Source organism: Anabrus simplex, chromosome 4, assembly GCF_040414725.1.
Source record: "Anabrus simplex isolate iqAnaSimp1 chromosome 4, ASM4041472v1, whole genome shotgun sequence".
In the NCBI taxonomy this organism is placed as follows: Eukaryota; Metazoa; Arthropoda; class Insecta; order Orthoptera; family Tettigoniidae; genus Anabrus; species Anabrus simplex.
This window is the reverse complement of record NC_090268.1, coordinates 384370138-384514316: the sequence shown is the minus strand read 5'-3', so window position 1 is coordinate 384514316 and position 144179 is coordinate 384370138. Positions and strand designations below refer to the sequence as shown.

The window sequence follows — 144179 nt, the reverse complement described above, 5'->3', positions numbered from 1 at the left end:
AGGAAATAATATTAAAGAATGAATTAGTTCTGATTTTGGTCTATACAGGATATAAAAATGAATACATTTTTGAACGAGCTCTCAAATATTTTCCGTAAATATTTCTTCACATTTCCTAAAATACATTTATAAAGTCCTCGCGGGCCGCAAGAAATGGCTTTGCGGGCCACATGCGGCCCGCGGACCGCCATTTGGAAACCCCTGGGCTAGATCGTCGTTGCGCCTGCGGAAACAGCTATGTGACCACTTTGTATTTGAGAAATACTGACCCGCATCGCATATCTCATTAAGAACGAGAATTCTTTGAGTAATGTCGCACAATTTTGAACCTTAAATGACAGAATCTACTGGATTTCCTCCCCAGTTGTATCACCGACAAGATGTCTCACGCTCCGGGATACTGCTCTTGAGGCATTAGAGGTGGGATCCCTCGCTGATTCCGAAGGATAAACCAACCGTGGACGGTAAGCGAACTACGAAAGGAAAAAAGAAAGAAAGAACGAAAGAAGGAAAGAAAGAAAGAATGGAATATAATAGATCCTTACCATCCAAAGTTCTAAGCAGAAATATTTCCGCATAGTGGTTTTCACTTGAGCAACGATGATATGTTATCTTCACGTCAAGGTACAGAAAAGACCATTCCACAAACATATTGTTTACTGCGTGCCTGTATCGTATATATGCCGCTAATACGAACTTGTAAAATAGATTGTGCGAGGGGATCTGTCGAGGCAGAATGCGAAATGAACGCTATAAAACATGAATGAAATGAAATGTCGTATGGCTTTTAGTGCCGGGATATCCCAGGACGGGTTCGGCTCGCCAGGTGCAGGTCTTTCTATTTGACACCCGTAGGTGACCTGCGCGTCGCGATGAGGATGAAATGATGATGAAGACAACACATACACCCAGCCCCCGTGCCATTGGAATTAACCAATTAAGGTTAAAATCCCCGACCCGGCCGGGAATCGAACCCGGGACCCTCTGAACCGAAGGCCAGTACGCTGACCGTTCAGCCAGCGAGTCGGACTACATGAATCAGAAATATGAAACGGATATTACGCTGGATGTCCATGAACTCCAAGCACGTCTTCTTAGGGCCACGTGCACAATGGCAATTGTGGCTGGAGCAGGAAGATCCGGGTATATACAGTACAGAGGGCTGACAGCAGGGCAGTTCGAAGTCAACCTTATACAAATAATTTGGAAGTGTTCACAGCATCCAAGTACAATGGAAGACAGAAGGAACCGTTAGTGTCGATGTTAATTCTTTCTTTCTTAATCTGTTTATCGTCCAGGGTTGGCTTTTCCCTCAGACTTAGCGAGGGATCCCACCTCTACCGCCTCAAGGACAGTGTCCTGGAGCTTCAGACATCGGGTCGAGGGATACAACTGGGGAGAATGACCAGTACCTCGCCCAGGCAGCCTCACCTGCTATGCTGAACAGGGGCCTTGGTCTGGGATTGGAAGATTGGAAGGGATAGACAAGGAAGAGGGAAGGAAGCGGCCGTGGCCTTAAGTTAGGTACCATCCCGGCATTTGCCTGGAGGAGAAGTGGGAAACCACGGAAAACCACTTCCAGGATGGCTGAGGTGGGAATCGAACCCGCCTCTACTCAGTTGACCTCCCGAGGCTGAGTGGACCCCGTTCCAGCCCTCGTACCACTTTTCAAATTTCGTGGCAGAGCCGGGAATCGAACCCGGACCTCCGGGGGTGGCAGCTAATCACACTAACCACTACACCACAGAGGCGGACGTCGATGTTAATTCAATATTTGAAACTCAAATAATCTCTGAAACGATCACAGATGTGAATAACAACTACGTTACAAAATGAAGTCTATGAACAGATACATCCTAGTCCAACACAGATAAGCAGAGTGACGGGGTGAGTATCTCTGACGGCAGAGCGCTGGCTTTCTGAGTCCTCCTTGGCACGTTCGATCCTAGCTCACTCCAGTGGTATTTGAAGGTGCTCAAATACGACAGCCTCGTGATGGTAGATTTAGTGGACCCCTGTTGGTTTACGCAAGAGATAATAAGAAATATTAGGTGTAATCACAGGAAAATGCGCGAAGGGCAGAGAAATCAGGCTTCCCATTTCTTGAAATTCAAAGAATTCAGAAGTGGTGTTCAGAAAGATACATGCTTCGCGTATAAAGCCTATATCGGGCAGGTAGAGCATGAAATAGGCGTAGATAAGAAGATATTTTGGGGATTCATTAAAAGTAAGGAAAGGAACCCCTATGTCAGTGTAATGAAATACAACGGAAAAGAACTATTAAGCCACAAATCTGTTGCTGACAGTTTTGCAGGCTATTTCTCATCTGTATACTTAGAAAAAAAGGCGCGGTATGATTTACCGAAATATGAGAATACGGAAATAGATTCATTGATGAATGTACTAAATGTTAATGAAATTAGTACGACCGAAATTCAAAACTCAATACGCAAGATGAAAACTAAAATAGCCGCACGCCCAGATCTAATCCCTCCGTATATAATTAAAGGCTGTGGATATAATTTATTATACCCTCTCTCAATTATTTTTAGCATTTAGATAAGAACTGGAACTTCTCCTACAAAGTGGAAGATAACGCGACTTAGTCCGCTTCACAAATCCGGGGATGGGTCAGTAATTAATAACTACAGACCAGTTGCAATTCCTTCCGCGTTAGCAAAAGTTTAAGAACAAACCCTATATCGGCATGTGTTCGAACACGTAGAAATTATCATCAGTGAAACCCAACATGGCTCCAGATCGGGGAAATCGACAACGACAAATCTGTTGGAGTTCACCCATGAAGTATCAGCAGCCATGGATGCAGGAGGCCAAGTTGATGTTTTCACAGATTTTAGAAAAGCTTTCGATAATGTTGATCACGATGTACTTTTAAATAAGTTAGCTTACTATGGACTCTCTCACAGCTTAATCAAATTATTTGCATCATATCTCTCTGATAGACAAGAATGTGTGTCTTATAAAGGATTTGAATCTGAGTTTTACAATACTCGATCTGGTGTCACACAGGGCTCACATCTTGGAGGATTTCTCTTCTTACTATTTATTAAATATGTTCCTAAATGCATACAGTATTCAAACATGTTGCCATTGATGCTTTCACGGCTCGTACTTATAGACATGATATAGGTTTTTTGGCTTATGCCATGTCAAGAATATAAGGTGAAATTCTTTACGTTTCGCAGAGAACTGTGCTCTGCGTCATCAGAAGAAAATCTTGACTCTCCACAGGAAAGGCTTCTGGAACAATGAGCTTTGAATTTAGACGTTATTATAGAAGTGAAAATGGCACGATCATTCATCACCAGATGGCCCCCCGGACGCGGTACAGCGTTAGCGTTCGAAGCGGAAACTGACGGAACCATCAGAATCAGTCTAAGAGGGTTACATAACATGTGTACGTAACATATGACATTGACAGGTGTATGGCATTGACACAAGACTGGAATGAAACATCTGGCGATAAGGAATGTACGAATTTGTAAAACACCGAGACAGAATAACAATAGTGAAGGGACAGTCCATTGGTACACGTATCAAGGATCAAAAACGTAACATTCGTCTCAACCAGCCAGACAAATCAGCAATAGCTGAGCACGCTCTATTGTCAGGCATGATGTCATGTTCCAAGATGCTCGAGCTCTTACCCACACTAGACACTACAGGTCCAGGATTATACGGGAAGCTGTGGAAATACGTAGAAATCCTAACAATTTCAACAGGGACACTGGCTATCTACATTGAAAATGATTTTCACACCTCTGTCTTGAATCTATTCTACCGAACTCTTTTTTCCAGTCAGGCTGTCTGATAGTTAACACATTGACTTACTCTACAAAGAAATTTGAAATACCATTTAACTTTTCGTAAACCATCCAGCTAACCAGTGTAGGCCTAACGATTATTGCCAAATCTGTATGTTAATTTCGCGGCTTGTGATAAGGGGATCACTTAAAGGATATCTTTTCATTTTTTTACCGCGTGCTTGCTTAAACCACTTGATAACGCACTTATCTACATCAGGACTGTCTGTATCTTTTGCTCTATTTTACTTTACCAGTGTTCTTGGTTGACAATATTTAAAATGTTGTCCTCTTCATTGCAGTTGACAAAGATATCCGGCGGATACCGAAGTCTCTTGCTATCTCTTCTTCTTCTTCTACTTTATCTCTTCACCCTCCAGGGTCGGTTTTTCCCTCGGACTCAGCGAGGGATCCCACATCTACCGCCTCAAGGGCAGTGTCCTGGAGCTTCAGACTCTGGGTTGGGGGATACAACCGGGAAGGATAACCAGTACCTCGCCCAGGCGGCCTCACCTGCTTTGCTGAACGGGGGCCTTCCGGGGGGATGGGAAGTTTGGAAGGGATAGACAAGGAAGAGGGAAGGAAGCGGCCGTGGCCTTAAGTTAGGTACCATCCCGGCATTTGCCTGGAGGAGAAGTAGGAAGCCACGGGAAACTACTTCCAGGATGGCTGAGCTGGGAATCCTACCCACCTCTACTCAGTTGACCTCCTGAGGCTGAGTCGACCCCGTCCCAGCCCTCGTACCAGTATTCAAATTTCGTGATAGAGTCGGGAATCGAACCTGGGCCTCCGGGGGTGATAGTTAATCACACTAACCACTACACCATAGAGGCGGACTCTTGCTATCACAAGTTCTTAAAACTTTTTAAAATCTCATGATAGCTGCCACCTTCCAAGCAAAAGTTAATCGCATTCGTGTTGGTTTGTACAGACACATTGTTGACACAGTTCATTAATAAACAACACTGTTGCCCGTGATATACTGTGCACATTATCATCCTCTAGAGCACTGTATAAATATGCACACTTTTAAAATAAAAACTGCTACGGTAACTTAATCTGCGACCTCAGGTAGACTGAACAATGAAAAGGAATACTTGGAGAGGGATGAGAGATAGGAAAGGGGCGACGGAACTATGTTCTGATATTTAACAAACGAGCTTCAGTAACCTCAACACTTTTTTAAAATAGTCGAATTACTGAAGTTGTTTCAGCACTAGAATATATAGCCTCAATATTTATACGACACTTATCAATCAATCGATCAATCAATCAATCAATCAATCAATCAATCAATCAATCAATCAATCAATCAATCAATCAATGATCTGCAGTTAGGGCAGTCGCCCAGGTGGCAAATTCCCTATCTGTTGTTTTCCTAGCTTTTTCTTAAATTATTGCAAAGAAATTGGAAATTTACTGAACATCTCCCTTGGTAAGTTTTTCCAATACCTAACTCCCCTTCCTATAAACGAATATTTGCCCCAATTTGTCCTCTTGAATTCCAACTTTATTTTTATATTGTGATCTTTCCTACTTTTAAGGACACCTTCCAAACTTATTCGTCTACTGATGTCCTCCCATGCCATTTATCCACTGACAGCTCGGAACATACCACTTAGACGAGCAGCTCGTCTCCTTTCTCCCAAGTCTTCTCAGCCCAAACTTTGCAACAATTTTGTAACGCTACTCTTTTGTCGGAAATCGCCCAGAACAAATCGAGCTGCTTTCCTTTGGATTTTTCCAGTTCCTGAATCAAGTAATCCTGGTGAGGGTCCCATACACTGGAACCACACTCTAGTTGGGTTCTTAACAGAGACTTGTATGCTCTCTCCTTTACATCCTTACTACAACCCCTAAACACCCTCATAACCATGTGCAGAGATCTGTACTCTTTATTTACAGTTCCAGTTATGTGATTACCCCAATGAAGATATTAATACCTAGGTATTTACAATGATCCCCAAAGGGAACTTTCACCCCATCAACGCAGTAATTAAAACTGAGAGAACTTTTCCTACTTGTGAAACTCACAACCTGACTTTTATCCCCGTTTATCATCATACCATTGCCTACTGTCCATCTCACATCATTATCGAGGTCATTTTGCAGTTGCTCACAATCTTGTAGCTTATTTATTACTCTGTACATAATAACATCATCTGCGAAAAGGCTTATCTCTGATTCAACTTCTTTACACATATCATTGATATATATAAGAAAACATAAAGTTCCAATAATACTGCCTTGAGGAATTTGGCAACGCATCTATGAGGAGATGACACGAGTTTCGAAGATAAATTATATGATTGATTTTCGAAGAAGTGTGGTTTGTGCATTTAATTCTGATGAAGAGATTAATAATGTACAGACTGATGACATAAATTTGACTGATACAAATGAAGAAAAGAAAGCAACCGTCGTGAAGACGCCCCTGTGATTCCGCAATGAGGTCGGAAGAGCAGAATACTTGAGTTTGAGATTTCTACGGGTTTATCACCTTTTTTTCTGCAGTTTGTTTTACGTCCCACCGACGCAGGTAGGTCTTAACGCGACGATGGGATAGGAAAGGCCTAGGAGAGAGAAGGAAGCGGTCGTGGCCTTAATTAAGGAACAGCCCCAGAATTTGCATAGTGTGAAAACTGGAAACCACGGGAAACCATCATCAGGGCTGCCTACAGTGCGGTTCGAACCCACTATCTCTCGAATTCAAGCTTGCGCGCTCCAAAGTGCACGGCCAACTCGCCCGACAGTTCATTATTTGAAAGGGAAGACAATCGAGACATTTAATACCTAACGCGAACTGTACGTATCGTGATTACAGCTAGAAATAACTGTTTGTGATGGTGATGACATACTGCAAGGAACGTTGCCGCGCGTATTGAAACAAACATCGAACAACTCTGCTGTAAGTCAGACTTCGAGGACTTGAAATAAAAGGCACACAGGAATTATCACACTGTAAAAGAACTTGCATGCTAATACATGCTTTTCACATTAAATTTTGTGTGCAGTTACGGTTTATTAATAATGGAACCAAATATTGGTTAATTTTATGAGGTTTTGTATTTAAATACTCCAGAAAAAGCCTTTGTATTCTAAGGTTAACTTTGCGTTGTACACGAATGTCAAGGGGCCGCGCGAAAAGTAGGATTATTCACGATTTAGAATTGTAAATGCTTGACTGTTTGTTTGTTTGTTTGTTTGTTTGTTTGTTTGTTTGTTTGTTTGTTTGTTTGTTTGTTTGTTTGTTTGTTTGTCTAACCCTTGTCCCGTTTTTCTACAGGGTCGGGTATGAGGTCAGGTGAGATAAACCTGTCGTGGCGAGTTTTAATTTCTTTCTTGCTAGTTGCTTTACGTCCCGCCAACACAGATAGCTATTATGGCGACGATGGGAGAGGAGAGGGCTAGGAGTGGGAAGGAAGCGGCCGTGGCCTTAATTAAGGTACAGCCCCAGCATTTGCCTGGTGTGAAAATGAGAAACCACGGAAAACTATTTTCAGGGCTGCCGACAGTGGGGTTGGAACCTACTATCTCCCGAATACTGGGTACTGGCCGCACTTAAGCGACTGCAGCTATCGAGCTCGGTGCGGGATTTTATCACTGGATGCTCTTCCTGACGTCAACCTCATCACAGGAGTTAATGAGATGAAATGAATGACGTGTTATATGATACTAGGAAGGGAGAGAGTGAAACCCGGTGCCGGCATGTAGCGTACTCCTGTCGAATAGCAACACGGGGCGTGCTCAAGGCTTAACGCCTCCATCCGACGGACGAATCACTATCAACAGCGTCGTATGTCCTCACTCTATATGAGGACTGCGGAGAGGTTTGGAATTTAATCCAGGCCTTTGGCACGCAATCTAGTGATTAAAAATTGTTTACCACCTCCCCTGGCCTATCGGCCAACATTCTGATGGTGAACATTTTTCAACCAACAGGACTCGAACCGGCTAACCTCGGTGTCAGACCGTTTAGACTTCCACGCCTTAACGATCATGGCCACCAGGCGGGCTAAACGCTTGACAGTATATAAACATGAATATTCAATCAACCGCATTTACTTGAATTTCCACGTTATTCTAGTAGATGGGTTATTATCTGCTCCTCTATGTAAGGAAGTAAACACAACACAGAAAGAATTGCTTATTACAGAACTTGGCATACCAAGATGAAATATTGCCCAGGAAGATGATCAACAGATATTGTTCCAAGTGATTAGTGTGGCGACATCCTCAGTCGAATTGGTCTTCAGCGGTCTCACGAGGCCGAGTGAATTCCGTTCCGGCCCTCAGTGTACGATTAAAATCTTGGTCGAGCTGAGAATCAGACCTCAGGTGGTGGTGGTGATTATTATTTTAAGAGGAAGTACAACTAGACAACCGTCCTCTATATAACACTAATCAGAGGAAAAAATATAAAAGGGATCCGACACTTCGAAAATGAAGACACCGGCCAAAGAAAGACAAGGGCCACGAAGGGCGTGAAAATGAAAGACGCTCTAGGCCTCGGGAGCCTAATACATTCGGAGTCCAAAAGGAACAATAGTTGACCAAGGGAGGTCGGATAGGACAGATAAAACTGAGGAGCCTGGCACAAGCAAGTGGTAGCAATGTCAGGATTCAGCTAAGGTTCCCGTGGTCGTCAATCCACGCTCCTAAGATGAGAGACCCTGGGGCCCATTTTAATCGCCTCTTACGACAGGCAGGGATACCGTTGGCGTTATTCTACCGCCCCCACCCATAGGGGGGGGGGTCAAACTTGAGGTTTCCTTGGTATATGCCGATAGGATTCCTCCACATCAGCAGGCTTTATCTAGAAAATAAATTGGAAGTAATGATCGGGATAGCGTGTGATAAACTATTAAAGTAGAAAAATTTCATTTAAACAGATTGGAAATTAATAGCTTCAGAAATCAGTCACCACTAATCTGTGTTGAAGACAATCGCCCCAGGAGCCTTGAACTTGAGAGCTTGTGTTGGCGACCAATGGGCCCTAGCTGAGTTTGGGAATGTCTCCACTTAATTGTACCACACTCCTCATTTTTATCTTTCTTTCTCGAACTCCTTGGTCAATCCTTGCACTCTCCCGACTCCGACGGTATTAGGCTTGCGAGGATTTCATTTTCGAGCCCATCCTCCAATCCCCCTATTTTTACCTATTTACTTTGAAAGGTCAGACATAATTGTACTTCATCTTCAAAATACTTACAGGGTCTTTCATAAAGAATGAACCGATTTCATCAAGCTATATTTTCCCAACAGTCAGTAGTACAAGATTAAGCCTAAGACACATGTGTTTGACTGATGTTCAAGTTTAGCCCTACAAGTGTTCAATATGACCACCACCAGCAGCACGGACCACATCAAACCGATAGGACAATTCCTCCCAAACGCGACGCAACGTATCACGATTTATTGAGTTTATCACACGTGTTATACGCTCTTGAAGGCCATTCAGCGCAGTGGGCAGTGGCGGAATATAAACTTTGTCCTTGACGTATCCCCACAGCAAGAAGTCGGAAGAAGTGAGGTCTGGGGATCTGGGGGGCCATGCGAGTAGAGCACGATGAGTGAGTTCACTGCTGTGCAGGTTGATAGGAGTCGGCGGGAGGGGCGGGGAGGGGAGAAAGGCGCGGAGCACTCTATGGACTACTAATATAAATCTGAGGCCACGCCCTTTGTTATGATATGCGATTCGTTCCGCTGCGTGGCTTGAGTACAGCGCAATAAGCCATCGAAATCGGTTCATTCTTCATGAAAGACCCTGTATAATCAACATCACCACCGCTCTGACGTCTTTGAGTAATGTCGAACATCCTCGCACTGTTAGGGAGATTTGACAAGAAATTTGACAGTGATACTACCTTGCACTAAGCCTCCGTGGCTCAGGCGGCAGCACGTCGGCCTCTCACCGCTGGGTTCCGTGTTTAAATCCCGGTCACTCCATGTGAGATTTGTACTGGGCAAAGCGGAGGTGGGACAGTTTTTCTCCGGGTACTCCGGTTTTCTCTATCATCTTTCATTCCAGCAACACTCTCCACCATCATTTCATTTCATCTGGCAGTCATTAATCATTGCCCCAGAGGAGTGCGACAGGCCTCGGCAGCCGGCACAATTCCTATCCTCGCCGAGGATGGGGACTTCATTCATTCAATCCCTGACCCGGTCAATGACTGGAAAACAGGTTGTAGGTTTTCATTCATCACTACCATGCACTGTCAGAGATATTTAACAAGAAACCTGACAGGGAAGTTACCTCGCACTATTAGTAAACCTGACAGAAATCTTGCAGTATTAGAAAGCATTTTTCCATTTTTTACAATGTGCTTTACGTCGCACCGACGAAGAGACGCCTCTACAACGTCGATGGGATAGGAAAGGGCTAGGAGTGGTCCTAATTAAGGTAAAACCCCGGCATTTACCTGGTGAGGAAATGGGGAAGTCGCTGGTGGTGATTATTCTTTTAGGAGGAAGCACAACTACGAAACCATTCTCTATATAACACTAATCAGAGAGAAAAAATGGAAGGGATCCGACACTTCGAAAAATGAAGGTATCGCCCAAAGAAAGACAAGGACCACGAAGGGCGTGAAAATGTAAGACTCCCTAGGCCTTGAGTGCTCTAATACCGTCGGGTTCGGAAAAGAACAAGAATTGACCAAGGGAGGTCGGACAGGATAGCTGAAAGTGAGGAGTCTTTCACAAGTAAGTGGAAGCAATGCCAGGACTCAGCTGAGGGCCCTATGGTTGCCAACCTACGCTCCCAAGTTAAGAACTCCTGGGGCCCCTTTTAGTCACCTCTAACGAGAGGCAGGGGATACCGTGGGTGTTATTATAGCGCTCCCACCCACAGGGGGATGGGAAACTACGAAAAACCACTTTCAGGGCTGCGGACGGCGGATTCGAACCCACTATCTCTCGAATGTAAGCTGATACCTACGTGACCCAAACCTCACAGCCTCTTATTCAACTTAGAAATATTGAACAAGAAACCTAACAGTAATCTTCTGTCTTCGAGGAACGTAGAACTATATTGCACTACGGGAAGGTAAAACCATAAATTTAGAAGTGATATTGTCACTGTCTCCAACGTTGGACTGTTGGGGAAACCGAACCAGGAATTTAGCAGTGATTTCCCGTCGCTTGTCTCTTCACAGGGTGTCTACTATCATCCCATAAACACACCACAGTGCTATTGTAAGACAAATGACCCTGGGAGGTGATAAACTTAAATACCCTGTGCGGATATTTTTGGGAAGAGTGGATAATTTTTGCTGAAAGTCAGTTTTATTTATCAGCAGAAGTACTATCTCGTCAAATACGTACGACGTCCGTGGACGTTGCGTTGCTACGATAGCAAAACAAGTGACATTTAAAAACTGTTCGACCTTTCTCGTGTCACTATCTGCGCCACAATGGTTAACACACTTGGGTTTCTCTTTCTGTTCTTGCAGACTGCAATTCATCTCAGCACAGGTAAGTGCACACAATAAGGAGTGACAAGTTCACTGCAATTATTATTATATCGTAATACATAATAATAAGAATACGGTGGCTGAAACTACACAGCTATTAGGAGATCCACCTTTTACAATACCAAATTTAATGGCTTTCTGCAAGAATCAAATAGTTCTGTGACGCAGTTAGATACTGTATTTCGTACGTTTTTTCTAACTGTTGCATGTTGTTATGTGGTATTTTGCCTGTTCTGCATTATGAATGAGTGGCTTAATGCGGCATATCGATTGCTGCGGACTTCTGGTTTGTTTATCACTCTGAAGGATTGTATATTAAATTTAGATGGTTATTTATGACGTGAAATAGCAATCTACTATCTGTGTAGAACGTTCCATTATTTCTTTTCACCAACGTATTTCGTGTTCATACGCTTGTTCTTTTCATAACTTTACCGAGGTCATTTCAGCTTCGCATATAGTTACTGGTGTCAGGACATTTGCGGTCACGGACATTTGTGTTCATTACAAAATCACGGACATTTGCGGTCAATGAGATAAACTTGTGCCCACTCACAGAAATTCCCCAGTTGTCAAAGGACATGTGCGGTCACTGCAGCAGGGGCTGGGCCTCGTTAGTTTAATCTCAGAATATCCCCGCCAACCTGCCTGATCTCCTGCTCGCTCCTTGCAGATCAACATTTTTCTCTCGCGGGCATTATTTAGAGACTGATACCTTCAGACACAAACACAATTCTATATCTAAACTTCTTGGTGTAATTATTTACTGTTGTGCGCTGTAATGGATTTGCCAGTTACTAATAAGGCAAATGGTTATATGTACAGAAAGTATAGGGAAAGTCAACATGAAATCGTCACCTGGGTGTGTCTGAAGGAGAAGAACAAGTCATGTCATGTTTTCGGTAACATAAAATTCTGTAGATGATAAATAAATATATTCTATTCTATCTCCACTCCGGCCTCTCTTGGTCAGCTCTTGTTCTCTTCCGACCTCCACGGTACGATGTTTGCCAAGCCCAGGCAGTCTTACAATTTTCACGTCCTTCGTGGCTTTTCCCTTCTTTTTCCCTAAAAGAGAGTCGGATTTATTCGACCTTTTTCTGGTTAGTAATCACCACATTGACGAAAAGGTCCCGTGGCTCTCACGATATAAACATTCCCGCAGATATACAAGCTCGTATATTTCATACTTAAACTATAATGCAGCACAAAGTGAATTTTTATATACAAACATCAGAGGCTAATTATAAAGATGTTTCCTCTTTATTTATCTTGGTATAATTAAAGATAGGCAAGAGTAAAGGACACTGTTTTATTCCGCACCAGTTCTTCATTTTTAGAAAAACTAAAGTTAATCCATCGTTAATTAACGGGAAAGAATTAGAAATGCCGAGCTCAGTGGCTCACACGGTTGAGGCGCTGGCCTTCTGGTCCCCAAGTTGGCAGGTTCGATCCTGCCAACCCACGCTTCCAAGTTGTGAGCCCCCGGATACCCACTTAGTCACCTCTTACAATATGCAGGGGATACCTGGATGTATTCACGTCTGTGTCCCCCACCCACAGAGGGTCGAAACCTCCAACCTCGAGTACATACAATTTTTTTTTGCTAGTTGTTTTACGTCGCACCGACACAGATAGGTCTTATGGTGACGATGGGACAGGAAAGGCCTAGGAATGGGAAGGAAGCGGCCGTGGCCTTAATTAAGGTACAAACCGGGCGAGTTGGCCGTGCGCATAGAGGCGCGCGGCTGTGAGCTTGCATCCGGGAGATAGTAGGTTCGAATCCCACTATCGGCACCCCTGAAGATGGTTTTCCGTGGTTTCCCATTTTCACACCTAACTGAATCCCTCCCTGCCGTTTTATACCCTTCAGCAGATGATCCATGTAAACTACGAACAGCGAAGGTCTAGCCCCTGTAAGTACCCTGAACCTAGAACTCATTCTACCATCAATTCTCACTGAAGCCCAATTGTCAACATGAACGCCGTTGATTGATTTTATTAGTCTACTTTTAATTCCATAGTCCCCCAGTATAGCGAACATCTTTTCCCTCGGTACCCCGTCATATGCTTTCTCCAGATCTACGAAACATAAATACAACTGCCTCTTACTCTCGCAGCATTTTTCAATTACCTGGTGCTTACTGAAATTCTGATCCTGACAGCCTCTCTGTGGTCTGAAACCACACTGGTTTTCATCCAACTTCCTCTCAACCACTGATCGCACCCTCCCTTCCAAGAGGCCAGTGAATACTTTGCCTGGTATACTAACCAATGAGATACCTCGATAGTTCTTGCAATCCTTCCTGTTCCCTTGCATATAGATAGGTGCAATTACTGCTTTTGTCCAATCTGAAGGTACCTTACCAGTCAGTAGTCCGCCTCTGTGGTGTAGTGGTTAGTGTGATTAGCTGCCACCCCCAGAAGCCCGGGTTCGATTCCCGGCTCTGCCACGAAATTTGAAAAGTGGTACGAGGGCTGAAACGGGATCCACTCAGCCTCAGGAGGTTGCCGAAGCCTGTCACACTCCTCTAGGACAATTGGTAATAACTGACAGATGAAATAAATTGGTATTGGAGAGTGTTGCTCTAATAAAAGATTAAAGGGAAAATTGGAGTATTCGGAGAAACTCCTGTCCCTCTTCCGCTTTGTCCAGAACAAATATCACATGGAATGACCGGGATTTGAACAACGGAACCCAGCGGTGGAAGGACGGCGCGCTGCCGTCTGAGCCACGGAGGCTCTAAATGTTTGTAGAGAGGGGTGCGTTGTAGAGATTTCGGCTAATTCAGAAAACGTCAACTGAGGTGAAATTCATTTCGTCTGAAGTTAGCAATAATTCAGTTCTTAAAAGTTTGTGAGGCATTTTAGTGGAACTGGCTGCGTCCTTTGTTAATTTTCCTTTAACAGGTTGGGTCTGGGTCGTATTTGTGGTTCAATTAACTAACGTTTAGAAACTTGGTATCACTAAATATTCGTATCTTTCATCTATACTTCTTATTTATACACCTCAAATTCTTTAGGTCCGCCTCTGTGGTGTAGTGGTTAGCGTGATTAGCTGCCACCCCCGGAGACCCGGGTTCGATTCCCGGCTCTGCCACGAAATTTGAAAAGTGGTACGAGGGCTGGAACGGGGTCCACTCAGCCTCGGAAGATCAACTGAGTAGAGGTGGGTTCGATTCCCATCTCAGCCATCCTGGAAGTGGTTTTCCGTGGTTGCCCACTTCTCCTCCAGGCAAATGCCGGGATGGTACCTAACTTAAGGCCACGGCCGCTTCCTTCCCTCTTCCTTGCCTATCCCTTCCAATCTTCCCATCCCTCCACAAGTCCCCTGTTCAGCATAGCAGGTGAGGCCGCCTGGGCGAGGTACTGGTCATATTCCCCAGTTGTATCCCCCGACCAAGAGTCTGAAGCTCCAGGACACTGCCCTTGAGGCGGTAGAGGTGGGGTCCCTCGCTAAGTCCGAGGGAAAAACCGAACCTGGAGGGTAAACAGATGATGATGATGATGATGATGAAATTCTTTAGTCTATCATTATCTGCTTAACAAGAGCCACTAGTTTACTTATCACTAGCGATGGGCTTTTACTTGAAGTACTTATCTTAAAAGTTATCAACCTCTCCCAAAGTTTAATGGTTCGCACATGCCCAAAGTCAGCGTGCCTGCCTACAAAAATGGCGGGTGAAGGAGATACCAGATTTCATGTTCAGATTCAGATCACACGGATGCGTTACCTCACTTTTCACCGTTGATCTAACTATTGTAGTTCTCCACGATCGCATAAGAGTTTAATGTGGAAATATGAGGTAAAGTAATAGCTTACACATCAGGCCGTTGCTCCATCTCCCGTAGCTGGTTCACCGATCACTGCCTTCTCCACGTGTCACTCACTACCACGAGTCTGTTTCCGCGGATATGAGCTTTTAGTCTAGATCGCCGCACTGTTACTGTAGTAAGCCTAAATCCCATTTTAATTTCCTCTTGATCCAGTTCTTTCTTCAACCATATCTTTGACTCCTTTAACTTTTTCGCGCCCTCCAGAATTTTTGAGCCTTCAAGCGCGATGACATGCATACCTTGATCGGTCTTCCTCCTCTCTCGTATTTTTTCCCTAATCTGAATAGACAATCAATGTCACTGTCATAACATTAAACTTCCAGTTTCTCCTTGAATAAGGAAAGTATTCTATCCCACTATTCATTTGGGTTCTCTTTATCTGGCTCTACAACCCATAGATTATTGTCTTTCTCCTCCACTATGCCATCTCTCCAATCCGTTCCTTTAGTTCCATATGCTGTGCCCTACTGCACTATAAAGTTCCATCCAGGCGAAGGCCGGTCTCGAACCTAGAGTACAGTAGTGAACGAACTCTCACAGACGTGAGCTGGTGCACATAGTCTTACCTGAACACTGTCCTCTTCAATCAGCCGGTAGAACGCTCTTCTCAGGGATAACATGGGTATAACGGGGCAACAGAAAGATAAAACACTAGGACATGTGTCTACTCAGGTAAGAATTCGACTAAATTAAAAAAATTAAAATAAAATATCAAACAGAAAACACCGCTGCATTCCAAGTTTAACAAATAGGGATTTATTACATAAAATTGAATTATTTACAAATAAAAGATCATTTTAATATGAGATGGAAAATTGACGCTGAGCCGATGACTATCAGTTCACTGCCTTCATAAAAACTCGTGAGCTGCAACAAGCATGTAACAATGGTGTAAGTAACGAGGTTTTGGAAGATGGATATCTGCTTAATTACACAAAAACAATGATTCCCATAAAAATTAACAATGCCTCGCGCCATTGAACCCCGGTGCTAACAAAATCACCACAAAATTTACCATGACCTGACTTGGTCACGAACCCTAGTCCTATGACAGGTAAGGTGTCCAAGATACCTATGCAAACAATATGAAAGAATCCAATCAACACATACAAGGGTGTCAGTATAAAACGGGCCAGTGTTAAAATATTACGTAAAACAAATGGGGCATAAACAAATCTCTCTCTCTGCTTTCAAACAAGAAGGTCGTTTCTTCCCCTCCTAGCATACTTGAAATACTGCAGACGACCAACACACCAGCCTGTGACGTCAAGCTCAATGACCTCCATTCTCACCCCTCCAAGTGCAGCAGTCCCCCTAATTTATGAGCTCCACCGAGGAGACAGGCTAAAGTCTTGCCTTTCAAAAGAACATTTCACGTAGTCAGCTGTTAAAGCCATCATTTAAATATACCTGGGCGATCTGCCCTCGTCTCGATACATTTAGCAATCTCGCTCATCTTACTTAGGCCTCTCATGGGCTAAATCCTGGTGCTACAAAACACTAATCATTAAGCGATCGTCACATTGCCATACTAGGCATTTCCAAAATATCTTCAATAAACTCTCAATGGTTGGGCTCTCTCATACCAACTGCAAATTCTACTTCTGCCTCTTATGGGCTCAAACCTCTTAAATATTGGACTCGCGCACACTATCAGTGGATCTGGGTGAATTCCTGGTCACGACTTGGTCACCATTTGGTCATAACTATACACTTCTACGTCTGCAGAAACAAATGCCTGAATGTGATCTAATAAACGTACCTATCTGTAGACTAACCTCCTATGCCCAAATGAGTTCAATCAGACCCTTACAAAAACACGTACATTAAAATAACGCAATTACAATGAACCATAACTTCATTACCAAGGACTTTACAAATAACATCTACCTTAAAGTACTGGGTTCGAGTTTGAGGCCTAGCTCTATTTTACAAGGGAACTTCTCCTATTACCACAAATTAGTTGACTGACGGCCCCCGTATTCCTATCTAAATTTAAATGACATGCTTGAAACAGAATTGGAAAGCTCTGACCTTAAATTTGAGAACATAGCGGAGCGGCCATCCCTGTGGACCACTGGATCTACCACATTCTGATATACTGCAGAGCTGTCATCAGAGACTGTTGACCACTTGGATACATTCTTACTGGTGTGGCGTCTTCGTACAGCTCCCTCTGTAGTCGGAAGGTGTCCTCTTCGATGTTGTGCTGGTCAGGTGCTCCCAACGTCCCTGGATCGATGCCTGTTGTTGTGTTGGCTTCAGCTCCTGGTTGTGGCTTCTGTGCAATGATGCTGTCAAACACTCGTTCTGACTTGTTGCTGGGGTAAATCTTTGCAGAAATAGCAGTACAAGCAGTCGATGTAGCTTGAAGACAAAGCGTCGTTCTCAGCACCAACACGCAGTATGACGACTCGTTCCCGCAGCTTCTCAGTCCAAGAATGACTCTGATATGCCCTGGCGGCCTTAATTTATAATTCCGGGTCGCGTCATCAAGCCGCTTGGCTGCGTGCAATCTTAGCGTGCCCGGGAAAATTTCCCGCATTAATTATCATGAGCGCAACTTAGCGAATGCATTAGTTAATGCAGCCTTAATGCCTATCAAAATAAAGCGGAAATAATACCGGTTGCAATTCTTGTCTCAAATCTAATGCAACTCTTCTGTAACCAAAGATATTAATTTATTTCATTCTTCCCTCCTAGAATAAGTTTAGCCGCGAACTGGAAAGCGTCCCCAAACTTCATCAAGAGGCTTGGCTTGGGACATAACTTCTTTTAATGAGTTCTGGAGATTTCTCATAATGACGCTCGCGCTCACTTCACATAAGAACGCTTCTTCTGGACCCCTTTATGACATATACTGTATGACATCGGCTTCGTGGGTGGCCTAGTATGATTCCAATATCCAATACTCAAATTAATACAATTGCTTCAATGAACAGAATGGTTCATAGCCCCCCGTGAACGACAAAATAAAATTTTGTTAAGAATTTTATTTTCCCAAAATCCAAGATCATTTCTTCATTGCAATCATATCTGCTGTCAATATACAAAACTTCAAGGCATGGGACTATCTTCAGCTACAGACATGATAGCCTCCCTCTCCTTCCTAACTTGGTAATAGGCATCCAGCAGAGCTAGAAATCTCCGGTGGTTACTCTCGCAGTCTTGACACTCCGTTTCTTTGCGCTGCGCAGATATCTGTTTCTGGTCACCTGGAGAAATCATATTCACTTCTTCTTCTTCTTCTTCTTCTTCTTCTTCTCCATTGGGTACCTCTGGTTGCTCTTCTTCGCTGTCATTTTCATCTTCTTCCGGAATGATAACCTCCTCTCTGGCAAGATTTTCGGTCTCTTCGTCCTCAGGTTCTTCTTCCTCTACTTCGCCTCCTTCTTCTTCTTCTTCTTCCAGATTATCTAATTGATATTGGCCGGGTTGGAAAAAGGGCTTAAGGTTTGATGAGTTAAAGACCTTAGTCACTGTAGCATCCAAGCTTTGTACCTTGTATGAGTTATTTTCATAACTATGAATTATTCTATACGGTCCAGTGTATAGCTCAGCGAACTTATGGTAGTATCTCTCTGTAGGGTTAGAGACAGTGGGTGTCTTAACTAACACTAACTCGTGATCTAGTTGCGGATCCCTGTTAAATTCATCTTATATTCTCTTCATTCGTCATGATGTTCAACGAATATAATTCATACAATAAATTTATAACTACTGGTTATCATCAGTTTTCTATTTACAATACTACTTATATACAGTGGTGTTTATCTAAATGGCTCTTCTATTTGCCAAACTTACAGAAGTTCCCTGTCTCACGGCCATTTCGCAACTTTCTTCACACCCTGTCTCATTCATGCGGCCTTCTAGCCTGCAGAGGTTCCTGGCACTACGTGTTTGCTTCCTTCTGTAGTTAAAGAGGTTCCCTCTCTCTGTTCCGCTCTTTCTTTTGTGGAGTTAGAGACATTCCTTTCTCTCGGTTTTCCAGTCACTTTTCTTCCGCCTTATTTCACGACATGCGGAAAGCCACCTCTTCGCAACAGCACGTTTTCTCCTCAGCTGTTCCACGTAGCTTCTCGGTTCAAGCATTCGTCCCTCTTTCATATCTTCTTTTCGCCGCTTCTTCTTCCTCTTGATGGTTCCACTCTTCCACCTACGGCGTATTCTCACTTGTTTCCCGAACCAACCAAACTGGTATCGGTATTTTTGTTTCTTCTTGCGTCTCTTGTATGACTTCGTTCTCTTTCCTTCATTTTGCTTCGAATGCTGGTTATACCATTGATCGTCTCCTTCCTTTCCGGCTGCTATTTCTTGAAGATACTTTCCAATCGTTTCCCTTTGATTATTTTGTGCGTCCCCGGTCGGGTCTCCCATTTCTCGTCGTCCAGAAATCCCATTAACGTTGTTTGCTATTTTCCTTCTTATCTCATCTGCCTCGACCTTGGATACTGTTACACATTCCAGACTCTTTTCTTCTACCGCAGAATTTACGAGGTCTTCGCCCTCAGACGTCGTCGCGTAGTACTTGAGCTCAGCCCCTTCTGACAGGACTATGTTGCCAGATCTCTGCACAATGTGATTCTTGAACTGCTCTTCTTTTCCTTCCTGTAGCCAAACCAAAGTTGCCATTTCCCCCGCTTCCTTGCTTTGGTCTGTCTCCACATCCGTGCTTGTCGTGTCATTCAATCCTTCTTCTGAGGCTACGGTAATATTCTCGTTTCCTGGTGTATCTTCCCTTTCTGCTTCTGCCTCCTGAACCATTGGACTGTTTGTATCAGATTGCTCCATTCGCATCACTTCATTTTCGGGCGGTTCAACCGGTGAATCAGACTGCTGAACTTCTGTGATAATTTCCTCCTCGGGCACCTTATCGCCGACTTTACCTTCCTTATTCTCTTCCGTGGTTTGCTCTTTCCTCCCAACTCCTTCTCGAGTCCTCGCCTCCATACTGTCTTCGACTTTCTGCTCTACTTTTTCTAGCCTCGCTTGCGTATGGTCTATGCGATCTATTGCTGCTACCAGGTCTTCTTTAACGGTTCTCAGTTCGGACTGGGTCTCCTTATCCTTTTCTTCCATGCGCTGTTCTATTCCCTCGATACTATTCTTTACTTCCTGAATTTGCTTCTCTACCGTTCTGTGTGATTCTTCCATCTGCTGACTCAACTTCTCGGTCGTGGTAACACAGCACAGCCGTACATTTTCTATCTTGGTATCTAATTCTGCTATGGTATCCCTAGTTGCTTCATTTTCAGAGGCCAATTGCTCCAAACGAATGCTAGTGTGTTCCTTTAGCTCAGTGAGTTGGTTAGCTACCCGTGTTTCGGTGATTCCTAATCGTTCGGTCAAGTGTTCCTTCAGTTCTTTTACTTGTTCCGAGTTCCTAATTTCCTGTTCTTTAAATTGTGCACTGACTTGGTCGTTCAAACGCTCACCAAGCGTCGCAAACTGTACCTCGCTTTTAGCACACTGTTCCGTGAACAGCTCACTATTCCTATCAGTTTGTCCTTTAATAGCTCCTACCTCCTCTTTAAGTTCCTCTCTAAGCGTAGTCTGTTGTCCTTTAATAATTCCTACCTCCTCTTTAAGCGCCACAAACTGTTCCTCGCTTTTCGCACATTGTTCTTTTATCTGCTCGCTGAGTTGCCTCAGCATCTCTCCTATGTCTACCGACATTCTACTCACTTGTTATAAAGTCCGGCGGGATAAACCGCTCCGTATGTTCTCGATTAAATTTCAAATACTCTAAATTTCCTCCACTTTCTAATTTATCAAAATGTTCCTACTGCTAAACTCTCGAACTTTCAAAGCCTAAATTGGCTACCTCATTCTAATATCATGTCATTCAAACATAGGGTAACCGTCAGTACAACACTATGATACTAAACATATATACACAACACAAACATAAAATTCTCCAACACATGACATAAAAAACAGCTAAAACTACCGCATGCAAAAATCCAAGCTATCCGATTATACACCTGTAAAACATAACACCTTGCAGGTCAAATCCCCGCACGAATATCCTCCATCACTTCAATGAAACCACAAAATCAGCACATCCTCGCTAAACACCATCACCAGCAATCTCCATAAACAAATGGTAAGATCGAAGACAGAACCTCACAAAATACCTCTCTGAACTGGCAGTCATTCAACCTCACAAGTTTAACAACCTACTCCAAATATATCACCAAGCTAACAGTACAAATCACCGACCAAACTTGGTATACCTGCATAACACCTAATCGAATGCAGCTGTCATAACATATGCCTGAAATCACGCCTTGCACGACCTTTATTTACCAAAATATCAGGTCCTGCCTTTATAGACACATATTATGACCTATAGCCCTATTTTATGGGGAAAAACAGCAGAATACCACTTGGTTATGTGAGCTCGTTTACACAAATATCAAGCATCACCTGACGGCATAATAAAATAAGCTGTATGACCCTCCTTACTGCAATATCGGGTCCTCAGTTAGCCACACCAAGTTCACAATGTAGCCAATGGCGCTATGGTCCCTTTTCCTGAAATATCGGGCCATTCGTTACTCGTCGTCATTAATACCATGGCGCTATGGTTATCCCTTTTTTCAAAGTTATCGAGCTCCACGAGTATTGGGCACCAATTAAACTATGGCGCTATGGCCCCTTTTACGGAATTTCGGCCACCACATAGCTCGGCAATTAAACTATGGCGCTCTGTTTACACTGTCTGGGTAGCCCTCATTACAGCAATATCGAGCCCCACGATTGGCTTGCGCCAAGTAAACTATGTGCCCTACTGCACTATAAAGTTCCATCCAGGCGAAGGCCGGTCTCGAACCTAGAGTACAGTAGTGAACGAACTCTCACAGACGTGAGCTGGTGCACATAGTCTTACCTGAACACTGTCCTCTTCAATCAGCCGGTAGAACGCTCTTCTCAGGGATAACATGGGTATAACGGGGCAACATAAAGATAAAACACTAGGACATGTGTCTACTCAGGTAAGAATTCGACTAAATTAAAAAAATTAAAATAAAATATCAAACAGAAAACACCGCTGCATTACAAGTTTAACAAATAGGGATTTATTACATAAAATTGAATTATTTACAAATAAAAGATCATTTAATATGAGATGGAAAATTGACGCTGAGCCGATGACTATCAGTTCACTGCCTTCATAAAAACTCGTGAGCTGCAACAAGCATGTAACAATGGTGTAAGTAACGAGGTTTTGGAAGATGGATATCTGCTTAATTACACAAAAACAATGATTCCCATAAAAATTAACAATGCCTCGCGCCATTGAACCCCGGTGCTAACAAAATCACCACAAAATTTACCATGACCTGACTTGGTCACGAACCCTAGTCCTATGACAGGTAAGGTGTCCAAGATACCTATGCAAACAATATGAAAGAATCCAATCAACACATACAAGGGTGTCAGTATAAAACGGGCCAGTGTTAAAATATTACGTAAAACAAATGGGGCATAAACAAATCTCTCTCTCTGCTTTCAAACAAGAAGGTCGTTTCTTCCCCTCCTAGCATACTTGAAATACTGCAGACGACCAACACACCAGCCTGTGACGTCAAGCTCAATGACCTCCATTCTCACCCCTCCAAGTGCAGCAGTCCCCCTAATTTATGAGCTCCACCGAGGAGACAGGCTAAAGTCTTGCCTTTCAAAAGAACATTTCACGTAGTCAGCTGTTAAAGCCATCATTTAAATATACCTGGGCGATCTGCCCTCGTCTCGATACATTTAGCAATCTCGCTCATCTTACTTAGGCCTCTCATGGGCTAAATCCTGGTGCTACAAAACACTAATCATTAAGCGATCGTCACATTGCCATACTAGGCATTTCCAAAATATCTTCAATAAACTCTCAATGGTTGGGCTCTCTCATACCAACTGCAAATTCTACTTCTGCCTCTTATGGGCTCAAACCTCTTAAATATTGGACTCGCGCACACTATCAGTGGATCTGGGTGAATTCCTGGTCACGACTTGGTCACCATTTGGTCATAACTATACACTTCTACGTCTGCAGAAACAAATGCCTGAATGTGATCTAATAAACGTACCTATCTGTAGACTAACCTCCTATGCCCAAATGAGTTCAATCAGACCCTTACAAAAACACGTACATTAAAATAACGCAATTACAATGAACCATAACTTCATTACCAAGGACTTTACAAATAACATCTACCTTAAAGTACTGGGTTCGAGTTTGAGGCCTAGCTCTATTTTACAAGGGAACTTCTCCTATTACCACAAATTAGTTGACTGACGGCCCCCGTATTCCTATCTAAATTTAAATGACATGCTTGAAACAGAATTGGAAAGCTCTGACCTTAAATTTGAGAACATAGCGGAGCGGCCATCCCTGTGGACCACTGGATCTACCACATTCTGATATACTGCAGAGCTGTCATCAGAGACTGTTGACCACTTGGATACATTCTTACTGGTGTGGCGTCTTCGTACAGCTCCCTCTGTAGTCGGAAGGTGTCCTCTTCGATGTTGTGCTGGTCAGGTGCTCCCAACGTCCCTGGATCGATGCCTGTTGTTGTGTTGGCTTCAGCTCCTGGTTGTGGCTTCTGTGCAATGATGCTGTCAAACACTCGTTCTGACTTGTTGCTGGGGTAAATCTTTGCAGAAATAGCAGTACAAGCAGTCGATGTAGCTTGAAGACAAAGCGTCGTTCTCAGCACCAACACGCAGTATGACGACTCGTTCCCGCAGCTTCTCAGTCCAAGAATGACTCTGATATGCCCTGGCGGCCTTAATTTATAATTCCGGGTCGCGTCATCAAGCCGCTTGGCTGCGTGCAATCTTAGCGTGCCCGGGAAAATTTCCCGCATTAATTATCATGAGCGCAACTTAGCGAATGCATTAGTTAATGCAGCCTTAATGCCTATCAAAATAAAGCGGAAATAATACCGGTTGCAATTCTTGTCTCAAATCTAATGCAACTCTTCTGTAACCAAAGATATTAATTTATTTCATTCTTCCCTCCTAGAATAAGTTTAGCCGCGAACTGGAAAGCGTCCCCAAACTTCATCAAGAGGCTTGGCTTGGGACATAACTTCTTTTAATGAGTTCTGGAGATTTCTCATAATGACGCTCGCGCTCACTTCACATAAGAACGCTTCTTCTGGACCCCTTTATGACATATACTGTATGACATCGGCTTCGTGGGTGGCCTAGTATGATTCCAATATCCAATACTCAAATTAATACAATTGCTTCAATGAACAGAATGGTTCAATGCATTATCCTTTCTTTTAATTTCAGGACTTTCAGGAATTTCAGCCATCTCAATCTTATCTTGTGGCAGGCTCTCCTTGATATCACTGAGTTCTGCTTTTAACAAGGTCCTCAATTCCTTAGATTCTCTACTTTGCTCCACTAGAATTTCCCGCATCTTATCTACATTCAAGACCTTGAGCTTATCCATATCTTCCCAAGACAGTCCAGGCCCTGGGTTTAATTCAATACCACCGATCACCAATAGCACCATCACCACCACTGATGTTAACACCATCTGCATGATGTTATGTTTCTTGTTTCCTGCCTGTATTTTTTCCATTTACATTCTGCATTGCCACCTGCCTATAGCGCGCCGATAATGATCCACTGACACTACCATGTTCGGTTGAATAACTCGCCTTCGTAATTCCAACACTTGTTACTCGCTCAGCACTATCACCTTGCTAGCTGAATTGCAAGGCACTTTTATGTAATAATATTTTACTTTATTTCGGAAATACAGTAATCCCCACTTAATAAATGGTTGAACGTTTCACTATATAGTTCAAGGTAGTTCAAGAAGGGAACTGCGTGCAATTAAAATATAACAAAAATTTATAAGGTGTAAAAATTATATGCAAAGAAATTAAAATGAGAATCAGAATATAATGGAGTATTTCATCATCTGTCTTATGTACAGCGTAGAGAAAATACAATGTAGCTTCCGTTGAAGTCCCAGTTCCCTGTATTGCTGTGGTAGTAATAATAAATGACTTTACGTCCAACGAACTACTGTTTTAGGGTTTTCAAGGACGCTGTGGTTTCGGAAATTTTGTCCTGCAGGAGTTCTTTGACGTGCTTGTAAATCTATCGACACGAATCTGGCGTATTTGAGAACCTAAAGATACTACTGATAAGAGAAAGCTAGCGAGCTACACTCTGAGCCACTTTGCAGGGAAACTGTGGCAGTACCGAACTTTCTGAAGTTCGGGTGGTTCTTAGTAATGACAGTCAGAGTGCGTAAGTAAGTGAGTCTAGAAACTGTGAATAGCACTTCTACCGCAGAAAAGAAAAGCAGTGGCAAACTACCTCGCATATAATCTAGCCTAATACATCTAATTACAGACACAATTAATGGCATGTATTAAACAATCACGTAATAAAAATTACGATTCCCTAATCGTAATGTCGGTAATGGACAATAATGCACACCATAAAATTAAGCAACAATGTTGTCATTATATACATTAATTTTCGGCTGCAAGGTTACATGGTTATTATACCACTGGTCTTTGGTTCGAGGGATCTTGGGTTCGATTCTCGATCGGATCGGTGAACTTAGCTTTCATTGGTTAATTCGACTGGCTTGGAGGCTGGGAGTTTTTGCCGTCTTGAGTATTAGAATGCACCTTAGGTAGGACCCCATCCTTACAGAGGCGCAGGTCGCCTAATAATACGGTGTCAACTTGAAAGATCTCCACCAAGCCTCTCCAGAAGTCACCATTATTGTAATTTTAAAGTAATTTCGTGGCTCACAGAGGGATAAGAAGCATGTGGGTTGAATGGCTGGACAAGGAATTAACTAGAACAGAACTTAACACAACAAATTTTGAAGTTTTAGTAATTTTTTCTAGTTTAAAAATTGAGAAATAGAAGATCTGAATGAATGAAAACAATATTAATGAGATCGGTTGAACATAGGTGAAAAAGACGTATGCGAGGAAATGGCAAGATATTTCCAAGATCTACTGAACACAGAAGCACCCACAAGGAGTATGACTCTACAGTACAGCCGAGACATCAATCAAGGACGAGCACCCACCAGATCAGAAGTTGTGAAGGCAATCAAGGATCTCAAGAACAACAAAGCGGCAGGTAATGATGGTATATGCACCTAGGAGATCAAATGGGGTGGTCCTGCAATGGAAGAAAGCATGTACAGAATAATAATGGACATCTGGATAAATAAGAAGATACCTAGAGACTGGAAGGAAGCCATAATTATACCAGTACATAAGAAAGGAGACAAAAGAATACTGGATAACTACAGAGGTATCTCACTGCTAAACACTGGGTACAAGATACTCTCGAGATTATTGCTGAGCAGAGTGGAAGCACAGCTTGAATAGACTATAGGAGAATACCAGGGTGGTAATCCGGAAAGGGAGAAACTGCGTAGAACAGATCTTTGAACTCAAGAAAATTATAGAACACAGACACAGGAAAGGAAAAAGACACAATAGTTACATTTGTAGACTTCGCAAAAGCCTACGACTCAATAGACAGGAACACACTACTGAACATCCTACGCGACAGAGGATTGGATTCTACGACACATGCATTGGTGGGGGAAACATTGAAGGCTATAACCGCTAGAGTAAGATACCGGAGTATGTTGTCAAACAGCTTTGAAATTAAGACAGGAGTCCGACAAAGGGATGGTCTGTCGCCAATATTATTTAACCTAGTGTTGGATGAAGTGATGAAGCAGTGGAAACAGTTGAATAGAACCATGAGAATAGAAGGTGTACAGATTGGATATAAGATCAAAAACAATGTCATAGTGGATTGCCTTGCCTTCGCAGATGATATGGTGTTGTTACTTGAGAAGGAAGAAGACGCGAAGATGGCACTAGCAAATCTAGCTGAGACTGCAGAAAAGGTTGGTCTAAAAATATCCTACAACAAGACGAGGGTACTGAATACGAAGACCGATTGGAATGTAAAAGGCCAAGTGGTAGAGAGAGTCGACGGCTTCCGGTACCTAGGTGAGAACATCACGGGTAAAGTACAAGGCAACAAAAGTACCACAGACAGAGCTCAACTGCTGCTGAAACTACGATATGCAGCCATGACTACATATGGAAAGAAGAACCTCTCGAGGAACGCCAAACTGCGAGACTACATGATAACCACCAGGAATGCTGCATTATATGCAAATGAAACGCTGACATTGGGCAAGAGAGCATGCATACAATTGGAGAAGGAGGAAGGAATAATCTTGAGACATATATGGGGCAACAAAAAGCAAGGTGAAATCTGGGTACACAGATCAAGGCAGGAACTATATGCGAGTGTAGAACCAATCTCGAGTGTGATAAGAAAGAGAAGTTTAGGATTTGTTGGACATCTCATGAGGATGGATGACAGTCGGCTGACGAAGAAGATATGGAATGCAACCTGCTTAACTGGAAATAAGTGGATGAAGGAAGTCAGAGAAGATTGGGAGACTATTGGCATAAAGGCAAAATATCCACTGATGACAGTACAGGATAGGTCCTCATACAAAAATCTCGTGGAAGGTCACAGATGGACAGACACCAGGATCCAGATTCAGATCACGGAAGCCGAGAGAAAGAGGAGGAATGAGAGAATGAAGAGGTATTGGGAAGAAAGAAGACGTACCGAACAAGTCACTCGTGATCCTCAGGGGTCGTAACGAACTGAATAATAACAATAGTAATGAGCTTGTCGGCTCTTACAATACAGGGGACTTAGAAGTCCGAACATCAGGTGCAAAATTTGAGATACTTATCAATTTGTTAATTTACATAGAAAATAGCCTTATTGCTCTTGACAGGAACAATATTTTACAGCAGCATGTTTTGCTCCAATCATGTTCATGACATAGGAGTCTGCGCTCCAAATATACCATAGTACCGCCTCGCAGAGGCATTAGTTTCTTATGGCGCATTCCAATTCCGCCTTACAACCTATCGGTTGGCGTCAATTAAAGTATTTATACACAGTTGCCCCGATGTAGGCTTATCTATTGCTCAACAGTTATATAATTCATTGTTCCCAAAGGGAACTAACACCAGAAAAACTTTGCACACAAAAATAAATATACAGGGACCTTAGCTTAAAAGAAATGTTTGCACACGATCGGCCATAAACAAAAGTCTAGGAGGCGAATCACTTGCCCTCCTTATATATTTAGTTAAAACCCTAAGTGGGTTTACGGCCCAAAGATACAGGGGCTAATCCGATACTACACAGGGGTGACTAAATATGAAACATAAATGCCAAAAGGATTTACGAAATTAAGAGGTTTTTGAAAACTTCAGTCACCCCACGCGAGGTTGAATGAGATACGGCAGAGGGTCAACACTCTTCGTTCCCTTACATTACCTATTTCCCAGTAGAGAATAGAGCATAGTCCTCAGACGTGCCGATAATTCCACATTTAAACCACCAGATTTAGAAATTGACATTAAATAAAGGAGGTTTGAAACCTTCCCCTAAACTATCCTCAAGAGCTGTCACATGCCTATGAAAATTCTGCCATTACCTGGAGTCGCTGGGCCTTCCTCACGCAGGCCGCGCCCCTGCCTCCCTTCGGACACGCCGCACTCAAAATCACTGGAGCAATTCAGACAATATGGCCCTAAAGCTCCCTACTTTTAAAATACTTTAAGAGGATGCTTCCACAACTCTTTACTGATAGGCTGGATTCCAATACACACCCCCGGTTTTAATTGGCCAGAGAAAATATTTCCAAGTTTTTGGTAGGTTGATTACAATCGAGGAGGAATCAGCTGAAGTGTTGACAACTTCGGAAAATTAAAAAATCCTCAGAACCACGTTTATAAACCTCAAAAATAAACATTATTTCTGAAATAATTGGAGTTTAGCCCGCTAGAAGGAGCAATTAAACCGATGGTAGAGACATCTAAAAGTTGAAGACCAAAGTATTTTGTCGTACAGAAGTTCAAGTTTGTTTACATAGACGGCCTTAGAGAAGGCGCGCAGTTTAACTGGCTGAGGAAGCTGTACCCCTGGTATTATTACTAGCAACTGTACCCGTGCTTCGCTACGGTATTTTATCTTGTATACACATTTCTACGTAAATTCCTCTACACGCAGTAAATAACATATCAAATAGCGTGTCTCTTAGCGTTATCCGAGAAACACCACGGGGAGGACCCAATACGTTGTTTTCGGTGTAGATACGAATTGGGGAGTTTTCATGATAATGGCAAGCCACATTTCCTACTGCCATTCACAATCGAATTCGGGAGAGCTCTATCTCTCGTACAAGGGTTCGAGATACGAAAAAGTAATATGACAAAAGCTGTAGATCTCTCCAAATTGAGCGACGATTGTGTTATCTGTTTGATGATATGATTACCGTTTAGCCAGCAATATTAATTCAAAACGAAGGTCTGCATTGTCATTCGATTCGATCTTTTTTGGGGGTCAAACATTTATACATTTGAACAGCTTGGAATGTTTCCTCAAATGTAATTGTCCAGGTTTCGGAATTCGCACACGCATACATACAGAAAAATTAAGGAAGAAAATAATACGGTTACAGTAAGTAAGCGGACTTTAATTGAAAATATGATAATAACTCAAGACAGCCGTATAGAACAAATATGTAAATACAAAGTGGATATATTGGAAAATGAAATGTCCCTCACTAAATTGTGATAATACGTGTTATGGATTTAAGAAAGCGGTAACAGAGGAGTAATTAGACGCAGGGATTCTTAGGTAAACGGAAAGGAAGAAGACTTATGGTCTTATTACTTAAGCCTCAAGAGGTAACGCACAGGCAAGAAATTGAAGCAGAAAACGGAAGTAGAAGAGAAATACACTAAAACACATTATGCTGTGAAGTAATGGGCCACACTCCGCAGCACTGTTGAGATATTAACAACTACCATTAGTGCTATTCGAAGACGATTGTAACCTCTAACGGTATTCCGCAAATATCCAGCAGAATGGCAGCTTGACGTCTCTCTACAATTCTACCAAACGAACAACCACGAGGTTACAGGAATAATGACGAAATTGGTACTATCGTACTTCCCTGCTGGCAAACAGCCATAGACATTGCCATGGTAACCGGTACGATCGTTGTCGGTCTGCGGGGGTGTCAGTCACTTAATGCAGAGTATGAAACCCGCAGAAAATAGTGATTTTCTCCTCCATTTCAAGAGTAGGTGAAATTATGTACATGTTTTTTTTTAAATGAAGGGAAGTTTTGTTTACCATCTACGGATTTTACAGAAAATTAATAGTAGAAGAGAAAATTGAAAAATCCTGTTTTGGTTTTCCTACAAATCTCCAGTCTATTCAGTGATTTTTATATCATATTCATATCTAAACCTGATTCTGGATGAGTATACTATAAATAAGATGTTTGGTCGAGATCTATCCTGCCGTTTCGCCGTGATGGCGGAACAAAAAGACAGATGGGCAGACAGACAGACACGAAAACTAAAGACCACTGATACGGTGTTAAGTTGGCCTATAATGGAAGAAATATCTGAAAACTGGCAAAACAAACGAAATTACAGACAGCGGACCCCCTACAACGTAGTTTATATAGATTATAATAATTAATTATTAATTTGTATCATTAATACATTAAGGATGTTTACATTGTTGAATAAACTTTTTGTTTCAGAGGGGGTGCACTGTAAAAAGTTCTTAATCAGAAACATCACCAGTGTGTTTGGAGCTGATAGCTGTATATACGTCCCCCGGGCTGAGGGTGAGTAGATCTGTTGATAACCACAACTGAATGAAATGTATTATGTTAATCCCAGTGGGAGCTGCGCATGATTTCCCCTTTTTTCAGGCATCTAAGTTTCAATTCAAATCTTCATGATCGTATGGAGTGTATCGTTGCAAAGCATATTATGCCGACTGAACATCATTTTGTAACCAAATAAGTAGTATAGCAATGTATCTTCTAAAACACATCGTCAGCATTTTTTGTGCTGATTCAACACCCGAGCTCATTGACCTCGGCCAAGGTCATTGACCCCGGCCACGTGACCGTGACGTTACGAGCACGTGGTCTTGTTTACAAACAAAAGCATGTTTTGACAGCTGTCAAGATGACAGCTGTCATCTTGACAGACTCTAACCTTACTTTCTAGAGCACGTGGGCACAGCTAACCTCACTGCTGCCATCTTGACAGGTCCTAACTTTACTCTTTGTTAACAAGTGAACGTGGCTAACCTCACTGCTGCCATCTTGAGAGGCCTAACCTCGTTCACTTGTTTTGGCGCGGATTTTGAATAAGTGAACGATCCTAACCTCACAGCCGTCATCTTGATAGGACCTAACCACGCGCTTGAACAGGAATTCGAGAAAGTGGGCTAGGCTAACTTCACAGGCGGGACTTAACCGCGTGCTGAGGCGCGCAAGGGTGGAAGGCTAACCTCAGAGAATTTTTTTTTCTTTGTTGAATTCGGGGGAGAGGGTAGAGTGGTAGTTCTCTTTTCCCAGCTCCCCTTTCCAAAAATAGGGGATGGATGAGTGGAGTGAGACATGTGCTCTCTCTCTCTCTCTCTCTCTCCCTCTCTCCCTAGAGATCCACCGCCTTGGCGACGAGTCCTCTACAAATAATACTAACTGCGACTAGCATTTGTACTTATACCATCGTTGAGTGAATGGTGGGTGCGCAGATTCTCGTGCAGTAGAAAGGGTAATGCACGCGCATTGAGGGGCGATAGTTGTGCACTCTGGTAAATGAAAATATAAACTCATCTCGAAACTTTTTTCGATTGTCGATGCGCGCACATCGACTGAGGACAGTTGAGCACTCTGGCAAAAGAAAATATAAACTCATCTCGAAATGTTTCGATTGTCGACGCGCGTGCATCGACTGGCGATAGTCTCTGGTAAAAGAGAATATAAGCTTGTCTCGTAATTTTTTTGAATGTCGATGCGCGCGCATCTTGACGGGACTTAGCTACACATCACGTGCTTCTTAACAGGTATGTGTCGCGGAATTTTGAAAAAGAGAGCGACTCTATCCTTACTGCTGTCATCTTGACGGGACTTAGCCCATGTGCTTTTATGTGGCGCGGAATTTAAAAAAATGTGAACGATCCCTAACCTCACTGCTGTCATCTTGACAGGACTTAGCCACCCTTCCCGTCACCATCTTAGAGAGGCATAAGGAACCTAGCTTTAAGACTAGGTTCTCTTCCCGACACCATCTTAGAGGAGCCTAAGGAACCATGTTTTAAGGCAAGATGACCTTCGCGACACCATCTTAGAGTGGGCCAAAGGACCGTAGTTGTAAAACTAGTTGCCCCATCTTGTCGGGCACTCTTTCACGACATTATCTTGGAGGGGCGTAAGGACCCTAGTTTTGAGGCTAGCTGTCCTGCTCGACGTCCCCTTCCCCGACACCGTCTTGGAGGGGTATAAGGACCGTAGTTTTAAGGCAAGCTGTCCTTCTCGACATGTCCCATCCCAACATTATCTTAGAGGCGCTTAACCTCGGAGGACCTTAGTTTTATGACTAGCTGCCCTTCTCAACATTACCCTTCTCCGACATTATCTTGGAGGGGTCTAACCTTAAACTAAATTGTTTTATAACGAGATACCTCTTCCCGGCGTCATCTTGCGAGATACCCCTTCCGAACGTCATCTTATTTGTCTCATGTGAAAATAGAAAACCATGAAACGCTCTGTACCCGACAGCGTGACGTCAAAAGGTCAGCTCAATCCTTCCTCCTCCTCCTTCCAGTTTTAGCGTTACCAGACACAGTTTTACGGACAGATGCCCTCCTGCGCTAGATGACCCTTCGTCCTTTCCATTTTTGGAGGAAGCCTAACTACATCGTCGCTAAGGCTTTAGTCTCCATCCGACGCGTGGCCTCCCCTCCTGAACAAGATAAAACATGTTGTTAATTAATCCTGTTACAGAGGATCGTAAACATATATTGTGCTGTGCCCTCTACGAAGAGCATTAATGTTTTATGTTTAGAATATATATAGTCTGATGTTATCTTACAGTAAAGATCTGAATAGTCAGCATACATTCCGATCGTGTTCTGAGCAGAAAAAAGACTTATCTTGATTATAAATATATGTTAGGTGAAGGGCACGGTGTCTTGTTGATAACAACAATAGAAATTGACACGTAGGCAAATAATGATTGCATGGAATAAAACTACCTCTCTCTCTCTCTCTCTCTCTCTCTCTCTCTCTCTCTCCTTATTTTGCGAATATATCATCAGCTTTATAACGCAAACAGAATAAAGAAAATATCGATTCGAACTCTGATCTTTTTCTTTCTCTCTCTCTCTGTTCAGCATTAGAATAAAAAATCTCTAATACATGCATCACATGGATTTCGAACCCTGAGAATCATGGATTCGAACCCTGTTATCTCCGTTCATCGTCCGAATAAAAATTACTAATATATTCAACACATGGAATCGAACCCTGATCTCTTTGATTAACGGTAGAATAAAAATACGAAACACATTACCACTATAAAAACACACTCTCTATTACTGTGTTGGATTCGAACACTGATCTCTCTGTTGAATGTCAGATTAAAAAAAGAAAATCTCTAATACATGCAACAGAAATACTCTGTATTACAGATATAGATACAAACCCTGTTCTCCCTCTGATTTAGTTACCGTGACAAAAAAATATGGATTCGAACCCTGTTCTCTCTGTTCATCGTTAGAATAAAAATCTCAGATGCATGGAATCGAACCCTGATCTCTCTGATTAATGGTAGAATAATAATACTAAACACATAACCACTATAAAAAATCACTCTCTCAATTACTGTGCTGGATTCGAACACTGATCTCTCTGTTGAATGTCAGATTAAAAAAAGAAAATCTCTAACACATGCAACAGAAAAAGTCTTTATTACCGATATAGATCCGAACTCTGATTTGGTTACCATAACAGAATAAAAAATCATGGATTGGAACCCTGTTCTCTCTGTTCGTCGTCAGAATAAAACAATTCTCTAATACATGCAACACATGGAATCGAAACATGATCTCTCTGATTAATGGTAGAATAAAAATACCAAACACATAACTTCTATAAAAATATCTCTCTCTCTATTACTGTGATGGATTCGAACACTTATCTGTCTGTAGAATGATAGATAAAAAATAAAATCTCTAACATTATCAAGCTCGACAGCTGCAGTCGCTTAGGTGCGGCCAGTATCCAGTATTCGGGAGATAGTAGGTTCGAACCCCACTGTCGGCAGCCCTGAAAATGGTTTTCCATGGTTTCCCCATTTTCACACCAGGCAAATGCTGGGGCTGTACCTTAATTAAGGCCACGGCCGCTTCCTTCCCACTCCTAGCCCTTTCCTGTCCCATCGTCATAAGACCTATCTGTGTCGGTGCGACGTAAAACAACTAGCAAAAAGAAAAATCTCTAACACATGCAACACAAAAAAATCTGTATCACAGTTATAGATTCAAACTCTTATTTAGTCACTGTGACAGAATAAAACATTATGGATTTAGACCCCTGTTCTCTAAATTCATCGTCAGAATAAAATATTCTCTAACACATGGGATCGAACCCTGTTCTCACTGAATTAATGGTAGAATAAAACTACTTCTTATTTTCATATGCTCTCAACACATGATTCATAACACAGTTACCGTAAAGAATCGCATACATGGAATCGAACACTGAAACTCTCTGATGAGCATATACATGATAACAAACGCACTATTTCTTATGTTCGATTATACACTTCTTTGATGTTATACACACGCAACACTCTCTATCGTAAAACCGAACACACGCAAAACACGGAATTGATTGTAGGACAAGAAAATGCTGTGAGCTCGCCCTTAGACACGTACGTTTTATTACTACGCACAAACACACACGAGTTTTAATTCTCTGCACACTTCATTCACAGGTATTAAAATTACATTTTTTTAGTATTTAATTATCATTACCTTGGATTCTTACATGTGAAAAACGGAGGGGGGACATCTTGACAGCTGTCAAAAGCACGTGCTTTTGTTTGTGAACAAGACCACGTGCTCATGACGTCACGGTCACGTGGCCGGGGTAAGTGACCTTGGGTGGGGCCAATGACCTCGGGTGCTGACTCAGCACAGAAAATGCTGACGAGGTGTTTTAGAATCTGCATTGCTATACTACTCAAATATATATGTAATTTTTTCCGCTACACGGAAAAGCATAGAAATGTGGATATGGCTTAGAAGACGAGAACCGAGCTAGATAGCTGCAGTCGTTTAAGTTCGGCCAATATCCAGTATTTGGGGATAGTGGGTTCGAACCCCACTGTCGGCAGCCCTTAAGATGGTTTTCCGTTGTTTCCTATTTTCACACCAGGCAAGTGCTGGGGCTGTACCTTACTTAAGGCCACGGCCGCTTCCTTCCCACTCCTAGCCCTTAGCTGCCCCATCGTCGCCATAAGACCTCGCTGTGTGGGTGCGACGGAAAACAACTTGCGAGAAAAAAGAAAAGAAGACGAGAGAGCTAGTGTAGGTCCTTGGTTGTTCCCCTATTAGTAGCGTCTTACGACATGCAGATGGTGCAGCTAATGCATTCTTTCACTTGAGCCAGTTTTATGGCCTGTGCAACTATTTTTGTGCGAATGAGATCATATTGGTCTGGAGCTGCTCTATCTTGACCAATAATGACTTCATCGGACTCATGAAATGGTAGTCGTTGCTTTATTTGGCACTATTATTGACAGATGGCGCTTCGCGCACATATCTGCCAGGAATGTATTTCTTCCTTGCCTTGCCTTGACCTTTTGTTTTCTTTTTCCTAACACTCTGGAACTTTCATCATTCAAGTATGTTTTATTCCAGCACTCGCCTGTTTCTGGTGTTGCATACTATTTATCTCCTGCGACGTCTCAATAATATGGATAGTCCTTTGCTTACCACCAGTCTATCAGATCTTTGCAACACATACCCAATCCCCACACTAGAAAATTTTCTAACTCTCCTAGCCAAACCTATAGCAATATGGCCATACGAAACAATAACCCCATTATCAATCTACTATTACAAACGCAACTTAAATCTCCACTACTTCAAAACCTTACTAAACGGACCTACCCCAAGAAAAGAACTGGAGACTGGATAAGAAAATGAAATAATTTCTTTCTCAAACTTCTTTCTTTCTTTCTAATTTTTTTTTTTTTTTTTTTTTTTAACGTACTTCTCCCCTTCAAACCCTCTCTAAACTTCATTAATATTTCCTTTTCACATACTTCTCTCTTTCAATCCTTTCAAACTTCTTTCTTCATTTTCTTTTACTTTTCACACACTTTCAAATCCTTATTTCACTTAAAAATTTACAAACTTCTCTCTTCTTTATTTTACATTCCATTTACTTCTTTTATCTTATGACACCTTGTCCCTGTCTTTCGTCAGCGGCTTTATTTTCTCATCTTTGTTTGGTTGGCGGATGCAGAGTGGGTTTCGGTCCACAAGTGGCCACGGCTGGTCCGTGGTCCGACAGCTCTGCACTCCGACCGGCCAACGGAGCAGAGGAGGGGTGGACACGTCGCTACCGTGGCTTTACGCCTCTCTATTCGGGAGACGGAGAGGGGCTGGTCTCCACCGTCGGCTATCCTTAGAATGATTTTCCGTTGTTTTGCATTCTTCTGCACTAAGGTGAATGCCAGGTCAGTTCCTAATATAGATTACGGCCGCCAACCCTCTCACCTTCTTCGATACAAATCTCCCGGCCTGAGAGACGGCGTCACTGCCTAGGAAGCATTTGGAAGTTAGGTAACGTTACTATTCCCTGATGTTTTGACTTCAGAATATTGTTTATTATTGATATGTTTGTCATAGCTTTCTTGTGCTTTATTATGTATTCTTATTTATCTCTTGTTGGCTGGTTCTAGCCAGATTTCCGTATTGTTTATTTTTTAGGAGTCGTTTTATTTCCCTTGTGATTATGCGAGTCATGACAGGTATACGTCCTGTTATTTTGGTGTGTGTGTGTGTGTGTGTGTGTGTGTGTGTGTGTGTGTGTGTGTGTGTGTGTGTGTGTGTGTGTGTGTGTGTGTGTGTGGTGGAGCGGCGCTTTCTCCGTCCTGGGACCATACTTTATATATCTGTGTGGTGACGATATTTGCTCGTGCCTAGAGGTCTGATTTTATTGTATTATTGTGGTGGCCCCGTAAGTCTTTGGTTATAGAATGATATTGATTGTTGAAAGACCTCTTATTGTGCGCCCTGCATTATGGTTCACTGTTTGACTGAATATTACGAGCATTTGATTCATTTTGCTCATAATAGTCACCGACTGGACGTGTTTTCTCACCATATTGCCGTTCCGGTCATTGAGTTTGATATTTTGGGTCCGTGGATGTGTGGGTGTGTGTAAGACAGTGCGTCACTGTCTGATTCCATTTGATTGGTTTGTGTGCCTTTTCTTTATTATTTTTGGCATATTCTGCAATTTGAATGCTTTATGCCCGTGCGTGCCTCCCTTTTTGTCCTTTATTTATTTATTTATTTTTTATTTCCGAGCTAGCTCTTGAAACAAATGAATTTACAAGTGATACTCTTCCTGGTCAATTGCGCTCTGCGCGTTTAGTTCCTTTTCTTTCTTCTTTCTTTCTTCTTGCGTTCCGGCCTTCTAAGGACCACGTTACAATTTCAATTGTTCCTCGTTAGTTGTTCTTTCCTTTTCTTCCAGTATTCTTTCATTGTTTCACTGTGTTCCTTTTTCCTGTCTTCAGTCCACTTTGTGCCTGTTTTCTTTTCCTTCCTCCCTTGGAATCCTTCCATTTGTAAGACTTTCTTCCTAAAAATCTTTCTTTCCAATAATTCTTCTTCTCGTATGTTGTTCCTTTCCAGGTCTTTCTTGACTTCTTGAATCCAGGTGGTAGTTGATTTCTTTTCCCAAAGTACTTGAAGATTCGTTTAGTTAGTCTATTGTCATCCATTCTGTAAATGTGTCCAAGAAATAGCAATCCCCTTTTTCTTATTGTTTCTGATATGTTTTCTACGTTCTGGTAAATTTCATTGTTACTTCTTAATTTCCAAAACTCTGCAATTCTTGGAGGACCTAATATTTTCCTTATAATTCTTCTTTCTAATATTTCTAATTTATCAAGCTTGTAGTTCAGTGCTAGACATTCGCTGACATAAAGGCATTCTGGTTTCACTACTGTGTTGTAGTGCTTTATTTTAAGTTTTCTTGATAAACACTTTTTGTTGTAAGTATTCTTAGTTATACCGTACGCTCTTTCCATCTTTTGTATCGTCTCCTCTATAGCAGATTTTTCTAAACTATTTTCTTGAATTGTCTCACCCAAATATTTGAATTCTTTACCTTTCCTATTCGACCAATATCCGTTGCTAAAAACTTTGGGGCACTTTTTATATTCGTCAAAAATTTTGTTTTCTCGGCAGAGATTCTCAAGCCTGTCATGTTGGCTGTCTTTTCAAAGAGATTGACTTGCATTGCTGCATCTGTAAGGCTTTCTGAAAGTATGGCAAAGTCATCTGCAAATGCTAGGCAATTTATTGCAACACCTTTGTTCTTCTTCCCCAGCATGAGTGGCAATATTTTAGATTCTTTCAGTTTTTCATTCCAAATTCTTACAATTTTCTCCATGACACAATTGAAAAGGAGTGGAGATAGACCATCGCCCTGCCTGACACCTGTATTTATTTTGAAAGGTCGAGATACTTCACCCATAAATTTTATTTTCGAGATAGTGTCTGTAAGTGTTTCACGAATTAGGTTTGCCAATTTAGTTTTAACTCCAAATTCGCGGATTACTTTATCTAGGGTTTCCCTATCAACAGAGTCAAAGGCTTTTTTAAAGTCAATAAATGTTACAACTATGTCTTTGGAGTTTCTTAATCTGTGTCGAATTATAGATTTCAGGTTGAAAATCTGTTCGGAGCAAGATCTTCCTTCTCTAAATCCACCTTGATATTCACCCAATTGACTGTCCAGTGTCGATTTTACTCTATTTAGTAGTATTGTTGAGAATATCTTGTAAGCAACTGGCAAGAGAGATATACCTCTGTAGTTGTTGACATCCTGCTTGTTACCCTTCTTGTGTAATGGGTGTATTAGAGCCACTTTCCAATTCTCTGGGATCTTTTCTGTTTCCCAAATTTCTTCAAAGATTATTTGTAGATCTTCTATAATTTTTGGTTCAGCCCATTTTAAAAGTTCAGCTGTTATGGAGTCTTCCCCACTAGCTTTGTTATTTTTAAGATTTTTTATTGCTTCCTTTATTTCTTCCGCTGTTGGAGGTGAATCAGCTTCTAGATTTTCCAGAATTTCTGAAAATTCTAATTTATGATTTGGCTCAGGGCAGTTCAGCAGGTGTTCGAAGTGTTTTGCCAGAATCTCACAATTCTCGGCATTGTTAAGGCCAATATTACCATTTGCATCTCTGAAGCAAATTCTCCGGGATTGATAACCTTTCAGGTTATTCTTAAAGGTCTGATAGAAATTTCGGGAGTTATTTCTTACAAAATTAGTCTCAATTTCTACTAGCTGCGATTTTTCAAAAGATCTTTTAACCTCCTTTATTATTCTTGTTCTTTCCTTTCTTTGTTGTTTAAATAGCTCATAGTGTTCATTCTTTCCGGAACATTTCCATTTTTTCCATTTTTTCACTCTTTCCATAAGTGCTTCCTCACATACGTTATTCCACCATACTTTCTTTTTAGTTTTAACTGATCCAAATACTTTCTTCGCTGCACTATTAATCTGTTTTGATAATTCTGGCCATTTGCCATGCTGAGTTATTTTAATTTCTTCCTGAAAGTTTTCTATAGTTGCTTGTGTAATGTTGAGCCTATCTATGTTGTATTTCATTAATTTTCTCGGCCTTCTTTGATTCCTGCGAGGTAGAAGCTTTAGCTTAATTTTAGAGAGGTAATGATCGGAGTCAAACTCCCCACTTCTTATTACTTTAACATTCATAATTTCCTTAATACTTTCTTGAGAAATAGCTACATGGTCCAACTGAAACTCACCTAACATCGGATTTGGGGACGCCCATGTTTTAGCCTTTCTTGGAAGTTTCTTAAAGAAGGTCGACATTAATTTTAGGTGAAAGGATTTACAGAGATTAATTAGTCTCATGCCATTTTTGTTTGTTCTTTTGTGTGCCGGATATGCCCCTACTGTTTTGCTGAAAACTTTTTCTTTGCCTACCTGTGCATTAAAATCACCGAGTAGAATAATAACATTTGATTTTGGAATTTTTGACATTTCATCATCTAGAAGACTCCAGAATTCTTCAGTTTTACTTGGGTTCTTGCTATTATCTTCATTTATTGGTGCATGACAGTTAACAAATGTATACTTTATGTTCCTGCATTTAAGTGTGAGAAGAGATAACCTTTCTGAACTAGATTTGAATTCCATAACATTATCAACTATTGCTTTATGGACATAAAAGGCGGTACCTAGTAGTGGCATTCCTTTCATAATTTTGATTGCTGGTTTACCTTTAAAGATTCTATAATTTTTGGTTTCTGTTACATTCTCATCCATAAACCGTGTCTCTTGAGCTGCTAAGATCTGGATTTCATGTCTATCTAAGAAAATTTCCAGTTCTTTCTGTTTGCCGATTTTAGCAAGGAATTTACATTAAGAGTGCCTGCAAAGAATTTCCTCTTAAATTTAAGTCTGAAAGGATTCCAAGGATGCTCCGACTCACCCTTATTGCAGATGTTGGGACTCCCCAGAACCCTAGGTCCCGATGCATTGCATAACGCAATGGTGGATTTCTCTTCCGAGCTACCACCTGGGGTTGCTCTCATTCAGCAGACTTTCCATTCTGCAATTGAAATTGTACATTGTACAAGGTAGGAAATTAATTCCAAGATAAGATCGGATTGTTAGTCCGAAATGATTTTTTATTCGTGCTTTACTCCACTAGGTTCTTCCGCTCTCTCTACCGTTGGGACATTAAATTCCTCATCCGCCTTCGAGACCGTTGACCAGGTTTCACCTGTAACCCTATGCAGGGGCCCTTACAGGGTGCTACCATCCGGAGCCAGATGGACCCAGGTTTTTTTACGAGGTTGTTACTCCTCCCCCTCCTCCTTCCCCATCACTTGCAAGATGGGGCCACGGGCTTGGGGCCGTCTTTTTTTTTTTTTTTTTTTTCGCTTATGACCCTCTGCCCTTGTCTTTCGTCAGCGGCTTTATTTTCTCTTCTTTGTTGGTTCCTTGAGGTTTCCTTGGGGAATGTTAGACAGAAGAAAATGTTCCACTGTATTTGTGGAAAAGTTAAAACAGTGTTTATCTTTTGACTACGAGTTAAGTCAGTAGAAAAGGAAAAGGTCCACGTTTAATTCTTTCAGACCTGTCAAATAACATTCATAAACAGAACACTATGAGCCTAACATATCATGGAACGTGTTACATAAAACTATTAGACCAGAGTGGTTGTCGGTCTTTGCTGTAGGCCTACAGAACTGTTCGAAGAAATTGATGTAATGTCCTTCAATATTCTTATTAACTTTTTTCTTATGAGGGTCATAAACACATTTTTATTTTATGATTATGAATAAACCATTCATTTTAATTCTTGTTGAAGTTATTGATATCATTGCCTCATTTGCTTGTTTCCTTTGGCTTACGAGACTCAGGTTTAGCTCCAGATTATTTCTGTCCGATCAGGTCGGATCAATTGGGTAACATCAGTGGCGTATACTGTGGGCTACCAAGACTATCAGTGAAGCCCAAGCCTCAAATGAGAACGATGGAAATCTAAATCTTATTGTAATGTAAGCTTCTGACACATTCTTCCATTTACAAAACTTGAAAGTATTGAGAAAGAACGTCGTTCGTATTTCTAAGAGCAAGGCATCGGAGACTTAACATCGCAGCCCAGGCCTTCGGCCCACTCCCCTCGACCCACCGCGCGAGGCTTGCTGGCGAATGTCGGAATGGTGCGGGGAACGAGGGGATGCTAACCTTGAATTGTGGTAGGCTTCGGTCCGTCAAATTGTCGCCGCTAACGAGTGAGACAGCGGTGGACCTGGAAAGAGAAGGCCCAAAGACTCGAAGTTCTCCGGAAGTGTCCGAATTGATGGGATTTACCCATGTGCTACAGTATCACGAGTTTGTTTTTGCATGTGCAGGACATCTTATTGGTAGCTTATAGTTGGAAATTATTGGTATATTTCAGTTGATCTTAGAACAATTTTAGTTTATCTGAAGTTATAGTGTTTAACATGACTGTAACCTTGTGATGTTACTTTTGTGAAATGGCTGAAACCGTGTGCAAGTTGTTGGATAAACCAATCTCGCAACTGAAATATGAAGATAAATTGCTGATAATTAAAAATGATAAGCCTACCCCACCTCTTACTCAGTTACATTGTGAACAGGAGGAGAAAAACAAGAATCCATACAAAGGGTATTTCAACTTAAGTATGAAAAGTATTTGTGGTTATGTGGCTGATGCGAACTTCACAAACTTTATCGTTGACCATGCTTATTGTTTGTAACTGAGAAAATAATAATAATAATAATAATAATAATAATAATAATAATAATAATAATAATGCCCGCCTCTGTGGTGTAGTGGTTAGTGTGTTTAGCTGCCACCCTTGGAGACCCGGGTTCGAATACCGACTCTGCAACGAAATTTGAAAACTGGTACGAGGGCTGGAACGGGGTCCACTCAGCCTCGGGAGGTCAACTAAGTAGAGGAGGGTTCGATTCCTACCTCAGCCACCCTCGAAGTGGTTTTCCGTGGTTTCCCACTTCTCATCTAGGCAAATGCCGGGTTGGTAACTAATGCCACGGCCGCTTCCTTCCCTCTTCCTCGTCTATCCCTTCCGATCTTCCCATCCCCCACAAGGTCCCTGTTCAGCATAGCAGGTAAGCCCGCCTAGACGAGGTACTGGCCCTCCTTCCCCGTTGTATACCCCGACCCAATGTCTCACGTTCCAGGACACTGGCCTTGAGTGTAGAGGTGGGATCTCTCGCTGAGTCCGAGGGAAAAACCAACCTGGAGGAAAAACGGATTAAGAAATAATAATAATAATAATAATAATAATAATAATAATAATAATAATAATAATAATAATGCATAGCCTCTGGAAAGACTTGATGGTGAACTGATGAAATGAATGGTGAAGATGTCATAAGCACCCAGTCCCCCAGCTAGGGGAATTAAGAGTACGAGGAGGCTGATTCTTTAGCTACCATCTACATTGATCAGGTGTTGAGTATTGGCACTAGCAGAGGCTAGGGCTTGTGAACCATCCTTAACACAGCAGGCTACTCCGATGGCTATTAGATGCAGCGCAAAACCCTTAAGGCTTGACGTTCACTAAACCAACTATCGAAAATGGGTAACCTAAGTCTAGTGATAGTCCATGTCTTAATTGCAGCATACGCCACTGGGTAACATGTATTTTTTTGGGGGAGATAAACTATTTTTAGCCTTCCACTGCACGGCTATTTCTGCTTGGGATATGATTATTATTGAGTTTATCTCCATATCTTTGTTATGTTTGATATTTTATGGAGAAAAGTGGGGAATGGTAGACACTCCACCCTCAGGGGAGATAAAGAGTTCCGATACATTGAAATAATATCAAGATCTACGTCCAACAACATGATCGTTGATTTAGCACGCAATTTTATGGCCATAAATATTTACAGGATACGTATTACGAGAAAAAATAAACCTTTCCGTTTGCGGAAGGGTAATGATCATGAATGTCTTTTAATGAATAAAACTCAAATATTGATAACGAACGATTTATTTGCATCACAGAGCATCTTTGGTGACCAAGGTGGTGGTGGTGGTGGTGATTATTGTTTTAAGAGGAAGTACAACTAGGCAACCATCCTCTATATAACACTTATCAGAGGGAAAAATGGAAGGGATCCGACACTTCGAAAAATGAAGATATCGGTCAAAGAAAGACAAGGGCCACGAAGGGCGTGAAAATGAAAAACTCCCTAGCCCTCGCAAAGCTAATAGCGTCGGGGTCAGAAAAGAACAAGAGTTGACCAAGAGAGGTCGGATAGAATAGATGAAAGTGAGGAGCCTGACACAAGTAAGTGGAAGCAATGCCAGGGCTCAGCTAAGGGCCCCGTGGTCGCCAACCCACGCTCCAAAGTTCAGAGCCCCTGGGGCCCCTTTTAGTCGCCTCTTACGACAGGCAGGGGATACCGTGGGTGTTATTCTACCGCCCCCACCCACAGGGGGGTGGTGACCAAGGCCTACGGTAACGACTAATGTGACGTCACTTCCATTAACTGCCACCCGCGGAGGTCAGGGTTTGATTTCCGGCTCTGCCACGAAATTTAAAACGTGGTACGAGGACTGGAAGGGATCCTGTCAATCTTGTGAGGTCAGCTGAATAGAGGGGTTTCTATTCTCACCTTATCCATCCTCGAAGTAGTTTTCCGTGGTTTCCTGCTTCTCCTCCAGGCAAATGCAGGGATAGTACCTAACTTAAGGCCACGACCGCTTCCTTCCCTCTCCCTTGTCTATCCCTTTCAATCTTCCCATCCCCACCAAAGACCCCTGTTCAACTAACCGGTGACGGCGCCTGGACGAGGTACTGGTCCTCTTCCCAGTTGTGTCCCCAACCCATTGTCTCCATGGTGGTGCTGATTATTGTTTTAAGAGGAAGTACAACTAGGCAACCATCCCCTATATAACACTAATCAGAAAGAAAGAATGGAAGGGATCCGACACTTCGAAAATGAAGGTATCGGCCAAAGGAAGACAAGGGCCACGAATGAGGTGAAAATGACAGACTGCGTAGCCCTGGGAAACCTAATAGCGTCGGGGTCGGAACTGAACAAGATTTGACCAAGGAAGGTCGGATAGGATAGATGAAAGTGAGGAGCATAGCACAAGTAAGTGGAAGCAATGCCAGGACTCAGCTAAGGGCCCCGTGTTCGCCAACCCACGCTCTCAAGTTGAGATCCTCTGAGGCCCCTTTTATTCGCCTCTTACGACAGGCAGTGGATACCATGGTTGTTATTATACCGCCCCCACCCACAATGGGAAATCCAATGTCTCACGCTCCACGACACTGCCCGTCAGGCGGTAGAGGTGGGATCCCTCGCTGAGTCGGAGGGAAAACAGGGCCAAATCCACACGTGCGACACAGGTGGCACCTGCGACCTCACAGTGGTAAAATAATAATAACAGGGGAAATAGAATAGGTCGGTCACTTCAAGGACTGATACATCGACAAAAGAAAGGGAAGGCCCACGGAGGAATAAGAGGGGAAATAGAATAGGTCGGTCACTTCAAGGACTGATACATCGACAAAAGAAAGGGAAGGCCCACGGAGGACCTGAAAACGAAAGACTCCGTGGGCCTTTCAAACCTAATAGCGTCGCGGTCAGAAAAAGACAAGAGTTAACTAAGGGAGATCGGATAGGAAAAAATGAAAGGCGAGGAGTCTGACACAAATAAGTTGAAGCAATGCCAGATTCAATCAAGGAGTCATGGTCGCCAACCCTCACACCGAAGATGACAGTTCTCGTGTCCTGTTTTGGTCGCCTTTTACGATAGGCAAGAGATACCACGAATGTATTTTACCGCACCCATCTAATGGGGGACTTCTTGTATATAACCTTGACATATGTTGCGTGTAAGCTCTGGAAGACATTCCTTCTGGTAACATTAATTAGAAGAAAGGAAACCGCATACGAAACGTTCTAGTTGTTCAGTGTGGCGTTAGTAACACCGCCGTGTCACTCCTATATAGGTACATCCTGCTCTATGCTGTGCGATTAACATGCTGCTCAGCGTGAGCTCTTAGTGTCACACACCTCCGCTATGGGCGGCAGCTAATGCACCCAGTTTATCTCCGTATCCACGTTGCTGTGTTACCGTGCGTTAGCATCGAGTAAGTGTGTGTCTCTGATTGTAAAATGATGAATTGTTGTGTTCTTCTCCGTATATCATAGCAAGGAATCCAGATTATTCAGGTGTAAGGTTTCCTAAAATCCCCCAAATAAAGAACTTTGGGAAAATAGGCTTAACGCTATATCAAGGCAAGGATAAACCAAGGGTAGTCAATGGATTCCATCCGATTATTCTAGTGTTTGCAGCCTTAAGTTTAGAGATGGAAATAAAATATAAAACTAAAAGAAAAATACATTGAAGCCGGAGGGTGTGCCTAATCAGTTTTTGAATTATCCCCATTACCTTCAAACCAGAAAAATAGCTCCACGAAAGTCCAGACAGCGACAAGATATTCCTTCGGAAGAAATCTATGACGATACGAGCTCTTCAACGCAGGAAATACATTGGATGACGAGTACGAAATTCATGTGAACAGTGATGTCTCAATTCAAGTCAATATTTCAAGGAATAAGAATGACAGTAGTCAGAAGTAAACTTATACATTAGAGACTCCGATTGAGAATTCTGAGTCTGCGATAAAAGCTGATGACTAACCATAATGAACTTAAAAGACTACAGAGGAAATTCGAAGACAGCCCAGAAATTAATCGTATGAATAAAGTTAAGGAAGCAGCTAAATATAATGAACAAAAAACACGGTTTGTCTTTTAGATCAAATCCATTATTTTCGCAAGAAACAATGCCCGCAGTCAGAACAAATCACACGGTACTCTGTGGCATGGAGAATAATATCCCAAACGGGTACGAATATGGAAGAACTCCTGCTCTAGTGTCAGCTCCATCACAGAGTGTTCTGGTCAGGTAGCCTAAATGGGGAATATCGAGTGTGGTGTCGGGATTCTCCAATTAGTTATGAAAAAACTTGGAGCTGAATATAAATCTCTCAGACCAACAGAAAGGAGTGCAACAGTGATTGCCGATTAAACAGCTAATTAGGTAGGCTCCTCTACGACCGAACCAGTGAAAAGTTTGTTTCCGTGGTCAATGTTGAAGGTGTATAGGCACATATATTAGAAAATCTCCTGCTCTCACGAATAAACTGTTGTGTTTTGCTGTAAATAATGGACTTTCAGACAAGTTCCCTATTCCTGCTGCCTACTTCCTCGTTAACTCTGTACTGCATGAATTATTTTTCGCTTCCGTTTGGTGAAGAAAATTTCAAGCTTTAATGTTCAACATACGCTCAGTGTTGTAGATGTACCAGCAATTCTTGAATGGGCCTAATAGCTTAACACTCGTATGTGATGTGGATTGCCATATTGGAATATATATACGATTTCTCACGATTTTACGCTAAGCTTTTAACATTCAGGGCGCAAGTATACTTGTACGACCGTAGGTCGGTAATGTCTTTGAGGTTGAGCCAGAGGTACTCCTGAAGCCAGTGGTAATATGATGGGGAGGGCCCACGTAAAATAAACGGTGGTTGGTACGCGTGGATGTTGACGGGGTGGAAGGAGTACCTTTGGTTGTAGGGCTGTTTTGTCTTAAGTTATGTATAATAAAATAAAAATAAAAAGGCATCACTGGAATATATGTTTAATTGATTGTACAGTTGAAGGCGTGACGTAAAAAGTTATTTGTTGCCTAATGGCAACAGTATGCAGTAGAGGGTTAAAGGCTTAGAAGACTCCGATCTACTCCTTTTAGTTCATCAGTGATTAATGCCATTGACTGACAATCATAGAACCAATGTTTCTCTGTTTAAACATTTTGGAGAGGGAACCTTTGTGACTCATCCATGTTTTCCCAGCTGTAAACTTATTTTCAGTTTTGGCTATTACCATTTGATAAAAAATGTGTGATCCCAGTTCGTAGACAAATATGTGAAAGAGGTTTATCGCTTCTAGAGAGACTTGATATTCAAGCCTGTTCGGTATGACGAAAAACATAAGAATTTGGAAAAGATGAATGTTCCGCTGTACAAATATTTCTCCAGTGCTTACCGCTGCTATTTGCTTCATGAAAGAAAACCATGCCCGTTTAGAAACACACCTTTCATACGCGTAATTGACAGTACGCTTCATGGAATCAATTTACGAATTTTCCACATTCCAGGTGGTGGTGGTGGTGATTGTTGTTTTAAGAGGAAGTACAACTAGGCAACCATCCTCTATATAACACTAATCAGAGAGAAAAAAGGAAGGGGTCCGACACTTCGAAAAATGAAGGTATCGGCCAAAGGAAGACAAGGGCCACGAAGGGCGTGAAAATGAAAGACTCCCTAGCCCTCGCAAACCTAATAGCGTCGGGGTCGGAAAAGAACAAGAGTTGACCAAGAGAGGTCGGATAGGACAGATGAAAGTGAGGAGCCTGGCACAAGTAAGTGGAAACAATGCCAGGACTCAGCTGAGGGCCCCGTGGTCGCCAACCCACGCTCCAAAGTTCAGAGCCCCTGGGGCTTCCACATTCCACAACGTCATTGACAGGACTCTGCACATTCGGAAACCAATCCAGATTGTGTGCATCTCTATTCACTAGCGGATAAAATACTACAATAGTAGAATGACGATTTCATTGAGTACGTTAAAATAATTCAGTTGGAACCAAAACGTGCAAAACTGAAATGTCTGACTAATGAGACGGCAGATGTTGTTTCACTAACTGTGAAATCTACAGTGAAATGTGTGTTTTATCCGTTGCAAAACGGGTTCTTTTATGTTCTCACTAGATGATTTTCTGGAGACGCAATAGACGCTCTGTTTAGTGCAGTGAGATTGAGCGGTAGATATAATGACATAACGGACGCACGTACTGCAGTATGTGCTATAAAACGTATCCTGAAATCTGGTCTAGAACAAAGGATCAGCGAGAACATTCCGAAATGCAGCAGTGGGATGATCCTAATTAGGCTCTCTACTGGTAACTGGTAAGATTTTATACATTTTACGTTTCTATATCTTAAGCCAAGCTTAAATGTGATGTTAGTTTCTGCATGTGGATTATCTTCTCAATTAGCTTTTTTTTTTTTTGCTAGGGGCTTTAGTCGCACCGACACAGATAGGTCTTATGGCGACGATGGGATAGGAAAGGCTTAGGAGTTGTAAGGAAGCGGCCGTGGCCTTAATTAAGGCACAGCCCCAGCATTTGCCTGGTGTGAAAATGGGAAACCACGGAAAACGATCTTCAGGGCTGCCGATAGTGGGATTCGAACCTACTATCTCCCGGATGCAAGCTCACAGCCGCGCGCCTCTACGCGCACGGCCAACTCGCCCGGTCTTCTTCTCAATTAGTAACATGTTAAGGATTATTTTTCATTTTATATTAATGTTACGGACGAAGTCTCATTTAACCCTCATGTAAGTGCTACCATCTTCAATGTCGCTGTAAATGCATTTTTCGCGGCACAGAGTTGGCAGTATATAGAGACTGAGGCGGCGGTGACTTAAAGAATAAAAATATAACGCGCCACTTCATAGTTTTATATGAAAGGAAGCTTAACATACTCAAGAATAATTCAGCATTTAATAACAATTAGTGGATAATCGATTTAGAAACTTTCCTCAGAGCAGGCCCATTGAAGGGACATTGTCCCAGAAATATTAGACTAAAAGTTGATTCTAGAAACAATACTGATCAGCGCTTGGAATAGCGCCGGCACCACGGTGTAGGGATAGCGTGCCTACCTCTTACCTGTAGGTCCCGGGTTCGATTACCCGCTCAGGACATGGACTTTTACCTGGATCTGAGGGCTGATTCGAGGTCCACTCAGCCTACGCGATAACAATTGAGGGGGTATCCGATAGTGAAATGGCAGCCCCGGTCTAGAAAGGCAAGAATAACGGCCGAGAGGATTCGGTGTGCTGACCACATGACACTTCATAATCCGCAGGCTTTCGGGCTGAGCAGCGGTCGCTTGTTAAGGCATGGAACTTCGTGGTTGTTGCACTATCGGGGAGGGGGTTTGGGATAGTCCTAGATATTATGATTGCTCACTAATTACAATGAGACAGAATTAAAATATTCAAGAAATAAAGTACTCCATCGTCGGAATATGTAGTCTCACTTAGTACTTACCGGATTACTTACATATACAATTGGTGATGGGCGCCAGCTACAAATAAATGTAACGATAATAGAATGAGAATCTTGAATATCTCTAGGGTGTGAGGTAATAAGCTTACTTTGATGGCATAACATATAGGTTCTGGTAAAAGCACATTGCCGTTTGGTGTTCCAACTAAAGTTTGAGGTTACCTGATATACCATTGAAATAAAACAATTAATTGTATTTGATACGAAACAAAATATATTCTTTAAATTTTGAATTTAAATGGCAAGCTTTGCTGCGATAATTTAAATGATAATATAAAACTCTGAAATTACAACTGAAAGAAACACTAGGCATTAAATTTCAAATCATCTTGACCGGACATTTAGAAGCTGTACAAGAAATATGTCCCTCACTGTTTCACTTAACAGTACCTCGAACACTTTGAGTGTTATTATGACGTATTCCTTTGAATTAGTATCAGGTGTAGGTACCTCAAACCTAATTTGGTGAAGTATCATTTTAGTTTCACAAACGAGATGTAGCATGGCTTGAAAATATAACCACACTTCACAATCAACTTTACAAGTAATTCACTGATAACTGTTAGTCTGCATTACAACGACTCAATATTCGGCTGTCACCGAACTGACACTAGAACTCGACCGAACAGTTACACGAAACACAATCCGAACTTTTAATCCATTTGGTCACTGACGACTACGTATTCATGTCAATGATCTACCTTCAACTGGCTGACTGATCAACTGTGGCCTCACTCTTCATATGACCATCCATCGACCAAGACTCCATCCAACTCACTGTTCACCATCCGTCTGACTACAACACTTCATCGTTCGAGCCTGCCCATCCAACTGACTCTCCGCTATAGCATCCTCCTCCTTATGTAGACACTAGTTGTCACATGGTATATCACCCACGTCATAGTTAAAACAGTCCAAGATATCACTCACACCCAGCTCCCAAGTGTTACAGATTGTGTTGAAATAGCCTCAGGCAAATTAGGAACTCCCTAAATTATCTCGCACTTCTAAATGCATACAATGACAGAGCGATGACTCGACAGTTACTGTAACAGTATTGCACCATATGCTGCAACATCTTACAAGTTGTTTCACAAAATAAACACATATCCTGTATTAAACAGCAAATCTCACTCTACATTTTCTTAATGCTAACACACACGCACATAATATATACATAGTAAATTAAATACAGTGAAGCATGCGATAATTAATTAATACATAACGAAATGAGATTGTAGAATTGATTCAAATAATAACAATAGTTACAATAATAGTAATAATAATAATAATAATAATAATATAAATAATTATAATAATAATACAGAGGAATGTTTGTAACGGGATTTGAACCGTTACAACATACGCTAGATTAATAAAATTTGAAGAAATTGGAGGAAATATTTTAAGCATAGGCAAAGGTTAAGAAGTGGAAAAACTAAGTACGAAGTCTTCTAGGATGAGACTTCTGTTGACTTGGACGAATTTGGTTTGCGTCCCAATAGTTTCTATGAAGTACTTTGAAGATCGAAAATGTAGTCAATTTTAGTTTTGATGAGATTTTACTGAACTTTCTATCCTCTTTTCTTGCAAAAATAGTTGTTCCCTCTCCATCAATCAGGTATTGGCCATAACATAATAAAATAGGAAGTCTTTGCAAATCTTCTAACCACATGTAAATAAACTAGCACTTTTCGAATCTCCCGCAGGCTAAACTACAGCTTCTATCAGTAAGAAAGAAAGAATCTACTCAAAATTGTATATGCACCCATCAATTTATACCAAAGCTATTGAAAAAAGCTGGCACATATACCTTAAATTGTATCCAATTATAACTAACATATACCTAAATTCCAAGCCAACTTTTAAACGTTATCTTTTCTTTCCACAGCGGATGATGCCATCTCAAGAATCGCACTCAGCTTCTATTATGGGTATGTGAGTTACGAACCTTAATATACACCTAATTTCAGTAACATTGTATTCAAGCATTGTTATATTTTGGAACTATCCTTTTCTAGCAAGGTACATGTACGTACGGAGGAAATGGACATCATTTTCAAACTTACAATGTTTCGTAAACTTGATCAAGTACATAATTCAGAGAAGTTAGCGATGTTTAAAAATGCTATCTTACATTATTGACACCAAACGTTAGCGGAGAATCGCCGCACTTCAGCAAATAAAACACAGGGGTTTCAAAAATGCAATATGAAAATGTACACTTATTAAACTACATATAACCAAGAGATACATACACCACGCAATACTCCACATCCCTCTTTTATCACTTCTTCCTTGACACTGCTAAAATGTCGGTCAGAGAGAGGATTTGGACAGTATAGGTGTCACAACCACGCACTATCCCCAGCGTCTTGAAAATGTGTGGCAATCCATCTTGCCATCGCAGTCATCGTACATGGTATTGCGAAGGCCTCCGGCAGTGTGTATCTCAAACTTCATCAAAATTTAACACTTCCACATTGCTCTTGGTAATTTCACATTTCTCACTTTGTAGCACAAGCAGATCAACATGAGAAGACATTGTCGGCGTGCGCCACTTTTCATTGACCAAGGCGGAGATCATTTTGGTAAAATGTGGGTACGAACCGAGAGGATACATTCTAGACAACGTTACGTTTACTTCATTCCTAGGGTTTGCCGGAGTGCGTAGTCCTTGAACATTTAAATCTACAATAATTGGCAGATTAAAGGGAGATATTCTACAATATTTTGTGTAATTACTATAGTTGCAGCATTGACCACACCGAACAGTTGCCTATGTTTGGAAGATCACAGTAAAAGAGGTACTTCCAGATATTAGCAGAGTAAAAATTAGTAACAAAGTGTTACAGTGAGTGGCAGATAATCGTCCCTGAAATACCTTGGCATCATCTTCGACGAGTATCTACAGTAGCACCTGGCACTTGATTCTGTTGAATGCTTGGCGGCAGTCTTGTTGAAGTGTCGAATAACAATCACACTGTATTATGTGTTGTAGAGGCAGGGCACTATGCAAGGAACGTAGGGGGAACAGACTGTCTACAAACCATTGTTAGACTCACCCGTACCTTGTAGTAGCGGGAGTGGGCGTTCCGTTTTATTACGGTAGACCTTAGTTGAGAGTTAATAATGAAGTTGAAAACGAATGTAGATTTTACATTTCATCAAATCAGATTTTGAAAATGATGTTCAACTTTCTCGATGCAAACGTTGCATCAGTGTAAAAGTATTCCGAAACGTTGATTATAAATAAACCTCTGAACTTTCACGCATGAGTCGTTTGATTTCATTCTCCAGGGCTTTAACACAACGCAGATTTTTAATGTGCACTCTCTGTTTTAAATTTTACCACAAATGTATCTATGCATTGTTGGAAGGAAACTAGTTTTATGCATTTAACACTCATGACGAATAGATATATTTTTCCATGCACCACTTTCAAAGAAGGTCTAAGTGACAGTGAAATTTTACTAACCGTTTGCCCCGCATCTCGCTGCTATTTGAGAGTTCACTTGACTTGAAATTAAAATAATAATCATAATGATTTGAACTGTCCTTACTTTGGACGTCAGAGTTCACTAAAATGGATCCTCCGAATTTAGATATAACCTGATAAATTTCCTCTTCTCTCCCAAGGTGGGTACTTGATGCTGTGAATTGATACATAAACTACGAGCCTCTGGAAAAGATTAAACGTGTGAGAATTGCTCCTAGGTTCTGTACTAACTTCTCCACACTAATTTAGAATCAACGATCTGTGCCATGGAAATAATATAATATGCACAGGAACATTTAATCGATACACATGCAACATGATACATTTTTAATTAAATTCTTTTTAAACCCCAAATTAACTTACGAGGGAACACATACATGTGTTACACTCGGATTCGATTGAAATTTGGTAGGAATATTCGTGGGAGGCAGTAGAATGCTAAGGTGAAAACTGCATGTGCTCAGCGCAAGTTTGAACGCCAAAACTGAACAAATAAATGGTCGTAAAATTAGAAGTGCCGCGGGAGTATCGGTGTGTGGCGGAGAGGTAGGGAGGAGTGAAGCAGCGGACGTGGACCAACCAGGCTGTAACGAGCTGCGCCAGCAGCCAGGCAACTTATAGTTAGCGCATTGCCCTTAACTTCCCGATCAGATGTGCAAAACTTAAATATGAAAACAGCACATGAAACAAGTATACAAAGGACGACGTTTGAACAACGATGCCAATAAGGTTTGAAAAATTACAACGAGTAACAAGAACTCGGGCGTGAATTTTTCAAACCTTATTGGCATCGTTGTTCAAACGTCGTCCGTTGTATACTTGTTTCATGTGCTGTTTTAATATTTACGTTTTGCACATCTGATCGGGAAGTAAAGGGAAACGCGCTAACTATACGCTGCCTGGCTGTTGGCGCAGCTCGTTACAGCCTGGTTGGTCCACGTCCGCTGCTTCGCTCCTCCCTACCTCTCTGCCACACCCAGTTACTCCCGCGGCACTTCTAATTTTACGACTATTTATTTGTTCAATTTTGGCGTTTAAACTTGCGTTGGGCACATGCAGTTTTCACCTTAGCATTCTACTGCCTCCCATGAATATTCCTACCAAATTTCAATCGAATCCGAGTGTAACTCATGTATATGTTCCCTCTTTAGTGTTTAGTGACAAGCTTGATATGATGACAGTGCATACTTATTTTTATGAAATTCAAATTTTTGACAAAATGTCATTTGATTTTATGAACTTGTTTACTTATTGACTTCAGATTGTCACTTGGTTATGTCTTATAATTTTTATATGACATTTTATCAAACGTTTTTTAAAATACTATTTCCCTTTGTTCAATTTTCGTGTTGGTGAACTATACTAAATAACACGTGTTTATACATTTTTATTAAAATACTGTTACACACGAATGGGCAATAGCCACAAGGAACTGAAACATAACAGCCACTGAGTCTACACTCACAAGAGATATGGGTGTTTTAGGCGACTATTTAGCCAAATGGAGACTCTAACCAAGTATAATTAAGACTAAAATTTGTTCCTTCCATCTGAACAACCGCATGGCTAACATGGATCTCAGAGTGTATTATGACGTCCTGTTACCACACAATCAGTATCCCAAGTACCCGGGAGTTACTTTGGATAGAACATTATCCTTCAAGCAACATTTGCTGAAGACTGCTGCAAAGCTGAAATAACGAAACAACATTATCCAGGAACTATGCGGAACAACACAGGGCTCTAATGCTTCAAATCTTCGCTCTTCGGCTATTGGTGCTGTTCTATCTGCAGCTGAATACTGTGGCCCCTTGAGGTTAAACAGCCCTCACATCAGGATAACTGACACTGATATCAATAAAAGAAAATAAAACAATGCGATTTGTAATGGACTGGCCCTAGACAGACCGAGATTAAAATCCAAAAGGTAATCAAGCTAAATAAACAAAATACCTCAGTGATAGCAGTCGAAGAAAATGCCAATGGCAAGTGGATTCCCCCCGAAACAAACGTGGAAACTGTTTGAAATTAAACCCGATGTCGGAAATAACAACTCTTAGGAACAATCTACAATAGTACTATACTGAATGAAAAACGGAGTAAGAGGGTAAAACTGAGTTTATTAATCAAAACCAGAGGATAAAATAATAAAGCAGGTCTCAACAGAAATCAGGTAAGGACAAGGCAAAAATACAACGGTGGTGGTGATCAGTGTTTTAAGAGAAAGTAAAACTGCTCAACACTAATCAGAAAGAAAAAATGGAGCGACCCGACAATTCGAAAAATGAAAGTATCGGCCAAAGAAAGACAAGGGCCACGAAGGGAGTGAAAATGAAAGGCTCCCCAGGCCTTGAATGCTCTAATACCGCCAGGGTCGTAAAAGAACAAGAGTTAACCAAAGGAGGTCGGATAGAATAGATGAAAGTGAGGAGCCCGACACAAGAACGTAGAAGTAATGCCAGAACTCAGTTAGGGGCCTCGTGGTATCCAACCAACGCTCTCAGTATAAGAATCCCTGGGGCCCTTTTAGTCACCTCTCACGACAGGCAGGGGTGTGTGTTATACTACCGCCCCCACCCACAAGGGAACCCAAGTTAATATTCCCTGGAGCCCCTTTCATTCGCCTTTTACGACAGGCAGGGTTAACCGGGGTGTTATTCTACCGTCCCCACCCACAGGGGATACTCAGAACCTACTCTTGTGCCGTAACAATGAACATGCTTAAACAAGCTTGCTGTAAAACTGTATGTATTGGGACTCATCAAAACACATACCCGGTCCATCTTTGAGAATACGGACAACTTCAAAGCTCCGTTTTGTATTATCTTAAACCGCCAGTATTTGGGGTTTATTTAAAATAAGGAAAATAATAAAACAATTCACATAAACCTTTTTAGTAGATCACCCAATAATTCCTCCCACAGAGCAATAATTAATAACACGAAAACCCCAAGAAAAAGTGATTTGACGTAAACTGAGACCCATATGTCTTAATGAGAAGGCAATGGTCTGCATATAAATACAAAATAGACCCTAGATGACTGAAAGAAAATACAGAAGGTTACCGTGTCGTTTCACATAAATAAAAGGGCGTTGCATAATGAAAAGCGGAAACAACGTCCAGAACCAGCGATTTAAAGGGAAGGTGATTTAAAACAGAAAACAGTCATGAGACTGACAGCTCACTTATTATTCATGGACAGAACATAGAGCGGATTACCCATATCACATCTTGTTGCATTAAATCTCCTTCAAGGGCATTACCATAACTGACGTCAACACGCATAAGCGAAGAAGTGGTGGTGGTGGTGGTTGTGATTTTTTTGGTTATAAGTGGAAGTACAACTAGGTAATTGTCCTCTCTGAACAAATTAAATGGGGGAAATAAAATAAAACCAAATTATTTATTCAACGAGGGAATTTCGAAATAAATTACAATATAACACAAAAATGTTATATTAAGCCGAAAAGGTCACTAACGATTCAAAAGGGAACGAAAGATTCTTGAGTAATAGAACATTGAAATTTACATACCCTTGATTAACTCACTCTGATACATAAGGCGAATGACGAGAACATTGTTTCCCAGAAACAGCTTTGAGCAGCATACAACCACTCTTAAACAAGCTGAGCCACAGAAACAATCAGAGTAATAGGCCTCAAATTGCTCAGGTACGGAGGTCCAATTAAATCTTCACTGACAGCGAAAAATATGTTATGATCCCGTCTTAATTTCATTTCACTAAAATATCACTTAAGATCCGAATCAGTAGACAAAATTCTCTCCATTCAGCGCTGGAGAATATAACAGCAACAACACACGATTACAATCACTAAAGTTATCACAAAAAATGACTTCTTAAGGAGCACAATAATACGATCGTAAAACAACCAAGTGCTGAAAAGAAATACACGAACAAGAAAATACAACACTCCGAAATTACAACGCACTATGCTACGCGCTGTTCATATAATATTTGCAGAAGTATGCTACAGTTATTATAATCATATTATTATTATTATTATTATTATTATTATTATTATTATTATTATTATTATTATTATTATTATTATTATTATTATTATTATTATTATTATTATTATTATTATTATTATTATTATTATTTGTACCCTACAGGGCACAACAACACTGCAGGATCATACTTACCTGCTCATCTGTTCTTACATACGGGCACCAGCTCAGCTGCAGTCGGCAGAAATGGTCGCAAATGGGGTTCTTATGACGAGAGGATCATGGGGAACTCAATAATTACATCAAACTACGAAATGAGGAACACTTTCGCTGCGATCAGAATTTTTGAGCATAAGTTTGTATTCATAACTCAAGTTATTTACAATAATTGCACCTGTAGTGCCCAAATAAATGCCCCAAAGGCTCACATCTACAGTTTTAAAGGAAACAAAGAAAACTCAATCTGGGTTATGACGTTATGCTGAAGTCTATCGATCTGTGAACCAGGGAAGAACGGATGTGCCTTTAACAGCTTAACAGGGGACAGCACCATTCATGCCTACAACATAAAATGACATGATGGTAGAATTAGGAGTATTCCACAGAAACTAGAGCTATTATGGGAAATGTGCTCTCCCATATTGGGAAATTTATCTACCCCTAAATAGCAGCACAAATGAGTATACAAGACGTCTCAAATAACCTACACTACCGCCACAATCTACATATATACATGGACGTGAACCCGTGTCCACCAAGCAAAACCTTGAGTCAACAGGGCTATCATTACAATTACATAGTGCCAAGATCACATACGTAAAATACGCAACCCTAAGAATGCGAATCAAACAAGAAAAGAAAAGGAGTAAAATGGTTAAAATAAATGACACAACTGTGTTCACAGAATGCTTCTCTGCCAAAAGGAGAATGACCTCCCCACAGAGCGATTTAAAGATGGCCGAGCCCACACCAACATTGAGCAAGCCGAACATTGACCCACAGTCAGCCTGGAGCTTCCCCCTTCACCAAAAAAAAACCTAGTAAACTGACTACCGCCAGACCTCGTACCCTACATTCCTTCACAAAGGGACTTTCAAGCTTCTACTCATAGCAGCAAATGGCCACAAAATAAGTGAGGAAAAACACATCTCACATTACGTACCTGACTTCAATTAACAACCCATACGGGTCACAGTTTCATCACATAAAGTGTTCTACCATACTATCACATCAAATCATCACCGTCAATTATGCGGCGAGTACACAGTAACCTTGGGGGTCAGAGGTTCAAATCCACGTTTGGCAGAGTAGCGCAGAGTCGAATAGCATTAAAACCTGCGCCTCCATTAGTTTACGTCCATCTAAGGCACGTAAATAGAGCCACGTCCATAAATAAATACCATCAGCATGCATGCCTTACAACACGCAGGTATGTCTGCCCTTCCCCCTAGCATGTAATGGTAATGACCCATAATAATCCTAACTCTACAAGGAAAATGTATCCAACGACCGACACAAAGGAAGTATCCGGTCTATCGCACTCAAACAACACGTATCAACGAGGCACATGACTACATGCCGCGATATCGAAGTTACATCATTGTCTGCTTTACCTAAAGAGGCAAAAAAAAGCTAAACTACCCTAATACCAGGGATACATCAAAACACTATGATATGCAGCCTGATAGGCTATAATAAAAACCTATATTAATATTTACAAGTATTCATCTTTCTGTTTCTGTGTAATTTCCCCTCCCAATTCTACTGCATGCCTTAGGAAAGTTATGGTCCACTTATCTCATTATGATGACCTCCTCCTTTCTCCATCCGGGCCGGCTATAATGGTCTAATCCATCATCGTAGCAGTCTCGTTCAGGTTCGATTCTGGGGGTCCGGATTCCACGTACAGCAGGTCCATGGTGCTGTCTTCTTTTTGAGGGATGTCTCGTTCAAGGTAGCGTCTTCTCGAAGCCACGTTCTGAAGTTCTTGCACCTCACTTCCCTGGGGATACGTCTCGACCTCTTACTACACAGAAATGTTTACTTTAATCACAACGCATCAGTCTGGACTTTTATTTAGATTGAACTAGCATACCTCTCTAACACTTTGCAACATTACAACTCCTTGACCTCAATTCTCGTATAACTGAATGCTCACTAGCTTGTGCACTATGTCACTAACTATTTTCAGCCCTTGAAACTATCTACACAGTGATTGCTTTTCATGCCCGCTTAATTCGGATCTGCAAATCTATCAGAGGATGGATATAGACCTCCTTAGCCTATTGTCCGCACTTCCTCGGCACCTCACGAGCTTCGCCCTTACCGCTACTTATCGGAGTCTATAAGTACAGCGTTCTTTTGTTGCCAATAAAATTAGCCATATGCGACCTCACTGATAGGCATCTAAACATTGTCACACCTAGGAATCTACCACCTGTAACTCTGTATATCACCGATCCACTGGATCAAAGTTAACGCACTGCGCTAATCACTCACTGTCTTTGTTCTGAACAAAAGGTTTCTGGCGCAATCTAGGCAGACGCGCGACGCGTACAGGCAGCAATATGATCGTCGACTGAATGACCCCCTTCCATATCTCTCAGCTCTCATACAAGGCAACACACCAAGGGACGCTAGGGAATGCCCCGAGAAACAACTTGAGTCTGGAATGCGGCCACTACAGATCTTCCCACGGTGGTTCTGCTTGCTACGTATTTATTGATCTAATTCTATGTTAATAAACCTTGAGGTATCTATGGCTTCGTAAAATTCTGGCAATCATTTCCATCTTTTTATTTTCCTGAGAAACCTTCAATTATAAGAATTATGGCTCGATTCCCGTAGTGTGGTGACCCTGTCTGCTCCCGCTTAAAATTCTGTTAGGTTGGCGCTGGGACTTCCTATAACAAAATCTTATCTCTCTTTCTCTCTTCCACGTATATTCTTTCTCACTTGTACATAGCCACATCCTGCCTCGGGAATTACCTTCGCGATTCCCGCGCTCTATATAGCATCACACCCTCACAAGCGGCGTCCTATAGCGCAATATTTTACTGCGTGAAATATCCATTCTCGCGATTAAACAGAATGGTACATATTATTATTATTATTATTATTATTATTATTATTATTATTATTATTATTATTATTATTATTAAGTCGAAATATTCCTAATATCATCCTTAATCAATTAAAGGACTCGTAATTAGTGACTCTCAACTTAAGAAGTGTGTGTTGTTTAATTCACATCACTCAGCGTTGTGCAGTGGATTTTTGTAAATGTAAGCAAAATTTAATTATGGGAAGAGACAAGAGGAATGCGGCCAGCCGGGGAATCAGGACCAAGACGGGGCCTGCAGCCGGAAGCGGGTGTGAAGCGACTCTAGCGGTCGGTATTGTTCACATAGAGTTAGTAAATACAGTAATACACTAGAGGTAGCACTGGCGCTGCAGTCGCGTGCGAATTTGAAAGAGCGCGCTGTTTGGCAAAAGCTGGATTGTTTGGCACTGTCACTACTGGAGTTCCTCGATAAATTGAAAACTTACACCTTTCTTAAGGAAAATGTCAGTCTCCTGGCCAGCTTATGGCTGCACGGGAGTTTGATAAAGGGCAATAGCGTATCATTTCATAGGCATGTTTATTTGAAATTCAGTTTCGTGCGAAAATATAAGAATTTGTGTGACACTTATCGTCATGTGGATTGGCCTACTTGCGCTGACTGTGCGGTTTCTTTCCCTGTCGGCGTGAATGAGATTCCTTGGACTTTATCATGAAGACTGAAATTAACTCTATGCTTGTTCATCAGGTAAGGGAAGCTCTATAGTCGAAAGACATTCTCTCGGCTATCGTTCAACAATCGGTATACAAGCCACACTGGAATTCACCTCCTGATTACAAATAACCCGCATGAAGTTCTTAAGTACGGTCAATATTCTGTACCTGGCATCTCAACTCATGACTTAATTTACCTGTGCTACTCTGTACGTGTACCTAAATACAAAGCTAAATACATTAGTTATAGGGATCTGAAAAATATCCAAAATGATGCGTACAGCTTACCTTGGGAAGATATAAAGCCGTTACACGACACAGACATGAAAGTGACATGATTTAACTCTCTACTCATAGATTATATGACAAGCATGCTCCATTTGGCAATCTATAGTCACTCGCTCGCCTGCACCTCGGTTAACTAGCGATATAAAATCAACAGTGGTTTGCCGTGAAGCAATATTCCGCCAATACAAGGAAATAAAAATGAACTATATTTTGAACAGTATCGTCTTTTACGTAACAGAACAAAGCAATTAATTCGCAATAGCAAATTTAATCAGATTAAAAATATAACTAGGAACTTACAGGCACGTGAAACCTGGAAACAACTTCGAGCTATGGGAGTTTGAAATTGCAAAGAGCCACATGTGCCAACTATATCCCTCGATACACTTCACTCTCGCTGCGTAACTAACCCAATAAAGGAATCTCAACCTCAAAATCATATCAATCTAAATATTAGAATCAGTGACCCTACAGAAAACGAACATAATTTCTATTTCACCCTATCAGTGTAAATGATGTAAAGCGTATTTTGAATTCAGTTAAGTCACAAGCTAAAGGAGCAGATAACTTCCAAATAGGCTTTATAAGAAACATTACTGACGCTACCCTACCAATTATTAACCACATTGTAAACTACTGTATCACCAGAGGGGCGTTTCCAACTGCGTGGAAGGATGCTCTATTAACCCCAGCATTAAAGCATACCACGGCAAATGCGCCATCTGATTACCGGCCTATTTCGATTCTTCCCTCTCTCTCGAAAGTTCTTGATCGAGTTGTACACGAGCAGCTAGTAGAATTCTTAACCAGACATTCTCTTTTTGACCCATTACAATCTGGCTTCAGAAAGGGACACAGTACTACGAGTGCACTTCTTCGGGTAACAGATGGCATAAGACTAGCAATGGACAAACGGCAGGTGACGATACTGACACTTCTTGACTTTAGTAGTGCGTTCTGCACGGTATTATAGACATACTATTATCCAAGCTACGCTCTCTAAATATCGTCCCGATAGCCCTAAATTTTTTAAAGTCGTAACTTACAAATCGTCGCTAGTGTGTAGTTGTAAACAATCAAATATCCCAATGGGCTGTAAAATCATCCGGTGTCCCTCAAGGGTCTGTTCTAGGGACCCTATTGTTCGTCTTGCATATTAATGACATATCCTCCACACTTCAGTATTGCAACTACTGTATCACTTATATGCTGATGATCTGCAGATATACAAACACGCCAATACAAACAATTTACATGAAACAGTTCAGAATATTAATTAAGCTATTCAAACTCTTACCGCCTATTCTAAAAACAACCACTTAATCCCAAATCCTTGTAAAACACAAAGTATTATCATAGGAAACTCTAAATTGTTACATGTAATAAGCAATATCAATCCTCCTCCAATCATAATCAACGACATTTCTGTACCGTATCTTAAAAATATAACTAATCTTGGAATCTCCATCAATGAAAATCTGACCTGAAATGAACACTTAACAAATGTATGTAGGAAGGTTCATGAAGCTCTGTATCCCCTGAAACGTCACAAGAATTCTTTTCCTCAAAAACTTAAATTAATTCAAGCACTACTATTCCCAATTTTAGATGACTGTGATATGGTAATAGTCAATCTAAATGCTGAACAAGTTTCACGACTTCAACGAGCACAAAACTCATGCATACGATATGCCTTCAACTGCAACATGACGCTCACGTTACACCATATTTCAAAACATTAGGATGGCTACGCATAAATGAACGAAGGAATCTTCACCTAATGACACTTGTTTACCAAGTGCTCTCGACGAACACTCCTACTTACCTCTCTTCTAATTTTTGTTTCCTTTCCTCATTCTATGAAATTAGTAACCGTTCTGGTTCCCTACTTGAAATTCCACTAAATCGAACGAATTCTTGCAATCATTCCTTTTTAGTTACTGCATCGAGACTCTGGAATACATTCCCAATGGACATTCGGCACTTTACTTCCTCTCATAAATTCAAATCTGCCTGCCGAATGTTTTTCTGCGAACATATAACTGAGTTGTGTGAGTCATTGTGTGTATGTTCTTCATCTATTATGCACTTCAGTCATTATTCATATTGCTACATTTCCTATTTATAGTATTATTATTAGTATTGTCACACTAATTGTCGTCAGATACATAACTTAGTCTTAGAACTATCTGTCTGTAGTATTATTTCTTTGTAGAGTTTCTATGTCTTACTTTTATGTTTACATTTTTAAAAATTTTATTGTTTATAGTGGTTAAGTGTAAGGGCCGTGAGCCCTAATTTCGCCTCAAATGTAAGTCGGGAATAAAAAAATTAAATAATTTAAATTGTGACTGAAATTCAAACTGGTCACTTCAATGGACAAAATTAAACATAACCCTAACAAGGTATTCGCCGAAGACCACTAATAATCAAGGAAATAATTTAAAATGATTTCTTATTCCCGATCAGTTCTTCTTACAGCTTATGAAAACAAGAAAGTGGGGAATATTCACAGTTAGTACATACAGATCCTTATTCACCAGAACACAGTTCAACATGAAGAGCCGCTCACAGCCCTTCGTGACTTAAATCACGCCCGCTTAATAGCCAAACCAGGTGTAAACATATACAAAAAATGGCTTAAAACATGTGGCAGACATATCAGTGCACTGCAACAACGTCCCAACCTTCGACCGGGTGGCCTGGTGCTTATAAAGGATGACAACCTACCACCTCTCCGATAGAAACAAGGGCTAGTAGAAGCAATAAATGCTGGTGATGACCTCTCGTCAAGGTTGCTGCAGTCAGAACCAGTTCTGGCATTATTACGCGCCCCGTCATGAAGTTGTGTATGTTACCTATAGTTAGTTAAATGTCCTCATGACTGTACTGAACATTCACATTTGTCAGTGCCTCACTGATCATCAGGTGTGCTTTTTACTTTTTGAAAAGGCTGGTCATTTGGTGGGCCAGTTTGTTAGGGAAATTTTACTGTGTAATTTTAGGTTAGGTTATTATTATGCTTAATTTGGCAACGAAACAAATACAAAGAGGATTCCAAGATGGAGGTTGTGTTCATGTTATTTTTTTCAACTTGAAATAACATGTCTGCCTGATTGACACTACTAGCTTTAAAACAATACTAAATATTCAGAATGATATCTCACTTCGATTTAATTACGTATAATAATCAAGTTTGATTTTCATCATTAATGACTCTGCACTATGAGAAATATTCATGCAGTAAGACTTCACTGAAAATCTCATTACTGCGTTTCTTGCATATGAGGAAAACTAAAATTGTCAAACACGAAAACGCAATATACCAGGACTATGAAACAACATTAATTTACAAAAATAAAATTATTTTGTTCTAGTAAGCATTTCTTGAAAACGTGGTCCTTTAAATTTACTAACTTGAAACGTTGGATACTCATTTAAGTTAAGTCTCCAGATATTATAAGTTATTGTTCAGAGAGCTAATCTCATACGGTTTGTGCTTCAATCTAGTTTTTCTTGTAGTCTATCATAGTGTAATGTAATTTATTAGTCTAGTTTTGAGAGCATTGGCCTTTTCCAAAACGAAGTGCCACCTTATCACAGACCTTAGTCTCGTACTGAACTGCAAATTGAAACTTCTGTCAGACTGTATGTGTCAGACAGTACACCGCATATCACACTCAACTTGGTATGAAGACAGGAGCCAACCCTAACACTGAAGCTACTCATTGACCTACTTATTTAGCATAGCATTTAATACCTCATTCCTCTGGGCAGGTTGGCGAAACTGTTGTTCATATGTTGGAGAAAGAACTTATGTATGTTGAGATTTACCTTGTGGCCGACTAAACTCAACTGGAACAACGCATGAAGGCTAGGTCAATGCTTCATTGGAAACACATTGTGGGAAACACTAGATTGCAAGTTTCGAGTTTCAACATTTCGTCTTGTGCTATGTGTGGCGAATCACTGTGGATGAGGCCAGAGGTCGTTTGAATTACATACAACCATAACAGTCATAGAAGCTATTCAACTGATGATATTTTAGGATGTTTTAATATTTTTAAAGCAATTACGATTTTAAAACAACCTGTTTAATAATGGTATTACTTTACCTTTCTAAATTATCAGACCGACAACACAGTCATTCATCAAAGTACCTCTGAATCAGTCGACAACACTTCTAAACCACCCGAGTTTCAACCTGTCGACTTGTATGGTAGTCCACATGTATGGCTGGTCACAAGATGTGGACGTCAATTCCGTGGAAAACATCACTCAGGGTAAGTACATAATGATTATGACAATAAGCATAATAGAAAGAATGAAAATGACACAGTTACTGATCGAAGGTAACTGGAAATCAACTGGAATATTGAATCAGTTATTTCATGCGATACCGTTCCTAGTAGAAGATATTAAAACGGGAGAGACTAACTTTTGTCTTTTAGGCTTTGCACGGAAGACTTTCTATCTGGCGTCTGATCATGGAGAAATAACAGGCCATTCTTTCTGAAGAACTATACCTAAAGAAGTTAGTGATGTGGCCGTCGGGTTGTGAATTAAATTCTGCGTTATTTATATTAACAAATTTCTTAAGAAGGAAGCCATACTTTCCAATGTCGACTAAGTTAAATGAAACTTAAAAGCATTTCAGTCTGTTGAACACACAAGTTCAATATAAATATTAAGCTATAACGTACCTATAAAAATACATTATTGAACAAGGAATATGTCTCGTTCTTAAAAGAACATCATCAGATTCTATCAAGTCACACTCAATATTCGAAAATATTTATGCTTATTTCTTTCCCAACACCTATGAAGTTGAAATCTGGGACTTGATAAAGTCCTGATTTGTCTCCTTGAGTCTGACTTTACAGAATTTACGAAACATGTCATTCTTTGCTTAATACTTTACACGTTTAGTCCTTGTTCATTATAGTTAAATTTATATGAAAAAATGCATACGGATTGAAGTCTGAGAATTGGGATGCCCCTTGTATTTCCTGAATTTCAATCAATCAGTCGTATTGATTATTATTTTTGGAGGAAGTACAACTAGGCAACCATCCTCTATATATCACTAATTGGAGAAAAAAATTGAAGGGAAAGGACACTTCGAAAAATGAAGGTATCGGCCAAAGAAAGACAAGGGCCACGAAGGGCGTGAAAATGACTCTCTAGGCCTCGAGTGCTCTAATACCGTCGGGGTCGATAAAGAACATGAGTTGACTAAGGGAGGTGGGATAGATAGATGAAGATGAGGAACCTGGCACAAGTAAGTGAAGCAATGCCGGTACTCATCTAAGGGCTCCGTAGTCGCCAACCCACGTTCCAAAGTTCAAAGTCCTAAAATGAATCGTATTATTATTATTATTATTATTATTATTATTATTATTATTATTATTATTATTATTATTATTATTATTATTATTATTATTATTATTATATCCTATTTCTTGCCCACAGCCTATTTGGATCTTGGAAGGTACACCTTTATTCTTGTTGACTGGGATTCAGTGACCAAGAATATGAACTATTATCTTTCTGCTGCTATGGTACCAAGTTCTTCTAAGGTAATAGCGCGCGCTCTGGACAACATGATCGACGCTGGTGCTGGCCTCTGCCACATGTCAGGATTTAGTCTCGGAGGGCATGCTGTTGGTCATGTGGCCAGAAATATGCGCAACCGAGTGAGGCATCTCGTTGGTAAGTAACTACAGCGTTCTCCAGTAGATATGAATGATCTGCCTGCTATTATTTTGTGCTACTAGCATACTTTGCAATAAAACAGTAAGATATTTGGGTATTATTATTGATGGAAAACTACCATGGAATGAACAGGTAATAACTCTTTGTAAAAAGCTGCACGGATGTTTACATCCTTTGAAGAGGTACAGGTTGAAGACATTTTTACACAGAAAAATAAAAACGAATTTCTTACAGTCTTTAGTCATGCTTTTGTACGAATATTTCAAGACGCGGTCAGAGTACGTTTCAATAGGCCAGGCGAACATTGCGATCTTAAGAGACTGTCACATCCAGAAGATCAGTATTCCTGAGCTGTTTGTCTGTAACACCCGGCCTCTTTGTCTGCAAAGATAGATTCTATTACAGTTCGAAACTTTCATCAGATCATCTCTACTCATAACGCGGGAGTTTTCATCAATAAGTCCCAACTTGATTCCCAGCTCTTGGTACCCAATTTTCGCTACTTCAAGCCGATTGTACCTGTCCCGGGCATCGTCAGAGTACTATGTATAAAATCCTGCTTCTCAAATGTCACGGGTGGAGATATTACGGATAAAGGACTTCGGAGGATAAATACCCGTGCATCGAAGTTCCATCCTCCCTACTTTCACCCAGAGCAACGGCTACGCTCGAGAGCATATGGAACATGGTTCTGTCCGGTGAAAAGAAAATGGGCATGTAACTTTTACCAAATTCAAAACACAATTTTATTCACTGAGAGATCATTGGTCTAAAATTCTATACACACATGAGATGCCAAATAATTGCCTGAGTGGCAGTTTGTTACCTCTACTACACTTAACTTATCGCACGGATAATGCCATTTAAAGTCTTTAAGAGTTCTTATACACTCTTGAATTGCATTCTGACATTCTCAAGCTGAAACCATTCAACATTGCATATACTACAAATTCACTGCCACATGTTCTCCCTTTCACTTTAATAATGATATCGTTTGGATATCCACTGTATTCTAGGAGAACACATACATTGCATGAAAACGTGTGTTTTATTTTCTTACGTCGTGAATTTCAAAGTATTTGACGAATGCATTTCTTATTACATCAACAAATTACCATGTCATGAAAATCCCGCCGTCGTCTATCACTAGTGGTTCCTATAATATCACATTACACATAAACAGGCTACTGAATATACGTGTCCCTCCGGGGTAACAAACTTATTACTAGTATTTAAATTTGCCGGTCTGAGTGGTTCAGACGGTTGAGGCGCTGGCTTTCTGAACCCAACTTGGCAGATTCGATTCTGGCTCAGTCCTTTGATATTTGAGGGTGCTAAAATACGTCAGCCTCGTGTCGGTAGATTCAGTGGCACGTAAAAGAACTCCTGCGGGACAAAATTCCGGCACCTCGGCGTCTCCAAAAGCCGTAAACGTAGTTAGTGGGACGTAAAGCAAATAACATTATTGTTACAAGATATACAATGCGGGCATTACAATGCTGGTAAGCCTGTAACACCAAAATGAATCATCATACAATTATACAAAGCACAAAAAATAAAATACATAATATGGTGAAACATTATCTCTGTAAACAAGTCAATAAATACACCCCAATGCTCTCCAGAATCTGTGATCCCACAGAAGTCTTCTGGTATTGATCCAAGGACCTCGATACCAGTCCGGTATCGAGCCACGCCTTCTTGACTTCGAAGTGCTAGCTGAAATTCCCTAACTACGACTTTATAATAATACCCTAATTGGAGGAATGCATCAACTACCAGCTAATTAAACATAAAGCCTTCCGACGGTAAAGACAAATTACTACACAAGCGAATATTTAAATACTGTGTTTTGAAATGGGCGAGACTTTCTCTGCAGGTCAGAAGCACCGCGTGCTAGGAGACAAAGCCCTTCAGAAACAAACAACTGAAAGGTCTGGAGCCTCACCTCTCTTTCAACCCTCTACTCTGAGGCCATATATCACCCGCCTAGGGAAACACGCCTTGGCCAGAAACAGCTGAGCGGATATACACAATTCTATCCGGAATAAACGATTAATTATTAATTCATCTACCACATATTTTCCATGCATACTACCCTCCATGGGTATTATTCATATATCATTCACTTTCTTCCACTGCCTCAGCAAATTACACTCCTGGCTTTATTGTTATTATTATTATTTTTATCATGTCCTGCATACCTTCACATATTACCTCTATCGTCCTCAATTTCGAACACATGTACTTAATATCTCCACTATTTAAATACCTTCTAGAATATATTTAAGATGACCTTTACCGACAGGGAATTACGGTATAACATTTCACACACTCACGTATCTTTCTAGGTCATTAGTTCGCACCTTGAGTCATCGTTTTTCTTCTTCACTTATCAACATCCTTAAACTAAGGGAGTATGTCTATAACCATGCAAGATTTTAATTCGGACAATTAATACTCGGAACTTAAGAAGACCCTACCAACTGATTTAAAATGGAAATACATAAAAGTCAGCCGAATAATTTAAATCCACCCCTACGAGTGCTTCACTAAACACACATAACAACTTATATGGCAGTAAACACTACTTCATGCATATTCCAGGGGATAACTTTGGTGAGTAATCATTAATCACCCAGAAGACAAGAAAAATAAAGCTAATAAAACTGTACTCCATTGAGAATCGCATATCTCGCTATCTACAAAAGTTATTCAAAGTACTGTTTATCTGACTTCAAGATGAATGCAATAATGTTCGTAACCACTCATAGGCTCGAGGTGGAGTACAACAAGTAGCGATTGCTGTCACTGAAGATCGCCACTCACGCCCCGTTCATTACAGATAGGGACAATTGATAATTTACCTATCCTCCAAACTGAGCGTCACAACTCACTTACAAATTCCTGGCTAGTATGACTACATTTATTTGGTAGCGTTTATAGCATCTGATAAATTCAAAAGGGCTAACTATAGCACACTGATCTTTAGCTCTCCGTACTAGCTGTCTTACTACACACTGACGATACAGATAGCTTGACCTGGTTTCTAAATGAAATTCATATGTTTAGCCTGTATAGAATATAACAAAATATATTGTATTCACTCTAAGCCTCCGTGGCTCAGGTGGCAGCTCAGCTGCCTCTCACCGCTGGGTTCCGTGTTTCAAATCCCGGTCAATCCATATGAGATTTGTGCTGGACAAAGCGGAGACGGAACAGGTTTTTCTCCGGGTACTGCGGTTTTCCCTGTCATCTTTCATTTTAGCAACACTCTCCAATAACATTTCATGTGCCATTCATTAATCATTGCCCCAGAAAGGCGTGACAGGCTTCGGCAGCCGGCACAATTCCTAAAATCAGCGCTAGATGGGGCTTCATTCATTCCATTCCTGTCCCGGTCGAATGACTGGAAGCAGGCTGTGGATTTTCATTTTCATCTTGTATTCACTCTATCACAAGAGTATAACTCATCACCCGAACTTGATATAAATACCACACGCACCTTTCACACAATGACTGGAGAAAGAAACACTTAGTCTGCACTCTTACATGAACCACACAACCCTGTTATTATAGAATAAGATGAAATGTGCAGGGTGAAGCGCTTTATATACGAGACTAGTGGATTTCGCTATGGAGAGTGAACGCCCTCCCTCTTTGACATATTCGATCCGCTAAGAGTAATCTTCCATAGTCGAATGGATGCTCAGTTTGTAGCTCTTTACACCCTCCACCTAACGAACTATTTTCATTAAGATCGGATCGCAGGCTTCATGTTAATTAAGAATGCGTCCTTTGGATTTTAGGTTTGCTGGGTGTGGGTAATGGGTACTCCGTGCTCTGCGTCATGGAAACCCGCAAAATATGGTGGTGGTGATTATTGTTTTAAGAGGAAGTACAACAACAACAACAACAACAACAACTCAACTCTATATAACACCAGAGGTAAAAATGGAAGGGAACCGACCCTTCGAAAAATGAAGGTATCGTCCAAAGAAAGACAAGAGCCACGAAGGGCGTGAAAATGAAAGACTCCAAAGCCCTCGGAAACCTAATAGCTTCGGGGTCGGAAAATATTATAAGTTCACCTTGGAAGGACGGTTAGGATAGATGAAAGCGAGCAGCCTGGCACAAGTAAGTGGAAGCAATGCCAGGACTCAGCTAAGGGCCCCGTGGTTGCTAACAAACGCTCCAAAGTTCAGAGCTCCTGGGGGCCTTTTCAGTCGCCTCTTACGACAGGCAGGGGATACCGTGGGTGTTATTCTAGCGCCCCCACCCACAGGGGGAGAAACCCCCAAATGTCTTCTGGTCCTCGTCACTGCGATGCTGTCCCAAGTGGCATCATTAAGAATGTGTCGAGAAGTAAATCATATTTTTACATCATTAAATACTGCAAGTTATGCGGAGTTAATTGATCCCTTTTATGTAGTTTCTTTCTGTGCTTGTGACGAATTATCATTATTATTATTATGATTAGTTAGACTGCGTGCGAAATCTGTGGGTTAGTATCCAGGAAATAGGCGGGGAAGTGATCGTAAGATACAGTTATTTCGTTGAAACCATGTAAATTAACCACGCCTGACACAGCCAGCATTTTAAATCTAGCGTCATATCGCTAGCTCTCTTGCACTATAGAGAGGGCAATACCATAGCTCCTCACTCTCGTTACGCGTAATTAGGGCTCCTGCCTCCGAACTGGCGTTCGTGTCCAGGACAGGGAATAAAATTCTACTTACAACCAAATATGTGACAAACTGATGCGGAAAACGGCACATATATCCCGACATGTGGTATTGAACGGTTTCACGATGAGTACATTCTTTACCAGCTATGGCCTCGCATGCACCCGCAATATGCTCGACTGTCTCAGCTGTTTCTCCTCATCGCCTGTATTTGTCATTCACTTCTTCCTTTAAGATATATTTGAGGTAGTTAATGGTGTTTATGATTCTATCCTGGATTACTATTAAGAACCATTCTGTTTCTCCGTGGAGGTAGCCATGTTTTCGCCAGAGAGTAGATTACAGTTTATCAACAGATGGTTGACTTATAGTGAGGAAGGAAAGCAACGGGAAACTACCTCACTCCTAATTTCCCTAGTACGCCTCTTCAGTGATGCCTAAGCCATCTATGACAGCTGATGGCGGAGCTGTTGAGGATCCAACCAGCCTTCGGGCTGAGGACTAAACATACATACATACATGAATCATGGAGTTCTTTCTTCTTCCAGGCTCGTTGCAGTTGTTCTTTGTTGGCAAATTTCAGAGTAGGAGTCGACATGCCTTTAAGATCGAGTGTAGTAAACTTACCATTAGCACAACAGATTTTGATCTTGCCATGAATGGAAGTATCTTCGTAATTGTTCCTGTCTGTTCTTGGCATATATTACTGAGGTTGAGAATTTGTCTTCCTCCATTTAAACGTGTCGAATTCACTCACTCAATTGCAGAATTAGGATGCAGTTTTCTGTTTGTTGTCAGACATGTTCTCAGTTGTCTCTCCATGTCCACTGAATTTGTTTCAGACAATTTACGGACACCAGATGTGTAGATGAAAACAGGGACTGCGAAAGATTTAATTGAATTTACTTTGTTTCCTGCATTTATGAATTACTTTTTAAACAGCTGTGAATCTCTCAAGGAAAGCAATCTTTTTTTTCTGTGATGGTTGAGTAACTGATCCATTTAAGTTGATGAAACCCCAAGTACTTGTAAGATTTGACTGGTTTGAGATATTTAATTACTTCCTTTTCAGAAATCTTAAATTCATCAATAGTCTCAAATTTTCCTTGATGAACTATTCTACATTTCTCTGTTCCGAACTCCATGTGCACATCATCAGAGAAACTCTTCGTTAAAGTTAGAAGCTGGGTCAGTTCTTCATTGCTAGTGGCATTTACCTTAAGGTCATCCACGAACAGGAGGTGACTTACTTTGTGGTTTACTTCAAATATCTTTTATGTTGTAGCCATAGCCTGTTCTATTGAGTATTCGGCTCGGTGGATTAAAAGCTATATAAATCCGCAAGAGACTGAGGGAGTCACCTCGGAACATTCTCTGATTCTTTGAACAAAATTCACACACTGCATTCGTATATTTTACAGGAAAATTTTACCAGAAAACCTGCACTAGATTTTACCTATTTATGTAAATTACGTGGCAAGAATATTAGCGCACAAAGGAGACAGTAGGAGAAAATTTAACACCACATAGTGAACAATCTCATGGCAGTCGTGTTACTCTATGATTATGAGAACAACAAATTAATTGAAATCTTCCGACAATAATAGGTTACTCTACATCGGGTACTGAAGAAGTGGATAGAGGTCTTCCCCGAATGTTCCAGCAAGTTGTCTAAATTCACCTGGCATGTAGCGATTAGACTATCATGTCTTATTTCTCTAGTATACCTTCTTGGGTTCAGCACTTATGTGAATTTGACACAGTTTTACAATCGGATGCCCTTTATGATGCTTATCTTACATGTAAGGATATACAGTAATAACTATTACTCGTGATTTGTAGTTTGGTGTGTTGTATGTAGATAGATATGTGTGTATTGAGACAAATACCAGTCCCAGAGCCAGAGAAATTAACCGTATGCAGTTAAAATCCAAGACTCGTCCCTGAATCGAACCCCGTGCCCTTTGAACTGAACACGGGTGTGCCAGCCATTTAGCCAAGGAGCCTGGCATCCCTTGTTTCATTATATCTGTATTTTGAATCCTCAGTAGAGCTTCTCTATTTCCATGTATATTGTATACATCAGAGGATATCTTGAACTGTCTCGAAACCAAGTATTTGATGTGCTATATTCTGTTCCTATTTCAGCTTTGGATCCTGCTGGACCGTTATTCTACAAGCCAGTAAAGTGTGTGTCACCTATATCAGACAACGATGCGGACTGTGTAGAGGTTCTCCACACAGACAGAGGCAAGTTTGGAGCCCCAGTGAAGACAGGCACGGTGGATTATTGGATGAATGGTGGAATAAGACTTCAACCAGGCTGCTTCTGTAAGTTGTCTTAGTAAATGAATGTTATCCTTTAGTTGTACTGTCTAGGATAATTCGTCAGATGTCTTCTGCAGACAGCACAGTACAGGAACGCAATGTGATCAATATGAAATAACATTTGAAGACAGCCTCTCATGTTTAAATGCCGTCAATGTTATAATGATAGCTGAGTAACTGAGTGTTTCAGAATCCCGAAGTCAGTGAAATTAGAGGAATGCATATTACAATCATCGATGACCTCGAATGAATCCTGTATCCACCAACTCTCTGACAGTAGAGATATAAGCTGTCTGCCTTATTTATAACATGACTAGTATTCGCATGACATTGTCCGCAATATACATGGTATTTTTTCGCCTCACCTGTGACTCATCCGAGAAAGCTATGGTATTTTATTTCTCCACTGTCTCTTTACCAAACTCCTGTGCAAACAGGAGATAAAGTAGACTATGAACATTGGCTATTACAAGCGTCTTAAACATGAGTCTTTTTCTCAGACCCATACTTTCCTGTGTTCACTGCGGAGCGGAACGTCGGTTACACTTTACTTTTCACCGGAGCCGTTGTTTCCCTCTAGCATAAATGGCCCATAGATGAACGCTATTATACCATCGAGTGAGCCAACAATCCATTCTCGGTTCACTTGCACTAATGAAGCTCTCGAATATCCCACAAAAGAGGCAGTTTTCGATATGCTACTACCATTCATTCGGTATCCTATCACTATGGCTTTTTGGAAAACAGTTCATTCGCGTCCCTTACCCACACCGGTAAGTTTGCTCTTCACTCAACCTGACTTGTGTGCTTGCTTATATAAACCCTCAGTAAACTATGGCACGTGTTATCTGTGACGTGATATCTGAAACAAGGGTATAATATTGTGATACAATGTATACAATGATTCGTAAAATTACATGCCACTGAAGTACATGATATTTTTTGTCGGTTTGTAACCTGTGAAACTCACTTTTCTATGAAATAGGTTTTTACGACTTTTGATAGGACACATGGAAGAAAAAACAAAAAAAACTTTATAGGACTCAGAAAGCTTCTCAATTTTAATTTTCAAGTGACAAATCTACTGCGGGATGAAAAATACTCCATTCCAGTTCTCACCTATGGACATGAAACATATACCCTACATAGTAAAATACAGTCAACAGAAATGAAATGCATCAGAACAATGAACCAAAAGACCAGTAAAAACAAGATTAGAAATGAATCAAACAGGAAGGAGGCCGACAACAAAATACCTGTTACCGAGCTTTGAAGGAAGACGCGGGATACAACGGTTTGGACATGTTCTGAGGATGGAAAGAATGAGAACAGTAAATAATTACTTTGACAGAGAAGTGAAAGGTGGGAGGCCAGCTGCAAGGCCAAAGAATCGATGGATAGGTACAGTGAAATCGGAGGTCTTTTTTGCTATTTGCTTTACGTCGCACCGACACAGATAGGTCTTATGGCGACGATGGGACAGGGAAGGGCTAGGAGTGGGAAGGAAGCGGCCTTGGCCTTAATTAAGGTACAGCCCCAGCATTTGAATGATTTGAAAATGGGAAACCACGGAAAACCATCTTCAGAGCTGCAGACAGTGGGGTTCGAACCTACTATCTCCCGAAAATCGGAGATCAGCTGGAATAATTTCAAGTGAGAGGACGTAGAGGAGCAGAAACAGTACTTTGACAGGAAAAAGTACGAGGGCTTGTACACCACACCCAAGAAAGTGAAGCCGTCAAATGATGACGATGATATAGACTATTTGGTAAGTGTGTCATAAAATTGGGCCAAATCCACAGAAGTGCTGAACAGGGGCCTTATGGGGGATGGGAATATTTGGATGGTCAGACAAGGAAGAGGAAGGGAAGTGGCCGTGGCCATAAGTTAGGTATCATCCCGGCATTTGCCTGGGACAGAAGTGGGAAACCACGGAAAACCACTTCGAGGATGAATGAGGTGGAAATCGAATCCCCCTTTACTCAGTTGACCTCCCGAGGCTGAGTGGACCTCGTTCCAGTTCTCGTACCACTTTTCAAATTTTGTGGCAGAGCCAGGAATAGAAACCGAACCTCTGGGGGTGGCAGCTAATCACACTAATCACTACACAACAGAGGCGGACAGAAATAAATTTAAATACCAAGGATACCGAAGGATATAGGGAGCCCAATTCTCACAATGATGTAGCCAAACCTATCAGCAGATTCCGAGAGACGGCTCTCTATCTGGGCGGAATGCATTGAACTCTGCGGTCACCATACGTTAGCTCCGATTCCGACACATGACGATGATCTCCACACGTTCTTCGGTCATCAGCACCATTATTCATTCGGCGATACCTGCATAGATTAAAATAATAAATCAGGCAATAATTAATAAACTGTTTACAATAGGGCAAACCTGTTTTGCGGCATTAAACTCCTCAAGAAAATTCAAGCGAAAACTATGTACCGCATGCCTATTGTTCCTTTCAAAAACCTTAAGTTGAGTTCAAGATGGTGACCGGAATTGTCACATGAGTCCTTGGGTTTGCCCCAGATATCATATGTGGCCTATGTGGACTTCCAACATACCAGCATTTCCTATGACAATGCTGTCACCAGGATTTTGGCTCACCATTTTCACAAATAAGCATATTAAGTGACAATAACTTACGGGATGTAACTTTCTCGGAAAGATTACAAACTCGTCAAAAATAATTTTCACCTCCTAGTACAGACCATTCTTCAATATTCTATGTTTGAGAATTTTATGCTCCAGTCACATTTATCTGAAGTGGAATAATAAATTACATTCGGAAATAGCAGCAAAAATCAGTTATATATATTTCTAGTTATTACAATGAACGTCACAGTTTTGAAGTGGTAGGAGAACAATTCTCAGACTGCATGGAATATTTCATAAGTATGTCCAGGCATGTGTATTAACAATTTTACCCTTATTTTAACTAATAATAAGCAAACATCAGTAAGAATACATAGAAATGGACTTCGTTTAATTTTCATAAATAATCTTTCATGTGACGCGATGGGTGTCAGGGGAAGCAGGTTTTTGGGTATTCGAACGAGAATCTGATTGTCCCCTTCAGACTAGGCTCATGTGACTCGGGCCAGAGGCAACATGTCCCACTCATCGGCTCTTCTCTCGCTTCAGGAAATAAGCAGAATATGGGTGCCCACTTAATCACGTGTACCATTGGTACAATGACGAGAGTCATGCGTATTTTGAATGTTGAAGTGCTAGGTGACGCTATCTGACAAAACGTTTGCTGGTGTTCGAGCAGTTTTGAAAAACGTTTGAAGTTGTTTGTACATCGCTCTTATGACGACGATGGGGTAGGGCAGAGCTATGACTGTGAAGGAAGGCGTCCTGGTTTGAATTAAGTTACACACCCAGCATTTGCCTGGCATGAAAATAGGAAAGCGTATTTAGGGATCCGACACTTCGAAAAATGATGGTATTGGCGAAAAGGAAGACAAGGGCCACTAAGGGCTTGAAAATGAAAGACTCCCTAGGCCTAGCAACCTAATACCATCGGGTAGGAAAAGAACAAGAGTTGACCTAGGAAGATCAGTAGGATAGATGAAAGTGAGGAGCCTGCCACAAGTAAGTGGAAGCAATGCCAGGACTCAAGTGAGGGCCCCGTAGTCACCAACCTAGGTCCCAAGTTAAGAACCCCTGTGGCCCCGTTTAGTCACCTTTTATGACAGGCAAGGGATACCGTGGGTGTTATTCTACTGCCCCCGCCCACAGGGGGATCTGAATTCCAAGAATAGTGATGTTTGAGAAATAAATTGAGGTTGCTACTTAAGGTGGAGACTTGGGAGCAAGAAGATGAGCTGCTCTACCAAGCAGCATATTCTAATCTCTCAGTGGAGAGTTGGCGTGGAATGACATTAGTAGAAGATTTTTTTTTTTTTTTTTTGCTATTGGCTTTACGTCGCACCGACACAGTTAGGTCTTATGGCGATGATGGGACTTGGAAGGGCTAGGACTGGGAAGGAAGCGGCCGTGGACTTAATTAAGGTACAGCCCCAGCATTTGCCTGGTGTGAAAATAGGAAACCACGGAAAACCATCTTCAGGGCTGCCGACAGTGGGGTTCGAACACACTATATCCCGAATACTGGATACTGGCCGCACTTAAGCGACTGCAGCTATCGAGCTCGGTATTAGTAGAAGAATAAACTTGAGTGTAGCCTTTAAAGGTAGGAGAGTTCATAATATGAAGATAAAGTTGGAATTCAAGAGGACAAACCGGAGAAGATATTCATTTATAGCACGAAAAACAAAGGATTGGAATTGTTTATCAAAATAAAAGAAGCGGCCATAAATTTCCAAGTTGTTTAAAAACACTTAAGGAAAGGTTAGGTAAATTACTGATAGGGAATCTCTCGCCTGGGTGACAGCAGACCATTACTGATTTATTGATTGATTGATTGATTGATTGCTTGCTTGCTTCCTTGATTGATTGATTAATTGATTGATTGATTGATTGATTGATGTATATATGTATGCATGTATTGATTGGTTGATTGATTGATTGATTGATTGATTGATTGATTGATTGATTGGTTGATTGATTGATTGATTGATTGATTGATTGATTGATTGATTGATTGATTGATTGATTGATGTGTCTGCAAGCATCCCTTTCCTCACCGAGAGACAAACTACTCACCCAGAGACCCGGGTTCTCAGTCACACGAGACTCAATTACCTGAGTCTAATAAAGTGCCTTGCAAGCCTCGTCACAGCTCTGCACGGAGAACTTCGCTTGGCATCAACAAACCAGCTACTATACCGAGCTTCCCTCTCTACCACTTCAAGTTATTAAAATCGTCAAGGTCTTTATGTGGACACCAAAATGACGTGTATTAAGTTTTAAAAGGAGAGTTGAATCGAAAATCCCATGTTGTTGTTTGGATTATCAGAACATAGACTGCCGGGCGAGTTGGCCGTGCGGTTAGGGGCGTGCGGCTGTGAGCTTGCATCCGGGAGATAGTGGGTTCGAATCCCACTGTCGGCAGCCCTGAAGATGGTTTTCCGTAATTTTCCCATTTCACACCAGGCAAATGCTGGGGCTGTACCTTAATTAAGACCACGGCTGCTTCCTGCCAACTCCTAGGCCTTTCCCATCACATCGTCGCAATAAGACCTATCTGTGTCGGAGCGACGTAAAGCCACTAGAAAAGAAAAGGACATAGACTGCTTTGATGCAGCGTTCCTTGCCACCCTATGCTGTGCTGTTTCATTTCTACGTAACTACTACATCCTGCATCTAATTTAATTTGTTTGTTATTCATATATTAGTCTACTCCTGCCGTTCTTATCGCCTACTCTTCCCTCAAAGACTAACTGAACAATTTTTTTTGTTAGTTGTTTTACGTCGCACCGATACAGACAGGTCTTATGGCGACGATGGGGCAGAAAAGGCCTAGGAATGGGAAAGAAGCGGCCGTGGCTTTAATCAAGGTACAACCCAAGCATTTGTCTGGTGTGAAAATGGGAAAACACGGAAAACCATCTTTAGGGTTGCCAACAGTGGGGTTCGAACCCACTATATCCCGGATGGGAGCTCACAGCTGTGCGCTCCTAACCGCACGGCCAACTCACCCCGTGAACAATTTAGGAATGTCTTAAAATGTGCCCTATTATTCTATCTCTTCGCGTCAAATTTCACCGAGTTGTTCTCCTCTCACCAGTTCCAATCAATATCTCGTCATTCGTTATTCGATTTACTAATCTCACCTTCAGGGGCTGCCTGGCCGAGACGGTAAAGGCGTGCTCGGTTCTCCCGGAAGGACGTGGGTTCGAATCCCCGTCAGGAAGTCGTAAAATTTAACAAACGATATTTCCAGTTCCGAAGGTGCATACGGCCCTGAGGTTCACTCAGCCTACACCAAAAATGAGTACCAGGTTAATTCCTGGGGGCAAAGGCGCCAGGGCGTATAGCTAACCATTCTATCCCATCAAGTGCCGACGTTACCTTCCACCCCTTCAAGGGCCTTCATGGCCTGTACGGAGATGACTTTGCTTTGGTTCGCATCTCACCTTCAGCATTCTTCTGTACGATCACATTTCAATAGCTTCAGTTCCCTTTCTGTGCTAGTGATCGTCCACGTTTCACTTCCATACAATGTCACACTCCAGACAGAAGTCTTCAAAAACATGTCTCTAATTCCAATATCAATGTTCGAAGTCACTAAATTTGTTTTCTTAAGAAAGCCTTCCTTGCTTGTGCCGGTCTGCATTTCTTATGTCCTCCTTACTTTTGCCATCATTTGTTATTTCGCTACCCAAGCAACAATATTCATGTACTACATTTAAAATTTTACTCCCTAAGCTAATCCTTCCTGCATCACATAACTTCGTTCGACTACACTCCATTACTTTCGTTTTGGACTTGTTTTCATCTTGTATTCCTTCTCCAAGACTATGTCCATACCATTTAGCAATTTCTCCAGATCTTCTTAAGACTCAGATAAAATAGCAATATCATCGGCAAATCTCAGAGTTTTGATGTCATGTGCTTCGATTGTGATTCCCTTTAAAAATCCTCTTTGATTTCCTTTATCGCCTGTCCCCGGTCCTATAGAAACATTGAAAAGGAGAGAGGAAAAACTTCTGCCTAGCCTCATTTCTTAATGAATTGCTGCACTTCTTATAGCCCTCGATTCTCTTCACTGCCGACTGAGTTTTGTACAATTATAGATAATTCTTCTTTCTCGGTATCTAATCCCGATCACCTCCAGAATCTTAAATATCTTGATCCAATCAACATTATCGAATGACTTTTCTAAATCCACGAATACCACTTTCGTGGGTTTGTTTTTCTTAATTCGATCCTCTAACATCAGACGTAAGGTCAGGATTGGTTCACGTGTTGCTAAATTTCTTCTAATGTCAAACTGATCTTCTCCCAACTCATCTACAATGTGTCCTTTCATTCTTATGTTAATAACATGTGTTTAAATTTTGCAAGCGTGATATACTAAACTAATGGTGCGGTAATTTCCTCACTTTATCATCACCTGTCATTTTGGGAATACGTATAACAACATTCTGCCTAATAAAATCGGATGACACTTTTCCAGTATCACACGAGTAAATATAATTTCAGCAAATGATTTTCCGTTTCTCTCTAATTGAAAAAGGTGTATTATTCTCATTGAAATTCAAGTATGAGTAGATAATGTTCAGATATAATGACCATTTTGTCATGCATCAGTACGCAAAGATATTGTGAATGACATTCATATATATTTTATAATCTATTATAAGTTAACATAGCAATATGTAATGAACAGTTACTATTGTGTGTTTAAGCAATCACCTGCAGTCATACTCGAGCATTGTTCTATTGGATAGAGTCTCTCCAAAACCCGTCCTCATTCGTCTCCAGACAGTGCAGCTCTTGGCTTAGCTTCCTACTGAACTTCTGTTCCGGCAACAATGTCGCCATCATCGGGCAATGCAACAAGAATACGTAAGTTGATAGACACTGCATACATTGATTTGTTGGAAGGAATACTCTGTAGATGCTGGTAGAAATATCTAGGAGCAGTTAATGTGATCAAACAGCCCCATCACACTTAGTTGTGTTCCTGAATGAAATCAGGTTAGGATTCCTTATTGAGTAGATGCATCCCTATGACATTATGCAATATCCTGTGTCGTATTAAAATATTTATGGACAAGAAATTTGCAACCGTGCATGGTCTCCGGGCGATCGCAGATTGCCCGTCGTTGGTTTGCATACTTCTCAACAAAAATATTGGTTATTACTAAGAAAAAAGTATGTTGCAATGCGTTGACTTCTTAGTGAAGCCTTATTTATTTGTGGCAAGGAGGGAAACTGGGTTTCCCATTACAACAACGCACCAGGTGAGCACATTATTCACATAATGTACCATATCTGTTCTTCCTCATCTTCCGCATTTCCTAGATCTCGCCGTAGCAAGTATTTCCGAAAGTCAAAGCCCTACTGATGACCACCATACTCAGAGGTCCCTAGGGACCAGTGAGGGATTATAGCCCGTCGACCGTTGTTTCAGGCCTTGAGTGCTATTTCAGAGTCTAAGTTGTTGGGAACATAGCGGATGTGATGAAAGGTGGATGCCAATTTTTTAAGGGATCGAACTGGCCAGAATATGGCCTGCGCCCCTTACGGGGCGGATGGTGCCCTTAGTAGGGCGAATGTTGGGGGGGGGGGACGTTAGTTCTCTGATATCAGAGGCCAACGGAGGGAGGGGGAAGCAATGTCGGGTGGAGGATCACCCATCCATTAGGTGACCACGCCCAATGTTGCTGTCATAATTATTAGTTGTAGAATTTTGCATAATTACTAGGAGGTAAGTTAGGGCAGTCGGAGTGGATGATGGTGCTGCGGGGGAGTTGCTGAAGAGGGCTGGATGAGGAGTTGAACGTCTTGGTACAGGGCGGGTACAGGGCGGGGTTTGAACAGGGGGGAGATTAGCTAATAATTAGTTGACGGCTTGGCAGAGGAGGCTGGTTGAGGGACGAAAGTAACTGGATGAGGAGCAGATTGAGAAGGGTGAAATTATCGAGACATGGCAGGGCGGGGTGTTGGGTAGGAGGGGGTGCTGGGTTCGAAGTGGTGAATGTACGGGGGTGAAGCTGAGGGGGGAGGGGGGAGTGGGTGTTCAGATGTTGTGAGTGTTTATAGTGTGCCTTAATTGCCTGCTGTAAGAAAGGACAGCCAGGGTAGGAGGCTGCGTGACTGCCTTCACAGTTAGCGCACCTCGCCTGTTCCTTTGGTATTTTACAGTGTGGCGGTGAGGGCCACCACATCTGTTACATCGAGTAGCTTCTGGGCATGAGGCCGCAGAATGGTTCAATTTTACGCAATTATAGCACTGAATGATGAATGAGGATGGGCGGGGTCGAGTTAATGTTTTGGACGTGTTGGGTGTTGGTGCAAGATTGGACTGGGGGGAGGGTTTATCACGCCTGCTCCCAGTTTGAGTGTGTTTGTTTAGTGTGGCCTTACACGGTCGCGAGACTGAAGGGGTCTCACTTCCGGGCTCGGAAAGTGGTGGGAGGTCGGTGAGTGGGGGTGTGATTGTGGATAGCGTTGTCTGTTGGTGGGGTGGGAATGAGATATCGGATTGTGAAGGCCTGGATATTTTAGGAGGAAGGCGGGAGAAGAGAGTTTGGCTGAATTTGTGATTGACGGGTGGGGATGCCTGTATTAATTGATGGGTGGTAGAGAGAGGTGGTGCGGGGGTGGGATCGGTTTGAGAGGCCTTGTCATCAACTTCGAGATCGGTTTGAAGAGCCATGTCTTCAACTTCAACTAGTTCCTTGCAGATGAAGTAGCGAACTCCATGGTTATCCAGGTGGACGGTGACGTCATAAAAGCTATCTGCGTCGTTTGCGAAGATGATGATAAAGCCATTTTTAAGTTCTTGGAGGAATTGGATGTAGTGTAGGACGGGAGTTATAACTGTGTTTGTATGATGACGGTGGTTTAGTATTGCGGCTTTGTCATTGGGATCAATGGTGTGCGGTAATGGGATAGTGATGAGGGAGTACATGATCTGGAACTCATTGGCACGGTGAAGCAAGCGAGGGAGGTGGGGGGGGGGGGGGGTTGGGATTAGGGACTGAGGACATGGTAGGAGTTTTCGGGGTCCCAGCTAATCAATCCACCGGGATTAACCCGACGGGGGGGGGGGGAAGTAGTGGGGTAGAATGGGGTACAAAGGGCCAAACTCCGAAGAGGACCGAATAAGGCGCACTCAGTGGGCACCAGTCGTGTCAGGTGTAGTTTTAACGGATCGCGCCGGGACAAGACACGAACAGGTGATCCACTGAGCGCTAGACAAATTTGCTTTGGTGCAGGGCGGCCCTAAGACTAAGGGCGGGTTGGGTGGCTTGGCTGGGTGTGCGGCCTGTCGAAGAGCTGGTGGTAATATGGTGGACCGCAGAACGAAGGCTCCCAGAGTATATCCGGGAAGACGGACCGCGCAGGGAACTTGGCTGCTCTACGATGATTGGTTGGCTCTACTGCAGGGGCGAGCGGAAGCTCGCGGTGCTGGTCTGGCGGCGAGGCGAGATGATGGTGATTATTGTTTTAAGAGGAAGTACAACTAGGCAACCATCCCCTACATAACACTAATTAAAAGGAAAAATGGAAGGGATCCGACACTTCGAAAAATGAAGATATCGGCCAAAGGAAGACAAGGGCCACGAAGGGCGTGAAAATGAAAGACTCCCTAGCCCTCGCAAACCTAATAGCGTCGGGGTCAGAAAAGAACAAGAGTTGACCAAGAGAGGTCGGATAGGATAGATGAAAGTGAGGAGCCTGGCACAAGTAAGTGGAAGCAATGACAGGACTCAGCTGAGGGCCCCGTGGTTGCCAACCCACGCTCCAAAGTTCAGAGCCCCTGGGGCCCCTTTTAGTCGCCTCTTACGACAGGCAGGGGATACCGTGGGTGTTATTCTACCGCCCCCACCCACAGGGGGAGGTGAGGCGAGAGCGAGTGGGCTATGCTGGCACTTGGCGGGCGTTGATGGCTTGGCTGGCGGACGACGACGGTGAGCTGGCGGGTTGGCAGGGTGCAAGCTCGGATAAGGCTGTCGGACGTCTGCTCAGTTCAGGCGCTGGCTCTCGAATGGTGGATGGTGTCGAGGGGCGGACATTTGCGTCTAAAGATGTGAAGATGAATGCGCCGAGCGTTCTGCGGGGAGCGACCGAATATAGACTGTAGGATTGTTTCCAAAAGTTATAGAGACACTGAAGGAATTGGGTCAAGCCCAAGAGAGATATACGAGGGCGAATCAAAAAGTAAGTTACTCTAGCTCGCACCGAGAGCACACTATGTGTCGTGACCGTGGCCAATGCGGAGCAAGCTACAGTAACTGCTGACAAGTCCAATAGTAAGATTAGTGTGGTATCCCATCGTGATGTGTGTGCAGAGCGGGCTAGGCTCAATGGCGCGTCAACTGGATGTTCACTTCAAATTGGAGGTGCGTGCAACGTACAGATTTCTATGGGCTAAACGACTCAATTGCAAGGAAATTCATCGTGAAATCACTGCTGTATATGGTGAGCGTGCAATTTCTCTCCCAGATATTGTAAAGTGGTCTAAGCAATTTGACGCCGGACGAACGGAATAACACGAACGGATATCGCGAAGGTAGACCCGCAACGTCCAGTACCATTGAAAATGTTGGCGGTGTGGATGAGATCATTAGGGAGAACCGTCTCATAACACTGCAGGAAATTGTCAGCATGCTGAACATTTCGTATGGCAGTGTGTTCTTCATTATTCACCAGCACCTTGGATTCCGTAAACTGTGTCTAAGATGGGTCCCACATCTGTCCACCGATGTTCACAAAGGGCAACGTTTCCAGTCGTCAATGGGATGTTTGCAACGATAATCTGCGGAGGGCAACGAGTTTCTGCGGTGAATCATCACAGGGGATGAAACGTGGGTCCGCCCACTTCACCCTCGAAACAAAGAGAACATCGATGGAATGGGTGCACACAATATCACCACCATGAAAGGAGGCCGAGGTCCAACCTTCAGCAGGAAAGGTAATGGTGACAGTGTTCCTTGACATGGCGGGTATCGTGCACGTGGAATTTATGCCGAAAGGCACGACTCCAATTCGGCTTCGTATTATCGAACGTTGAAACGGTTGCGTAAAGCAATTAAAGAAAAGTGGTGGGGAGAATTGAACGCTGGTGTAATTTTGTTGCACGACAACGCAACATCTCACATAGCCAGTCAAACATCCGAACTGCTGCAGCGATTCAAGTGGGAGGTATGGCAACATCCTCCATAAAGTCCAGACTTAGCGCCATGCGATAATAATGTGTTCGGTAAGTTGGAAAAGGATCTCGGTAGAGACGATACCGAAACGATGAGGAGGTGAAAGCAGCTGTCTCCAGGACGTTACATAGCGCTGGAGGCGATTTCTACGCTTCCGGAATCGAAAAGTTGGTTGACCAACCCGTCAACTATTTACAGTCACTTGAGGACTACGTGGAAAAGTGAACTTACATTGTATGTGTTGCCTATGTGTAGGTGGTTTCATAAATGGCCATAAATTAGACGTGTAACTTTCTTTACAATTCACCCTCGTACTTCTGAAGTTACCTGGATTGCACTTATCTCTTTTTACCCATGGTGCAATATTCATGGAATCTTTCTGTTATCCACATTTTTGATAGTCCGAACAGTGTTGCTGACATATTTCCACATTTCTGCGAAACTTGGTCTTCTTGGCAGACCTCGTAGTTCTTCAATTATTTGAGTAATGATTGGACTTGAAATGTTGGGGGATTTATGCGTTCAGGCATGCGTTCAGGCGGTGTTTCTGTTAATTTTAAAAAATTCCTTGGGTTCTTGGCATTTTAAAACTATTTTGCCATGCTTTCGGCATTTTTCTTGTTACTTTGTGCCATTTTTCATCTTCACGTTTCAGCATTAATGTAGGGGTTCATATATTTGTAGTTGTCTTCCAAAGATTTTCTTGGTCTCTAGAACTGGTTTTGCAGTAATTTTATTCTCTTGAGATGATTAGTTACTTCTGGCATAGTCTCCTGATTTGCATGATAATTTGGGCGATTTTTCTAATATTTTGAGGTTGATAGAATTTTCTTCTGTTTTGTTGGTTTGAAATGTTAACTATGCTTCTTGATGAATTTTATCACATTATGATTTCCGCCAAGCATGTCTCTTTTACGTGGGTTTATTGTTGTTGTTGCTATTTTGCTTTACGTCGCACCGACACAGATATGTCTTATGGCGACGATGGGGTAGGGAAGGCCTAGGAATTGGAAGGAAGCGGCCGTGGCCTTAATTAAGGTACAGCCCCGGCATTTGCCTGGTGTGAAAATGGGAGACCACGGAAAACCATCTTCAGGGCTGCCAACAGTGAGGCTCGAACCCACTATCTCCCGATTACTGGATACTGGCCGCACTTAAGCGACTGCAGCTATCGAGCTCGGTTTTACGTGGGTTTAAAGGTGCTAAATGTTCAGATTGTAATTTGAAGAATGGTATGAGTTCTCTCCAATCGTTCGTTAATCTTAATGTTCGTGTAGATTCTTGATATTTGCCATTTCTGATTCAATGATGTGGGTCTTAATTCCTCTTTTCTTTGTTGGATTTCGGCTCCTTCTTCTTTAGAGGTGTGAATTTAATTTTAATTTTGACTATATACTGGTCTGAACCAGTGTCTACTCTTTTTTTGAAAACTTTAGCGTTGTAGAATTCTCTGCGAAAGGATTTGCCTCTGCATACGTAATCCAGCTGCCGTTCCCCATTTCTTCAATCAGACTGTTTCTCAATGACGGAGCATGTGTGAAACATGTCTGAGGTATTTTTCGGACAAGAAGTAGTGAACAAGAATATGAGACTAAAAGTCAACATTTACATCTATCTCGTAGAGAAACGTTTCCGTGGGTTCAATAGAATGAAGAAAGTACTGTGTATAAATCTACATTTAGTGCAGTATATATCATGTCAATGTAGGGCCATTAATTCTAATTTTCTGTTTGATAGTCTGTATGTAGCGAGATAATATCTGTGTGTAGGTCATGTACTAACAAACTATTATGTTTCAGAATTCCTGGCAACTACTTTCTGAGGACGAAGAGGAGACGTCCATTCGGAATAGGACCAAGTGGTTCTTCTCCAGCGTTTATTATACCACGCGTCTGAACTGTAGATAAAGTGAAATCAATTACATCTTCTTTAATTTTTCTATCGACGCTTATAAAGGATCCTAAACAACACATACTTATAAACATCCCCAAACTTTATAATCCCACCTTATGTATATTTTCATCAGATATTATACGAATGTATATAAATTAGCGTAAAATATTTCGAGGACGTATTCGCGACGAGAAGACATTCAAATACTTTCATATGACCCTGGTCCTGGAAATACTAAGTTTTATGTTTACACTACTTTGAAAACTAAATGGAAATCCACAGCCTGTTTCTAGTCATTCCACCGGGTCAGGAATGGAATGAATGATGTCCCATCTAGTTGTGAGGATAGGAATTGTGCCGGCTGCCGAAGCCTGTCGCACTCCTCTGGGGCAATGATTAATGGTTGACAGATGAAATGAAATTATATTGGAGAGTGTTGCTGGAATTAATTATGACAGGGAAAACCGGAGTACCCGGAGAAAAACCTGTCCCTCCTCCAATTTTTCCAGCACAAATCTCACATGGAGTGACCTGGATTTGAACCACGGAACCCAGCGGCGAGAGGCCGGCGCGCTGCCACATGAGCCATGGAGACTCTTACACTACTTTAATGCTCACAAATAAGGCAAATGTAAAATATATTCTATTAAGCAAGTTATTACAAACATTTCTATTTGTCCTTCTCCTTTGTCGATTAATCTCCTGCCTGCTTTTCATGTTTCGTTGTATTCTGAAGAAAGCACCTGAAGTGCTTTTTATTTGTTTAAATTCATCTACATACGCCCTGTCGGATCGTCATTATTGAATAGAGGGGTCTATTCTTCCCTTAATGCAACTGTTCTTGTATTATCTGAAATATTTTCGTCCACATTATAAAGATTTCGTTCCTTTAGTTCACAATTCCGTATCTCTCTCGGTCTTCCAACCTCTAAAAACATTAATCTCAAATGTTCCCGTTTTTTCTAACAATGGTGAATTCGTGAGAATATTCTTGCACAAGGTAACTACATCTTGGGGGTAAAATTCAAGGTGAATAATACACGCTCTGAAAGCTTCCATGTGAACATCGTGCATGATGACAAATGGCGTATGGCTTTTAATGCCGGGAGTGTCCGAGAACATGTTCGGCTCGCCAGGTGCAGGTCTTTTGATTTGACACCCGTAGGTGACCTGCGCGTCGTGATGAGGATGAAATGATGATGATGAATACTTCACATACACCCAGCCCCAGTGCCAGCGAAATTAACCAATTAATTTTAAAATCCCCGATCCTGCCGGGAATCGAACCCGGGATCACTGTGACCAAAGGCCAGCACGCTAACCATTTAGCCATGTAGCCGGACATGACAAATGAAGTAGACGTCTACTATATCATGCACTGAATACATATTTGTTACTGAAAACAACTTGTAAGCAACTAAGCAAACAAAAGACAGTGAAACAGAGAAAAACAAATGTCATTTCTCGATCTACAGGAACAGTTAATGCAACATGAAACCAATTTGCCTTGAGAACTAATTAACTGTCAGTGCAAACAGAGATACTTTGATAACTCAGAAATTAAGCATTTTCAGGACAACTTTCACATGAATCGTTTGAGAAGTTTTGTTGTTAGGAACGTGTCACTAAAATGTTTGAGACCGATGTGCATACACTCTGTACATAAAATACTTTTATGATAGCACTATGTTCGCCGTGCTACTTTCCTTCTTAAAGGATTTCCAACTATATATACAATTCAGCAACTACTTAATTTAGTTATGATAATTATTTGGGGATATTAGGTCGTGTAATAATAAATAAATAGCAGCTGACACGTTTCAATCCTGCGACCAGGATCGTCTTCAGAGCAACAACAAAGCAAAATGGCTACGGTCACTCCAGACTCAAGATAGAGAGACCTTGTTAGAAATGTAGTTCATTCCAGGGCCTCCAGAGTCACGGAGAAAGATGTTGACGAGTTAACTATGGAGGGTAGCCATGATCTACTCAGTATATAGCCGTCACCTTTGTTGAAATTATTCGGGCGTTTAGCAATTTCTATCGCCTCACGTATGATTCTGGGAATAAAATGTTTCTCTTTACAAATGACAGAAGTTGCATCAAAAATTATTTGATGGTCATTATGTATGGCATGTTCTGCCACAGCAGACTTCTCTGGCTGGCAAGGACGTAAGTGCCTGCGATGTTCTTTAACCCTTGTTGCTACTTTCCTACATGTTTGGCCAAAATAAACCGATCCACAGGAGCAAGGAATCATATATATTCCAGCGCAGTTTAAACCAACAGGATCTTTGACAGAGAAGTCTGCTGTGGCAGAACATGCCATACATAATGACCATCAAATAATTTTTGATGCAACTTCTGTCATTTGTAAAGAGAAACATTTTATTCCCAGAATCATTCGTGAGGCGATGGAAATTGATAAACGCCCGAATAATTACAACAAAGGTGACGGCTATATACTGAGTAGATCATGGCTACCCTCCATAGTTAACTCGTCAACATCTTTCTCCGTGACTCTGGAGGCCCTGGAATGAACTATATTTCTAACAAGGTCTCTCTATCTTGAGTCTGGAGTGACCGTAGCCATTTTGCTTTGTTGTTGCTCTGAAGACGATCCTGGTCGCAGGATTAAAACGCGTCAGCTGGTATTTATTTATTATTACACGACCTAATATCCACAAATAATTATCATAATGTCATTTAGTGGTCGTGAAAGTCTACGTATTAAGATTACTTAACGTAGTATTTAACCCTTAACGTCGCTCACGAAATGTATGTTTATAATTACGAACGCAAAAGTTAAAGCACCTGTAAATAGACAAAGGAATGGAATGAGTTTTCACAAGTAGAGTCTTAACGTACATGAAAGTAGAACTGCCGAGCCGGATATTAACCCGTGAGTGGTCGCTATATGAGATTTTCTCTCACTTTATTTTTTATTTTGATATTACTTCACAGTGATGAAAGGGAGGTGACTGTTCCCTCGTCTAGCTGAGTTTATAACTTTCGTGAGTAGAGCGATTCACATTTGAAGGGTAAGTACCCCATCCCCTAGTCAGAACCAAGGTTCCTATGTGTCCGTGCGCGCTGCGTGAGAGATTCTCTCATCGCGCGACTAATGACGTTGGTGTTATTTTGAAGTGGAGCGGGAAACTTACTCCTGTTTTACGCGTTAGTATTTGTATTATGGGCACTTCTTGTTTCTGAAAATGTTATTGTGTTCATAAACCTTGCTTTATACGTAAATATTACTGGAGTTAATGCATGTGTGAGATTTTATTTTTACAACTTCAGGACGGAAGTAATTTTTATGTATTGTTATTTTAAGTAGTAATTAGTGTCTTTAATAAGCAGTTAATCATGTCCGGCTCCATGGCTAAATGGTTAGCGTGCTGGCCTTTGGTCACAGAAGTCCCGAATTCGATTCCCGGCGGGGTCGGGATTTTTAACCTTAATTGGTTAATTTCGCTGACACGGAGGCTGGGTGTATGTGTCGTCTTCATCATCATTTGATCCTCATCATGACACGCAGGTCACCTACGTGTGTCAAATCAAAAGACCTGTATCTGGCGTGTCAAACTTGTCCTCGGACACTCCCAGCGCTAAAAGCCATATGCCATCTCTGTCACACACACAGCAAATCATTTCATGTTTATCTAAAATATATAAGTTAGAACTTGCGTTTCATTTCAGTTGTAAATTTCAGCCTTACGCCCCACAAAACTGTGAATTAAGTCATATTTATTTTAATGTGAGAGAAAGTCTCACGCGCGACCACTCACGTCACATTTCGGCAAGCGACCACTCGCGGGTTAATGGGTGGGACCTTTATTGAGTTCGAATATGTAAAATTCAGCACTCAATTTGCCTGGGAACATCCGGGGTTTCATTCTGGAAGTGAGATTGATAGGTATCGTTTGACTCTAACTATTGTAACTAGCATCTCAACTATTGTAAGTTCCAGACTGGCCGTGCTGGGTGACGTAGATTCCATCATTTCTCGATTCGTTCCATATTCTTGAAACAGTCTTGAGCAAAAGACTGAATATCATATGAATAATGCGTGTGGGAACTTCCGACTCCACAACGTTGAAACAAAAACTGATGTTCTTTGTTGGTCAGTTTGTATCACAGACACTTAAATCAACTGTTCGTATAAGGAAGGCCGTCACATCCAACAGCTTTTGTGATTACTTCATTATGTCCTTCAGTATAAATTTAATTCTTCTTTCTTAGGCGTTACTCCTGATCTATTCCCCGCATAATTTCCATGAAAATATGTTCCTTCTGCTTTTTCATAGTTCCTAATATTTACTAAGTTATTTATTTAAAACAAATATTTATAGAGGAATTACTGTTGTTATATTTTCCCTTAGTGTGAGAGGAACATACATAATTTCTAAAAATACAGTCCGGCTCCATAGCTAAATGGTTAGCGTGCTGGCCTTTTGTCACAGGAGTCCAGGGTTTGATTCCCGGCGGGGTCGGGAATTTTAACCATAATTGGTTAATTTCGCTGACACGGGGGCTGGGTGTATGTGTCGTCTTCATCATCATTTCATCCTCATCACGACGCACAGGTCACCTACGGGAGTCAACTCAAAAGACCTGCATCTGGCGAGCCGAACATGTCCTCGGACATTCCCGGCTCTAAATGCCATACGCCATTTCATTTCTATAAATACAGGGTGATCCAAGGCAAACGTCTTAACTAATAACAGCAAACCAGTTCAATGACAATTGAGTTATAGAGAATGTGGAAAATCTTGGCACCATGTCAAAAAATACATCGTAAGAGTTCTCCATTCGCATGCAAAAAGAAAAAACGGCGTTTTTCCCCATATTCTAAGATGTTCGCTGAATTTGTTGCATGTCATTATTGCTGACTTAATTCGTAATGTTTTCTCTCGAAGCTGTTCTTGGAAAATCCATGTAATCTCTGTCCATAAGTAGGCACAGCTCGGACTGCAGCGAAATTGCACGTCATTCTGATGGAATCCTTCCATTCGGAGCATGAGAGCACACTGAGTGGTGGTGGTGATTACTGTTTTAAGAGGAAGTACAACTAGGCACTATATAGCACTAATCAGAAAGAAAAACTGGCAGGGATCCTAAATTTCGAAAAATGAAGGTATTGGCTAAAGAAGGACAAGGGCCACGAAGCGCGTGAAAATGAAAGTCTCCCTAGACCTCGGAAACCTAATAGCGTCGGGGTTGGAAAAGAACAAGAGTTGACCCAGGGAAGTCCGATAGGATAGCTGAAAGTGAGGAGCCTGGCAATGCCAGGACTCAGCCAAGGGTCCCGTGATCGCCAACCCCAGATGAGAGTCCCTAGGACCCCTTTTAGTCGCCTCTTACGACAGGTAGGGGATGCCGTGGATGTTATTTTACCGCTCCCTCCCGCAAGGGGATGAGCCCACTGAGGTTCATATTCCAGTTATCGGCAGGAGTGTAGTCCGTATGAGGAATAACAACTTTATGCTTATGCTTGAGATTCCATGTCACTGAGCTTAGTCCTAATTTTACGAGCATCTATACAATTGTCACTGTATTAACTATTCCTGTACCAAGAGTGTGTTGCACAGGACAGCCACGCAGAAACGGTTCAATGCAGTCCACTGAGGTAATTCACACACACTTATAAAAAGTAAAGAAGTTATTTAGTTCTGAAAAAGTAAATAAATGCTTTCCCCTTGACTTTCATAAAGTCTAAACTTATACATGGTTAATTTCTTCAGATTTAAAGTACTATATCAATCTAATTCATTTGAGTGTAAGAGGGGGGCAGCTGCCCCTAATTTTGCCAAGATAAGCAAATGATCATCTATCTAGTTCACCAGACATGTATTTTTGAGATTAAGTTAGCAGGTTCGATCTTAGATCTGTCCGGTGGTCGGTGGTGGTGATTATTGTTTTAAGAAGAAGTACAGCTAGGCAACTATCCTCTATATAACACTAATCAGAAGGAAAAAAAAAATGGAAGGGATCCGACAATTCGAAAAATTGAGGTAACGTCCAAAAACAGAAAAGGGCCACGAAGGGCGGTAAAATTAGAGACTCCCTAGGCCTCGAGTGCTCTAATACCGTCGGGGTCGGAAAACAAGAGTTCACCAAGGGAGGTTGGATAGGATAGATGAAAGTGAGGAGTCTGGCAGAAGTGGAAGCAATGCCAGAATTCAGCTAAGGGCCCTGTGATCGCCAACCCACGCTCCCAAGTTCAGAGCCCTTAGGGCCTCTTTTAGTCACCTTTAACGTCAGGCAGGTAATACCGTATTATTCTACCACCCCCACCCACAGGGAGGTTGTTCGGTGGTATTTGACGGTTCTCAAATACTTCAGTCCTGTGCCGGTAGATTTATCGGCATGTTAAGGAACTCCTTCGGCACAAAATTCCCCTAAAAGCGTTAAAAAGTATTTTTGGCACGTAGAACCAATAATATTATTAATCATAATATTATTTTCTTCTTGGCCTTTACTCAACCAGCGGGCGTCGGAACTTCGTACGGATTTAGTGCATTTCTAAGGGTGGATAACTTTCCTGCCACCAATCCTGTGTGGAGGAATGTACTCACCATTGCGTCTTTCTGTGGTGCATTGTATGTAAACGACTTATGTGTATTAAAGAAAACATCCGGCCCCTGAACTAAGAAAATGAGCTACATCGAGTAAACTCCTTAACTTGTTCAGGAATCGAAAGCAGGGCCCTCTGAAATAAAGCGCGGTATGCTGGCCATTCATCCAAGGAGGCAGACTTCAGTGGTATGAGTATGGTCAAAACATATCCTCGTGTCTTCATAGTAACGTTCGATGGTGCTATTTTTCTCCTTAATTGGGTAAACGAAACATCGGAGTCTTCAGCTGCATCTATTTACTGCTCAGGTAGAGTTCCACTTATACTTTCCAGTTTAGCACTAACAGCTTTTGTTATCCTTACTTGGTTTCCAGGACGTATTATTTTACTCTCATCAGCACTCTCTAGTCCATCCTGTTTCCCTGAAAGCACCTCCCTCTAACACTTCCATACAAACACCCTAACTTAAACCTGCGGGTCAAGTGAGGGTTATCCGACCGCAGAACCGTATACCCTACCTAACCATTAAAATCAAAAAATCTCCAAGTTTCTCAAATACCCACTCTAAACCCCCGATTAACCTCCAGTCAGTATCCCTCCTGCAATGTATCTCACTGATACCAACCTGAGTTCCCTTAAACTTCTCCCGCTCTTTAATAACCGCCAGTTATTTTGGTACAGTTCCCTCAATTTTCTCGTTAACGACCGGTGACTCAAACGTTAAGCAGTACTACCCCCAGACAAACCAGATTTGTGAGTGGTGGTGGTGGGGGTGATGATTATTATTTTAAAGGGAAGTAAAGCTAGGCAACCATCATCTATATGACACCAATCAGAGAGGAAAACTGAAGGGATTTGACACTTCGAAATATGAAGGTATCACCAAAGAAAGACAATGGACACGAAGGGCCTGAAAATGAAATACTCCCAAGGCCTCGCAACCTAATACCGTCGGGGTCGGAAAAGAACAAGAGTTGACCAAGGGAGGCCGCATAGAATAGATGAAAGTGAGGAGCCTGGCACAAATAAGTGGAAGCAATGCCAGTACTCAGCTAAAGGGCCCGTTGTCACCAACCCACGCTCCCAATTTGGGAGCCCCTGGGAGTCCTTTTAGTCGCCTCTTACTACAGACAGAGGATACCGTGGGAGTTATTCTACCGCCCCCACCCACAGGGAGTCATATTTATGACTGTCCACAGTCACATCTGTTGTGACCAATAGAATGCTTACTTTGTCCGTGATAGTCCACGTGGAGTACTTCAAAAGTGTGCCGGTTCTGAAGCCGTTTACCTTGTCAGGTCTCCAGTGTTGCACAGCTGCACACAGTTCTGTCCAGTCTCGCCGCTCACTCTCGGTAGCCGTTTAATTAAAACGGAGAGTTGACAACGCTGTGTCAACTAGGATTCAAAAGTGGTGCCGGTTATTAACTAGGAAACTGCAAGAATTATACCTAATTATTATTACGTTATGTACTTGATACTCGCATTGAAAATAACGCCTTCTCCTTAACCCTCCTTCCTTTCTACTTTCGTCAACATCTGCCTGATTCCTGAATAATATTCTACCCTGGTTCTCTCCCTTCCGCACATTGTCAACGCGTGCCTAACAATAGAGTCCCAAATGTAAATTTTGTTACAGCAGAAGCTGCTCTTGTACCCAGCATAACAATTCTCTTTCTCACGTACGCGCACCTTTTAAATTCAAAGGGGGATAGTTTCCAACTTTCTCAGAGAGGATCAGTAAGTATCAAGGTCAAACTTTTACTAAAATCGGTCGTGAATTTACAAAAGCAATCTTCAGCCCTGGACAATTTTACGTGGATAATTCATTTATGAAATAGTTTATCTCATAATCTGTTGCATCGTGAAGTCCGAAATTAGAAAGGCAAATGTGTATTTATTGAAACATTCTATGGTGATTGCCATGAAATAAGTTTGTAGAATATTGCTAGGATTGGACGTGAATGCTAGTCAAGCTTCGAACATGGTTTCCACTTTCAAAGGGAATAAGGAGACAAAAGTGTCTTTTACAGGAAAATTCCCTGCCTACATATGAAAATTTATGTACTTACCTAACCACTTCGTTTCCTAATCGAACAAATCTAGAGAGTAGGTAATTAAAGTGCGATATGTTCGTAAGTGAGTGTTACTATAAAAATTATGTTGCTGGCCAAGGTAACTAGAAGCGAGAGTCATTATGACCAGTATCTATGGATCTGGGGAGAGATACGCATGAATTCCATTATCAGTCGACCTCGAAATAGTTGTACCTTATTTCCTAAACAGCAAGTCCTCTTATCATAACCAGGGGCCACCAACATGGTCGATTCCTATTTTCTTTACCAGCGTTAAGGTCTTCTTAAACCGCATTACGTTCTTTTGGAATGTTTGTATACCTGTCAGAGATGCAACTCCCAACAGACCTGTCATTTTTATGAAAACGTTCTTACTTAACTGTAGAGTACAGGAAACATGTAATAATGAGTAATAAAAGGTGATGTGGATGAAAGAGAAAATTTCCTCATGACAATCAGTGTGCGTCAAAGATCATCATTCTCCACTGCTCTTCATCCCACTATAGACGCAACTACTTCTGATCTTTGAAGACGATGTACAGTATTAACATAGAAAGAATGGGAATATTTGGACTGAAATTTAACATTAAACTGACCGAATATATTGGACCAAAATAAAAAATATCGATTGAGGACGAAGTATATCGGGTAGATACTATTGTGCTATGTGAGGAATGCCAAGACGCCCTACAATAAAAACAGCAGAGTTAGCTAAATATTTCCACCAGCACATTTGTATCAAACATATATTTAACCTGAATTTACTTTCTAGTACAGTGACAAGTTTTCAGTTCGTAAAAGCATTTGAACTGTATATAAGCTTATTGTATAATAAAGTGTGATGTGGATGAAAGGGAGAATTTCCCCATCACAATCAGTGTGCGTCAAAGATCAGCATTGCATTGTATACAGCTTGATATGATCTGAAGAATCTGAAGATATAAACAGGAAATTCCGTGTTTAGCGACATTTATATTTCAGCACTTACGTCTTATATTTTCACTTATTATACAACCTGTGGTTTACATGCTGGAAAATTTTCTCATATTCTCAAATTTAACTTGAGGTATGACAGAGAAGTTCATGGGAAATCATATATGTTACGTCGCAATTGTGAGTATAGTTGCCATCGCTTCTCAAAGAATATCTACACGTCATAGAACTGTTCATCAGAGAAATCATTCAACAAATTAATTGGAATCCTCTTGAACAGATACTTCATACCACCAATTCATCTTGACAAGTATGGTTTTTACTATATGTGCCGGAGGTACACCCGCTCCACATATAAAAATAATTAATCGTCTTTTAGAAGGCCATCTGCAACTTGTACTTTAAACTATGTGGTAGAATAAGTTTGAACGTTTTTCGACAAAGGTCTCTACTGTCAACCTAGGTGCTCCCTCTGATGAGAGGATGGACAATTAAATTTCAAGAGAAATTTAGTAGTCATTAGTTGGTAAAACTGAATTGTTTGTAAATTGTTTGTGGTGTTCTAAGGTTATCAACACTTCTATCTCTTCCCGCCAAGTTAATATATTAGCCAATAGGGAAATTTTTACAGTCAGTTAATTCACCAATGTGAACATTTTTATATTTATTTGATTGTTCAATTGCAACTGGAGGTGTGTCAGGGATTCGGCCCAGAGAATTCTGGAACCTTCCTCTCCGCTATAAAAGCTGGGACATTCTGGACCATGTCGTTTTCGGATCGCTCCAGTCAAGAAGTTTAGAGAGTGTTCGTAGTGGAGGCAGGAGAAGGGCTCCCTTGTCCATCTTCTGGAGGTCCACCAGCTCAAGGTAATGGCAGACTCCGTGTAATCATGTAATAGTCTCTAAAAGATAGTTCGACGGGAAGGTTTCAAATTATTTCGTAATGTAACTTCTATTTCTCAATGCAAATTCTCAAACAAATCTAAAGAATTTAATGTAACTTAGGGATTAAAGAGTGGGAACCCTCTTGAACTCCCCTTCAACTTGCCATTGAGGTGACTATGAGTTTATAACCTTCAAAATCTATCTCGTAACTTAAACAAAATTTTCCTTTCATCTAGTCACCTCCATAGTATAGACAGCCTCTGTAACGTTGGGCCATAAGGTTTTAAGAGTTTTATATATTTTCATGTGAATTTTAGGGAGTGCCAGAGTTCGCCTCCTAACATTTTGATTTTCGGCCAGTAACTTCAACCTTTTCCTTTCTAACTAAAGCCAGGTAGAATGGGCACCTATTGGCCCTGTCAAAATTCACTATATTTCATTCTGTTTCCCTATGTAATTTTGACGGTTCAGCAAATAAAACAGTGTCTACCATTGGTTATTGTTAAATGTAGGTTGTACCATTAATAGGCTTGGAACTTGTAAATGTTGGAGAACAGTCTCCTAGAGAGTAATTGTGTGGAGCAAGGACGCTCTTCTCTACTATTGTAAATTCTGGAACTTAATCCCCTAGAAGAGTTAGGCAGTACCATATGGCTGATAAAGCAGGCATGAGGCACCTTCTAAAAAGTAACTATGATCGGTGGAAAACGGTAAATAAAAATGTAAACAGACTCTGGGATGGGTTTAAAGAAATTGTTGAGGAATGCGAAAACAGGTTTGTACCTTTAAGGGTGGTAAGGAATGGTAAAGACCCACCTTATTATAATAGAGAAATAAAGAGACTAAGAAGGAGGTGCAGACTGGAAAGAAATAGAGTTAGAAATGGTTGTGGAAGTAAGGAGAAATTGAAGGAACTTACTAGAAAATTGAATCTAGCAAAGAAGGCCGCTAAGGATAACATGATGGCAAGCATAATTGGCAGTCATACGAATTTTAGTGAAAAATGGAAGGGTATGTATAGGTATTTTAAGGCAGAAACAGGTTCCAAGAAGGACATTCCAGGAATAATTATTGAACAAGGGGAGTGTGTATGTGAGGATCTTCAAAAGACAGAAGTATTCAGTCAGCAGTATGTAAAGATTGTTGGTTACAAGGATAATGTCGAGATAGAGGAAGAGACTAAGGCCAAAGAAGTAATAAAATTTACATATGATACCAATGACATTTACAATAAGATACAAAAGTTGAAAGCTAGAAAAGCGGCTGGAATTGATCAGATTTCTGGGGATATACTAAAGACAATGGGTTGGGATATTGTACCATATCTGAAGTACTTATTTGATTATTGTTTGGTCGGAGGAGCTATACCAGATGAATGGAGAGTTGCTATAGTAGCCCCTGTGTATAAAGGAAAGGGTGATAGACATAAAGCTGAAAATTACAGGCCAGTAAGTTTGACATGCATTGTATGTAAGCTTTGGGAAGGCATTCTTTCTGATTATATTAGACATGTTTGTGAAATTAATAACTGGTTCGATAGAAGGCAATTCGGTTTTAGGAAAGGTTATTCCACTGAAGCTCAACTTGTAGGATTCCAGCAAGATATAGCAGATATCTTGGATTCTGGAGGTCAAATGGACTGTATCGCGATTGACCTGTCTAAAGCATTTGATAGGGTGGATCATGGGAGACTACTGGCAAAAATGAGTGCAATTGGACTAGACAAAAGAGTGACTGAATGGGTTGCTATATTTCTAGAAAATAGATCTCAAAGAATTAGAGTAGGTGAAGCTTTATCTGACCCTGTAATAATTTAGAGGGGAATTCCTCAAGTCAGTATTATCGGACCTTTATGTTTTCTTATATATATAAATGATATGAGTAAAGGAGTGGAATCGGAGGTAAGGCTTTTTGCGGATGATGTTATTTTCTATAGAGTGATAAATAAGTTACAAGATTGTGAGCAACTGCAACGTGACCTCGAAAATGTTGTGAGATGGACAGCAGGCAATGGTATGTTGATAAACGGGGTTAAAAGTCAGGTTGTGAGTTTCACAAATAGGAAAAGTCCTCTCAGTTTTAATTACTGCGTTGATGGGGTGAAAGTTCCTTTTGGAGATCATTGTAAGTATCTAGGTGTTAATATAAGGAAAGATCTTCATTGGGGTAATCACATAAATGGGATTGTAAATAAAGGGTACAGATCTCTGCACATGGTTATGAGGGTGTTTAGGGGTTGTAGTAAGGATGTAAAGGAGAGTGCATATAAGTCTCCGGTAAGACCCCAACTAGAGTATTGTTCCATTGTATGGGACCCTCACCAGGATTACCTGATTCAAGAACTGGAACAAATCCAAAGAAAAGCAGCTCGATTTGTTCTGGGTGATTTCCGACAAAAGGGTAGCGTTACAAATATGTTGCAATGTTTGGGTTGAGAAGAATTGAGAGAAAGAAGAAGAGCTGCTCGACTAAGTGGTATGTTCCGAGCTGTCAGCGGAGAGATGGCGTGGAATGACATTAGTAAACGAATAAGTTTGAATGGCATTTATAAAAGTAGGAAAGATCACAATATGAAGATAAAGTTGGAATTCAAGAGGACAAACTGGGGCAAATATTCCTTTATAGGAAGGGGAGTTAGTGATTGGAATAACTTACCAAGGGAGATATTCAATAAATTTCCAATTTCTTTGAAATCATTTAGGAAAAGGCTAGGAAAGCAACAGATAGGGAATCTGCCACCTGAGAGACTGCCCTAAATGCAGATCAGTATTGACTGATTGATTGATTATTGAATGGAGCAGTGATTGCTCTTACTACATTTGCAAATTGGGAGCTTTAAGCTCAGTCTGTAAAATTGTTGGCATTTGATTATCCTAGACTTTTCTAATATTGTTACTCAAGCTCCGGGGCTAAACTTTTGTACCTGATTTCGGTTATTGTCTAACGATATTTAAAATTTTTAAAAATCTAAGAAGGAAATTTAATCGCGAATTTTAAAGTTTCAAATTACTATTTAATCTTTTCTCTATCAACACATTCATGCCCGGAATTTCTTACACCACTGTGCACTAATCCTCGTAACAAGTGGTAGCAGAGCGTGGTTGAATGGGTCTGGACAAAGCCCCGTTTGACGGCTACTCATAGGATTCGATACCAAACCCTAAAATATTTTTCGGTTCTGGGATTTTCTAATTTATGTCAGTTTCTATTTCACTACATCTGGTTATCGAGAAGTCCCTGCACCGAGGTATCTGTGCAAAGAGTAATTCATTTATGAACTTTTAATTAAGAAGGTCCAGTCTGTTGGCACGGTTGAGTTTCTTTTGAGTTTCCCATCTGTATTCCAATATTTGAGACGAAGTATAATGATGAGGCTCTGTCCACTATCACTGACATTACCACTGAGCTAGCGTCTGTTTCAATTTTTTCCTGAAGTAGGTGAACCTTCTACAAATCAGCTCAAGCGAGTTCAAGCTAGACTGTTCCATTTTTTTACAATAGGGCTCGGGAGCTATTGTATTTGAAACTGAATATAGAGCATGCTAAGGAAGCTAGTAATCTAGTTGAACACCTTTCCGACATGTCAAATAGGGTCAATAAATTGTTGTCAGGAGCCACTAGTGCTAAAAGCGACTATATTGAAACCGTAAATTTAACAACGGAAGAGAATCCTAGTAAGTCTGCTGAGAGTAGGAAATCGGTGGTTCCACATCAAACATCTGCCCCATCTGAACAAGTATCTGATCATCTACAACAACTTCCACCCTTCTTTATCAGTAACGCAGCTTTTGAACCACCTCAACCTCTAATGTCGTCCCCTATTATTTCACCAGGTTTTAGCAGCTTGCCCCACCCCTTAACCATGTTGCTTCAGGGCATCTCGAAATTTTCGGTAAATTCAACTAACGGTGTGATTTTCCTCCTAAGATTTTTAGTAGAATTCCAGGATTATGCTTTGGTGTTTGCTCTGTCTCATTCTCAAATTCTCCAAATTATTTACCCATACTCTGTGGGCATCCTCTGAGATACAATTGTGAAAGCAGTAGCTGATAGATGTTCTATAGAAGACTTCAATGCCCACCTCTTGGCCCAATTTCATTCCAGCTAGAGCAAAGTCATCCTTAACACAAAAGTACTATTTCCGAGTCCAAAGGTTGGACGATAATTTGGCTGGCTTCATCCAAGACGTAAAGTTCTATACGAGGGCGTTCGCTCTTCATTACTTGGAAGGTCAAATGGTACAAACCATCGTCGAAGGGATTTCTCCGTCCTATAGGTCGTATTTATGTTTTGCTTTTCGACCTCAAACCTTCTCTGAACTTGAGGATATGGCAGTTTCAGCAGAGGGAGTGAGGTACGCTGACACTTCATCTTACACTTCTCGGCTACCACCCCGTCGAACCTTTCCTCCACGCAAAAGTTATGCGTGCGGCTCTGCAGCAGATCTTCGCAATAAGTGTCCCTTTGTAAAACCTAGTGGAACTAGGAATGGTGTAGGGCCGTCCCAGGGATATTTTATGTGCGGATCGTTCTCCCATCCAGCCAAAAATTGTTTGTCACCTAACAACACACCTTTCTCTTCTACTTCTGGTGCTGCCTCCACTATCTTAGGCGATAGGAAGTGACTAGCACCGTCCGCTGAGTCAACAAGTTCAGCTACACGAGGCTCAGCCCACGTTAAGTCGGGCACTGAACCTTTCGAGGAAGAAACCCTCTTTAATTTATCTTCTGAAGGCCCAAGGGAATGCCTTAAAATTGCTTCTGAGACCCCAGGATTCGTGCCTTTTCTCAAGACTGAGGGGCAGATGACCTTAGATATTTGACCCCTTTAAAAACATGCATCATCATCATCATCATCATCATCATCATCATCATCATCATCATCATCATCATAACTTGTCTTTTTCATGTTTGGCGTATTTAAAAATTCACCATATTACAGAAAGTGTGTAATAAAATGACTGTTATTTGCTTCACATTCGAAACGTAGAGCACGTTGTAGGGCTTCTTTGTGAACCAGGAGTTAGGCATCTCATTCGTCATTAGTGGATGCGGGACATTTATACGTAGAAAGTTTGGGGCCGGAGGGCCACCTGGTATAGTTCGGTGTATTAACACATTATCCTCTCTAAAGGGCCCAAACCGGCACTGAGAGTTTGATTTAAAGACTAGGATCCTGGCTTGTACGATTCAGCAGACTCACACGTGACAGGATATTTCTAATATTGGACTAAAAGCCTTCATGGCACAGAATTGCAATAACTATATACATTAGCTTGATTCCCTGAAAGTGCCATATACAGGCCATGAATGCCCTTGAATGAATCGAAAGTAAATATTCCAGCTACCGATAGCCTCAGTACTAACTGATGTAGAATGGTTAATCTGACTGCTTGATTAGCTTTATTTCCAAGAATTAAAATGTTAACCTTTTTGGATTTAGGTTGAGCATACTTCATGGCTAAGTGCTTGTCCTTAAGTGGAAACATCGTTGCTAAATTCGTCGACTTCCTCAAGGGAAATCGAAACCACGTCTTTTCAGGTGATACGCAAATGCCTTTATTCTACAAATTTATATAAGACATGATATAGGCTTATGCCGTGTCAAGAAAATAAGTTGAAATTCTTTACGTTTCGCAGAGAGCTTTGCTCTGCGTCATTAGAAGAAAATCTCTACTGTCCACGAGAAAGGATTTCTTATATAACTATCATTTTTGTTTAAGTTTTCTAATCTATACGTGTTAGCATCATAAAATAGGGGCATGAAAATTACGGTTGAATGGCCATCCTGCACTGTTTAATCATCTGATTGATACATCATATGATTAATCCACTGTAATTCTTGTATTCGCATTACAAGTGAAATCGCATTGGTGGTCAAAACAAGGGAACATCTTTTCTTGGACGTCGTTATCAGGACAGATAATTCAACAGTTCTGGTATCCAAGTGTCCTAATTTACTTCGCAATACCTTATCTACATCTGTCTCTTGGATTGGAAACACTGTTTCCACATACAAAATGCTGTTACAATGGTAGCGGTCAGAGTGGAAATCAGGCCCATGATGAAAACTTTCATGCAGGTGTTCACAGCCGAGAATTTTATCATACTTTACTCTACTAGTACGTACATCGTCTTTGCTTACTCTCAGTTTTATTTGAATGATGTCCACCGAGTACGGAAGCTTTTCATGAACACCCAGAGGTTCTCTCTCTTACTATGTCTTGTTAACAGTAATTAATAAATCATCTTCGTGGATTATTAAGCCTTGTAGTGTTCAGTCTGCAAGATTCTGTGATTAGACTAAGCCCCACCAAAAATCTCTGTTTACAAAATCTGACTCTCAACAACACCGCTTTGATCTTTCTCTGCTCTTCTTACCCTTTATACCAGAGTTTAGTATTATCCTAGTTAAGCTATCCTCCATTCGTCTAACATGCTCCCCAAATGAATCCATTTCATAACTTTATCTCTACATTGCGAATAACTTCCTGGTATTTCTCCCTTATCCACCTACCTCATGCTTGTACCTACAATTATTCGAGCTACTTTAAGGTCTGTCACCTCTAGCTTATGTATAAGATATCCTAAGTCCACCCAGCTTTCACTTCCAAACAGTACAGTCGTCTTACGAATAAAATGGTGTTGCCGATAATTGTGTATGGAAACTCCGAGTGATGTAAGGACAATTTTCTCCGGGAGTTTGGAGTGAGGAAAGGAGAATTTTGTCTGAGAATTTATCTCCTTCCAACCGAATACAGATGATCACAACTGAGACCTCACGTAATTAGATTCATTACGCCTTGATTGAATTTAACTTACACAAAATACACATACTAAAACTTGAAATTATCCATCTGCTCTAGTTGTCTATTCCATACGTAAAACGGAATCACCACCGTTATACTGTTATAAACTTGTATACCTTTTAGTGTTCAATCCACAAGCGTCGGTGAATGAACAAGGAACATCATTGATCCTCTGTTAGCAACTAGGTCTGTCATCTCGCTTGGTTCCAAACTCTCTACTTTTAAAACATTGAAGACTGGCCCTAGCCGTTCTCACTTCGGTCCTGTATGCTCCTATTACTCCTTCCCCATTTATTATAATCCTTATTCTTATCAGTATTATTTAGTTTCAGTGATCACTAACGTCAAAAGTTCACAGTGGAACTATCCATGCCTCCAGCATTTCTTTGTAAGTACAAAGAACTCTCAAATCTCGGTATAGTCGAAGTACATGACGTAGTACAACAACGAAACAGTAATATACCAGCATAATATGAAGAAAACTGGAGTAAATGATAAAACGATACGAAAATATCTGAAATGATAGGCAGTTGGGATTTTTTCATGTCAAACAAACAGGGTGAAATTCTTTACGTTTCACAGAGAACTTTTCCCCGCCTCTTCAGAAGAAAACCTCGTCTTCTCAAGAGGAGAACTTCTCCAGTAATGAAGATCTGAATTTAAGAATGTTTTACCGTAGGTCTGTAGTAAGTGGTACCCTCATTCGTCACCAGGTGGTTCGCTGTACGCTAGCACAGCGCTAGTATTTCAAGAGGGAGCTGACAACACCATCTAAGATGTTGTTACACCGTGTAGCCCATGCGTTGCGAAGTAACAACAAGGTTTTCAGTCTAATCACGGACGAATGTCGCAGAAGAAATAAACAGAAGTAAGAATAAAGAAGTACAGTGCAACGAAAGAATTACAGGATGGAATAGAACAGAGTCAAAGACTGGAAGTAAAGTGGCACAGTCAATAAAATTCCTCACAGTTTAGGTAAAAGAAAAGACAAATTGTCCCCATTATTACACCCTGGGTTATAAAAAATTCCCTGTACTTGCAGCAAGGTATATATTGGCCAAACACGCCAGTCCATTGGTACTCGTATCAAGGAACACCAAGGAAATATCCATCTCAACCAGTCAGACAAGTCAGCAATAGTTGAGCACGCCCTATCGGCGGGTCATGTTCCACGATATTAGAGCTCTTACCCACACTAAACACTACAGGTCTAGGATTATACGGGAAGCTGTGGAAATACGTAAAAATCCTAACAATTTCAACAGGGACACTGGCTATCAGTTATGTAATACGTTGTTACCAGCCATTAAAGATTTATGTAGATAGTTATCTTCCCTGTCCTTTCTATTTGTTACTTCGTTTTGGTGTTTTCCAAATTCGTACGTTCCTCATCACCGGATGGTTCATTACATACTTAGATGGTGGGTATATGTGAGGTGAATGGAGGAAGATAGGTTACCTAGGAGAATAATGAACTCAGTCATGAAAGGTAAGTAGAGGGAGATCAAGACGTAGATGGTTAGATTAAGTTTCTAATGATTTAAACATAAGAGGTATAGAAATAAACGAAGCCACAGGTCTAATTACAAATGAAGTATTGTGGTAGCATTTAGTCAATTCACAGAGGCTCCCAGACTGAACGCTGAAAGGCATTACAGTCTTAATGAAGATGTAAATTATTATTATTATTATTACTATTATTATTATTATTATTATTATTATTATTATTATTATTATTATTATTATTATTATTATTATTATTATTATTATTATTATTATTATTTCCAACCAAAAATACACAGTGCTGAGGGTCACAGATATCCTGAACACCAGCAATAAATTAAGACAGGAAATTTATTCAGGTCTTAAATTCAGTTTGCCGGTTTGTTTCCACTCCTTTCCATTTATTATAATATCTAGGTGGAAATATTTTATCCAAAAAACCTGAATTGAAATCTATTTACATGAACATAAAGATAATATACTGTTTATGTCACCGTTAATGACCACAGATTATATACAAAGACGTCCTTGAGATAGCACGCTTTACAGGTTATCGCGAAATCATGAAAGTCGAAATGGTAACATATCCACACCGCTCATTCAACCAAACTCTGACAACTGGCCGACGGACAGGTTGATTAGGGAACGAACAGGCTACTTAAAATGAGCTGGACACCGATATTTACGCTGCACACACATGAGGCAGAATTTCAACTAGTAATCTACTTCTTACGAATTTCCTCTCAATATTCCGTAATGAAATGAAATGGCGTATGGCTTTTAGTGCCGGGAGTGTCCGAGGACAAGTTCGGCTCGCCAGATGCAGGTCATTTGATTTGACTCCCGTAGGCGACCTGCGCGCCGTGATGAGGGTGAAATGATGATGAAGACAGCACATACACCCAGCCCCCGTGCCAGTGAAATTAACCAATTCAGGTTAAAATTCCCGACCCTGTCGGGAATCGAACCCGGGACCCCTATGACCAAAGGCCAGCACGCTAACCATTTAGCCATGGAGCCGGACAATATTCCGTAAATACAGCTGCAGAGAAGATTATTACGTGACAATATATTGTACCAGGAACGCCCGCACCTAGCTAGCTATCTTGGATTTACGCAAGGCGTGTACGGTCCATGCTTGGAATGCGTACAGAGAGAGAGGTTTTCGAAATGAATTTTTGAAATTGAACTGCCTGTTTATTCATAAAAGAAGACAAGTTGCATATCACCTTTAATAGAGCTGGAGTTGGAAAAGAGGTGTGAATGTCCTTTGAGTTGTGGCAGGCGATGTCCCTCGCTGCTCGTACTCCTTCCCCCCCCCTCCATTGATCAGCTCTCTGTACAATGGGACCACGTGAATTCCCACGACGACTAGAAGTTATGGAAATTCTGGCAGATCGCGAACGGTCTGGGAGTCTATGGTACCGGGTTCACTCATTCGGTACGATTGTGTACACTCGACTGATCATTGGTGCTGTATGAAATTAAATTGAACGGTTTGAATAGTTCCCATGAAGGGAGTGAAGAAATGTGGTTATACCGTGTATAATGCCAATAGAATCTATCACGAACATTTCTTTACTATAGCTGCACTATGAAATTGTTGTTGTTGAATGTTAATGGGATAAAACGCCCACTCGAAAGACAGAATATCTACAGAACAAATGGCGCCATCTCATGGCGAATCACATGAAATACTTGGCATTACACAGACACACGATAGATCAAAGACAATCAATCAATCAATCAATCAATCAATCAATCAATCAATCAATCAATCAATCAATCAATCAATCAATCAATCAATCAATCAATCAATCAATCAATCAATCAATCAATCAATCAATCCTGATCTGCATATAGGGCAATCGCCCAGGTGGCCGATTCCCTATCTGTTGTTTCCTAGGATTTTCTTAAGTGATTTCAGAGAAATTGGAAAATTATTGAACATCTCCCTTAGTAAGTTATTCCAATCCCTAACTTCCATTCCTATAAATGAATATTTGTCCCAATTTGTCCTCTTGAATTCCATCTTTATCTTCATTTTATGATCTTTCCTACTTTTAAAGACACCACTCAAAATTATTCGTATACTAATGTCATTGCACGCCAACTCTCCGCTGACAGCTCGGAACATACCAATTAGTCGAGCAGCTCGTCTCCTTTTGCCCAAGTTTTCCCATCACAAACATGGCAATATTTTTGTAACACTACTCTTTTGTCGGAAATCACCCAGAACACTTCCAGCCGCTTTTCTTCGGATTCCTGTTTTCAGTTCATGAATCAAGTAATCCTGGCGAGGGTCCTATTCACTGGAACCATACTCTAGTTGGGATCTCACCAGAGACTTATATGCCCTCTTCTTTACATCCTTACTACAACCCTTAAACACCCTCAAAACCATGTGCAGAGTTCTGTACCCTTTATTTACAATCCCATTTATGTGATTATCCCAATGAATATCCTTCATTATATTAACATCTGGATACTTACAATGATCCTCAAAAGGAACTTTCACCCCTTCGAATCACTAATTAAAACCGAGAGGACTAATCCTATTTGTGAAACAACCTGACTTTTAACCCCGTTTATCATCATACCATTGCCTGCAGTCTATACAAAATAACATCATTCACTAAAAGCCTTATCTCTGATTCCACTTCTTACTCATATCATTTATATATATAAGAAAACATAAAGGTCCAATAATACTGCCTTGAGGAATTCCCTATTAATTATTACAGTGTCAGATAAGGCCTCGCCTACTCTAAATCTCCGAGATAAATTTTGTAGTAATATAGCAACCCATTCAGTCACTCTTCTGTCTAGTCCAATTGCACTCACTTTTGCCAGTAGTCCCCCATGATCCACCCTATCTAATGCTTTAGACAGTTCAATCGCGATACAGTCCTATTGACCTCCTGAATCCAAGATATCTGCTATATCTTGCTGGAATCCTACAGTTTGAGATTCAGTGGAATAGCCTTTCCTAAACTCGAACTGCCTTTTATCGAACAAGTTATTAATTTCGCAAACATGTCTGATATAATCAGAAAGAATGCCTTCCCAAGGCTTACATGCAACGCATGTCAAACTTACTGGCCTCTAAGTTTCAGCTTTATGTCTATCACCCTTTCCTTTATACACAGGGGCTACTATAGCAACTCTCCATTCATTTGATACTGCTCCTTCATGCAAATAATAATCAGATAATTACTTCAGATATGGTACTATACCCTCAACCCATTGTCTTTAGTATATCCCCAGAAATCTTTTCAATTTCAACTGATTTTCTATTTTTCAGGTTTTGTATCTTATTGTAAATGTCATTATGCAAATTTAAATACTTCTTTAGCATTAGTTGCTCCTCTATCTGGACATTATCCTTGTAACCAACAACCTTTACATACTGCTGACTGAATACTTCTGCCTCTTGAAGATCCTCGCATGCACACTCCCGTTGTTCATTAATGATTCCTTTGATGTCCTTCTTGGAACCTGTTTCTGCCTTAAAGTACGTATACATACTTTTCCATTTTTCACTAAAATTTGTACGACTGATAATTATGTTTGCCAGCATGTTATCCTTAGCTGTTATCCTTAGCTCCCCTAAAATCAGTAAATACATTCACTTATCTAGGACTCACATTACAAACAACAGCTAGAATATACCGAGCTCACATAAAGTCTCGATCATTGACGGCAACCAAGGCCATATATGAAATTAAAACAATCACAAAACTTTCACTATGAGATTATGAGATTATTTGACGCGAAAATAACATCCATCGCCAGATACGGGCTGGAAATCATCTGGGAGAACCTGACAATGGCGGACTTGAGGACACTCGAAGCAGTGAAGTCGCGCTTTCTGAAAGTTATCCTGGGGTTATCGAAATACACAAAATCTCAGCTAGCGTATGAACTTGCAAAGGAAACCTTCCTTATTGACAACCTCCGGATGAAGAGGGGGCTCTAACATTCACAGATGCTTGGGAGAAACTTATGCAACTTTTATACAACGGAGGCCATGATAAATAAGACATGGACAAAAACTAACTAAAACATACGGCACTTTGTGATCTCGATGGCGATACATGGATACCACCATAAGCTGTGTAAAACAGAGTACTTCCATGACCCAGGCAAATTATGCACATGTAAATTATATGGTGTGCAGTGTGTGCAATGCTGCCGATATCATGTACTCACTTGTACAAATCGGAGATTTTCTATCGTCATCTTTCGTAAAAGTGAGTGATGACAGTGTACAGGATAATTCTAGTTCGTTTTCAATTCTATGCCCAGTTTTGTGTGCTGTATCCTCAAATTTTAAAAGAAATATACGAGGGACGTAGTATATTGTTTTACTTTCTATTTTTTTACGTCCGGGTATGGTTTACATTTCACTTTAGAAGGTGGTGGCGTGTAACTAATATCTTGTTCCACCATTCGGTAGCAGCACACGCACAGGGGACAACGAATGCACTCCTCATAGCCATTTCATAACAACACTGTCAGAATAGGAGCAGACAACATGGAAAGCAAGCTTCAGGGACAGCGCTATACGACTTGGCTCCTATGGAAAGAGGGTGTGACCAATGCAGAAATTCATCGGCGCTTTGTGGCAGTCTGTGGAGAACATGCGCCGTCACGGAAAACAGTTTACAACTGGGTGGAAAGTTGGAAAACAGGGCTCATGGTAATTGAGCCATGTCTCAACACCAGTCACAAGCCTAGCCATGAAGTCGGGTGGATCTTGATCATGGCGGTGCAAAAGTTCTCTGCACATGTCCACACACCTCTGCTTTTCGTCTGCAGAGAGAGTCTAGGCACCCATGTGGATGACACCTCTCCCAACTGTAAGTGGCCGTGCACGATCCGCTGCAGGGTGTTTCGGCTAATCCCCGTGGCTGCCTCCATTTCCGTAAATGTGATGCATTTGTTTCCTTAGAGGGCCTGTTCGACCCTGATAATGTTGGCTAGTATTGACACTGTCACATTCCTTCCAGAACTGGTTCCCTTGTCCACCGATTTGCGTCCAGTTTTTCAACCTTCCATCCAGTTGTAAACTGTCTTCCGTGACGGCGCATGTTCCCCACAGACTGCCACCAAACGCCGATGAATTTCTGCTGTGGTCACGCCTTCTTTCCATAGGAATCAAGTCTATAGCGCTCTCCCTGACGGTTGCTTTCCATGTTGTCTGCTCCTACGCTGACAGTGTTGTTACGAAAGGGCTATGATGAGTGCATTCGTTGGCCCCTGTGCGTGTGCTGCTACCGAATGGTGGAACAAGATACTAGTTACAGGTCACCACCTTCAAAAGTGAAATGTGAACCATGCCCGGACGTACAAAATATAAAGTGTAAAACAATACACTACGCCCTTCGTAATATATGAAAATCAGAAAAAATGTATCATCATTGCTTCACATTACCTCTGTGTAAACATTCGATAGATTTATGGCACGTTTAATCTGCCGTAATCAATAATCACTAACCATATGATCACAATGGCCATATTTAATTGTTTGACGTGTTATTGAAACATCACGTCGGTAGATGTAGAGTGAGTCTCGGCCCCTAAGTGGCCACGGTTGGTCCGTGGTCCAACAGCTTTGCGCTCTGACCGACCAGCAGAGCCGAGGAGGGGGTGGCCACGGTTCTACCGCGGCTCTACGCCTCTGAATTCGGGAGACGGGACAGGGCTGGACCTCAAGGCTGGCCCTAACCGTCGGTTGTCCTGAGAATGGTTTTCCGTGGTTTTCCATTCTCCTGCACTAAGGTGAATGCCGGGCCAGTTTCTAGTATAAGCCACGGCCGCCAACCCCCTCACCTTCTCCGAGCACCTCCTTCACAGTAACAAATCTCCTGGCCTGAGAGACGGCGACACCGTTTACGAGGTCCGCCTCCCCCTTCAGGGGAGGAATGAAATAATTTTAGTAGTAGTAGTAGTAGTAGTAGTGAAACATTACTTTGTTGAGTAGTGTGTGCTGAAGTGATGTTTATATAGCCCATGATTGCCGAGATTTATTTATTTATTTATTTATTTATTTATTTATTTATTTATTTATTTATTTATTTATTTATTTATTTATTTACTAGTCTTTCAATTTCTTCACCCACGCCTAAGTGGATTTTCCTAAAACCAAAAGTATGCATTTCTTTATGAAATTCCAATCACCAATTTTTACTTCTGTAACGTCTTCAGTTTTTGAGATATCAGTATCCTAATACAAAGAATTCAACCCACTTTTCAGTCCTTTCGCTCCCCACTCCCCAAGTGGTTTTTCCGAAAAAATACGTGTTTCTTATTTTTGAAGGGGATTAGAAATACCAGTTTTCACTTCTGTAACGTTAAGTTTTTGAGATTTACTGTAGATATGCTCAGTCTAAAAATTCACCCCTCTTTCGTTCCCCTTCAGTGGATTTTCCGAAAAAAATATCCACGTCTCTTTACTTTTACAGGAGATTCCAAGTACCAGTTCTCAAGTATGTAACATGTTAAGTGTCTGAGATATATTGTAGGCCTAGATATATTTTTAAAATTTTCAGCCCGTTTGTCACTCCCGTTCTCTCCCTATTTATTGGATTTTTTCAAAGACAAAGGAATACGTATTTCTTTTTAAAGGAGATTCCAAATGCCAATTTTCATACCTGTAACATCTTCAGTTTTGAGATATAAGTATCCTCATAAAAGGTATTCAACCAATTCTCCCCCTTTTTTCAACCCCCTTGATGGGATTTTGCGAAAACAAAAAAAAACACGTGTTTCCTTATTTTTAAAAGAGATTCCAAATACCAAATTTTACGTCTGTAAACTGTTAAGTTTTGAGATATAGATACCCTCATTTAAAATCCCCCCCCCTTTCACCCCATTAGCAACCAAAAAATACGTGTTTCTTTAGCTTTAAAGAAGATTCTTAATACCAAATTTTACATCTGTAAACTTTTAAAGTTTTGAGATACAGATACACTAATTTTTTTAATTTGCAAAATTCACCCCATTTCTCACATTTGTCACCCCATTCATTGGATTTTCCAAAAACAAAACAAAAAGTGTTTCTTTATTTTTAAAGGAGATTCAACATACCAATTTTCAGGTCTGTAATATCGTCAGTTTCTGAGATATAAGTATCCTCATTAAAGGCATTCAACCCCTTTTCACCCCTTTTCACCCCTCCTAGTGTGTTTTTCCGAAAACAAAAAAATACGTGTTTCTTTATTTTTAAGTGCGAATCTAAATACCAATTTTTACATCTGTAAACTTTTAAAGTTTCGAGATATACATAATTATAATCATTTTAAAAATTAACCCCCTTAGCGACGGAATATCCAAAAATCCTCCCTTAGCGAGCACTTACATTGTAATATAAATGTGTCCTCAAAATGTTATTTCTTTATATCCAGTAGTTTTGGCTCGGCGATGATGAATCTGTCAGTCAGTCAGTCAGTCAGTCAGTCAGTCAGTCAGTCAGTCAGTCAGGACAAGTTATTTTATATACATATAGATTTTATGACGTGACTCAGGCCATGGACCTTGCTATTCTACCAAACCATGTCTTATAATGAACATAGAGTTCACAATATATTACACACACACACAAACACACACACACACACACACACACACACACACACACACACACACACACACACACACTATAATACTAAACTGTACGCATGGTTATAAAAATAAAGGAAAGAAAAAGAAACGTATCTAAAATAATCCAGAATAATTAGTATTGTCCTAATGCAGCAATAAAAACAAATTTAATGAAAAATAGTGACACACGGAATAAAATAATAAAACAGGAAAGTAGAATTCATGTATTGACACCCAGCTTGATCCGTCCAAGTACCGGTGTCAACATTTGTTTTTAAATACCGGTACAGGTAGGGTGTCTCTTAGGTCATTAGGGCAACGAGGTCCATGTTCGAATTGTACTGACAAGAAAAGAATTATTGTAGAGGTGGATCTGTGACTAAGTATTTTGAGGATTACGTTAGCTGCAGCTGTGGACGGGATGTTATGAATGGTTGAGATCAACTGGAAAGAATTTGTTAGATAAGATGGTGTCTGCTTGTACATTTTTTATAGAGTAGAAGCATCGAATGACAGCTACGACACTGGTTTATTTTACGCCAATTTAGCTCATGGAATGCACGATTTAGATGATGAAATTTTGGAATGTTCATTATAAAGTGGACACGACGTCACATTAGAACCAACAGCCTTCTGACGTTGAAAGGAAGTAAATTGTTCATTGAGTGAAGGGAGAAAACTACTCGGCATATAGCGCTCACGTGTTCTGTCCAGTCAAGGATTTTGTCTAGTATTAATCCTAAATATTTAACTTTGTTTTCAAAAGGGATGACGATTCCATTTAATGTTATTGGGTGTTGGAGTAAGTTATCACGAGTCTTCGATGTATCTATCATTATAGCGTGAGATTTCACGGGGTTCATTCTGAGTCCGTTTAGTCTAGTCCACATTTCGACACGCGCCAGGTGTGAATACGGAATTTGTCCCTGCACACCTTGATCGCGAGCAGGTCGGTGTTCTCCCGAGACGTCTCAAGAACGCCGAATATCTAGGGACTATTACGTCTCTCGTATATTTCCAGTTCGTCAGTTTTACGTCGAGTCAACGGCCCTTCATTTCAGCGTCCTGTTTATTGAGTTCGGCTTTCGCTTCACTTAGTATGCCTTTATTAAAGTCGAGTGAGACTTTAAGCTGTTCTACGACAGCTTTAGTCACACTCCCTGTTTTAGCGGCATCGACCGCTGAAAGAATGTCCTGCGACTGCAGGACTGCCCTTACCTTCTGCATTACGGTGTCCGCAAGGTTCGCCTGTACAGCAACCTCGCCTGCTGGTTCGTTCATCTTTGTGGCCGTGTTGTTGTTTCTTCCTATGTTAGAATAATTAACTTGTTCGACTGAGACTTCACAATTACACAGCAACTCAAGCTAGCACACTTTGGAACTTAGTATGTACTTATTATGCCAAGTTTTACACCAGATTTTCAGAGATTGCAGGTGGTAGTGGTGAATATATATACACTGACTGACAGAGCAAATGCAACACCAAGGACGAGTGGTTCGAAAGGGATGAAAGTTGGGGAAAAAACAGAGACGGCACGGACGAATAATTGATGTTTATTTCAAACCGATATGCAGGTTACACAATGCGCACGGCATCGACTCAGTAGGATGTAGGACCACCGCGAGCGGCGATGCACGCAGAAACACGTCGAGGTACAGAGTCAATAAGAGTGCGGATGGTGTCCTGAGGGATGGTTCTCCATTCTCTGTCAACCATTTGCCACAGTTGGTCGTCCGTACGAGGCTGGGGCAGAGTTTGCAAACGGCGTCCAATGAGATCCCACACGTGTTCGATTGGTGAGAGATCCGGAGAGTACGCTGGCCACGGAAGCATCTGTACACCTCGTAGAGCCTGTTGGGAGATGCGAGCAGTGTGTGGGCGGGCATTATCCTGCTGAAACAGAGCATTGGGCAGTCTCTGAAGGTACGGGAGTGCCACCGGCCGCAGCACATGCTGCACGTAGCGGTGGGCATTTAACGTGCCTTGAATACGCACTAGAGGTGACGTGGAATCATACGCAATAGCGCCCCAAACCATGATGCCGCGTTGTCTAGCGGTAGGGCGCTCCACAGTTACGGCCGGATTTGACCTTTCTCCACGCCGACGCCACACGCGTCTGCGGTGACTATCACTGACAGAACAGAAGCGTGACTCATCGGAGAACACGACGTTCCGCCATTCCCTCATCCAAGTCGCTCTAGCCCGGCACCATGCCAGGCGTGCACGTCTATGCTGTGGAGTCAATGGTAGTCTTCTGAGCGGACGCCGGGAGTGCAGGCCTCCTTCAACCAATCGACGGGAAATTGTTCTGGTCCTGCCACCGCTTGGCGGCGGATGCGCCGATCCTCGCGTGCTGACGTCACTCGGGCTGCGCCTGGACCCCTCGCACGTGCCACATGTCCCTGCGCCAACCATCTTCGCCACAGGCGCTGCACCGTGGACACATCCCTATGGGTATCGGCTGCGATTTGACGAAGCGACCAACCTGCCCTTCTCAGCCCGATCACCATACCCCTCGTAAAATCGTCTGTCTGCTGGAAATGCCTCCGTTGACGGCGGCCTGGCATTCTTAGCTATACACGTGTCCTGTGGCACACGACAACACGTTCTACAATGACTGTCGGCTGAGAAATCACGGTACGAAGTGGGCCATTCGCCAACGCCGTGTCCCATTTATCGTTCGCTACGTGCGCAGCACAGCGGCGCATTTCACATCATGAGCATACCTCAGTGACGTCAGTCTACCCTGCAATTGGCATAAAATTCTGACCACTCCTTCTTGGTGTTGCATTTGCTCTGTCAGTCAGTGTATATTTTGGTGGTTGCTTTACGTCGCACCGACACAGATAGGTCTTTTGGCGACGATGGGAGAGGGAAAGGCTAGGAGTGGGAAGGAAGCGGCCGTGGCCTCAATTAAGGTATAGCCCCAGCATTTGCCTGGTGTGAAAATGGGAAACCATGGAAAACCATTTTCAGGGCTGCCGACAGTGGGGTTCGAACCTACTATCTCCCGAATACTGGATTCTGGCCGCACTTAAGCGACTGCAGCTATCGAGCTCGGTGAATATTGTTGTAAGGGGAAGTACAACTAGGCAAGCATCCTCTATATAACACTAATTGGAACACTTCGGAAAATGAAAGTATCGGCCAAAGGAAGACAAGGACCACGATGTGCGTGAAAATGAAAGACTCCCTAGGCCTCGAATGCTTTAATACCGTCGAGGTCGGAAAAGAAGAAGAGTTGAACAAAACAGGTCAGATAGGACAGATGAAGGTGAGGAGCCTAGCACAAGTAAGTGGAAGCAATGCCAGGACTCAGCTCAGAGCCCCTTGGTCGCAAAACCACGCTCCCAAGTTGAGAGACCCTGGCGCTCTTTCAGTCGCCTCTTACGACGGGCAGGAGATACCGTGGTTGTTTTTCTACCGCCCCAACCCTCAGGGGGATCTGAGAATACAACTACAAACTCACACGTTAACTGGGAGAACACTTAACGGAAGCTAGAAGTATTCCGCCATCACAGTTATGACTGTAGAATACACATTAATCAAACAGGAATGAACATTCGGGGAGAGAAACAGGAAAACACACATATTTTGTCATAATTTACTACTACTACTACCACCAGTACTACTAATGTTAATAATAATACACATCGGGCGAGTTGGCCGTGCGGTTAGGAGCGCGCAGCTGTGAGCTCGCATAGGGGAGATAGTGGGTTCGAACCCAATTTCGGCAGCTCTGAATATGGTTTTCTGTGGTTTCCCATTTTCACACCAGGTAAATGTCGGGGTTGTACCTTAGTTAAGGCCACGGCCGCTTCCTTCCCATTCCTAGGCCTTTCCTGTCCCATTGTCGCCATAAGACCTATCTGTGTCCGTGCGACGTAAAACAGCAAGCAAAAAGAACAATAATACATCCATATTATAGACTGCTATGCCTTTCAGAGTTCAGTCTGCAAGTGATAGTGTTGATTATTGTTTTAAGAGGAAATACAACTGAGTAGCCATCCTCTATACAACACTAATCAGAGAGGAAAATAGAAGGGATCTGACACTTCGAAAACTAAAGGTATCGGCCAGAGGAAGACAAATAGCCACGAAGGGCGTAAAAATGAATGTCTCCCTAGGGCTCGGTTCTCTAATACCGTCGGGGTCGGAAAAGAACAAGAGTTGACCAAGGGCGGTCGGATAGGACGGATGAAGGTAAGGAGCCAGGCACAAGTAAGTGGAAGTAATGCCAGGAATCAGCTAAGGGCTCCGTGATCGCCAACCCACGCTCCTAAGTTGAGAGCCCCTGGGCCCCGTTTACTCGCCTCTTACTACAGGTAGGGGATACCGTGGGTGTTATTCTACTGCCTCCTCCCACAGGGGGTCTTTAGGAGGTAAAAGTGCGTGGATCGTCCATGAAATATCTTCAGTCTAGAATGGCCTCTCTCCGTGAAGGTCGGAAAGAGGCCCGCCACACGGTAGTTTTCTTCTTAATTACTCTTAGCTTGTTGGGAGTTCGGATAGATAGCCACTCCGATTCCCAGAACGCCAAGATGGTTGGACGCAGCTGATAAGAAATACCTTTAGCAGGTATATTCATGGATATTGGAGGTAAAAATACCGCTTCCTTTGCAGCTTCATTCTGGCTGGAAGGTCATGAATGCGCTGCACCAGTGGGTGTTGCGAGATACAGTTGTCAATAGACTGCAGAGAACTTAACTAGTCGGTACACACGAGAAAATGGTCCCTTTCGTCACCCAGTGCAATCTGCAGAGCTTCTAAGATGGCGTAAATCTCCGGAGTACACACGTTACATACACTAGGAAGAGAGACTTTTATGCTGATATCATCGGTGACGAAAGAGCAACCAACATTATCTCCGATCATAGAACCATCCGTAAAGATATGTCTCGAGGCCGGATACGGGATGCACAAGCTGACGTCGGCAGAAGTGTACAACTGATGTTTTCGCCGCTGAAAATCGAAAACTTTATTGCAGGGCCCATCTGCACACTCGGTTAATTGCAAACGCTGCCCTTTCGTAGCTGTAATATAGAGCTAAATCGTCTACATTCAGTGATGGAACGACTGCGGGCTCAGCAGCAGCAACTACGCCGTTGATGGCGAATGCAAACAGCGTGACACTCAGTATAGGTCTCTGTGGTACCCCATATTCTTGCACGTAATATTGAGAAAATGCATTCCCTACTCGGACTCGAAAGAACCGGAGGGACATGAAGTACTCAATACATGTCAGCAAATTTCCCCTAAATCACCACTGGTGTAGTGTGGAGAAAGTCACATATCGCCAGGTAGTATCGTAAGCTTTCTCCAGGTCAAAAACACAGCGACTAGGTGTTCCTTCCGGAGAAAGGCCCCCTGAATGGCACTCTCCAATATGGCAAGATGATCGATGGCAGGCCGATGAGAGCAAAAACCACAGTGGTATGTTGCCATTAATGCTTTCACGGCCCGTACTTATAGACATGATAGTGTATAGGCTTTTGAGCTTGTGCCTTGTCAAGAAAATAAGGTGAAATTCTTAACGTTTCGCAGAAAACTGTGCTCTGCGTCCTCAGAAGAATTCTCTTCTGTCCACGAGAAAGGCTTCTGAAACATTTTAAACATCGTAAACTTCTTGACCATCATACGATTTAAGAAGCCTTTCTTGTGGACAGTCGAGAATTCTTCTGAGGACTCAGAGCACAGTTTTCTGCGAAACGTTAAGTTCACCTTATTTTCTTAACACGGCACAAGCCCAAAAGCCTATACAATACCACAGTGGTAGTTAGACAAGAGACCTTCTTTATCCATGGCTCATAAAGGACGCTGGTTAACCATCCTTTCAAATAGCTTACAAAGATCATTTGCACGGCATATTTTTGCCTATAACTATCCAGAACGTTTTTATCTTTACCTGGCTAGGGAATTGATATCACAATTCCCTCACGCCATAGAGAGAGAAACACTCCCTCACTCCATATTGTGTTGAATAGGGTGAGGATATCCTTGAGGCATCGGCCACTAAAATGTATAAGGATTAGATTGTGGAATTTGTCCGATCCAGGTTCAGTGTCTCTGCATAGTGCAAGGGCACGTCTCAACACCCATTCCGTGAAAGGAACGTTATAGGAATGCGATGCGCTGGAGGCAAGGAGAGATGGTGTGCCCTTGCTTCGCGCTTAATTGGTAGACATTCAGAGTCGTATCTCCCAGAGCTGGACGTGTTTGCGAAATGTGACGCGATGTGGTCAGCATTGACTGAAGGACTCGTTACTATATCTCCATTAATAGAGATTCTGGAAATTGAGGGCACATTCTGTACTCCGAAAACACGGCCGGCCTTCATTGAAGACACATACTATTCTCACGTAACTTTCTTACATTCTCGAATTAAGAAACGGGCCTTCCCGCGCAAGTGCTTAAATTTGGTATTGTTGACCACCATACGATTTCAACGATAATGCTTAATAGCCTGTCGGTGATCACTTACGGTTGATGCAATTTCGTCGGTCCACAATGGGACCTGTTTCCGGTAAAGGATACCGGTCGAGGAAGAAATTATTTCCTCTGCAGCGGCCAGAATTCCATTAGCAATGGAGGAAACGAGGTCGTGAAGAGACTCCAGCATATAATCGGCATCGCTGCGCGTTTGGAAAATTCTGGCCAATTTGCTCGCCGAAGCAACTAGCGCTTGGGTACTTCGGACTGCCTTTGATTCAAGAGAGATAGAGTAATCGGGAAGTGCTCACTATCACAGAAGTCATCGTGTACTTGCCACCGTAGCAGGAGAACAAGAGCACGGCTGCACAAAGTGACATCCAGGTTTGAGAATATGCCATGTGCGCTACAGAAATATGTCCGTTCCCCTATGTTAAGCACGCAAGGATTGAAATGGTTGATCAATCGCTCGAGAATCCTAACCTCAGCACAGGAACATTGTGTTACCGGCGTTCAAATCTCCCAGCATGAGGATTGGATGAGGTAACTGAGCTATCAAATCTTGTAGTGCATGCATTTGATCGTATTCTGGTGGAATATACGCTTGCACACCGTTATCATTACTGGCAACGGAGTGCGAAGTGCAAAAGCATCTAGCTGAGTACGGAGAGGTATTTCGTCGCTGAAACCATTGATTAATCCACTGTCGCACATAAAGCGGATGACGAGATCACCAGTAGTCGCGTCATCGGCAAATATGCGTTCGAGTGTTTCCTGCAGGCCGAGGATCCATCTTAGACCAGAAGATCGGCGCGCTCTCTAAGGATGAGGGCCGCGGTGAAGTCGGCACCACAAGAACACACAGGATCGTCTTCCCTCTTTGGGAGATACGAGTGCGTAGATCTTCTATGACCTATCCTCAGCATAAAATACCATCACCTCTATCCGTGAAAGCCGGAAAGAGGACCACCATACGTTGATTATCTTCTTAATTGCTTTCAGCTTGCTGGGTGTTCGGATAGTTAGCCACTGAGACTCCCAGGACGAGAAGACGTAGCTGAGAACAATTATCTTTAGCAGGTACCTTCATAGGTATTGGAGGTAAAGTATCGCTTCCTTTGCACCTTAGTCCACAAGTTCGTTACCCGCAAACCTAACGTGGCTTGGAAGCCACGCGAAAGTGATTCTCGTGCCAGTATCACTTAACCTGGCTAGAATGTCATGAATCCGCTGCACCAGTAAGTGTTGCGAGAAAAAGGTGTCAATAGGCTGCAGAGAGCTTAACGTGCCGGTACACATAGGAAAATGGGTTTTGTTTCGTTACCCAGTGCACACTGCAGAGCTTCTAACATGACGTAAAGCTCCGCAATATACACGCTACATGCAGTAGGAAGCGAGAACTTCGTGCTCATATCATAGGTGACGAAAGAGGAACCAACTTTTTTCTCCGATTTTAAAACCATCCGTGAAGATTTGTCTCGAGGCCGGATACTGGTGAATGAAGTCCTGGAAATACCTCCGATAAACGGAGGAATCCGTGTTCACCTTGTGTCCACAGAGTAGACATAGAGGTATATATCCGGTCGCGGAACCAACCACAGAGATACTTCGCTAAAAGTCTGTTCAAGACAACCACCGATATCTATATTTAAATCAAGATACAAGCTATCAATTTGGAACCCGAACGGCCGTGTGGCATTCGGCCGGTCTTGGTACCTCTGGTGGTACTGAGTACTAAAAATGCATCGATAGCTTGGATGTAGTGGCATTTCACGAATTTTGGTACCGTACGTGAGGAATAACTGCCACCTCCTTATTCGTAAAGATGGAACTCCCACTTCAGCGAGTAGGCTAGGATAGGGGCTAGTACGGGAATCTCCCGTTGCCACCACTATGGTGAACACTGTTCAAAAGGCTCCGCGTAGATTTCGATGCTGAGTCATAAGCCGCACTACTAGTCCATTCGGGAGAGGACCGTTGTCGTGTAGAAACGTACCACAACCGCACGGTCAGCCCCTCACGAACTGCCACTGAGAAACTTAAGCATTTACGACAGGCAGGGGACACCGTGTCTTACTCTACCGCCCCCATCCACAGGAGAATAGCACTAATCAGAGAGAAAAGAATGGAAGGGATCCGGCATTTCGAGAAATGAACGTACCGGCCAAAGAAAAGTAAGGGCCACGAAGCTGGTGAAAATGAAAAACTCCCTAGGCCTCGAATACTCTAATACGGTCGGGGTCGGAAAAGAACAAGAGTTGACCAAGGGAGGTCGGATAGAATGGATGAAAATGAAGAGCTTTTCGCAAGTAAATGGAAGCAATGCCAAGACTCAGCTAAGGGCCCCATGGTCACCAGCCCATGTTCCAAAGTTCAGAGCCCTGGGGCACCTTTTAGTCGCATTTTGCCGTTTTTACCATTCTATCATGGGTTTTATTATATCGCGACCACCCACAGGGGGAAGGTCCCACGAGTACGAGATATAAGAATGCCGACCTTCGCGAGAGCCATGACGTACCAAATGCAAGGCTATATAATCCAGAGGGCGCCCAGTATCTGGAGAGAGTCTCTAAAAACTACTCTCCCAGTAGCCACGCATCACCTCGCCACGACCCGAAACTTGTGACTGTGGGAGGGTTAAACCTCCATACAACTTTACTACGGGTACCCGAAGCAAAGAGTTTGGCTACACAGAAGGAGAAATGAAATGTGAGAGGGTGAGAATAGAAGGGTAGAAATAGTAATGAAGAATAGAGGGCACAGGTATCTCTCAGGCAATTGCGGGGATACCTTGTTAATCTGGCCATACACCGAGGCCAATCCAGCATGGGTAACGGTGAGCTAGCACAGCCCTCGGGATCAACAGGCACACAAGCCCGTGGTGGTGGTGTTGGTTGTGGTTGTGGTTGTGGTGGTGGTAATTGTACAACTAGGCAACCGTCCTTTATATAACACTAATCAGAGAGAAAAATAGAGGGATCCGACACATCGAAAAATGAAGGTATCGGCCAAAGAAAGACAAGGGCCACGAAGGGCGTGAAAATGAAAGACTCCCTAGGCCTCGAGTGCTCTAATACCGCTGGGGTCAGAAAAGAACAAGAGTTGATCGGATAGGATAGATGAAAATCGGGAGCTTTTCACAAGTAAGTGGAAGCAATGCCAGGACTCTGTTGAGGGCCCAGTTGTCGCCAACGCACGCTCCCAAGTTAAGAGCACCTGGGTCCCCATTTAGTCGCCCCTTACGACAGGCAAGGTATACAGTGGAGTTTTTTCTACCGCCACAAACCACAGGGGGAGCACTCAAGCCGCCACGCCGACGTCAATGTCTTGGTGTCCCTAGAGGGTGACTGGTTGTCTCATATTCATTAACCCACAAAACAGGTTAATATGGTGGTGGTGGTTATTGTTTGAACAGGAAAATCAACTCGGCAACCATCCTCTACATAACACTAATCAGAGAGAAAAATAGAGGGATCCGACACATCGAAAAATGAAGGTATCGGCCAAAGAAAGAAAAGGGCCATGAAGGGCGTGAAAATGAAACACTCCCTAGGCCTCGAGTGCTCTAATACCGTCGGGGTCGGGAAAGAACACGAGTTGACCAAGGGACGTCGGATAGGATAGATGAAAGTGAAGAGCATGGCACAAGTAAGTGGAAGCAATGTCAGGACTCAGCTAAGTGCCCCGTGGTCGCCAACCCACGCTCCAAACTTCAGAGCCCCTGGGGTCCCTTTTAGTCGCCTCTTACGACAGGCAGGGGATACCGTGGGTGTTATTCTACCGCGCCCACCCACAGGAGGTGACAGGGTGAAACCCGGACTCTGCACATAATAACACCAAGGGGCCTGCTCAATGCTTAACGTCTCCATACGACGGACAAATACCCATCAACAATGTCATATGTCCTCACTCTATATGAGCACTGCAGAGATGGTTTGGAATTGAATCCATACTTTTGGCACGCAATCTAGTAATTAGAAATTGTGTGTCAACACCTCTCCTACATGCTGGCCAACATTCTGGCATTGAAATCTTTTACACCAATGGAACACGAACCGAGTAAGTCAGACCATACAGACCAGATGCATTAAGAATCATTACACCAGACTGGCATCGCAGCAAATAATGCAACATGAACACCTCTCTAAGGTGACCTGAACACCATTCAATTAAATAATTTTTTTAAATCAAATGCTTTATTTGCAATATATATAGTCTATATATTAGTTAATTACCGATACTTTAGGGTTGCATTCCGCGTTCACATCACAGATCACATACTTGTACTTGTGGGAAGGATACCAGATTATTCCGAGATATTTCTTTCCCCATTACAATTTTGTAATCGACAATTTCTTGACATTTGGCGCTCGCCGTTTTTTAATTAAGTGGAAGACAGAACATTATGCTCTGACCTGCTGTTTAAGTGTAATAATACTCCCTTAACCAAGGCTAAAACCTTACGCGATGAGTGTGAGAATCATTCAGGAATATTGAATTACCTCAGGTTCCTCCATTTTCCACCGACCTCATTTTAACATTTTCTGTGTCAGTCCTACCCCAAATATATTCGATTCTGAGATCCACACAAGTTATCATTTCCCGTTTTACATACTCTTTCTTTACAGATTCACTCGTCCTTCGATGAATCTGACTTCTTCTTCCTCTTCTTCTTCAGACACCTCAAAGCCTGACGAAGATATAGTCCATTGATGCCTTTGTGCCACTATAGTACGTAATTTAATGTGAACCATGCTTTTTGAACGGCATGTTCATTTTAACCATATTTTGTATTGTATTTCTGCATAATCGGGAAGTGGCCATTCTTCTCTCTATCCACAAGTGCACCGTGTAGTGCAAGTTTCTTCTTCCAATGTACAGCGATGATGAGCTAACATCTTACAGGTACTTCGGTTGGCACACGGCTTTTGACCAACATTCGAGGCTTTTCAGCGACGTTCTTTCTGAGCCACACTATTTCACACTATTTTGCACCCACTGTACACAACCGATGTTTTCTTTTATTTCCTTTCTTTTTTTAAAAAAAATTTGTTTTGCCCGGCTGAGCGGCTCAGACAGTTCAGGCGCTGGCCTTCTCACCCCAACTTGGTAGGTTCGATCCAGGCTCAGGTGCTCAAATACGTCAGCCTCGTATCCGTAGGTTTACTTGCACGTAAAAAACTTCTCTGGGACTATATTCCGGCACCTCGGTGTCCCCGAAAACCGTAAAAGTAGTCACTGGGACGTAAAACCAATTAAGAGGAAGTACAACTAGGCAACCATCCTCTATTTAACACTAATCAGAGAGAAGAAAATGGAAAGGATGCGACACTTCGAAAGTGAAGGTATCGGTCAAAGAAAGACAAGGGCCACGAAGGGCGTGAAAATGAAGGGCTCCCTAGACCTCGAGTGCTCTAATACCGTCGGGGTCGGAAATGAACAAGAGTTTACCAAGGGAGATCGGATAGGATAGATTAAAGTGAGGAATCGGGTACAAGTAAGTGGAAGCAATATCAGGACTCAGTTGAGGGCCCCGTAGTCACCAACACACGCTCCTAAGTTAAAAGCCCCTGGGGCCCCTCTTAGTCGCTTTCTACGACAGCCAGGGGATACCGCGGGTGTTATTCTACCGCCCCCACCCACAGGAAGTTCGATTCCCGGCTCTGACGAAATTTGAAAAGTGGTACGAGGGCTGAGACGGGATCAACTCAGCCTCGGGAGAATGACTGAGTAGAGGGGTGTTTGATACCCTCCTCAGCCATCCTCGAAGAGGTTTTCCGTGGTTTCCCACTTCTCCTCCAGGCAAATACCGGCATGGTACCTAACTTAAGGCCACGGCTGCCTCCTTCCCTCTTCCTTGCCTATCCCTTCCTATCCCCCCCCTCCATAAGGCCCTGTTCAGCAAAGCAAGTGAGGTCGCCTGGGCGAGGTACTGGTCCTCCTACCAACTTGTCTCTCCCGACTCAAAGTCTCACGCTCCAGGACTCTGCCCTTGAGGCGGTAGAGGTGGGATCCGTCACTGAGTCCGAGGGAGAAACCAACCCTGGACGGTAAACGGATTAAGAAAGAAAGAAAGAAGGAAAAGGTATTTCTTTAAGTTACTACCTTGTGACTTTGACTTCGGTCACATATTTAGTCCAAATAACACCTCGTGGTAGTATTACTGGACTACTGACCCACCGGAATTCGAAATATTGGTATGCGGCGTTATTTAGTAATGTCTACTAAATTCTCTTATGCGATCCTGTGTCATATTTAATATCTCCCTGGCTTTTCTTCCAGTTAATTTCCCACACCAGGTGAGAATTTGGCCAAATTTAACGGCCGCGCTAACACTGTGTGTAAGTGGTGGTCATTACTGTTTTAAGACGATGTACAACTAGGCAACCATTCTCTATGTAACAATAATCAGAGAGGAAAAATGGAAGGGATCCGACACTTCCAAAAAATGAAGATACAGTCCAAAGAAACACAAGGGCCACGAAGGGCGTGAAAATGAATGATTCCATAGGTCTAGCAATCTAATACCGCCGGGGTCGGAAAAGAACAAAAGTTGACCAAGGGAGGTCAGATAGGATAGATGTAAGCGAGAAGCCTAGCACAAGTAAGAGGACAACATGCCAGGACCCAGCTGAGGACATCGTGGTCGAAACCAACACTCCCAAGAGCCCTGAGGCCCCTTTTAGTCGCCTCTTACGACTGGCAGGGGATACCGCGGGTATTATTCTACCGCCCCCACCCAGAGAGGAAATGTGAAACTTGAAGACGCCCTAGGTTGTGGTGGTTGTGGTGGTGATTATTGTTTTGAAAGCGAGAAGCCTAGCACAAGTAAGAGGACAACATGCCAGGACCCAGCTGAAGACCCCGTGATCGACAACCAACACTCAAAAGAGCCCTGGGGCCCCTTTAAGTCGCCTCTTACGACTAGCAGGGGATACCGTGGGTGTTATTCTACCGCCCCCACCCACAGAGGGAATGTGAAACTTAAAGACGCCCTAGGTTGTGGTGGTTGTGGTGGTGATTATTGTTTTAAGAGGAAGTACTGTACAACTAGGCAACCATCCTCTATTAACACCAATCAGAGAGAAAAAATGGAAGGGATCCGACACTTCGAAAAATGAAGGTATCGGCCAAAGGAAGAAAAGGGCCATGAAGGGCGTGAAAATGAACGACTCCCTAGTCCTCGAGTGCTGTAATACCGTCGGAATCGGAAAAAGAAAAAGACTTGACCCAGGGAGGTCGGACAGGATGGATGAAAGTGAGGAGCCTGGCACAAGTAAATGGAATCAATTCTAGGATTCAGCTAAGGGCCCCATTGTCACCAACCCACGCTCCAACGTTCAAAGTCCGTTGGGCCCCTTACGACAGGCAGGGGATACTGTGTGTTTTATTCTACCGCCGTAGGACTCCATACGTAATACCGTTGGGGTCACAAAAAAGAAGAGGTGACCAAGGGAGGTCGAAGTGTTGGTAGTGATTATTGTTTTAAGATGAAGTACTGTACAACTAGGCAACCATCCTCCATATAACATTAGTCAGAGAGAAAAAATGGAAGGGACCCGACGCTTCGAAATATGAAGGTATCGGCCAAAGAAAGACAAGGGCCATAAGGGGCGTGAAAATGAAAAACTACCTAGGAATCGAGTGCTCTAATACCGTCCGGGTCGGAAAGGAACAAGCGTTTACCAAGGGAGGTCGGATAGAATAATTGAAAGTGAGGAGCCTGGCACAAGTAAGTGGAATCAATGCCAGGACTCAGCAAAGGGCTGCGTGGTCGCAAACCCACGCTCCAAAGTTCAGAGCCCTTGGAGCCAAGGAGGGTCGGACAGGTGGTGGTGGTGATTGTGGTTTGAAGAGGAACTACATCTAGGCAACCTCCTCTATTCATACAAATCAGAGAGGAAAACATTGAAAGGGTCCGACACTTCAGAAAATGAGGGCATCGTCCAAAGAAAGACAAGGGCCACGAATGGCGTGATCATGAACGACTTTCTAGGCCTCGGAATCTAATACCGTCAGGGTCGGAAAAGAACAACAGTTGACCAAGGGAGGTCGGATAGGATAGACGAAAGTTAGGAGCCTGGCGCAAGTATGTGGACGCAATAACAGGACTCAGCTAAGGTCCCCGTGGTCGCCAACCCACGCTCCAAATTTAAGAGCCCTTGGGGCTTCTTTAGCGCCTCTTACGATAGGCAGGGGGTACCGTAGGTGTTATTCTACCGCCCGCACCCACAGGGGATATGAGGTCGGACATAGTAGAAAGTGAGGAGCCTGGCACATATAAGTGGAAGCTATGCCAGACTCACTTAAGGGCCCCGTGGTTACCAACCCACGCTCCCTAGTTAAGGCCCCTTTTAGTCGCCTCTTACGACAGGTAGGTGATGCCATTAGTGTTATTCTACCCCAACCACAGGTGTACTTCAGACTTGGGGAAGAACATCAAATCAAGATAATATTACCTTTGCGTAATACTAATCCCGAAGAACATCAAATCAAGATTATATTACCTTTGCGTAATTCTAATGCCGATTCTCATATTTCATATTCTGCCAGCAGGCAGTGCCCTGGCACGTCACAGCTATTCGAGTGTGGAATCTATGGATTGCCTCCTACCATCTAGCGAACCGTTCATCAACTAAATCGCACGAAGCTTCTTCAAGTCCCCGCTACAGGCAGCACAACACGGTGCGCGCCACTGTGACTATATGGACAGTGTGGCTAAGTCCAATCCAGGCGCCATGTTTTAGCCAAGTATTCAATCAGCTGATACACGAAGAAGAGAGATATTATTAATGTTTCAATAATGAATAGTTCAATGTTTTTACGATGTTATTTATTTTGCTATATATTGGGTGTAACAATGAGGCATGGACAATATTTCAGGACACAATCCTCACACGGAGCAGAAGAAGAAGATATGTTATATGGATATGGTTCCGGAAAACGCTTTATTTTTATGTCGGAACCCATTTCCAACAACTCTGAATAGTACTTTAACCACGGGAAGAACGTACCAGCATTACAAATGAAACACTTTCTGAAATGAAATGTTCAAAATACTTTCATTTAATATTGATACATCATTAACCCGCCGTCGCAATGAATTCCGGATGCGCAGACGGGATCGATCACCAATGATCTGCATTTAGGTCGTCGCCCAGGTGGCAGATTTTCTATCAATAGTTTACACTCAACTTTTTCGTAAACATTTTTCAAAGATCTTCGAAACTTATCGAATATTTCCCTTAGTAATGTATTCCAACCCCTTACTCCTCATCGTATAAATGAATATTTTCCCAATTTTTTAATTCGAATTCCACTCATATCACGGTTTTACGAACCTTATCCATATCTGAGCCTGATGCCGCGCTCCCGGAAGAGTGTGGTGGTGGTGATTATTGTTTTAAGAGGAAGTAAAACTAGGCAACCATCCTCTATATAACACTAATCAGAGAGAAAAAAATGGAAGGGAACCGACAATTCGAAAAATGAAGGTATCGGTCAAAGGAAGACAAGGGCCACGGAGGGCGTGAAAATGAAAGACTCCCTATTCCTCGAGTGCTCTACTGCCGTTGAGGTCGGAAAAGAACAAGAGTTGATCAAGGGAGGTCGAATAGGATAGATGAACGTGAGAAGCCTGGCACAAGTAAGTAGAAGCAATACCAGGACTCAGTTTAGGGCCCCTTGGTTGCCAACCTACGCTCCCATGAAAACAGTCCTGGGGCCACTCCCGGGAGACCCACAATTCCCAGACATAATGCCGTTTGGTCCCTTGCCATGGGGAAGAGGAAAATGTAGGAAATCCAGTCCTATTTAAAGACAAACAACCCCGCAAGCAGTTTCAGTCTGCCAAACAAAACCTGGACCGCTCCTAAGAAGTCTCAGGCCAATCATGGAATCAGCGCTGAACCTCCCCACAACCGTGGCAATACTCCATCTCCTCAGCTCGACTGACGCGCTCCCATACACACCATTCAGCACTTCAGCACACCACGCAGAAACAACAATCTAGTAACGAGTGAGGCAAGGATGCAGCCCCCACCACCGCATTTCAGCGCCTATATAGAAGAGGTAGTAAAGGAAATTATAAAGGAATATGGAAAGGGAATCACAATTCAACGAGAGGAAATCAAAACCTAGAGATTCGCCGATGATGTAGTTATCCTATCTGAGTCTAAAACTACAAAATCGGCCTAAGCTTTAGAAAGTAATACATAAACTTATGTGTATTATAATAGACAAATAATGTGAATGGTGTTATATGTCCGGCGCTCCCTTCTCGCTCCGCCAGCCAGCTACACGCGCGCCAGGTGTCATTCTTCTAGCCTCGACGCGCAGCCCTCAGTGCGCGTGCCTGGACCGTCGTGTGTGTACTATAAAGAGGAACTCCCAGCCTGTCCAGATGCCCACTTGCCCCGGTGTCCAGCTCCAGAATACACCCTACGTCGAGCACGGAGGCTACTCCTCTTGAAAATGTGCTTCGGCCAGGTGGACTGAATTTCTGGCAGTACGAGGTCTCACCTCTGGTCACCGCTCCTCTTGCCTATTCCGCTGCCCATATCCAGTCATACTATTACATACCGTTATATTTCCCTAATTAATGCAAGCTCCCTTGGTTTCGCTAAGTAAGAATTCTTCCTACATTGAACTTGCTTTTATGAACTCAGCAAGGAAGGACTTCCCAAAACATTTATGTCAGTACTTCCGATAGTTTTCGACTATCAACTTTTCATATCAAGGACTATCTTTTCGAGATAGTAGTGGATGTAAATACTGCAAACTTGTATATAGTGTACAAAAGATAGACTCTTTCTCAAGATTCCTAATTCATTTTGCTTCAAGTTAAATTTCAGTTTTATTTGTGTAAATAGTGTATTTTGCATTTGAAGCGAATAAAAATGTTGTGTTTTGTAAATCTCCACCTTGGTTACAACAAATGGGTTAAACAGAAAGGATTCTGTTCGAGATACGCCCTTATGCCAGACTAATGTCATAATTCCCAGCCACGAAATGAGCATTTCCTTTCGTTCAAACAATTCGTGGTCGTCCACTTCGCGGTTCAAGATCCACATCGCCCGAGGTGACGGGTGCCGGACACCAGAAAATCTCTGCTGGAAATCTGCTATCGTCGACATTGTGTTCATGGCGAGTTTCCACCAATACTGCAGCACAAGTAAATGATATAAATATGAAATAAGTAATTTTAATTTTCTGCTGGGTATATAGCACATATTTTTCGTTAAACCTATGTGAGTACCATTTACTAGGCAATAAGTGAAAAAAAGAATTTTTGATATTCGATGACATGCGAAAAAACACGAATTATTGGGAGAGCCCCGTATCTCAGCTGTAAATTAATATTTGAACTAAATTTATACTTTACCTGTAGTTTCTGGGTGTTCTATTCAATATTATTTGCATTCACACATGATTCTAACATGAGGCAGGTGCGACTGAAAGCTAGCGAGGACGAAGACTAAAGAGAAAATTGTAAAACGAAATACATAATTACTGATAAAGACTTTTTAAAATCTGTAAATCATTTTATGGTTGTTTCAAGGTAAATGTGAATGTTTCACTCGTTTACAGTACAGATAAATTGAATTATTTATCACTAGGTATATTTATCCAAATATCACACTCTATGGATGTAAATATTCCATTTCATAAAAATGTGAGAAACTTACATGACTGTAATTACATTAATAAATTAATAAATACCACATATATTCGTTTAAACTGAAATAAATGTTTACGTTGTTTGTATCAAATCCAGTACTTCCAATACTTTCGATTATAAAATTATATAAAATTGAACAGTAATGAAAAATATTTATTCAGTTCCTATATTCGACCGAAGTTTTCATTTAATTTTAACATACAGCAATCACGTTTTATATACATTCTTATCTCATATGTAAAACTGCTCAAAGCTGCAAAAACGTTAAGACATATTTTGTTTTCAGTCCACGTTTGATTATTATTATTATTATTATTATTATTATTATTATTATTATTATTATTATTATTATTATTATTATTATTATTCATTAGTCGTAACACTAGTAGGTACGTCGAATAGGAAATAGGAAATGTGATAAAAATTGTTTTCCCAAAAAGTTAATTCACAGTTCTCATACAAGTTTATGCTTAAATTCATATAAAAGTATCACAATATGAGAAGCTTATTTACAGCAATATCAGCTTGGCTGTGCGTAATTTTCTTATCGTTCTCGCAATTTTCATTGTCGACGTCATTTCCTATCTCCACTTACCGTCAAATCCTATACGATATTCTCTAAATTTCTCCCTTGTATCCCAGATCTTCCTTATTGACCTCAAATCATTCAATCACGTCATATTCGCCTAAATTTTGACAGTCTTCAAGATATTTTAATAGTTACAGGATTGTGACAAGAATCGTACAAGCTTTAGAAAATAATGTCACCGAAATCAACACCGATCTGAATGGCATCGACAATGAAAATTGCGAGAATGATAAGAAAGTTATACACAGCCAAGCTTCCATAATTTTAAAGAGTCATAATCTCTTAATCAGAAAATCTGAACCGTCAGTGGTAGTGGTGATTATTGTTTTAATAGGAAGTACAGCTAGGCAACCATTCCCTATATAACACTAATTTGAGAGAAAAAATGGAATGGATCCGACACTTTGAAAGATGAATGTACCGTCCGTAGAAAGACAAGGGCTACGAAGGGCGTGAAAATGAAAGACTCTCTAGGATTCGCAACCTAATACCGTGGGGATAAAAAAGAACAAGAGTTGAACAAAGGAGGTCGGATAGTATAGATAGCCTAGAACAAGTAAGTGGAAGCTATGCCAGGACCAAAGACATTAGTTTGAACGGCCGCGTAGTACAGCACTGTTCGTGAAAAGAGAGAAACTGTGCCGTTTTGAATTTGATCAAGCATTTCGTATGAGAGCATTGCTTTTAACCGCGACGAATAAGGAGGCAGCAGTTACTCCTCACCTACGCTGCCAAAATTCGTGAAATGCCGCTACATCCAAGCTATCAATGCATCTTTAGTACCCAATACTATCAGAGATACCAACCCCGGCCGAATGCCGCACCAATTGATAGCTTGGATCATGAATTCAATATGCATATAAGGTGGTTGTCTTGAACAGCCTTTTAGCGAGGTACTTCCGTGGTTAGTTCCGCGACTGGACATACGGCTAGATCTACTCCGTGGATCGAAGGTGAACACGGATTCGTTCGTTTATCGGAGGTATTTTCAGGATTTCCTTAACCGGTATCCGCCCGCACGACATACACTGACTGACAGAGCAAATGCAACACCAAGAAGGAGTGGTCAGAACTTTGTGCCAATTGCAGGGTAGACTGACGTCACTGAGGTATGTTCATGATGTGAAATGCCCCGCTGTACTGCGCACGTAGCGAACGATAAATGGGACACGGCGTTGGCGAATGGCCCACTTCGTACCGTGATTTCTCAGCCGACAGTCATTGTAGAACGTGTTGTCGTGTGCCACAGGACACGTGTATAGCTAAGTATGCCAGACCGCCGTCAACGGAGGCATTTCCAGCAGACAGGCGACTTTACGAGGGGTATGGTGATCGGGCTGAGAAGGGCAGGTTGGTCGCTTCGTCAAATCGCAGCCGATACCCATAGGGATGTGTCCACGGTGCAGCGCCTGTGGCGAAGATGGTTGGCGCAGGGACATGTGGCACGTGCGAGGGGTCCAGGCGCAGCCCGAGTGACGTCAGCACGCGAGGATCGGCGCATCCGCCGCCAAGCGGTGGCAGCCCCGCACGCCACGTCAACCGCCATTCTTCAGCATGTGCAAGACACCCTGGCTGTTCCAATATCGACCAGAACAATTTCCCGTCGATTGGTTGAAGGAGGCCTGCACTCCCGGCGTCCGCTCAGAAGAGTACCATTGACTCCACAGCATAGACGTGCACGCCTGGCATGGTGCCGGGCTAGAGCGACATGGATGAGGAAATGGCGGAACGTCGTGTTCTCCGATGAGTCACGCTTCTGTTCTGTCAGTGATAGTCACCGCAGACGAGTGTGGCGTCGGCGTGGAGAAAGGTCAAATCCGGCAGTAACTGTGGAGCGCCCTACCGCTAGACAACGCGGCATCATGGTTTGGGGCGCTATTCCGTATGATTCCACGTCACCTCTAGTGCATATTCAAGGCACGTTAAATGCCCACCGCTACGTGCAGCATGTGCTGCGGCCGGTGGCACTCCCGTACTTTCAGGGACTGCCCAATGCTCTGTTTCAGCAGGATAATGCCCGCCCACACACTGCTCGCATCTCCCAACAGGTTCTACGAGGTGTACAGATGCTTCCATGGCCAGCGTACTCTCCGGATCTCTCACCAATCGAACACATGTGGGATCTCATTGGACGCCGTTTGCAAACTCTGCCCCAGCCTCGTACGGACGACCAACTGTGGCAAATGGTTGACAGAGAATGGAGAACCATCCCTCAGGACACCATCCGCACTCTTATTGACTCTGTACCTCGACGTGTTTCTGCGTGCATCGCCGCTCGTGGTGGTCCTACATCCTACTGAGTCGATGCCGTGCGCATTGTGTAACCTGCATATCGGTTTGAAATAAACATCAATTATTCGTCCGTGCCGTCTCTGTTTTTTTTCCCAACTTTCATTCCTTTCGAACCATTCCTTCTTGGTGTTGCATTTGCTCTGTCAGTCAGTGTATTTTCCCAGATGGTTCTAAATTCGGATAAAATGTTGGTTGCTCTTTCGTCACCGATGATATTAGCATGAAGATCTCGCTTCCTAGCGTATGTAGCGTGTATGCTGCGGAGCTTTACGCCACCTTAGAAGCTCTGCAGTCTGCAGGCCTCACACCGCCGGCTGCGCAGTAGCGTGTGACTGCGGAAGAGATGGCCATGCGCGTCCCGCCATGTTGTGGGCACTCCTGACCTCACCGAGGAGATCGTAGTACGGAATATATGCATTCACTTACATTAACACAAGCATGAAAACAACTGTCGTTGTTATTATTTCAATGACACGAGATAACACGGTAAGAACGAATGTTAATTAGGAACATAGAAAATGGTCCGCCTCTTTGGTGTAGTGGATAGTGTGATTTATTTAGTATTAAAAACTTCATTTTTTTTCTTTTTCATTTTTTTGTCCGTATTGACTCAAGATTTTACAATGCTTAGTAAAGCTAAAGGTTCCACCTATACAATACGTTATCGTAATGGTCTATTTAGAACATCACATATTTATTTAACTTATCATAAAATACATCTTTGGTACCGATTTCGGCAATCCACTATGCCATCATCAGCCATTGAGTTTTTTATAGCAAGGAACATTCAAAAATTTAAAAATATGCAATAGCAAGTCCTATTCTTACATGAAAAACATTAAAAATATAGCTAAATAGCATAGGCCCATTGTACTATACAAATAATATGTCTTTTTTGAAAAATACAATATTATTTAGTGCATCTAAAATTATTTTATATATAATTGGCAAAGTCTATGATTTGGTATACCTTATGTACAATAGAATCATGTAAAATTGATAAAAGAATCTACTTTTTGCCATTTAACCAGTTTTTAAAACAACAAGTCCTATTTTACATGGAAAATATTAAAACTTGGCTAGTTAGTATTAACCCTTTTTTATGTTATACAAGTAACATGTTTTGTTAAAAAATAAAGTATCTTTTTGTGCGTCTAGAATTGTTTTTTAGGTGCTTAAAAAGACTATGGTTTGATATAGTTGATACACAGGAAATTTGATGTTTCTATAAAAACCTCTGTCATTTTTAACACAGTTTCTTAGTTCCTCATAATATGCGATTTATACTGTTTTAGATAATAAATACAGGTTCTTCTTCCTTAAAACTTATTGAAACAACAGTCTGTTTTGACTATGTAAGTCCTGATGTGTTTTTTCTTGTTTGAGTATTGCTTCTAGTATTTCTAGTGTGATTACCTGCTCACCCCGGAGGCCCGGGTTCGATTCCCGGATCTGCCACGAAATCTGAAAAGTGGTACGAAGGCTGGAACGGGGTCCACTCAGCCTCGGGAGGTCAACTGAGTAGAGGTGGGTTCGATTCCCACCTCAGCCATCCTGGAAGTGGTTTTCCATGGTTTCCCACTTCTCCTCCAGGCAAATGCCGGGATGATACCTAACTTAAGGCCACGGCCGCTTCCTTTCCTCTTCCTTGTCTATCCTTTCCAATGTTCCCATCCCCCCGCAAGGCCCCTGTTCAGCATAGCAGGTGAGGCCGCCTGGGCGAGGTACTGGTCATTCTACCCAGTTGTATCCTCCGACCCAGAGTCTGAAACTCCAGGACACTGTCGTTGAGGCGGTAGAGATCACTCGCTGAGTCCGAGGGAATAACCGACCCTGGAGGGTATAATATAATTTCGTTTGGCTATTTCTAGCCGAGTGCAGCCCTTGTAAGGCAGATCCTCCGGTGGGGGTGGGCGGCATCTGCCATGAGTAGGTAACTGCGTGTTATTGTGGTGGAGGATAGTGTTATGTGTGGTGTGTGAGTTGCAGGGATGTTAGGGACAGCACAAACATCCAGCCCCCGGGCCATTGGAATTAACCAATGAAGGTTAAAATCCCCGACCCGGCCGGGAATCGAAACCGGGACCCTCTGAACTGAAGGCCAGTACGCTGACCATTCAGCCAACGAGTCGGAACCCTGGAGGGTAAAACAGATAAAGAATAATAATAAGAAGAAAATGTTTTAAAAAGGGACGGCAATAGGAAACAGAATATTGTCAGTTCGCAAACCAAAAACAGTGTATTGCTAATTTTAAATCACACGCTAGGCAGAAGTTATATACAGGGAAGTAATCCGAGGTTTAAAGTGGGAAAAGTGCGACGCAAAATTTGAAAGTCCATGTGTTCTTCCGCATTGATTCTCGGTAAATGTCGACAATGTCTCATTTAGGCCTCAGAGAAACTTAGCCGTTCCCAAGTAATGGATAATGTAACGGACTCTTCACTTTATCAGCAACTACTGTTATGAAACTCGCCACGCACATAACCTTTTTTCTACGATTAGTATGGACTTACCCTCATCATGATATAAACTGCATTTTTAAAAAATATATATATATATATATATATATATATATATATATATATTGAAACAATAAATCGAACATCTGACAATTTACATGAAATGAGAACTATATAAATATAAAATTTTCCCAACCACTTACACGGATTACAAATTCATATATCAACAACAACAACAACAAAAAAAGAGATAAGATATGCAAGAGAAAGAAAGGAAAAAGAGAAGATGCCGCAGGAAAGGAAAAGGGCAAACAAGGAAAGAATGAATACTGCGATAAAAAGAGAAATCGAGACCGACAAGAAAGGGAAGATGTTCAGTTAGCAAATTCGAGTACACCAGCAGAAAGAATTATCTGAACAAAATGCGAATACAATATCCAGGTCACCACTACTTCTGTTATCCCACAGATTAACACTAGGTAACGTAGTTCCACAGCCGAGTAATCACCATGTAGTTTCATAGAACCAGTTTCACAATATCCTGAAGCACTGAACGAATAGAAGTACGTGTACAATAGAAGTCGCACAGTTGCCAATACACCACACGCACATTTCAAAAGAAAGTTGTTACAAAAGGTCGTGAATGAAAAATTTTAAATCCAAGAAGGGCAAGTGAAATTTCGGCCTGGAAATGCCACGCTCCCAGCTTAATTTTGCAGGCAAAGTCTATCCCAATGCGATTAAAAGTATTTACAGTAAAGAAATCAGTTTGTCATACCTCATCTGGAACAAATTGAACTGCCCGCACAGGAAGTCTACTGGGCACATATAATTAAGGACGAAGTTGACGTAGAATGGTGCTCCCTCCACACAGGCCTAAGTCGATCTCAATGTTTCCAGAGGAAGGCCAGGTATTTATAGTGTGGAGTAGAATGAGAAATATTTCTGGAAGATTCCAGAGATTAGTGAAGCATGCGCGAATAAACCAGGCGGTCACATGACTTCAGCCGGCAAAAGGAAGTTAGTTTATCGAAGATGGTGAAGATGAATAGAGTCGAGTTCATGCAAAGTATGAAGTATGCAAATTCCAGTTGGAGAAAAAATGCAGTTTATATCATGATGAGGGTAAGTCCATACTAATCGTAGAAAAAAGGTTATGTGCGTGGCGAGTTTCATAACAGTAGTTGCTGATAAAGTGAAGAGTCCGTTACAATAATGAAAGACAGCCCGCACCAACTATCGTGTACATATAAAACACTGAACACATTTTGCATTGTTATTGAACAATCTCCAATATTTTTTTCTTTTTTTTTCTACTATTTGATTTACGTCGCACCGACACAGATAGGTCTTATGGCGACGATGGAATAGGAAAGGCCTGGGAGTAGGAAGGAAGCAGCCGTGTCCTTAATTAAGGTACAGTCCCAGCATATTTGTCTGGTGTAAAACTAGGGAACCACGGACAACCATCTTCAGGACTGCAGACAGTGCGGTTCGAACCCAGTATCTCCCGGATGCAAGCTCACAGCTGAGCGCCCCTAACCGCACGACCAACTCACCCAGTACTAACATGTTTTAAATTGAGAAGAGTCCCCGAAAACAGAAAAAACATCATAAATCGGTACATGAATTTGATATTCTTAAAAAATAAATTCCGGCTACTAGGCTCATGTTTTCCAATTATTAGTACCGGGACACAGCCTGTAAGAAAAATATGGGAGATTTTTTCAGAATACCTGTTTATTTCTTAATAATTATCTCTCAATAAATTGAAAAACGGCCAAGAATAAGAAGCCTACAATCCAAAACTCCAAGTCCACGCGTTATCTGAATCCACCATCATATAGCCTGCTTAATTCAGATTATGGTAAATGAAAATTATGTCATAACAGTTCAATATCCTCTCACTTATGTGACGACATACCAGATCTCTTCTGAGGCTGCACAAGGTTTCATCACCCTTGAATAAGCTTCCGCTTCACACGTAAGGCCTAGCTTAACTCTCCTTTAATATTTCCTGTCGATTTAAGTACTGCAAAAGCTCTTATTCACTGAAAACATTTGACAATATATTATCACTCCTTCACATATAATACTACAACAGATCCACTCAGCGGCACGATTCAATATGAAAGCACGCAAGGAACTGTAAACATTATTACGTGCTAACCATGCTTTCAAAGCTGAAGTTCCCACAACATGGCGATGCGCGAACGTATTCAATATTCCTTATAGCATCAGCGCGCTCTGTGAGTCCAGATAAGTAATATTAAAGTCTTTGGTTCAAACCGTGCAAAGTTCCATACCTGGAATGACCAAGTAACAAACAGCGCTGAAAATTGCTCTGCCACTGTCCAGTAAATGACCAACCGTCCTATTCATATAACAATAACTTATAACGTATCAACGACAGAAAGCTGGAATAATGACATGCTAAAGGAAAAAGAGAGTTACCTAACTCTCCAGTTACATCCCGCCAATATTTAGGCAGGCTGTTCTACACGGGTAGCGAACTCCCTTAGCTCACGCGGTACGCAGCAATAATGCCATTTATCGGACATGAGCGGCAGCAATGGAGACAAAACACATCACAACAAAAAATACCCAATGCAATGTCAATGTTGATTAGTTGTATGGGCTTTCAGTATTGTAGGCCTTCACGTTTAGTTTTCTTCAGACTCTCTCAAATAAGGGCATAGAATAGAAAGGAAGTCGTTCTTCAAGCGATCGTTGCTTCATGATTTTTTTCTCGTTTTGATAGTCATCTTCACAATTATTCTTGTCGATATGGGCTGATGGTGGTGATGGTGATTACTGTTTTTAAGAGGAAGTGCACTGGGTAACCGTCCCCTATATAACACTAATAAGAGAAAAGAAATGGAACGGAACCGAACTTAAAATTGAAGGTATCGGTCAAAGAAGGACAAGGACCACGAAGGGCTTGAAAATGAAGGACTTCCTAGGCCTCGAGTACTCTAATACCGTCGGGGTCGGAAAGGAACAAGAGCTGGCCAAGGGAGGTCAGATAGGATAGATGAAAGTGAGGAGCCTGACACAAGTAAGTCGAAGCAATGCCAGGACTCAGCTAAGGGTCCCGTGGTCGCCAACCCACGCTCCAAAGTTCAGAGCCCCTAGGGCCTCTTTTAGTCGCCTCTTACGACAGGCAGAGGATACTGTGGGTGTTATTCTACTGCCTCCATCCACAGGGAGAGATATGGGCTGATGAACACTCGGCTTTTAACCTTAAGACAATCACAACAGAAACCATCACGATCGCCAGTCAACATGTTAACTGTGTTCGGTGTCGATATGGACTAAGCAACAAAATTCGAAGTTCATATGAGAATTGAAAGACCTTTCCCTAAACTAACATTTCAACCATTTATTGCCTACACTATAGTACTTTATTCTAGGCTTTACATATCGATTTTCTTAAAATTCTTCGAGCCATTTTCTCACAGCTCGCGGTTGAAATTGACTACGTAAAAAAAGTGTTAGTCATGAATAAATTGTTTACGGCAGTCCGGTACGGCAAAAATGTGTATTACATAAATCATCCAAAATGGTATTTTCTATAACTTCGGTTAAATAATATTTATCGATAGAACCACCAATATAATAGATATTTAGGAATTACATATTAGGTTTCTCCTAAACTACAGTTCACCCAAATTATAAAAATTATTTATAGCCTAGACTGTAGTGCCTTATTATCTCAATTCACATGCCGACTTTCATTCAATTCTGTTCAGCCTTTTCCTCGTGATGCGCATACATACATACATACATACTTACATACATACATACATACATATACATACATACATACATACATACATACATACATACATACATACATACATACATACATACATACTGTAACCGTAACTAGGTCTGCCGGTGAACAAGAGACACCCCAGGGGTGCTCAGTTTGACAGGATTGGTGACTTAATAAATACATATGGCAGGATTTGACACAAGGTTCGGAAATAAGAATATTTAAGTATAGAAAATCATACCACACTTTTATTCAAAAAAATAAAATATTTGCCATCCTGATATCTATGATGATGAAAAATGATCGCTACGTTACGTTAATACTAACGTTAAATACTAACAAATGGCGTGGTACACGTGACTTAGTTTTCCCTACAATTCTAACAGAGTGTTGAACATAACATTTTCGTTTTGTAAATATTAATTTAATAGTTTAAAATTCATTAGTCTGAAAAATGAGATTGTTGCCTCGAATTCCTCGAACAATCTGGAAAAATGCATTACATTTAATGAAGTGTATAAGGTAAATATTCAAGATTAACAAATTTACTTCTTTCAACAAAATATTAGTGAAATTATGTTCATCAAAATTTTATTAACATCTGAATGAAACTTGAATGTACTTTTATTTTCTGATAAAGTTAATTCGAGACGTCGAGTATATCTGTTCAACGTCTTTGCCACTTATCTCCTCGTGAGAACTAACAACTAAATTTACTATCGCGTGGCCATCATAAGAATTGAAATGAGCATTATGACTCCTCAAAAAATTATTCAATAGAAAAAATACTTCATCAACGTGGAAATCCTGTCCACAACTATGAATAAACACCACTAATGTGTCACAAATTATCCCTCACAAATGTACAAGAAATGTCTTAGCACTAGAAAATCCTACTAAATCTACAACTAACTACTGGAAAATTCCAAAAGAAGAAATATTTACATTATCTACACTTCACATTCAGGTACTAATCAATATCACCACTCTCCAATAAGTTCATTTAGAATTGTCGTTGAAAATGTAAAGTCTCCACGTGAGTACGAATTTCGGCGATGAAAAGTGAGCTCGCCTGGTATCGAACTATATTATTATTAGGTTATTAAATTGAGGATCTATTTTCCAGACTTAAAGTCCTCCAGTAAGATTTACACATACATTAAAACTTCGATTTGCTAACTTCCATGAGCTATATCAGAATAAGCTTATTCCAAAATATTAAAGCTGAATTATGGAGCACATCGATTGACATGGACTTATTCTTATCATCATCTGAAGACATTACTACAGTGACTACACGTGGTATAATCTCGAAGATTCATTAACTCCCTTCTACCATGATCAACATCATGTATAAAAATATCGCCACCTTAACACGTGACAATTCAATATCACAAAGACTCATATCACATGTACTAATTCCACACGAATTCCACGTACAGTAACGACATCATAATGAGGACTACTATCCATCATAACCACTTATCACACAATGTGTAATCAGAAAAATTATAAGAACCTGTTATCGTCCAAAACAAGTCTCATTCCCATTAAATTTGTCTGATGACTAAATAATCCATTAAAAAATAATTTCGTGTGGCTATTTCTAGCCGAGTGCAGCCCTTGTAAGGCAGACCCTCCGATGAGGGTGGGCGTCATCTGCCATTTGTAGGTAACTGCGTGTTATTGTGGTGGAGGATAGTGTTATGTGTGGTGTGTGAGTTGCAGGGATGTTGAGGACAGCACAAACACCCAGCCCCCGGGCCACTGGGATTAACCAATTAAGGTTAAAATCCCCGACCCGACCAGGAATCGAACCCGGGACCCTCTGAACCGAAGGCCAGTACGCTGACCATTCAGCCAACGAGTCGGACAAAATGCAAACTCGTATCCTCATCCCGAGGTGGTGCAGCTCTTTTCAGGCACACCCCCTTTGGAGGTGAGCTGCATGTACCATTTCAACCACATACCAGCCCTCCTGCCATTCTTAAATTTCTGGCAGTACCGGGAATCGAACCCGGGCCCCCGAGGACGGCAGCTAATAACACTAACCGTTACGCTACAAACTCGTGTCCTCATCCCGAGGTAGTGCAGCTCTTTTCAGGCACACCCCCATTGGAGGTGAGCTACATGTACCATTTCAACCACATACCAGCCCTCCTGCCATTCTTAAATTTCTGGCAGTACCGGGAATCGAACCAGGGCCCCCGAGGACGGCAGCTAATAACACTAACCGTTACGCTACGGAGGCGGACAATAATCCATTAATAATCTATATCACAGCGCATTTAATCTTAATAAATCGATAATCTCGATTCGGAATTAATATTCTGATGACATGCTAACATTACCACGAGGCACGAGTATAAGTCCATTTATCATGAACATGTTAAAAATATTGGGAACATATTACCTCGATAAATTCATCTGACACAGATTAACTCACTATTACAATGAAATTCGTACAATAAGAAAGGATGGTTCTGATAACACATGGATAACTTCAACTGATCTTGTCATTTCCG

General features: G+C 41.8%; 1 protein-coding gene and 1 long non-coding RNA gene across 2 annotated transcripts; both read left to right on the top strand.

Moving 5' to 3' along the window:
- The first annotated feature begins 30809 nt into the window (after window positions 1–30809).
- On the top strand, window positions 30810–65853 carry LOC136872740 (uncharacterized). The gene is made up of 3 exons (XR_010859986.2): window positions 30810–30899; window positions 51971–52013; window positions 65746–65853. It is a non-coding gene; the product is annotated as an uncharacterized lncRNA (long non-coding RNA).
- A 1319-nt stretch (window positions 65854–67172) lies between these two features.
- On the top strand, window positions 67173–88042 carry LOC136872285 (lipase member H-B). The gene is made up of 4 exons (XM_067146105.2): window positions 67173–67326; window positions 74163–74345; window positions 81671–81830; window positions 87946–88042. Exons 1-4 carry the CDS (start codon window positions 67173–67175, stop codon window positions 88040–88042), a joined length of 594 nt encoding a protein of 197 aa, XP_067002206.1.
- Window positions 88043–144179: the final 56137 nt, after the last annotated feature.

What these genes read in the sequence shown, in the direction of transcription:
- LOC136872285 (XM_067146105.2), top strand. Translation starts at nt 67,173, where the DNA reads ATGGTACCAAGTTCTTCTAAGGTAATAGCGCGCGCTCTGGACAACATG. An exon ending in CCGAGTGAGGCATCTCGTTG is followed by an intron (nt 67,327 to 74,162) that starts GTAAGTAACTAC and finishes TTCCTATTTCAG; the next exon opens with CTTTGGATCCTGCTGGACCG. An exon ending in ACTTCAACCAGGCTGCTTCT is followed by an intron (nt 74,346 to 81,670) that starts GTAAGTTGTCTT and finishes TGTGTGTTTAAG; the next exon opens with CAATCACCTGCAGTCATACT.